At 50.8% G+C, this 121,896-nt stretch overlaps 5 protein-coding genes across 21 annotated transcripts; all 5 read right to left on the bottom strand.

Moving 5' to 3' along the window:
* Positions 1–304: 304 nt before the first annotated feature.
* Positions 305–18,324, bottom strand: AKAP8 (A-kinase anchoring protein 8). Its single transcript, XM_055542253.1, has 14 exons — positions 18,237–18,324; positions 15,240–15,278; positions 13,761–13,793; positions 12,975–13,251; positions 12,041–12,524; positions 11,380–11,509; positions 11,090–11,136; positions 9,845–9,878; positions 7,900–7,987; positions 5,892–6,033; positions 5,442–5,535; positions 4,867–4,997; positions 3,614–3,709; positions 305–1,949 (listed from the first exon to the last, which is right to left on the bottom strand). The coding sequence occupies exons 1-14, from the start codon at positions 18,253–18,255 to the stop codon at positions 1,512–1,514; spliced, it is 2,052 nt and encodes a 683-aa protein (XP_055398228.1). The 5' UTR covers positions 18,256–18,324; the 3' UTR covers positions 305–1,511.
* A 141-nt stretch (positions 18,325–18,465) lies between these two features.
* On the bottom strand, positions 18,466–53,392 carry AKAP8L (A-kinase anchoring protein 8 like). Of its 9 annotated transcripts, XM_055542280.1 has the most exons (15): positions 50,717–53,392; positions 45,646–45,720; positions 40,770–40,802; positions 40,452–40,509; positions 40,269–40,349; positions 37,973–38,426; positions 37,784–37,880; positions 37,630–37,700; positions 37,198–37,261; positions 36,265–36,373; positions 34,673–34,814; positions 34,475–34,580; positions 34,108–34,238; positions 19,109–19,204; positions 18,466–19,019 (listed from the first exon to the last, which is right to left on the bottom strand). In XM_055542280.1, exons 1-15 carry the CDS (start codon positions 50,727–50,729, stop codon positions 18,705–18,707), a joined length of 1,845 nt encoding a protein of 614 aa, XP_055398255.1. In that variant the 5' UTR covers positions 50,730–53,392; the 3' UTR covers positions 18,466–18,704. The 9 variants fall into 9 exon arrangements, 6 of the variants coding, with proteins under 6 accessions (XP_055398255.1, XP_055398244.1, XP_055398289.1 ...); XM_055542269.1 differs by having other exon boundaries at positions 40,269–40,509; XR_008700943.1 differs by lacking the exon at positions 18,466–19,019 and adding an exon at positions 34,330–34,379 and having other exon boundaries at positions 40,269–40,509.
* A 135-nt stretch (positions 53,393–53,527) lies between these two features.
* WIZ (WIZ zinc finger) lies at positions 53,528–79,577 on the bottom strand. Of its 7 annotated transcripts, XM_055542239.1 has the most exons (13): positions 79,416–79,577; positions 77,743–78,006; positions 72,619–72,691; positions 68,585–70,749; positions 67,159–67,482; positions 62,380–62,550; positions 60,974–61,477; positions 59,520–59,918; positions 58,399–58,947; positions 56,755–57,282; positions 56,142–56,561; positions 55,689–55,884; positions 53,528–54,682 (listed from the first exon to the last, which is right to left on the bottom strand). In XM_055542239.1, the coding sequence occupies exons 2-13, from the start codon at positions 77,945–77,947 to the stop codon at positions 54,523–54,525; spliced, it is 5,694 nt and encodes a 1,897-aa protein (XP_055398214.1). In that variant the 5' UTR covers positions 77,948–78,006; positions 79,416–79,577; the 3' UTR covers positions 53,528–54,522. The 7 variants fall into 7 exon arrangements, with proteins under 7 accessions (XP_055398214.1, XP_055398182.1, XP_055398183.1 ...); XM_055542207.1 differs by lacking the exon at positions 62,380–62,550; XM_055542208.1 differs by lacking the exons at positions 59,520–59,918; positions 62,380–62,550.
* A 2,053-nt stretch (positions 79,578–81,630) lies between these two features.
* On the bottom strand, positions 81,631–92,837 carry RASAL3 (RAS protein activator like 3). 3 transcript variants are annotated; one of them, XM_055566525.1, is made up of 18 exons: positions 92,516–92,837; positions 90,637–90,648; positions 90,352–90,482; positions 90,121–90,199; positions 89,951–90,012; positions 89,116–89,186; positions 88,234–88,360; positions 88,048–88,146; positions 87,062–87,604; positions 86,581–86,725; positions 86,185–86,329; positions 84,835–85,071; positions 84,546–84,747; positions 84,322–84,440; positions 82,894–83,284; positions 82,449–82,606; positions 81,890–81,953; positions 81,631–81,783 (listed from the first exon to the last, which is right to left on the bottom strand). In XM_055566525.1, the coding sequence occupies exons 1-18, from the start codon at positions 92,835–92,837 to the stop codon at positions 81,640–81,642; spliced, it is 3,051 nt and encodes a 1,016-aa protein (XP_055422500.1). In that variant the 3' UTR covers positions 81,631–81,639. The 3 variants fall into 3 exon arrangements, with proteins under 3 accessions (XP_055422500.1, XP_055422501.1, XP_055422499.1); XM_055566526.1 differs by having other exon boundaries at positions 89,149–89,186; XM_055566524.1 differs by lacking the exon at positions 90,637–90,648.
* A 3,058-nt stretch (positions 92,838–95,895) lies between these two features.
* PGLYRP2 (peptidoglycan recognition protein 2) lies at positions 95,896–101,230 on the bottom strand. The gene is made up of 5 exons (XM_055566522.1): positions 101,140–101,230; positions 98,917–100,002; positions 98,211–98,421; positions 97,305–97,602; positions 95,896–96,345 (listed from the first exon to the last, which is right to left on the bottom strand). Exons 1-5 carry the CDS (start codon positions 101,228–101,230, stop codon positions 96,256–96,258), a joined length of 1,776 nt encoding a protein of 591 aa, XP_055422497.1. The 3' UTR covers positions 95,896–96,255.
* Positions 101,231–121,896: the final 20,666 nt, after the last annotated feature.

Raw genomic sequence — 121,896 nt, 5'->3', positions numbered from 1 at the left:
AACCCTGAAAGTTCCTTGGAAGGACTGATGCTGAAGCTCCAATACTTTGGCCACCTGATGCGAAGAGCTGACTCATTGGAAAAGACCCTGATCCTGAAAGATTGAAGTAGGGGCTTGTAGAGAATGAGATGGTTAGATAACATTGCTGATTCAATGGACATGAATCCGAGCAAACTCTGAGAGATGGACAGGGGAGCCTGGCATGCTGTAGTCCATAGGGTTGCAAAGTCAGACGCAACTTAGTGACTGAACAAAACAAATGCAGTATTAAGGAATGATTAGTAGAAAAGATTCAGAGGCACCGTTTCTTGCTTACTAAGCAGTTTATTTGTTCTTAGTTCTACCATTTGACTTTTTCATAAATACCCATCTCACATCTCCAATAAGGCTCCTTGAGAGCAGTGCACACATCTAAGTTTTGTCATGAATCAGCACCTGGTACACAACAGGTGCTCTCTTTTCTATCACCTCTTTTCTAATAACGTCCCGCTGGCCAGTGCCTTCCTAAGTGCGACAGCTCAAAGGCTTACAGGAAAACAGACCCAGCAGTACCATTTCAAAAGGGCGGTTATCTTCCAGTTCTTTTGATTACATGAAAGTGTAACTGTTGCTTACTAACCTTCAAGACATGCTAGCTTTTCTTTCTTACAGATTCAGAAACTTCCCAAGGAATATTTATCTAAAATAAAATGTTTATTCATTTTCCACAGATAGGTATCTCTATGGCAATTTATATTGATTTTCCATTCACAAGACATCAAATTTTCTTTTTAAATATATTTAAGTAAAAGTAACTCAATTTAAAGAAAAACAAGAAACCCTGAAGTAATGCAGAGGTGGGTCACAAATGAGGTAAAACATTGCAAAGGTGATTCACAAGGACTAAAAGTTGGGAAACAATGCCCCAGGCAAAATATCCTCATTCTTGAGGGTAAGTAGGTGTGCTTCCAGTGGTTCACGTGAATTCTCCAGGCCTTTGAGAATTCACTGACGTGACAGAATCAAACCACGTTACCAAGATTCTGCTGCCTCTTGTGAAGGAGGACCACACACCACACAGTGCACCACAAAAGCAGAGATTAAAAACCGAAGCCCAAGTAAATTCTTGAAACTTTAACAAAAACAGTAAAAGCTCTATAAAGCAAGATACATCCTAGTATCGAACTGCCCCCAGACCAAAAAATAAAAAGGGGTGCATTCAGCCAGTGGCTGTATTTAACAAGCAAAGTATCAGCAAGGTCTAATTATCCAACTTTTATTATTCCAACTATCATGTAAAGAGAGATGTCACAGCCACTTGGGGGAATGTACAACTTTTACAGCCTTCACACCAAGGCAGAAAGCCACACGACTCTGTGAGACAAGCCTGTGAGGTACACTTTTTTGAAGGAAATGGCTGTGTCTCTTCGCCAAAATAATATTCCAGTATCACATACCCTAGTACTACTTACAAACCAAAGGAGAGAGAATATGCATTATATAACATATCCCTTGAAACAGGGAAAGAAGGATCATTCTGTGGGAACAGCATCTTTGGACTCTGCATCAGTCTGTTCCACTGTGGCTTCTGCAGCAGCTGTGGCTGTCACGGTGCTTTCTGACTCTGCCGCCATGGCCTCCACTTCGACTCCAGCCTCTGCAGCTTCACCTGCAGCTTCTGCGTCAGTGCTGCCCTTCCCAGGCGCCACTCTGCAGGGAGTCTCTGCTTCGGGATGGGGACTACTGGTGGCTCCGGCCGTGTCTGTGGGGCCGTCCCGTTCGGCTGGCATCTCCCCACTTTCTGGAGCAGGAGCTTCCTCGCCATCCACCGCCCTCACTGCTGCCGTAACTACCTCAGCCAAGACCTGGGCCACCACCTCCTCAGGGGTCTCCTCCTTATCCTCACCTCCTAAAGGCTCATCTCCTTCTATTTCTGCATCACCAGCTTCACTGGTGAAAGGGTCTTCACCCTGGCCAAGAAGAGGAAACCCAGGTTAGTGCGGTCTAAACAACTGTCCAAACGAGAGACTGAGGCTCAGGCTGCTGGGAGTTCATGTTTTCATGATGGGCAGAGTCAACAAAAGAAACATTTTAAATCACATCAAGTGAGTCCATCCTACATGTGCTCAGAAAAAACATCTCAGAAAAGCTTCACGAGCACTATTTTGCACTTGTTATTCAAGCATATAATGACGAGGAAAGGTTTAAAAAGTCATAGATATTCTTAAAAAAAAAAAAAAAGTCATCGATATTCTTAACCCAATTAAAAAAAAAAACCCAAAACCCCAAACCTCATTTTAACAGGAAGTTCAGGCTTTTTTTTTTTAATGTGGACCATTTTTAAAGTTTTTATTGAATCTAACACAATACTACTTCTCTTTTGTATTTTGATTTTTTGGCCACGTGGTATGTAGGATCTTAGTTCTCTGACCTGGGATCAAACAAGCATCCCTTGCATTGGAAGGCATATTGTTCATCACTGGACCACCAGGAAAAGTCCCAAGGCTCTTTCTAAAGTTTCATTTAAGCACACAGCCCAGGCATAAAGGTTACCCCCATGTGACAGTGAAGAAAATGAGACTTGCTAAACAGGACCACTAGCAGGTCAGAACATGTTTTCAAATAGTGTTTAGGACTTTCCTGGCAGTCCCGTGGTTAAGACTCCTATCTTCCACTGCAGGGGATGTGCGTTCGATCCCTGGTTGGGGAAACTAAGATCCCACATACCAAAAAAATATTGGTGTGTAGAGTTCCCTGGTGGCCTCACGCTTAGGATTCTGAGCTTTCACTGCCACGGCCTGGATTCAGTCCCTGGTCGGGGAACTGAGATTCCACAAGCTATGAGGTAGGTCCAAAACGAAACCAAGTATTTAGAAGCTTGAGTTAACAGCTAACTCCAGAAACTTTAAGTCTGTCTAAGCCACAAGGTAAAACACTGACCAGTCCTGGTTCTTACACTGGTTATTTAAATTCTATCCCTTTAAGGATGAAATGAATCTTCAAATACTGAAGCAATTAATAACTGAGAGGAGGGCAAACACGTCCTAGTCAGGTTATGCTGAATCTTAACTGCCAGCCCCAAACGTTGAAGTTGTGGGCCTGAGCACTTAGCAAAATGGGCTTCCGAAGGAGGAACCAGAGACTCTTCTAACCAGACTCCTCTCCAGGGTATCCTCCTCGGGACTTTTTTTGATTACTCTGCTCCTGATACCATGGCACTGCTAGCTCTTCCCTCTCCCTTGTTCCCCATCTTACTGTTGGTTGTCTCTGCCAGCAAAAATGTGTTTTAGCATCTACATGGAGAATTATCATCTACTTGGTTTTTTTGTTTTGTTGTAAGCACTTCACCATCATTTGGGTTGCTACTTTATGGAGAGACAGTCATGGTGATAGTCAGCACTACTGCACAGATTAATCAAGCAGGACCATTTCCCAGAGTTCCCAGGCAAGCAGTGAGTCTCAGGGAATGCACCGTTGTAGAATCCCCAAGCCTGATACATTCCAACATCTCTCAATTCTTCAAAAGACTCAGAAATGCTAAATACTGCACTTTGGATAGAATTCCAAACCCAGAGAGTTAGTTCATCCTCCATTTCCAAAGCTTTTCCCATCTACTGGACTCTGAAGCACAAACCTTGAGGTATTTTTCCAGCATCTTCACTATATGTCTGTTGTTCAAAACACTCTTAGCCACATGGAGACTTGTTTTCTTGAACTGTTCAGCAGCCAACTACAAAGGGAATCAAACATGAGTTTTTAAAAATGGTGTGCAGAGGAGCGAGAGAATAAACCAGCCTGGGTACACTGAGTTGTTCTGAGATTTGTCCTATGCAACTAAAATCTTTCTTCAGTATGCCAAGTCCCCAAGTGCTGGACTCCAATAATAAAAGCAAGCAAGCACTGGAGAAGAATCAGAACTGAGTCTGTGAAATAGTGGGGATAAGTCTGAGACCTTAAAAAGCGCAGGCACACCACTGATGTCCAAGTACCACACGTACAAGCAAGGAGGAAATAAAAACATTTACAGATCAGAAGCTACGTGGACTCAGTAGGGGAGAAGGCCAAGCTTTTTCTTTTCAGTTTTCTGAGTTATACTGACTTTACAAGTAAATTCTATAGGAAAAGTCTGAATGCTGCAAACATTTGACTGTTTTAGAGCCTAACTCAGATGATAATCCCTTGTTTGTACAGTGGTTTTTGTCTGGTCTTTAGTAATACCAGGAGATGATGGGCAGCCAGGTAGCTCCAATCTGGTAGTCAGGTAAACTAACCACAAAGATGCTAAACCAGGGCTTGGCAAGCTAGAGCCTGCAGGCCAGACGCGGCCACACCCATTCCCTTTACTTAAGGCCTGTGGCCATTTCTGCCCATCAGCCACAGACTTGAGGATTAACAAGTTAAGGCAGGGACCTGATGGCTTGCAAAGCTAAAAATATTTACAGTTTGACCCTTTATTAAAAAAAAAAAAAAAAAAAAAAACCTGCCAATACTTTGGCATTTAGCCTCAGGCCCCATCAGCTAGTAAGGATCAAACCAATCCCTGACCCTGAGTCCTCCAGACCATTCTGCTCTGAGTGGTCCTCAGCCTCAGCTGGTAAGAAATCCAGTTTTTCAGCAACTGGGGAATTTACTCATATGACTTACAGGGAATATTCTCAAACTGGGAAAATTTCCAGCTACTGTTTAGTCAATCTTTAGCAACACATTTTCCTCACATTTTAATAGAAACTGGGGTGCATGTTACAATCACTTCATGAAATGATGGACTTGATGGAGTATGGCAAAAGCCCCTAAAGATGTTACCTTCCACATGAGACACACACAGTGCTGAAGCCCTCGCACTGCAGCCAGGATGCTTGGCCCACCCCACACCAGGGGGGCACTCACCCGGCGATTGTGATTGTGGTCGACAGAGTGCAGGTGCCGCTGGAGGAGCTGGGGCTGCGCCGGGATCAGCATGTCACAGGCCAGGCAGTGAGCAGCCTCTATTTTCTTGAAGAAGTGCTCCTGGCCAATCCCTGTTGACAACACCCCAGTCTTGTGGGATCTGGGTCGGCATCCAAGTGATGCTTCTCTTCCACTCACTCCCCATCAGGGCTCACATTTTCTCCCCTGGCCCTAAGGATTTAGTTAGGCCAGAATCTGAGACACACATCACCTGCCCTGCAGCAGGTGCATGGAGACAGAACACAAGGCCTCCGCACCTGGGAACTTTATTTTTAACTTTTCTCATCCTTCGGTCCTTTCTCTCCATGCTAAGGAGGAAAAACATCCGAGTGCTTAAATAGCACCCCAATAAGCTGCCTGTAGAGCTGTCATCTACCTTAGGCCACACACGAAGGTCTCCTTCCCCTGCTAAGCGCCCCTCCCATTTGTCTTCACTTTGTCACATTTTCAGCCCCTCTGACCTGGGCTCTGTGATCTGGACTAACACCCACCCTCCACCTCAGATCGTAACTCACCTTTGAAAGGATCTGGTTTTGGTTTTGTACTTTCCTTCTCCATCAGTTCCTGCCGCCGTTTCTCAATTTTCTTATTCCTGTTTATAATGTATTCCTAGAGAGGTTGGGAGATGCACCAAATGAAATGAGGGGACATGGCGCATGTGGGTATTTTTTCAACTGCACCAGAGGCAGCTCACCAAGGGTGGCTGCCAAGCCCATGGTGGGTGGTGACAGCCTTATCTCAGCTGCTCTCAGGACTGGAAGACAGCCATCAGAGCAGCTCCATGGGCAGAATTAATGCGAACTACAATGAGTGGAGCTCTCACTTGTCCTTCTGCCTCAGGGATCTGCACACTGCTATTCTGGAAAAAGAAGTCTTGACCTAGTTTAGGCTTCCCTTCTCCACGAGGGATCCAACACCTGCAGGATCACTGGGACACGCCGTGATGGAGGCTGAGTGTGATTTACCTGGAGGAATTCCACCGTCTTGTCAGGCAGCTTGGTACTTATAAAGCGCAGTGTCTCTTTGTGAAACTTGCTTTGCAAATGCTTCTGGATTTCTTCATCTTCAAAGCTACGGAACTTGCACACGGAACAGGCAAACTGAATCCTGGAGAAGGAAGACAAAACGAAAAGCAGTGCTGGAGATAACCAGCTTATCTCTGCATCAGAGTAACAGTTACTCCAAGATTCTCCATATTAAGAATCAGAGTACAACCTTGCAAGTATTTCAGGAAAATGATTCCTGTAGCACTTTACTACCATACCACTTTTTTTGGCCCAAAGAGGTGGAGATTTTTCAGAACTGTGGATTCCCTAAGTCTCTAGCCCATTGTTCTGGGGACCTAGAACCCAACTCCATAGCTTCTCAGACGTTTCTTTCTGCAGCCACTTGGAAGATACAAGACAACTGACCCCATTTAGTACCACAGAATTCCTGATGATCTCACAAAATTCAAAACTCACATGATCTCAGTTCTCCAATGGGACTCAACAGAAGGACACATGATACCTAAGGATGAAAACTGAGGTTTCTTTGTTGTGTGCTTTCAAAATCTCACCAGATACATACATGCCGTGTGACAAGGGGAGAGCACCCTACAGACAGACTCCCAAACCCCCAGAGCTGGGTGTTGCTTCCCTCAGCTCTGCTCCTCATGGGTCTAAGAGCAGAGGCCCTGTGCCACTCAGGAATGCTCCTCTGACAAATCAGAGTTCTGCTGGACAAGTGCCACAAGACACCCTTGCCTTTGCAGATACCCCCGAAAGAGGAGTGAAGAGGAAAATCTCCTGGGCCCTGTGTGCACAACTGTCAGGAAGCCACCAAAGAAATACAGGGTTCCCGGTTCTCTGCTGCATCTTGACCTCCCCTGTGACAGCTTCTCCAATTTTTTTGAGGATCATTAGTCACTAGGGCAGTGTAAGTGAAAGTGGCTCAGTCGTGTCTGACTGTTTGCGACCCCATGGACTGTCCCTGGAATTCTCCAGGCCAGAATACTGGAATGGGTAGTCTTTCCCTCTCCAGGGGATCTTCCCAACCCAGGGATCAAACCCAGGTCTCCTGCATTGTGGGCGGATTCTTTACCAGCTGAGCCACAAGGGAAGCCCAGGGCAGTCTAAAGATTCCTTTAAAATTAATCTCAGTTCCCACGTGGCATGAAAACAGATCTAGAATGACCGTCATTTTTATTCACCTGTTTAAAGATAAGATTTCAGTGAATTCTGTAATACTTGGAACTCCTCCTACCCCGCTTTCCAGCCTCTACTGTTTGCTCTTTTGCTAAGTGTTACTTGCACAGGAAAACCATTATCCCCATTTGAGCCTTAAGGGCAAGGATTTCCTCTCAAGTCTTCAAGAGAACCTGCGCACAGGGAAGTAGCCAGCTTGGTCAAGGCCTCATCAACCATGTACTCCAGTGGTTTATGAGTAGAGGTGCAGTGTGCTCACACCAATGCCCTTTGCGGTTTGCACTGCTGCTTTTAAATCTTGAAGTTTGACTTCTATACATGTCAAACTCCACAAGTGGTTTGGATTTATATGGACAAGGCACCCAGAACACCTTGGCAGTTTGGCTAAATACACTTCATCTGTCTGGGATGACAGCCAAGAGACAAGGGAACTCCTTACAGGCCTACAGGAGGGCAAGCAACACCAGCAAGGATAAGACTCAGTATGTTTCCCAAGTTTTGTCTCCCATCGACCTGACAAGGCTTTCCTGACACACACCCAGAGTCAGATGGTAGGCTGCTGGACTGGAAAAGCAAGATAGGGAAGGACACAGACAGCAGGTGGGCCGTAGTATGAGTGGGGTGGGCAGGCCATGTCTCCCCAGCTCATCCCAACCTTATCAGGCCCTGAGGGGTGGGTGGGAGGGTTGGAAATGAGGTGACCAGGCCCCTCACCTCTAACACTACAGAGTGAAGACAGATGTGCTCAGGAGAGCCTTGACTGTGCTCACCTCATCTGCCTCCTCACCTGTCAGCTGCTCGGTCTCGCATCCTGTCTCTCCTCCTCTGCTTTTCCCTTCTCTTCTTCACTTCATCATCTTCATCGTCCTTCTCTCCTGCAACAGAGAAGTCCCTTCCAGACCCTCTGAGGCACCTGTAGAGGTGCTGAGCACCAGGGCTTTGACGGGGGCCACAGCTGTGCCACCATACCCCATGCCCTGCTGCGCCCTCCACGCATGGCAGGGTCAGGACACCCTGAGGCAGCAAGGGCTGTCAAAGGCTCCCAAAAGGAGTAGGCCTTTGATGAGAACCCTGAGCAGTTCCCAGGGGAGTCACGTCACTCCCCACCAGGGCCTGATAAAGTTGGGATGGGCCAGGGACACGGCCCGCCCACCCCACTCAAACTACGGCCCACTTGCTCTGTCCTTCCCTATCTTGCTTTTCCAGTCTAGCACCCTACCATTGGGTCTTCTCCCAATGTTACTTAAGGAGACAGAAGCGATTCTCCCCAGGCAGCAGCTGGACGGCCTCTGAGAGTGACGCCAGCCACTCTGCCGCCCTCCGTCCCGCCGCCAGGTGGGCTATGACAGCCGTCCTGCCGGCCTCCTCTGAGCTAGGGCCTCAGCAGGTCTGACAATCCCTGCTGGCCCAGACTCTACCTCCCACTCACAAGAACCATCAATCTCTGGCTTTACCAGCGATATGCAGGAAGCAATCCCAGAAATAAAAATGGGAAGAGACCAAACGGTCCTCTGTCCACCCCATGGGGCCAGCGCGGGAGCTCCGGAGAGAGCAGTGCAGCCCAGAGGTGCAGCCTGGGCCAGGCCGCCTCGCCGTGGCTCAGGGCCAGGGCCGGACGCTGAAACAAGGTTGGATAAGCATCTGAACTGTAACCCCTACCCCTGATGCCAGTCACGAGACTGTCCCACGAAGATGGCGACCGGCGTGCGCTGCTCAGAAGCCTCTCAAAAGGGCGTGTGGGATTTTTGGCAAGAGGTCACTGCCTGAAACTATTACTGCTGTTTAATAGCAAAGTCATCCCGGGTAGGCAGCAGGACCTGTGCGCAATAAACATGTCACCTTTGCTTTAGCATTTACCCCGCTGCACGAGCCGCTAAATGCTCTGTGGTCCCATGCTATGGATGTAATTGCTTCAATAAACAGGGCAGGAGGACCTCAGAGGGTTGGCTAAACCTGAACATGTAAGAGAAGGAGCATCTAAGTCAGGGCCTTCATAATGAATGGGAGCAGCCTGTGCGAAACCAGCTATGGACATACCCACGGGAACAGGAGAGAAACAAGTGGCCACCTCTCCACGCCCCTCCTAAAGGGCTCAACGTTCCTCTGTTCCTGCCACTCATTTGGGACTCTTAAGTCTCTCACACTGGAACTGTGCTGGGGCCTGCTGAGCAGTGCCTGCCTCTGGAGGATCCAGGCCCCCCCACCCCCTGCGCCCCTCCCAGGCAGGCATCTGATCTCTGCCCCACACTGTGCCAGTGTCCCCACCACAGAGGCCAGAAGCATGGCCCTGGCCTGGCAAGCAAGGGGGCTGTGGACAGAATGAAGCCCAGGAGCAAACAGTACAGGGACCTGCACTGCCCAAAGGGGGAACAGAGAAGACAGGCTGGAGGGTGCCTTTTCTCTTCTCTCTTGCATTTCTGAGACTCTCTCCTCCCTACCACTTCAAGCTACTGCAGATACCCAGCGATGAGTTCCCCCTGCCTCCAGGGCCTGCACTGAGTGAGGCAAACAGACCCATTTCCAGCAAGTGTTGCTGCAAACACCAAGGCAAAGCCTCAGAGTGAGTGGCAAGGCCAAGGCCCACCTGGCAGCCACGGCCCCTCTTCTGCCCTGAGCCTCCAGCCCCTCCTCCAACCTTGCTCAGAAGCCCAGCTCGGCTGGGCATCAGGCAGTGAGTACAGGGCAGCTGGGCAGACACAAGAAAGCTCAAAGGGATGCTGGGGGATGCCTACCTCTCTGTCTCCCGGAGTCAAAGGATTCGTCCTCCTGAAAAAGGGCACAAAGGCACACTGTGAGGTAGAATTTTTCGAGCTCTCCACAAGCAGCCAAGCTCCCTGCCACCAAGAACACAGCCACAGCGCATCAGGACAAGTCCCAGGGCCTCGGGACGGGGCCTGAGCATCCTGCCACTAGTCCTGCTTGCCTTCTGAGGCTCTGTGCTAACTAACTTACTTGCTTTTTTTAAATTAAAGACACAGACTGGCTTTCAGTTTTTTCTAAAGCTAGAGAACTACTGCTGCTGCTGCTAAGTCACTTCAGTCGTGTCCGACTCTGTGTGACCCCATGGACGGCAGCCTACCAGGCTCCTACCTCTGGCAAATGCACAGCTCTGCACATGGGAATACCAAAAGTTCATCCATCAACAATGTCAAGAGCCCCCGATTTGTAGAAAAAGCTAGTCCTAGCACTCTTTCCTGAAAATGGGCTTTATGACATTTCCCAGCTACATTTACATCTACCAAAGATGATAACAAGTCAGGTATAGATTAAAAACTCATGTAACTGAACCCAGTCCTTAGACATCAAGCTGATATACAGATCTATCAGCAGGTATACAGAAATTCCCAGACTCAACATCTAAACAACCTAGACAAGGGACAAGCAAGACAATCAGAGGAGCTGAAAAGTCACTGTACCCAGGGCCTTCCTCCCCGCCCCTAACCTCATCTGATCATCAGAAGCCCTGGGATGAAGCTTCACATGCCCAGATTTCCTGTCCTGCCCCAGACTTGGATCAGAGTTTGCAGGAGGCGGCAAAGGCTTGCACCCCAGGTACTTGTGCCTGGTCCTGGCTAAGAGCCAGCCTCCGACACCCATCTCCCATGACTGGTTTTAGGAGCTGAAGGACAGGGATACAACTCAGCACCAGCACAGAGTTGGTAAGCAAATGAGTCTTCAGTGTCTATTTGAAAGCCTCAGCCTACGTGGCCACTGCAGTTACCATGTGGCAGCCAGGCACATCACTGTGAGGGCCTAGGAATGGCTGGGGAGAGGGCTGGGAACGTTTTCAGGAAAACAAGGATTGTTTCAAGTGGAAAACTCTCAGAAACCGAGCTGCAAGTCTGATTATTAAATTGACTCATAAGGTGGAGTTGAATCTACCACAGCAGCTGTTCCTGCCTCTCTGTGAGGAAGACACTAAAGGAAGAAATCCCACACTAGAGACACTGGAGGTTGATCGGTAAAGGCGAACTTACACCCCTGAATTCTTCATCTCCTGATCGGAAGTCACCAGCTCCATCATCTACCAAACACAAAGGAATAAAGAAAGTCAGCCCCTGGCAGCGGGCCCACTCCCTGTTTTCACTTCCCAAACTCACTGTCCAGAGTGACTGCGCTCATCCTGGCTACAGTGGGGACTGTGGCAGTGCGAGTGACACACGTCAGTGAGTTCCCCTGTGTGCGCTGTCCAGACAGGCAGGCAGAACACCAAACATGCAGCTGACCCATCTTATACCCACCCTGGCCTACTGGCCCCAGGGCATACCGTTTTCAGAAAAATCTCCTTCACTGTCAGCTCGAGCTTGTTTGGTGTCAGGCTCGTCATAAATCTGCAGCTGCTTCCGTTTCCTGCCCAAGCTTTCTGGGCCACAGCGATTGAACCCTCTCCGCCGAGGCTACAAAGAGAAGCACACTCCCATGTATTGCTTACTCTGATGGTCCCCATTTGTCCCCAGAGCAATGAAGAACAAAGGGATTGTCAGGTCAGAGAACAAGGGCAGAAAAGGTCTTTCAGAAAGCAAAGGAAGACACTACGGTTGGAACCTCTCCCACCCTCACCCCCCCAACCAAAACACAAAAACTTTATGCTGAGTGAAAGAAGCTGGACACAAAAGGCCACGTATTACATGACTGCCTTCATATGAAATGTCCAGAAGGACATCTAGAGAGACAAAAGCTAGATTAGCTGTTGCCATGCATTGAGGGAGAGAAGAAGAAACGACAGGTTTCTTTCTGGGATGATGGAAACACTCTTAATTACATAATAGTGAAAAGTGAAGGTTGCACAACTCTGTACATTTTCACTAGAAGTTGAACTGCACTTTAAAAAAGTGACATAAGGTCTCGTAAGATCTCTAAAATACTTTAAAGGTAAATATATAAAAAAAAACACAAACAAGGCAGGTTAGAACTTGGAAAAGGCTTACCTGATCTCTTATCCGGGTCTGTGACCGGCCACATCCGTAGGGCACAGAGTTGTCATAACCACCTGCCCCCTGCATGCCCATCATGCCAAAGTCAGGGGCCATGGACTGGGAAAAGAGGGAAGGTGGGGGCCTGCTGGGGGAGGGGCCTCCAAGGCCCCGCCCACCCGCATAGTTCATCTCTGTCCACGGAGTAGAAAGAGGCTCAGAGGCGGCTGCAGGTGTCATGAAGGGGTCACCGCGCATAAATGTGCTGGGGTTGCTCCGGTCCTGGAAGCGGCCCTGGCCGCGACCCCGCATGAAGCCATCGAGGGAGCCCCGCTCACGGGTTGGGTCCCGGCAGTCACTGTACTGACCACCAAAGCCACCATTGCGGTTGGGCCCCAGGTCAAAGTCATAGTCGTAGCTGTAGCTGGGGCGGTAGGGATTGTGCTCAGGCAGGCAAGGCCTGGAATCATAGGACTCAAACGACTGGAAGCGAAAGGAGCTGCAAAGAAAGCACAACCCATCACCACACTGTCCAGGCACGATCTCAACGCCTCCTGCAAAGCACACCTCCCTACATTCAGAGCAGCAAAACCAAACCGCCACGCACCCCTCTGAGATGCTCACAAAGTAAAACAGACTGAATCCCTTTGAAACACCACTGAACAAGGGGAGTGAAACCCTGGCCACAGGAACAGGGAGAAGATGCTGGGTGCCTGATGCAGAAGTAAGGGGTCTTACATAGCTGAGCTAACGGGCATGCCCTAAGGCCCACCACCCAGGAAACCAGCAAGCCCTACCAAATGCCTCTGCCCCAACAAAGGCTCAACTTATCTGCTCTACACTGAGGAGGGAGCTGGGGAAGAGCCCTCCCAGGATGAGCAGGTGCCCACTCCCTCTATACAAAGCGGGGCACGTGGGACCCCCGGGAAGGACTCAGGTCTATAATCACCTCTCCCGGTCCTGCACGCCCTCCCCACCGCTGCTGCTCCCGCCCCTTCCTCCTTCCTTGGACATCATGTCCAAACGCTGGTTGATCTTGGCGATGAGGGAGTCAGAACTGTCAGTGCATGGTTCTGGGCCGTAAGCAGCCATGTGCATGGCAGGGCCCCCAGGCGCCAGGCCGTCACTGGCCTTGGTGGCCTCCCATGAGGCTGGGCCGTAGCTGTATGCTGCTCCCGTGGTGACGCTGGTGTTCTGGGCACCATAGTAATTGTAGTTTTCATAACCTGATGGAGGGAGGAAGAGCTAAGTCAGATCTCAGCAGCTACAAGACCAGTCCCTGGGGGACAAGTCAGGCAAGGAGCACCCACCACCTGTGAAGAAGGAAAAGGGTCCTGGGATCAAGGGCTGCTGCCCCTGCCCCGGCACTGCACACGTCACCTGCCAGCAGGCGGCAGGAGGGCACGGCCTCAACTCTGAGCAGTGGGTTTTTTATACCGAATCATAGGACTTGCTTCTCATCCAAAGCCAGAGAGCCCAGGAGCTGGCAGTTGGAAGACTGATGGGCCCACCAAAGAGCAGACCACCACCACAACCCTCCCTACCTGCTACCTCCAGCAAGCTCCCTTGGAGGCCTGCCCCCAGCACTCCCCCATATCTCAGACCCAGTCTGCTGAGCCTTCAGGACAACCGTGAGCACACCAAGGATGGGAGATGGGGGTCCCTGCACCCCAGCCCCTCTAGGTAGCTGGTCAGAGGCCTATTCATCCACCCACAGACCCCTAGAAGGGCTTACCTTGCCAGCTGGCCACACCAGTTCCATATGTACCTTAAATTAGAAGAAACAAAAACATACAAGATGTTGGTTTACAAAACGAAGGCATGTAAGACGTAGTTCCACACCCCAACCCCAGCCCCAGCCCAGACACTGAAGGACGGTCGCCACCTCACTCCACCATCCACAGGGCCAGAGCCGGGGGTGGCCAGGTCAGTGCTGCAAGGAGGCCCCCTTGGTTGCCCACTGAGGTCAGGAAAGGTGCGGTCCACTAGCTGTAAAACTCACTTCCTACAGAAATGCTCAGCTAAGCATAACCAGGGCATCTCTCCTAAGTAAGCTATCCTTTAGTGCAACAGAAAGGACACTACAGTCTTTTCCCAGGAAGCTTGTCCAGCGTGGGCCAGCAGTGAAGAGGCTGCCAGGCCAGGTCCCCAGGCAGAGCTGTTCTTAAGTGCCAGTTTTCACCCGGCGCCAGATCTAAGGCACCGCCAACAGCACGGAGTGCACTGGTGGAGAATCATGTCCCCAGCTCAACTGAGCAGGGGACATCATGTGCCTGAGCAACACAGAAGGCCTCCTGCTGGGAAACTAGGTGATGGGTGGAAAAGTGACTCAAAAGCGACCCTGCTGCCAGTGGGGCAAGGGCCAAGTCCCAGGCTCAGAAAACAAAGGAAACCTTCAACCAATCCCCTGGAACAAATGCTGGCAAAAAGCAGAAAACCTCGCCCACCAGAGAGCACATTCTAGTTCTTCAAACACACTAAGTACCATGATGGGGACTCCTGAGCAGGGTCCATGGACGGGCCCAGGGCCAAATCTAGTCCACAGCCCTGTTTTTGTAGGGCCCACAAGCTAAGAATGGGTTTTATGTTTTTAAACGGTTGGGGAACAAACAAACAAAAAGAGTCGAAATAATACTCCATAAAATGCAAATTCTGACAAAGGACACATTTTCATATCTGTCAAAACTCACAAAACTGTAACAGAGTAAAAACTAATGTGCACTATAGACCATACATTGTATGAACACTGGCTTATAAACTGTAACACATTCTGCTAACTATAATAATAAGGGGAATTGTGCCTGGGTCGAAGATAGGCTGTGGGTGTGCATATGAAGTTCTACATTACTACCTGATCAATCCCGTAAGTCTACAACTACTGAAAAGTATTATTTATAAAAATCTTTGGTTATACCCTCAACTATTGACTTAAGATAGAACAACAAAAATTGTTGAAGACTGTTTGATGACATAATGGAAATCACATGGTATGCAAATCTCAGTGTCTTTATGTAAACATTATGGGCACACAGTCCTACCTGCTTGTTTATAAACTGTCTATGGTGGCTTCTGCACTATAGAGACCGTGTAGCCTGCAAAGTCAAAAAATTTACTACCTGGCCCTTTACAAAAAAGGCTTCCTGGTTCCAGCTATGTTCATGCTAGTGCTGGCGGGGGGTAGCCCATGCCTCCCTGACAAGCAGGTCTCACTTACCCTGGGTGTTGGTAGGTCCAGCACTCCACGCCCCATAACCTGTGAACATATTTGTGAGTTACAGTCATATCTGTCACACCAGAGAACAAGCGCTTCTGAGGAGCATAAAGGAATCTCCTTGAAGGAGATGTGCCAGCCTTACAGGAGGGCAGCACAACCACAACAATGCCCCGCTGCCATCCCACAGCTGGCTTTTGCATTATCACACTCCACCTGCCTGAGGTCAAAGCAGAAAAAAGAGGAGGCGGATGGGCCTCTGTGCCAGTTTGGTCCATCGCCTGCTGAGGGACCTTGACCTAAGCCTCAACCCACAACTGAGGAAGACACAGGACTAGCTACCAGCTCACTCACCATTAGGACACAGTCCCCACCCCCAGCCCCCTCAAGCAGCCATAAGAACCTCATAATTGGGAACAAACTTTGATTATCTGGAGCCAACAGCTGTGCCTCTGTAGGCCTCGCTTCTTTTGACTCTGAACTCTCCAGTGCTCCCCTGGGCCTTGAAGTCCCAGGGCTTCAGCCTGGTCCTGAGGCATCAGATGGCATTCCTCTCTGTGGTGACTCCCCCAGCCCCTCCGGAAATCCCATGATAGCATCTATCTGGTCCCTCTTCATCTGTGTCTCCAGCCTGGCACTGAGCTGGGCACAGGTAACCATTCACACCTGCTAAATGACTTCACCTCTGCAAAGCCTCCTCTCTCTCAAATACCTCCCTTCTCTCCTACAGGACTGGAGTTGCTGCTGCTGCTGCTAAGTCGCTTCAGTTGTGTCTGACTCTGTGCCACCCCATAGAAGGCAGCCCACCAGGCTCCCCTGTCCCTGGGATTCTCCAGGCAAGAACACTGGAGTGGGTTGCCATTTCCTTCTCCAATGCATGAAAGTGAAAAGTCAAAGTGAAGTCGCTCAGTCGTGTCCGACTCTTAGCGACCCCATGGACTGCAGCCCACCAGGCTCCTCCGTCCATGGGATTTTCCAGCAAGAGTATTGGAGTGGGGTGCCACTGCCTTCTCCGACCAGGACTGGAGTAGGAAATGGCAACTCATTCCGGTACTCTTGCCTGGAAAATCCCATGGACAGAAAAGTCTGGTGGACTGCAGTTCATGGGGTTGCAAGAGCTGGACGTGAGTTAGCAACTGAGCACAAATGTTCTTACCAAGACAATCCAAACCATTAGATGAACGCCTACTGTATGCCCACACGAGACTGACACTCAGCTGGTGATCCCAGAATGCCATTCAGAGGGAGGTAGGGAGCTAAGGCTCAGACGTTATGGGACTTGAACTGAAGTCACCCTGCTGAAGGTTATCTCCCGTTACACAGATTTCCACGTCTATGCAGCAGAAAAGCAGAGTAGTGATTCTAATAGCAAATGACCAATTCTGTGGCACTGGTCTAACTAAGAAGCATAAACCGTTCACATAACCTCAAGACCCTTGAAATAGGTACTGTTCACTCTGTTGTACACAGGAGTTCCAGAGTATAAGTCACTTGCCCAAGAACATGTTAAGGAGCAGGAAGAGGAGGACCTGGACCCAGATAGAGGTGCCTCCGCTGGCCAAGGAGCAACTCTTAAACCGCAACAAATCTTAAGAAATAAACAATTCCAGGTGGAAAAGCTACAAAAGGATTCTGGGAGGCCGCTGCACTTAAACTGAGTCTGAAAAGGTTTTTTGGTAGGTAGGAAGGGGAGCAGGGTGTAACCCTTCTAAGCTATGAGCACAGGTAAGGCAGGATTATTACTAGCTGAAAAATCTGGTTAGCAAAGCAGGCAAAGAATGGTGAGATCCAGTCAGACTGCAGAAAAGACCGGAGAACCAGGCTGAACCACTCAACGACCTTGGAGCCACCCAAGCACACCAGGACACCAGGACCTTTCTGCTTCTCTGCAATTTCAGCTGCTGGCCTCCTGCTAATGCTGCCCTTTCAAAACACGCGCCTTCCCTGAGGCAGCCAAGATCTGATCGCCCGTGTCTGAACCTCACAAGCCCGGACAGAGATCCGCGCCGGGTCAAGCCCAGTCCTGCATATTCCAACTGTTCCCTGCAGGTAAACGCGGCTTCCAGCACGCAGCAAAGGCCTCCTAGGAGGCTCAGATTCCAGAGACAGAGCAGGTCGCTCGAGGTCCGTCCTGCCGCAGGCCCTGAAATCCAAGTGGGTAAAGGGCACTCTCCGCCTCACACAGCCCCTCTGGCGTCTCCAGGCCACCATAGAAGACAACCTTTAGGAGAACCACCGTCTGTCACGACCCCAGAGCAAATCGAGTTTCCAGGCTTTGATCAAGAAGGTACCCCGCATCTGACCCTCAGTATCTTGTCCCAGATGTGCTTGAGCCAGGTCCGCGACAGGCGCCCAGTGAGGCTGATCACTGCAGAGGCGGCACTAGGTCCTGCTGCTCTGCACCGCCCGGCTGGCGGCAAGGGGTCGGAATCTGCGCAGCCCACACGGCCTTCGGGACCAGCGTCCCAGGCCTCCTGTGCCGCACGGAGGCCCCAGCCAACCCCGCAGGTTCCCAGACAGGCAGGCACGACAGCCCTGGAAGAGGCAGCGGTCCCGTCTCGGTCCAGGCCATAGACCCCGTGCCCCACGAGCTCCCGTCATAGCTCCGCCTCCCGGCGCCGCCATTTTGTGGCGTCTTCCAAAAGGGACACCGGGCCTGGGAGCGGCCGGGTTCGGCAGGGCCCGGCCAACCCAGCCGGGGCTGAAAAACTTTAACGACCCCGACTGTCTGAAGCGCCCCCCGAAGTCCGCCCCAGCGTCGGCCCGCCGAACTCGGCCAACGTCCTCAGGCCCCGTCGGCCAATCCGCACGCAGCGCCCCGGGAACGACAGGGCCGAGGTCCAATGAGCTGCGCGCCCGCGCCCCGGCCGCCTCTCCGCAAGACCGAACTGCGGTAACCGCGCTAGGGTGTAGTCTCCGGCCCGCGGACCCCTGCACGGCGTCGAAACTGTGCCCGGACACCACCTCCCCGCCCCACCCCGCAGAGTCACCCACACCAACCTCCGTAGCCCTGATCCATGTCTTCAGCTCCGCCCGCCAAGCAGCTCCTTTTTCTAGGCTACCACAGGACGCATGCGCTCAACGCACTTCCCGCCGTCCTCTACTGGTAGACCAGGCGCATACGTCACCCCTGCTACGCGATACCATTGGTCGTAGTTCACGGCGGGCCCTCCTTTATCACCCCGGCTGGCCTTCCGGTTGTTCCGGGTCGGTGTTCGTAGCTCGCTAGTTTTCCTCCTGGCCGCTGTGCCTCACCGCTCGCAGGCGTATCCCTTCTCGCCAATGCGCAGGCGTAACCCAACAGCCCCAAGTCCCACCCGCAGACACACACAGCCCAGCGGTGAGGCCTGCACCCGCCGAGGCGGACAGTGCAGCACACAGACAAAAGACGACGACGAGGTGGGATGGGAAGAACTTTTATTAGACTCAGCTTCCAGCCTCGGCCCCGCGAGCCCCGCCCGTCCCGAGTCATGGAGCGCCTCCTCCTCCCTCCTCCTCGTCGTCGTCAGCCTCCACGTCGAGGCCCGGGATGCCTCGGATCTGGCGCTCCAGCGCCCCTCCCAGTAGGGGCACGGCCTCCTCGTCCTCCTCCGGTGGCAGGGGCGGGGGCGGGGACGCGGCCCCGGGTACTGGCTCTGGAGGCACTGGAGGCTGCGCCGGCGCGGCCTCTGCACCCTCCGCGACCCCGGCCGCTTCGACCAGCGCCCCCTCATCAAGGGCACCTCCCTCGGCCTCCTCTTGTTCCTTCTCCTCCTCTGGGCTGTCAGTGAAAGGGTTCTCACCCTGCGGAGAGGGGCACGACATGAAGAAAGGGAGAACCCGCAGGGTCACGGCTGGGGACTGGGCCGGCGTACCAGGGGCGTGCACCTCACCTTCAGATAGCGCTCCAGCTTCTTACTGATTAGCTTGTTGTTTAGGATGCTGCGAGCCACCATGAGCGAGGACTTCTTAGACTGCTCCATCATGAGCTGCGGGCAAGGCAGGCAGGGCTGCAGAGGCTGACCCAGGCATTCCAAAGGAGCCTCCAACCCTCACACTGCCGGGTCGGGTAGAGCCCACACACCCGCACACCTCTCCACCTCCACCTCGGGACCCAGCACTGCCAATGACTACAACCAGACTGCGTTAGGTCCGTAAGTGGACCCTTGAGTACAAGCGTGGGTTCACTCTACAAGCATGGAGCCACGACCAGATTTGATCTTTGCTCCAATGGTCCATCTTTCCACGCCATACTTACTGTAACTGATTAAAGTCATGTCTTTACAGCTGTACTGCAGCAATCTGATTTGCTTACATAAAAATTCATAAGCAGTGAACAAACATACTAAAAACCTAATGTGCAACTCCTAACAAGAGGGCAACTGCCCTAAAACACACACAACTCTGCAGGATAAACAGGGAGAATATAAAAGCAGGAAAAGAATGTCAAACAGTATGTTTAAGTGATACGAAAGTGTTAGTTGCTCAGTCGTCTCCGACTCTTTGCGACCCCATGGACTGTAGCCCCGTCAGGCTCCTCTGTCTATGGGATTCTCCGGACAAGAGTACCGGAGTAGGTTGCCATTCCCTTCTCCAGGGGATCTTACCCACCCAGGGACTGAAACCAGGTCTCCCACATTGCGGGCAGATTCTTTACGATCTGAGCCACCAGGGAAGCCCTTAAGTGATATACATCCTTTTAATCTGTAAGATTCCCAATTTAAAGAATTATATCCTCAAATGTAAAGGTTGAAAAGAGAGACACTTACACTCTTGGTGAGAAGCTCAAGTGTTTATTTTCTGAAAAATCATTGTGATAGAAGTCATTGGTAAAGATTCTGATGCTGTGAAAGATTGAGGGCGACAGAGGATGAGATGGTTGGATGGCATCACTTACTCAATGGACATGAGTCTGTGCAACTCCAGGAGATGGTAAAGGACAGGGAAGCCTAGCATGCTGCAGTCCATGAGGTCGCAAAGAGTTGGACATGACTGAACAATAATCAAAATTAAAAATTTCTCTCAGCAATTCCTCCCGGGAGTCTAGCCTAAATTTAAAATTGGGAACATGCAAGCACACTGGCTGCAGAGGTGAAAAATTGGAAAGCAGCTTAGTGTTCTTCAGTGGAAAAGTGGTTACGTAAACCAGATGTTCACAACAACACCATGCAGTCTTAAAACAGGGCTTCTCTCTCCCCTGGCATAAGATGTGTGATGGGACAGAGTGCGGAGCATGCCAGTGTCTGGGGGGATTTACATCAAAATGCTACATGATTTTCTCCGTGCGTGCAGGCAACTCTCACTTCCATCATTAACGCAAGTAATGGTAACCCAAGTATAAAGCCATAAACAGAAGAAAAAAAAAAAAAAGTAAAGCTATTTTTGGAGGGGTAGGGAAACTGACCTTTGGGACCTCTACTCAACCCTAGCCAATTCTTTACCTCAAATTTCAGAAAATCACTTCATTTGTCTGTTTCTATTCCCTTTCCCCACCTTCATCTTTTTTTCTTTTTTACTTGGGGAAAACAGTCCTCATGTATGGTTAAAATGAAACAAGTTAAAGATGCAGAAAAGAAAACTGCCTACATACTGGTTTCCCCTGGTGGGGAATAAAAGGGATAACTGGTTCTAATCACAGGTGTAGTCGCGGGTACTTTAAACTCGGGAGCACTTACAAGGCTGTAGTAGAAATGGATATCCTGTGGATATTATATGTTAAATCATGTGTTATCTGTGGAATACACACTTTCAATGTGCACACCGTTGACTACAGCTACAGAAGTGTTCCTTTAGCTGTGACTCAATTTTCTCTGGATAAGGGCAGAAACATGTCACATTCCATTATTTGTCAAGTCACCAGCTGTTTGCTTTCATCACTTTTGCCACACTCATGTTCTTTGTATTCAGGTAACTCAAGAACAAACATACAAATATGCAATAAAAGTGAACTGCTTGATATCTATTACTTCATGTATATCAAGCACAGCAATAAAACAAAAATCTCATATGTTTAAATTTCAGGGTTTTTGCTTTTGTGATTTTTTAAAAAATATACTTGTCTAACATGCAGATGCTGAAAAAAAAATAGTTAACATGGAAATAACTTGAGATGATGGCTTTGTTTAATGTCTTATGAGATTTTTATGAATAATCCAAGTATAATGTGGAATAATTTTATGAATGGAAAAAAAAACCAGGCACAATTAGGATACTACTACATCTTACTCGCTGACACACTATCTTTCTCCCTCTAGGTGCACAGACGGACACACCAGAATGTCTCCCAACTGAGCAAACTTAACATAGTTTTCAGATTTTTGCTATAATATCCAAATTAAGAATAAACTTAAATACTTCCATGCTAGTGTTTTTAATCCTACTAAACACGTTCCCTACAGTGACAGTGCCTGAGTACTCTGCAAAACACTGCAGGCTGTGCTGCTTCCACCTGTCCTAAGACAGTGGACTTGTCCCCGCCTCTCCATCAGCATTAGCGGTTACCACTGTTGAATGTTTTTCCTGTAGGGTGAGAGAAAGGAATGTATGCTGCCTCCCGTGGCATTTCCCTGCCCACCAGCGAATCCGATATGCACACTGGGCTGTCTGTCCGGATTTCTATGAAGTCATTTCTTCCACGGTCTCTTGGTTTCCTAGCTTGTTCAGGGAAGGCTTCCTTTAATGTCAAGGTCAACAATCTTCAAAATGTTGTTCTTTTTCCCCCACATTTAAGATCGTGAGAATTTAATATATGGTATGAGGTAGGAGTCCAACTTTCCTTTCCAGAAATGTGTAAGATAAACCATTGTTTCCCCCCATCAAATTGACATGGAGGTCTACAGTCCCTTATCTGCAAATCTGAAATCCAAAAGGAAAAGTTTTTCTTCTAAAATTCATTTGGTTAAAAAAAAAAAAAAAATTCATTTGGTGCTCATTATTAGCTGACATATTTTTATACCATCTTTATTTATCCTACCTAAACAAGTCACTTGAAGGGTTGTTGATGGTTTAACTGCAAGGCACTTTACCAGATTCTGCTGGGGATGTCTGCAATACTATCATGTAGCTGTTCTGAAATCTAAAAATTATTTTAAAAAACATTCAGGTTTCTGATAAGGGATCTGCAACTGACTTTAATACTGAGTTCCAAAAACAAAGCATAGAGGGCTACTTCATTAGACTCTATTCTTTAAATCACTATGCCAGTATCACTTATTTTCAATTACAATTGACTCTACATGAGTCATATATCTGTCACAGCAAGTCCCTGTACTCACTGACTGCTGTATAATTTTCCTGGCTATTAGACTTAACTCTGTCAATAGTAATATGGGAGGAACTGGTTTTTGTTTTGTTTTGCTATTAAACCTCCCATCTAAGAACTTAGTACTTCCTTCCATTCACTGAGGTCTTGCTTGTTTCATATCCTTGAATTTAAGATCCCATACCTTTCTTCTTTACATTCCCAGTTATTTCACACATTTTGTGGTTATTGTGAATAGATGTTTCCTCATTTATGTTTCTAATTGGTTATTACTATTAGAATGGATAAAAACTACTACTAATTTGAAAGTGAAAGTCTTTCAGTTGTGACTCTGCAACCCCAGACTCTGCAACTATACAGTCCATGGAATTCTCCAGGCCAGAATACTGAAGTGGGTAACCTATCCCTTCTCCAGCAGATCTTCCCAACCCCCAAATTGAACCCAGGTCTCCCACAATGCAGGCAGATTCTTTACCAGCTGAGCCACAAGGGAAGCCCAAGAATATTGGAGTGGGTAACCTATCCCTTCTCCAGCAGAGATTCCCAACCCCCGGAATCAAACCCAGGTCTCCTGTATTGCAGGTGGATTTTTCACCAGCTGAGCTATCAGCAAAGCCTACTTTTGGTATGTCCTAACCCTCTATGGAGGAGAAGGCAATGGAAACCCACTCCAGTATTCTTGCCTGGAAAATCCCATGGACGGAGGAGCCTGGTGGGCTGCAGTCCATGGGGTCGCTAAGAGTCGGACACAACTGAGCGACTTCACTTTCACTTTTCACTTTCATGCATTGCAGAAGGAGACGGCAGCCCACTCCAGTGTTCCTGCCTGGAGAATCCCAGGGATGGGGGAGCCTGGTGGGCTGCCATCTATGGGGTCGCACGGAGTCAGACATGACTGAAGCGACTTAGCAGCAGCAACCCTCTATGGGGTTGCAAAAAGTCGGACACTACTGAGTGACTTTCACATTTTTTTTTTTTCAACCCCTTACCAAATTCTATTAATTCTAAGAACACTTTTTTTTTTTTTTGCTGGAATCATCAGCTTTTCTAGGAATATAATCACATTATTTGCACATAAACAGTTTTCATTTCCAGGACTTTATACTGATAATGTTGCTAATTTCTTATTGAACCATCCTTGTATTCCAGAAGCAAATTTTACTTATAGTGTGTTACATATTTGACTCACCACTAGATTGATAATTAGGAATATTTGGGGAATCCCTGGTGGCTCAGTGGTAAAGAATATACCTGCAATGCAGGAGATGCGGGTTTGATCCTTGGGCCGGGAAGATCCCCTGGAGAAGGAAATGGCAACCCACTCCAATATTCTTACCCGGAGAATTCCATGGACAGAAAAGGCTAGTGGGCTACAGTTCATGGGGTTGGGAAACTGTTGTATATGACTCAGCGACTAAACCACCAACCACATCAATGGATGAAAGTTTCATTTGCTTCACATCCTTGACAACATAATTTTACTTAGCACTTTTATTCTTCAATGAACTAATCTATAGTTTCATCTCATTATTATCCTTAACAGATTTTTGGAATTAAGGTTAAAAAGACTTCCTAAAGGAATTCCCTGGTGGTCCAGTGGTTCATTCACCTGCCAATGCAGGGGACATGGGTTTGATCCCTGGTCTGGGAACTAAGATCCCAAATGCCACAAGGAAACTAAGAGCATGTGCCCTAGAGCCTGTGCTTCACAACAAGAGAAGCCTGTGCAATGAGAAGCCCACGCACCGCAACTAAGAGAAAAGGCTCTGCTCATCCCAACTACAGAAAGCCCATGACCAGCAATGAAGAGGCTCTACCTCAACAAGACCCAGCACAGCCAATATATAATAATTAAAAACAACAACAGAAATAATAACAAAAAAAGGCCTCCCTCTCTACTCTGCTATCACCATTGAGGGGTGTATCTTTCCAGAAGCAGGACTGTAAACATTTCTCATCTTGTCCCTAACTGCCTGCTGCTGAGGCTAAGTTCTGGGCAAATTCAGCTGAGAGGTGGGGCTCCCTCCTATCGAGCCCCACTCATGGAATGGAAGTTTAACACCATGCATTGCTCTAACCCTGGCTTGTTTGTAAGGCAGAGGCCCCATGCCTAGAGAGGCAAACCAAACCAACTTGACCAGGGGCTACAGCTGCCTCCACACCTCTTCCCTCCTTTTTTTTTTTTTTTTTTTTAAAATATATATTTAATTGGCTACACTGGGTCTTATTTGCAGCACACAGGATCTTTAGTTGAGGCATGTAGCATCTAATTCCCCAAGAGAGTTTGAACCCGAGCCCCCTGCACTGGGAGCGCTGAGTCTTTGCACCACCAGGGAAGTCCCAAACCCTTCTCTTCTAAAGCAGCAGAGTCCAGCAGAGTCTTGTCACCACTCCTAGCTCAGAAGCCTGGACTCAGGAGTTTTGCCTGAGGGAAAGGCAGACTTTAAAACAATGAGCTCCCAAATCTCTTCCCAAAGGAACTCCTTTTTTTAAGAGTGTGGGGAGTTCAAAACTAAGGGCTCTCTCAAAACAATGGAGGGTGTGGAGAAAAGCAATTAAAAGGATGGTAGATATACCTCCCAGGTGGCATAGCAGTAAAGAATCCACCTGCCGATGCAGGAGACAGGGTTCTCAACCCTGGGTGGGAGAGATCCCCTGGAGGAGGAAATGGTAACCACTCCAGTATTCCTGCCTAGAAAATTCCGTGGACAGAGAAGCCTGGTGGGCTACAGTCCATAGCGTCACAAAGAGTCGGACACGACTGAGCGACTGAACTGAACTGAACTGAACTGAGCATGGATTTGATAAACAACACAAACTAAGCCATTGCTGTCTCCAAAAAGAACCAGTAAAACAGGTAGAAGGAGCCTCCCTAGGGTTCAGGATAAATCTCAAACAATGAATTTAATTGGATTAAAGTTATTTAATTGGATTAGGTTAATTCAGTTGGATTAAAACAATTTAATGCCTTTAGGCATTGTTGAAAACAACAGAGCTATCAGCCAACAACTTATGGAGAAGAACAGCTTGGTGCAGTATGGGAAAAAGACAAATGTGGTCCTATCAAAACTACCACCATCCCTACCACCAAAATACCACCACCACAGGCCAAGTGGCTGTGCACTTGGCCAATGGCTTCCTCTTCTGAGGTACAGTAACAGGCTCTGCGCTGTGGGAATTAAAGAGATTTCACTAAAATATTTTGACTATTCACTCAAACAAACACAGTAACAAGACCTACAGTAGGGGAGGTCTAGAACAAAGAGTTGCCAGAAGAGATTATATAAACTGTTTAGTTTCCAACAAAAAATTATGAGATGTGCAAAGGAAACTGACATTCAGGAAAACAGGCAGGCAAACGACAGAAACTGCCTGTGCCCATGGCCAGATGTCAGACTTAAAGACTTAAAAGCAGCCATTATAAATCCATTTAAAGAACTAAAAGGAAACATGCTTGAAGTACAAGGTAACACTGTCTCATCAAATAGGGAACATCAATAAAGGGACAGAAGTTAAATATATAAATCCTAGAGCTTAAAAATACAATGAACTGAAATGAAAAATTCACTGGAGGGGTTCAACAGTAGATCTGAACTGGCAGAATAAGCAAAATCTGTAAGTTGGCAGAGATCACACAATCTGGAGAATAGAAGAATGAATGAAGAAAAATGAATAATCTCAAACAACCCTTGATACCATTAGGTGTCCCATCACACCCATGAGATTACCAGAAAGACAAAAGGAGCAGGGAAAAAAAAAATCTGAATAATGGCTATAAACTGTAAATCTCATGAAAAACTTTAAACTACACATCCAAAAAGCTAACAAACTCCAAATAAACACAAAAAGACCCACAAAAAGACATCTTATAATAAAAATGCTGAGCCAAAGACAACGGAAAAATTTTGACAGCAGCAAAAGAAAAATGAATCATTACTTAAAATGGAACCCCAGTAAAGTTAAAAGCTGATGTCTTACCAGAAACGGAGCCAGAAGGCAGTGGGATAACATACTTAAAATGCTCAAAGAAACTGTCAACCAAAAATCCTGTGCCCAGGAAAGCTATCTTTCAAAAGTGAAAGTGAAACAATAACAGTCCACAACAAACAACAATTGAGTTTGCTGTTGGCAGACCTTTAAAGAAATACCCAAGGAGGTCCTTCAAGATGAAAAGAAGTGATCCCAGATAGTAATGCAAATCCACAAGAAAGAACAATAAAGGTAATCATATAATTATAAAGAAATACTATAAATGCAATGTCTTTTCCTGTCCTCTCAACTAATTTAAAAAGGAGTTGTATAAAACAATAAATATTTAAATATTAAAAATATATATAGCTCTTAAATCTATATAATTGTATTACTTGACCTGTAGTAACATAGAGAAATGTAATATATTTGCCAGTAAGAGCACAAAGAAGGTCGGGAGAATAAAACTGTATTGGGCTAATAAGGAAATGACTACAGATGGTAACTTGAATCCACAGGAAGAATTCAAAGAGAACCAGAAATGAGCAATAAGAAGTCTAGTTTAATAAAAGCTAGAAATATGTAACTGCTGTTCTCCTTTCTTCTCTTGGCATCCTTAAAAGACAAATTATATAAAATAATGTAATTACATTGTATTACATTATTGGGTTTGTAACACATATAGATGTACCACTCTGTATAACAAAAACCTATGCAGAGAGAGGTTCACAGGAGTAACTTAATCCCACTGAAATGACTGTATCTAAAGGAAATTTTTGAAGTTAATATATGTAAAATAAGGCCTAGAGAAACCACTAATAATGCCCCCCGAAATTTTACAAAAAAACCATTAAAGAAGATAAATAAATATTTGAAAAAAAGAGTAACATTAAATGTAAATGGATTAAACAATCCAGTCAAAAGGCAAAGATGGTCAAACTGGATAGAAAAACAAGTTCAAATAATATGCTCTCCACAGGAGACAAACTTTAGATCCAATAGATTCAAGATACAAATAAATAGAAAGGAAAAGGATGAGAAAAGATATACAAACATCAACCGTAAGAAAATGAACTGACTATACTAATACCAGATGAACAGACTGTAAAAAATGTTACTAAGATAAAAAGGGACATTTTATAATGATAAAAGGGTCTCTCCATCGGGGGATACTTAAGTATAGATGCACCGGACAACAATTCAACCATAGCTGATTTTAATATCCCACTGTCAATAATGCAAACAACAACTTGGCAGAAGATCAACAAGGAAATAAAAGGCTTCAACACTATAAAACCAAACAGGCATAACAGATATCTAAAGAACACTTTGCAACAATAACAGAATATCCATTCTTCTCAAATCTACAAAACAGCACAGACTCTATACTACTAGGCCATAAACCAAACTTCAGTAAATGAAAAGGACTGAAATAATGGAATGTATATCGTCTGACTACACTGAAGAAAATTAGAAATCAATAACAGAGGAATTTTGGAAATTTAGAAGTATGTTAAAATTAAATGACACATTGCTGAATAACCAATGGGTCTAAGAAAAAGAAGGCAGAGGGAAATTAGAAAATAATTTGAGATGAATGAAAGTGAGGACGAGACATATCAAAACTTATGGGATGCAGTGAAAGCAGTACTCAGAGGAAAACTTACAGTTATAAATGGCTATATTAAAATAGAGAAAAACCTAAAGCAAGCAGAAGATTAAAACAGAAATTAATGAAGCAGAGAACACAAAAAAAAGAGCAAAAAAACCCAAAACCATAAGTTTGTTCTTTTTAAATGTCAGCAAAATTAAACCTCAGCAAGACTGATCAAGAAAAAAAAGACTCAAAGCAATCAGAAATCAAAGAAGGGGACTACTGATAATACAGAAATAAAAATGATTATAATGGAACACTAGGAATAAATGCATGATAGTAAATTGAGTATTAGATTAAATGCACAGATTTCCAGAAAGACATTACTAAAACTGACTCAGAAAGAGAGGGAATTCCCTGACAGTCTAGTGGTTAGGACATGGCACCTTCACTACTGGGGCCCAGGTTGAATTTCAGGACAGAGAACTAAGATCCCAAGTGCAGAGAAATCAGGTGGGAAAAAAAAAAAAAAGAAAAATCTAAACAGAACAGTGACCTGCCTCCTGAAAAACCTATATGCAGGTCAGGAAGCAACAGTTAGAACTGGACATGGAACAACAGACTGGTTCCAAATAGGAAAAGGAGTACGTCAAGGCTGTAGATTGTCACCCTGCTTATTTAACTTATATGCAGAGTACATCATGAGAAACGCTGGGCTGGAAGAAGCACCAGCTGGAATCAAGACTGCCAGGAGAAATATCAATGATCTGAGATGTGCAGATGACACCACCCTTATGGCAGAAAGTGAAGAGGAACTAAAAAGCCTCTTGATGTAAGTGAAAGTGGAGAGTGAAAAGGTTGGCTTAAAGCTCAACATTCACAAAACGAAGATCATGGCATCTGGTCCCATCACTTCATGGAAAATAGATGGGGAAACAGTGGAAACCGTGTCAGACTTTATTTTGGGGGGCTCCAAAATCACTGCAGATGGTGACTCCAGCCATGAAATTAAAAGACGCTTACTCCTTGGAAGCAAAGTTATGACCAACCTAGATAGCATACTCAAAAGCAGAGACATTACTTTGCCAACAAAGGTCCGTCTAGTCAAGGCTATGGTTCTTCCAGTGGTCATGTATGGATGTGAGAGTTGGACTATAAAGAAAGCTTGAGCACCGAAGAACTGATGCTTTTGAACTGTGGTGTTGGAGAAGACTCTTGAGAGTCCCTAGGACTGCAAGGAGATCCAACCAGTCCATTCTGAAGATCAGTCCTGGGTGTTCTTTGGAAGGACTGATGCAAAAGCTGAAACTCCAGTACTTTGGCCACCTCATGCGAAGAGTTGACTCATTGGAAAAGACTCTGATGCTGGGAGGGTTTGGGGGCAGGAGGAGAAGGGGACTACAGAGGATGAGATGGCTGGATGGCATCATTGACTTGATGGACGTGAGTCTGAGTGAACTCCGGGAGATAGTGATGGACAGGGAGGCCTGGCGTGCTGCGATTCATGGGGTCGCAAAGAGTTGGACATGACTGAGCGACTGAACTGAACTGAACTGAAGTAAGGAAATTGAATTCGTAAAAAAAAAAAAAAAAAAAAAAAAAAGCTACTCACAAAGAACAGCCCAGGTCCAGACAGCTTCAGAGCACGTTCTACCAATTTAATACCAATTCTTTGCAAACTTCCAAACAACAGGAAGGAAAACTTCTCAACTCATTTTTTGAGACCAGTATTCAGTTCAGTTCAGTTTAGTCGCTCAGTTGTGTCCATCTCTTTGTGACCCCATGAACCACAGCACACCAGGCCTCCATGTCCATCACCAACTCCTGGAGTCCACCCAAACCCATGTCCATTGTGTTGGTGATGCCATCCAACCATCTCATCTTCTGTCGTCCCCTTCTCCTTCTGCCCTCAACCTTTCCCAGCATCAGGGTCTTTTCAAATGCATCAGCTCTCCGCATCAGGTGGCCAAAGTATTGGAGTTTCAGCTTCAACATCAGTCCCTCCAATGAGGCCAGTATTACATTGATACCAAACCCATAAATATCACAAAAAAACATACAGACCAATATCTCATGAGTACAGATACAAAAAATTCTCAACAAAATATTAGCAAAGCCAATTCAACAACATATAAAAAGAAGTATACACCATGACCAAATAGGATTTTTCCCCAAAACGCCAAGGGTGGCTTAACACCCTCAAGTCAATGAAATTTATACTGTATCAATAAATAAAAAACAAAAACCACACGATCATCTCAATAAATGCAGAAAAAGCATCTGATGAACTCCAATGCCATTCCAGAATAAAAACACTCAACAAGATGCAACCAGAAGGGAATTCAACGACCAGAAGGGAATTCAACGACCAGAAGGGAACTCAACGACCAGACAGAGAGCACCTATGGGAAACCCACAGCTAAGCAGCGCACTCAATGGTCAGACCGATGCTCCCCCAGAGACAAGAGGAGGGGCAGTCAGACCGATGCTCCCCCAGAGTCAAGAGGAGGGGCGGTCAGACCGATGCTTCCCCAGAGACAAGAGGAGGGGTGGTCAGACCAATGCTTCCTCCAGAGACAAGAGGAGGGGCAGGGAGGAACTTCTCTTCAAGGCTGTGTGGTATGTTCTAGCCAGGGCAATTAAACAAGGAAAAAAAAAAATTAAACAGCATCCATATTGGCAAGGAAATAGTTAAACTATAACTATCTCCATCTGCAGATAACTGATATACAGAACATGCTAAAAAATCCATGATTAAAATTAATAAACAACTTCAGTGAGGTTACAGGATACAGTATCAACAAACAAAAATCAACTCTATTTTGAAACAGGTACAAAGAAAAACTCAGAAATGGAATTAAAGAACACAATTCCATTTATATTAGTATCAAAAGAATGAAATACTTGGGAATAAACAATCCCCCAAATAAAAAACTTATACACTGAAAACTGAAATATTGTTGAAAGAAATTAAAGATTCTTAATAAAGCAAAGACATTCCATTTTCATGGATTGGAAGACTTAATATTGCTGAGAAAGGAATACTCTCCAAACTGATACAGAAATTGAATATAGTCCCATTAGGACACCAGGCTTCTTTGTAGAAACTGACATGTTGGTCCTAAAATTCGTGGAATCTCAAGGAACACAGTATAGCCAAAACAATCTTCAAAAAAAAAAAAAAAGCAGCAGCAGAAGTTACAGGTGTCTGTTTCTGACGCTAAACCTTACTACAAAGCTACAGTGTGGTAATGGCATAAGGATAAACACAGAGAACAACAGAATAAAGAGTCCAGAAATAAATGCATGGAGCTGCAGTCAGCTGACTTCTGGCGAGAGAGCCATGGCCATTCAACAAAGAAAGAATACTTTCTTCTACAAATGATGTTGGGACAATTGGAAAATCACATGGACTAGAATGAAGTTGAACCTTACCTTACACCACATACAAAAATTAATTCATATGCATTAAAAACCAAATTGTAGGAGCTAAAACTGTAAAACCCTTATTATAAGAAGACAAAGGGATAAATCTTTGTGACCTTTTATTTGACAATGGATTCTTAGATATGATACCCCAAGCACAAGGAACAAAAGAAAAAAATTTAGATAAACTGAACTTCATCAAAATTAAACTTTTGTGCTACAACGACACATCAAGGTGAAAAAACCCATGCCATGGGATGGGAGAAAATATTTGCAAATCATATGTCTGATTAAGGAGTCGTATCTAGAATATATAAAGAACCGTAACTCGTAAAGACCACACAGTTCAAAAATAAAGTATCTGAACAGACATTTCTTCCCTTCCAAGAAGACAGACAAATGGCCAACAAGTCCATGATAAGATGCTTGACATCACTGGTCAGTTATCAGGGAAATGCAAATGAAAAATACAACAGATACAACTCACTGCACACCTGAATGACTGACTGGCTGGAATCAACAAGTCAGATAATAACAAGTACTGGTGAAGTAGTGGTGACATATGAATAAATCAGAACTCACACATTGTTGTTGGGGATATAAAATGGTACAGCCATTCTGGAAGATAAGCTGGCAGTTCCTCAAGAAGTTAAACTGTTACTATTTGACCCAGACATTCCACTCCTGTCTAAAAAAACCATAACACATGTCCATACAAAAATTTGCATCATAATAGAATTACCCATAATAGCCAAGAGGTGGAAACAATCCAAATTCTAAAGCATGAATAAACTAAATGTGGTATATATCCACACAAGAGAAAAGGTTTAGGCCACACAGAGGGATGAAGTTCTGATACATGCTACACTATGGATGAACCTTGAACACATGCTAAATGGAAGAAGCCAATCACAAAAGACCACATACTATGGTGACTGCATTTATATGAAATGCCTAGAAATACATGGAGACAGACGGTAAATTAGTGGTTGCCTAAGGTTTGGGGAGTATGGTGGTTGCAGAGTGACAGCTGTAAGGCGTGGCTTTCTTTCTGAGGTGATGGAGATGTTCTACAACTGTGCTGACAGCTACACAACTGTGCCTCTAGTACAAACTACTGACTTGTGTGCCTTACATGGACGAATTGCACGGTATGGGAATTGAGCATCAATAAAACTGTTACCAAAATTAATAATAACTGGAAGCTTTTTATTTACTTCTAAATCTGGCATTTTACAGACTATAGTATTTATATTTGAACTCTCTATAACCAACTACTTCTGGTGTCTTCAAAGTATCTTTTAGTACCCTTCCAATCCCCTCTATGGCTGCTGGTTGTTACAGCTATTTTTTTTTTTTTTTGCAACTTGCTTTGGAATCAGTTTATATTTTGCTAGCTATCATTCATTTCACCTAAATTTTCCAAGTTTTAATACCATGCACTATCCAGTCTCTATAGTCTGTTCTCTGTTCTCTTTCAACCCTTATCAGCTACCAACCCAAGAATCTCACCATGCCAAGATCCCTACAGCTTCTCTGTTGCCAAAGCCAACGGACATTTTCTGTATCTTTTCAGATCTGTCAACGGTATGTGCCAATCCCGAATCTCCTCCACCATCCCAGCCAGATCTCTAAGCCCATCCCACTGTTGAGAATCACTGCACTGAGAAAGACCAGAGATGAATTTCATGGGCATGGAAAAAGGTTGAGAAATGATTCCTTACACTCCCCTTGGCTGCTACATCTGCTCATAAGGTCTATCAGCATCATCCAGGGTGACGGCAGCCAGGCCTCTCTTTCTAGCCCAGACCTGGCCCTGGGCCTCCCAGCTCTCTCCCTACTGCAAAGCCCCACCCCGCTCACTTGATCTCTAATAGCCAGCTTTAATTCAGGATGTCACCCATTCAACCAAAAGAACACCCACTCTGGCTTCTGTGTTAGGCCCTGGGAATACACTGGAATGCAAGACACAATTTTTTCAATTTCTTGCCAAACTCGCTCCTTTTCTTATACCATATACTACCCCACCCTTCTCATCTTACCAGCACCACTGTCCACCAGTTAAACAAGCCAGAAATCTGTAATAACCCAGACTTTCATCACTCCCTCATGCTGAACTCCTATTCACTTTCTTAAACTGCTCTTCCATCATCTCCCAAGGTCCTTCACTGATCACACTTCCTTCCCAGAACAGGTACCCAAAGTCTCTAGTCAAATACCAACTCTAATCCTTCTAGTCCCCCACTTAAAAACTCTGCTGCCTACCGGAACAAGACCAGGCCCCTCAGCCCAGCCCTTGTAAACCTGTGTCCAATCGCTCCTCCAACAACACTTGTATCATATGCTTCTCCCTGTTTGGTGTCTGAACCTAATCTGGCCATTGGCCCTTATGCATACGCAGGTCCCCATTTCCCACAGCCTACTTCTTCTTAAGGTCTGGCCCTGATGCCACCACCTGCCAGGCAGAGTCACCGATTTCCATCCCTCTGTAGCGTGGCTGACTGCTCTGGGCTGGAGATGTGTTTATATTCCTGCCCCTGGCAGCTCTTCATGAGCAGGCAGGGGTCATGACCTCAGCACCTCCCCAGAGGCCTAAGCCAGTTAGCCCACAGAATGGTGGGAGGGCACTGGTGGCCACTCACCCTGCGGTTCCGGTTGTGATCCATGGTCTTGAGGTGCTTCTGAATGATCCCAAACTGCATGGGAATGAAGAGGTCACAGGCTGCGCAGTGGGCTGCCTCTACCTTCTTCACAAAATGTTCCATGGCAATTTCTGTAGAGGAGAGAAGGAGGGAGTCGCCACTGGTCCCAGACACCTAAGAAAGACCCAGGAGTTGGGGGAAAATGCCAGACCAGCTCCTCACCTCACCCTGCCATTTCCACGTGGGCCTGAGGCTGTTCTCACTGACCCTCCCTGGGGGAACAGAGGGGTGTTGTGACCCTACTCTGAGAACCAGAGGAGGGAAGGCTGAGGTCCGGCCTGGTAGGACTGGGATGGAACCTCCTCACCTTGTGTCAGATCTTGGTCTCTGTAGATCTGCTGGATCAGACCATCAAGGTCCTCCACGGTTTTTCTGAGCTCCTCTGTCTTCTTCGTCTTGTTGGCGACATATTCCTGCCGGATACACCAAGGAGATATCAAGCTTTGTGTGGGCCACTCTATGTCTGCAGGGTAACAGCAGCTGTACCAACCACTCTAAGGCTCACCTGCAGAAAGTCAGCCGTCTGCTTGGGGAGCTTGGTGCCTACGTACTTAAAGTGTTCCTTGTGAAACTTGCTGTCAAGGTGGCTGACCATCTCATCCTCATAAAAGGTTCGGTATTTGCAGAGAGAACACACAAACTGGATCCTGCCACAGGAGGGAAACGCAGAGCTGAGACCAAGAGGGTTCCGGGGAAGAGTGCTGTTGCATCACCCAACCCAGCTGCGAGCCCTGAAACAGGCCTTGCTCATGGGCCTCTGAGGTGTGGTCCCAGCAGGGGGACAGGCTAGGACCAGTGGGGCTGGGAGTGCAAAGGGACAGAACATCTGCAGGCTGCAGTTACTGCAACGTAGGGGACAGGGCAGGAGCTCTTCCTTCCCACAGGCAGGAGGCTGAAGCCTGAGGCAGCAGCTGCTGCAACAGGCAAGGAGTCGCTGGAAGGTTGCTGGAGGGCCTCTCTACCGAGGCTGGGCAGGAGCTTGTGCACTTGGCCCAGCTGGGGAGCAGAGGAAGGATGCCCTGGCGTGAGCCAGGTGGCCCTGAGTGCAGAGTGAAGTACGCAGTCCTGAGGCAGGGCCCGGAAAGGTGCTGCATCTTCCTTGTGGGGGCTGAGGGGCTCAAAGACCCAGCCCATCCTCTGCTCAGAATGCGTGGGGGTAGTGTCGGGAGGGATGGGAGGCAAGCAGGCCTGGGCACCTGCTGCCTCATCTTCCTCTTCTGAGAAGAGACCAGTCTGAGCTGGAGGAGGGCGCCCGCCCGGCCTGCCAGAGGGCAGCCTGGAGTCACCTGAGCGAGGTGCTCTGTCTGGGCCGCGTGTCCACAGCAGAAGCCCGGGGTCTGGGGCCTGGGCCGGAGCAGGCCGCCGTGGCAAGGGGCGGAAGAGGCCAGCCGCCACCGAGGCCTCGGGGCAGGTCCCTACCTCTGCCGGACGTCCTTATCTGGGCCACGGGGTCAGCTTTGTCTGGAGAGCCCAGGGGCCGGGCGCCGGCGAGGCTGAGGAAGGTCCAGCAAGAGCAAGAGTCTGAGGCGGAGGAGGAGGAGGCAAGCGCCAGTGCGGGAGCCCTGAGGGCAGACAGACCCGACCAAGGGGCGTGAAGGGCTCAGCCGCAGACAGGCCCGGCCTGACAGGGCCGGCGGGCCGGGCAGAGGGCAGGCCTGAGGCTGCCACAGCCCACAGGTGCTGCCGTCTCTCCTGAGCACAGTGACGGCCTCTTGGCAGCTAGCTGGGGTGGCACAGGCGCCTTGGACCTTGAGTCTCTGCTGAGCTGGCCCCCTCCCGCAGGGGCATCAGGCCCCCAGTACACCTCGGGGCTCATGTGCCGAGTGACCTAGCGCCGGAGCTTCTGGGCAACGGTGCTGAGCAGTGTCAGATCTCAGGCCAAAGTCGCTAGCGGTCACCAGGCGGCCGCACAGGGGCAGGGGACGAATCAGGCCCTGGGAGCTGGGCCTGGAGGAAAGCAGGGTCCATGCACGGCCGAGCAGGTGACGGCTCCCAAGGGAGGCCAGAGGGCGGTGAGGCAGCAGAGCTATGGCCCTGCTCTCCTGGAGGCAGCCCCAGAGTGAGGCAGAGGCAAAGGGGTGGAGGGAAGCTGGTTACCTTTCCACCATGCGGTCTCGCTGCCGCTTTTTCTGCTTGTCCAGGCTCTTTTTGCCTGCCTGCAACTTGCGTTTGGCCTGGCCACTCTCATCCTGGGTGCTCAGGACCCCTGTGGGAACAGAAGGATATGGTTACCAGTCTGTGGCCTCTGGCTGGATATCCACTGTCTACTCCAGGGGGTCCATTCTGAAAGCAGCTGTCCGAGCAAGGCCTCTGGCTGCGAGCAGGACCGGGTGCCCTGGGATGGGTGGGGAGTTGACCCCACCACGTTCCAGGACATCCACACTCTGCAGAGTGAGCCACAGGGAAGCTGGAAGGTAAAGAGAGGCTGTCTCAGTGGGGACACTGGCCAAAGTTCAGAGGACCCAGGTGGCAGAATGCAGGAAGGCCTCAGGAGGGGCCTGAGTGCAGCCCCCAAGGGTAAAGGCCCCAAAGCTCACATGGCCCTGCCCACCCACACTGGGTACCGCGGCAACAGTAGGCTGAGGCTGGATTTAGGTTAGGTACCTGCTGGCGCTCATCACTCGAATAGGGAGACACGGACTCCCAACAGGGGCTGTAGAGGTGCTAAGGGAAAGGACACGCAAACCAGAGCCGTAAAAACTGCACCAAGGGTCTCAGCTTGGACACCAGCCACTGAGGACTTGGAACTGCATGTTACTAAGGGCCTGAGGGCAGGGGTTGCGCCTGGGGTTCCCCCACACTTTTGCTTGCCCCGCCCACCTGAAGGCGAAACCAGTGTACTGTCTCGAGATCAGGGCCAGAGTAGGAACCAGGCAGAGGAAGAGAGGTTACTCCCTACCAGTACATAGTCAGCCACACAGGGACGATCCAAGTTGGGCATATTTCTGCCAAGACCCTGCCCTCGGCTGGCCCCCTCCCGCCACAAGCATCTGGAAAAGCCCCCAGTGCCTGGCCACTCAGAAGACTCACCCTTCTCTGCATCCTCTTTGCCACCTTCCTTCCCCTCCTCTTTTCCCTCTTCGTCTTCTCCTTCCTAAGACACAATTTCAGACAGTCAGTGTTAAAGCCTGTGCAGTCGCTCCAAACAGCTGTAAATAACAAGGCCCTGTACCAGGCTGGCATAGAGCTGGCGCCTCACAGCCTCCCAGCAGGCCTTGCACAGAGGCCTCACTGGGCCATGTTCTGAAAAGGAAACCCAGCCTCTGATCAGCGGCTGCCGGCAGCCTGCGCCCTCTACCAGACCTCCACTCCCTTGTGCTAATCATGTCTGCATGCAGGGATAACTCAGGCTGGCCTGTGTTTCTTGGGAGAGGCCTGCTCTGGAGCGCCGGGGCTCAAGCAGCCCCCTGTCCGCAGGCCTCACCCACAGACAGACAAGAGTGCAGGGCTGGGGCCACTTACTGCTCTGGAGCCCTTCTCCACAGTCTCAGCGCCTTCCGTGCCCTCTGCAGCTTCCCCCTCTGTGCCCTCGTCTGAAAGGCAAGAGGAAGCAAGCTCAGTGCAGGAGGCCCATGGGGCAGAGGGCTAGGGTCATGGGCCCAGCACCCGGGCTCACCGTTGTCTGAATCACTGTTATCAGAGCAGTCCGTCCGGGTGGCTTTGCTGTCTGGCTCGTCAGGACTGCCGCATTGCTTTCTCTTCTTTTTCTTGGTCTGGGTCAGAAAGAGCGAGCAGGGTCAGGGTAAATGGCTTCAAGGCCCTTCACTTTCTCAGTCACAGACCAGGAGGGGCCCCTTTCACTCACCCGGAAGTCAGCCGTGGTCCAGGTCTTCCAGGTCCGCCTCATCTGCTTCATGCCATTGCCAAACCCAAAGCCAAATCGGGAGCCACCTGGGAAGGTGCCCCCGCCACGCATGCCCTGGAACATGCCGTACTCAGGGATGATGTTCTGGGAGAAGAGGGAGGGCAGCCGGGAGGCACCAGGCATGCACTGGCCCCGGGCCCCCATGGGGTCTTCCCACATGCGCCCATAGCCCGAGGCCATCGGCCGGCCACTCCGGGAGTCCCGGGCCCAGCCCTGAGCCCGTGGGCCAAAAGTGTCGCTGCCACGCATGCGGAACTGGTCGCGGTAGGCATCGTACTGGCCCTCATAGGCCATTTCCATATCAGGGTCAAGCTCTCCGTAGTCATAGCCCGACCGGTACAAGTCACGCTCGCTCAGGACAGCCCTCGAGTCACAGGCCTCGTAGGAATCATACCTGTAGAGGCAGATGACAAGCATCAAGGGGGCCTCGGGTCCCCTCACCCTTCTGTTCCTGCCTTCCAGCAAACCTTTCCGTTTCAGGGACAGAAGACCCACTCCAGCACTACCCCAGCCCACTGTAGAGAACCAACGTTCAGAAATGCCAACTTAAAAGGCTTCTCGGGGCAGATTTCTAGAAGCTAGCAGGTCCCCTCAGCTCATGTCCCCAAGCCTGCATATGACCACGCACCAGCTTTCAGACCCTAACAAGGACTGACTACGAGGGTAGAGTAGGTCTCAGGGGAACAGTGGGGCCACAGGAAATGTGCATGTGTCTGTGGCAGTCACAATGCCCAAGGCCGCTCCTCGAGGGGCAGAGCCAAGCATCCCGGCATCCCGCAATACATGGGCAATCCAGCGCATCAGTGTTTTGTCCACTGGGGCTGGTAACATTCACAGGAAACCTTCAAACCCCCTCACCACTGAAAACAAAAAAGAATACAGAACGTTTGCCAGGAGAGACACTGCAAGCTTGTCCAATGACAAGAACAGAACTCTTATGAGCTCGTATCATCCCTGGCGCCCAGGACAGGGCATCATAGCCTACACAGCAAGTGGGAAAGCAAGCCAGAGGTTCTGACTGTGGAATCAGAGACAGCTATTCTAACTTCGGCTGCAGCCCACAGGCCCAGGCCCCACACGTCTCTTTGCCAAAGCTGGGTAGTTAAGAAGCACCAGCAGCATGAAAGAAGAGGCCAGGGCGACCCAACTGTCACACTGTCTCTGAACCCTGCTTTCCAGCTTTAGGTTGCTGTAAGACGGTACACAGGCAGCTGGCACCAGCAGCAATGTCAGCCCAACCACCCCTCAACCCACCCCCACTCCACCATCTGGCAGCCTCTGATCCAACACGATGACTATCAGGCACAAGGAGAGGGGATGTGCTGGGCCTCCCCCAACACTTTCTGCTTGCTAGAGAGCTCATGCAAGCAGAAGTCTCCTTGGCACCCTCAGCCCTAGTGCTCCTGGAGCCTCACTTGGCCCTATCAGTGTCTGGTCAGGCCCCTCCTTACACTCTCCCATCTGTCAACTGGAGCCATTAGGCCACTTCACTCCATCCTGTGGTAGAAATACATGTGCCCTTATCACTGAAACCTCTCACTAGGGCACAGAACTCCTGGGCCAGCACCAGATCAGATAAGGACAAACCCGAAGGCAGATCTGAGTGGGAGGCCCAGCTCCTGTGTGCCTCTGGGCAAGAGATGCAACCCACGGGCACTTCACTTTCCTCATCTACAAAGTGAGGACATCAACAGCTCCCCACAGGGGCACTTCTGAGGCTCAACAGCTACACAGTGATAAGGCACTGAAGGGTGGCTAGGACGTGCCCCCATCTTTCCCGTGCCTTACGTGGGACGGCCCAGCTTGCGGTGCTCAGCCCGAGGGCTCACCCCATACTTCATACACAACCCAAACGGTCGTGCCCTGACAGAGTGCAGGGTGCAAAGTATTCCAAGGACTTCAAATGGCTGTCTCCAGAGGGAAGAGTCATTCAACAATGACCCTGAGAAGAGCCACTCAGAGGTCACAGTGAAACCAGCCCAGAGTGGGCTTGCTTGGCCCTCCGCAAGCTGGAAAAGAGGCTCACCATCAGGCAATGGGTGAGGACGGAGGGAGGACGGGACACAAGCCAGAGAAGGAATGTGAAACAGACCCTACACAGTCTCTGGGAAGCCCCAGCAGTACAGCAAAGAAGGAGAAAGCAGACAGATATAACAGGAAGTTCAGGAGAGGGAGACTGCCAGGGGGCAGAGGGTGACCCTGCAAAGCCTTCACCCCTAGGCTGGTGCCCACTCACCTTTCTCCACCTGAGCCGTACACGCCTCCTTGTATCATGTCCGTCTCCAAATGCGGCACCATATCTAAGCGTTGGTTAATTCTGGACAAAACGGAATCAGCACTGGCACTACCCATGGCACTAGGGTTTGCATTTGTGTCAGAGTTAGGCATTTCCCAAGAGTTTGAAGTGGCCATACCATACCCATAGTTGGTGGTGTTATCCTGGCCATAGCCATAGCCATAACCATAGTTCTCGTAGCCTGCAACGATGGAGACAGAAAGACAGACAGACAAGATGGAGGGGGCGAGGAGAGACAGACAAACACAGAGACAAGGACATCTTTGGTCACAGAGACAAGCCTGGATTTTAGCCACCCAAGGCTGGATGGGCCCAGCCTTCTGGGAAGGAACAGCCAGCCCCAGGGCACCTTGGACCCCCAAAGGCAAGCCCCATCCCGAAACCTTGGTTAAGCTGCACAATCCCAAGGGAGAGAAGAGTGATCATGGGAATAATACTTGCCTCTGTTTGTCCCAGAGTTCCAAGTTCCATATCCTACAAAAATGTAAAAGGGCAATTATATCTATAATTGCTTACAATACGATGAGAGTCTAATTCCGGCATAAAAACAATGATTCCTAGAACCTGAGCGGTTATAGGAGGCTGAACCTCCCCTGAGAAGCCTTGAGCTTGAGAGCACTATATAACTGACCTAGGCCACATGTTGCCCTGGTGCCCGATCTTTCGTGGCTCTGACCATCTGCTATTTAAGGAACCCCCGATTCCTAACACTCTCAGGGAGTGCTGCAAGCTCCTATATGGCTTCCGCAATAATCTGAGTGGGAGGCCCAGGTCCTGTGTGCCTCTGAGCAAGAAATGCAACCCACGGGCGCTTCACTTTCCTCATCCACAAAGTGAGGACATCAACAGCTCCCCACAGGGGCACTTCTGAGGCTCAACAGCTACACAGTGATAAGGCACTGAAGGGTGGCCAGGACGTGCCCCCATCTTTCCCGTGCCTTACGTGGGACGGCCCAGCTCGCGGTGCTCAGCCCGAGGGCTCACCCCATCCTTCATACACAACACAAACGGTCGCAGTAAGCCAGAATTGGAAGATTACTCTCACCCTTGGCTAAGCACCAATGAGAGGAGAGTCAAGCAGTTCTGGCGCCTCACACTGATTCCATGCTGTAAAAGAAGCTCAGCAAAGAGCTCATATCCACTCCAAAACCCTGTCAATCAGATCACCCGACAAAGCCATCTGGAGCAGAGAAAATAACCACCCTAGTCCCTCAAACGTCTGCCTTAACAGGGAGAACTATCAAGCCCTTGAATTGTGTGAGTGTGCTGTGCTGGAACACATAAGCAGAGGGAAAGACAGGACACCACTCTTGAGAAGAACTGATGAAAATACAATTTGGCTTATAAACTAAATGTACTTTGCATTTTATTATAGCACATAAGAAAAATCGGTGATGGACAGGGAGGCCTGGCATGCTGCGATTCATGGGGTCGCAAAGAGTCAGACACGACTGAGCGACTGAACTGAACTGAACTAAAGAAAAATTCTTTCCTTCGAAAACGTAAAGCCACTGAAAACTGACCAAGTGCAAAGCAAAGGGCAATCTCTGAGTCGAGCACACACGATTCTTTCCCAAGGAAGTACATGAGAACAGGAGACCACTTTCCCAGCGTCTCTGGTGGGACCTCAGAGTTATCTCCTATTCCACAATGTCTACCTTGCAGACAGACAAGTCATCCTTGTCCCAGAACAGAGAGAGGACCAAACCTCAGCGAGACGGCAGCATGATGAACAACAGAATCCAGCCACAAGAAGGCAAGAGTGCATACACTGAGAAGATGAATCAGAGTGAACATGCAAGGGGGGGCAAGCTGAGATCCTATACTCAGGTTTCCCCTCGATCTACTGCACAAACGAATAGGGAGACACTGGAAACCAGCAAGGACCTGGAGATGAACACTAATGAACTGTGGACATGCTAGAGCTCACAAAGCAAAAATCCTCTACAGCTGGGGAAACCAAAGTAGGGGCTTCTCATTCATTTGTTATTCAACGATGATCATGCTCAGAGCACACAGAACAGAGGCTAGCAGTCCCAGGCACTCCTCAGGCCCAGAGCACTGTGTGGTAAAGCAGACCCTAAATAATTAGAGAGCAGCAAGGGACAGCAGATGGAGATCATGCAAGGAGTGAGTGGTGAATGAGGCATTCAAACAGGCAAGAAGAGTGGCTGGCAGAGCCACACAAGGAATAATGCACACTTAGTCCCAACAGCTAAAAGGGTCTGGCCACGTGGCTGTCTGCAACCAGGACGGTGGACACTGTCTATTCAAAAAGAGACAGGACTGGGAGACAAAGGCAGCCCATCGAGGCTATGCCTGAGCCCCAAATATGGTGTCCCTGCCCCACTCCAGGCTTCCACTACTGAGGACTTGCCAGACCAGCAAAGAAGCACAAAGAAAGGAAGCAGCAGTAGGCATTAACTCTGAACACAAGCACAGGCTGGTGGCTCCTATGACAGTGGCAGGCAAGCACTCTCTATGCGCTACCTGCTATGCCTAGAGTAACCCTGGTGGGCTCCCCAGCCAGATCCCCTCAGGAGAAATCTTTGTCTACACTGTGTTCTTTGGTGACTTCCTTGCAAAAGAACACTGGAATTCACTTCATCTCCACAGAGATGAGACCATAGTTGACAGACTATTTTAAGAATGTAATTTATTTTTAAAAAGGAAACCAAAAAAAGAAAAAAGGAAAGAAAAAGTAAAGAAAAGAAGCTGGTTATAGAAAACAATATTTAAAGAGCAAAAATAGAAAACTATGTAAATGTTTGACTTTAAGGTAATAGTTAATCACATTATGGTCAACCTACTCAGTGATATGACATAGGCATCAAAAAAGAAACTACTAAGCCTTATGCTGCCCAAGGAAACGCTCTAACAGCACAACAAAACAAGTTCTAGCCGCCTGTAAGCTATTCAACTACCTAAAATAACTATGCTGACAAGTATAAAATGGTGGGACCTTGGTTGACTGTTTTTCAAAATGTTATTTAAATGTTGTTATATTAATCTTACAATTTAAGCCAGAAGTAAAACTATTCCTTCAAAACATGATGTAAAACTTCTCAAAAAAAAAAAAACTACAAAAAAAAGTTACTAGTGGAAAAAAAAGTTAACTTGTGAATAAGTGAGCTTGGCAAGGTTTTATTACAAGGTCAACATACAAAAAGAAAAAAAAAAAAATCAAATTTCTACATAACAGCAATGAACAATTGGAAACTGAATTTTTGAAAACTATCATATCCCATACCATTAAAGACATGAAATGCTTAGCTGTAAACTGAACAAAATATGTGTAAGATTTGTGTGCAAAAACTACAAAACACTAAAAAAAAAAAAAAAAAAAGACATGAACAAATGAAGTGACATTCTGTGTTCACATATTAGAAGACTTAATACTGTTAAGATTTCAATTCTCCCAAACTATAGATTCAAGACCATTCCACTCCAAATCTCCAGAGGAATTTTTATAGAAATTGACAAACTGTGTCTAAAATTTATACGTACAAGCTAAGGAACAAGAATATCCAAGTCAATTTTGGAAAAAGAATAAACCTAGAGGACTCATATTCATAAATTTCAAGACTGACTATAGTGATCAAGACAGTAAGGTACTAGAGGAAACTTAGGACAGGCAAATCAATGAAAGAGAATTAGAATCCAGATACAGACCCACACATATACATTCAATTAATTTTCAACAAAGGTAATGAAGAATCTTGACCTATATTGTATACCTGGTAGAAATATTAACTCAAAATCACAAAATAAATGTAAAACCTAAGACTATGAAGCGCTTAAAAGAAAATCTTTGTGACCTTGGGTTAAGTATAAATTTCCGAGATACAACTGGGGGGACTTCCCTGGTGATCCAGTGGTTGAGAATCTGCCTTCCAACACAAGCAGGGAACTTGGGTTCAAACCCTGGTCAGGCAACTAAGCTCAAGAGTCACAACTAGAGAGTCCCATGTGCTGTAATTACTGAGCCCATGCGCTCTAGAGCCTGTGTTCTACAACAAGAGAAACATCTTGCAACTAGAGAAGCTCCTGCGCTGCAAAGAAGAGTCAGTGCAAAAAAAAAAAAAAGACTGGCATTTCCCTGGCAGTCCAGTGGTTAAGACTCAAGTTCAATCCCTGGTCAGGGAATTAAGATTCCACATGCCACACAGCACAGCTCCAAGATTTTTAAAACAAAAATAAAAGACTGATGAACTGGACTTCACCAAAATGAAGAATTGGTGTTCTTCAAAAGATACTATCAAGAGAACAAATAGATAAGCCCCAGCCTGGGAGAAAATATTTGCAAATGGCACATCTTATAAAATGCTTTGGACTAGAATATATAAACTTGAGAGAAAATGGTTCAAAAAAGATGTGTAATTTGGGATTAAGTCTAATGAAAAGGGTTGAGGCAGGGAGGGCAGGACAGAGAAGCCATGCAAACAAAGTTTCTCCTCCTTATGAACTATTTGATACCTCCTTACTCATTTTCAGAACATTTTTTTAAGTCTCTCTCTCCCCTGGGACAATCTGACAATCCTTCAAGGAGTTTTACTTATTTCCACTTAATCAGTGACTCCTGAGAGAATGTGACTGTGTAAACTCAGTCTTTCCCTAGACCTTGGCAGTAAAACCAATTACCCATCTCAATAACCAAGGCAAAACCCTTTGAAGAAAGCTCCTTCATGACAGAGAACTAGGGTCACGGTCACAAATCACAGAGAAACAGCTTTACGGGCAGTTTTGGACTGCTGAGAGACACCAACAGAATATCTATGGATCCTTCTGAATTAGAGATTCAGTGTGTCTGTCCACAGTTGAGAAATCAATGAGAAACTTTCAACCCTGTGTGTGAGGAGCCTACCAGCCTGACTGTGTCTCTAAAAGCCATCTAGATTCAGACAGGCAGCCTCTCCTACATTGGAATCTCATGCACTACTCTGCTCACATCAATCCTTTGGACTTTGATTGGCTACTCTCCTCCCCAGACCCTCCCTCGAGGGGATTTTCTGAACCTACATCTTTGTCACAGGCCACAAGTACTTCTAACAGTTTGTCAAAGGGTCAAAAGAACCAATCATATACAGTCAAGAATTCCCCAGCTTGCTCAATAACAGACCTCTTTCCCATAATGGCCCCCAAAGGGCAATTCTAACCCCCCGAAGCTATTCTAAGAGCCCACCATACCATTTCACACAAGTTTGCATTTGGAAAAGACAGTGTGACAGCAATGTTAAAGGCAACTAATAAACCAGTGGATTGCTCTGCCACTAAAAGCAGAGCACACACCCTCCAATTCCCAGGGGCCCACACTTACCATAATCACAGGTGGGCTGCGCGCTTGTGTCTGAGTACGTTGACTGCAAAGTGGTTTCAGATCCCTGGACAAAGCCTAAATATATGTACAGTGTGGTTAATTTCTCCAAAAAAGCCACATGAAAATGACCTAAGACTACCCTTCAGTGGAGACTGCCTGGCAGACCCCTCACTGGAAAGCCACCAAAACTTTTGGTTTCTGAACACCTCCAGAACATATCAACCAAAGGAAAGGCAGGCTATATTTAACTTGTTATGTCAGAAGAATTGGATAAACATTTTTAAATCTTTAAACCAGTACCCTGTTTTGATAAATGGGTACCCAAATTATTCAGGTAAATGAAGAAAGTGTTTATATCACTGAAAGGTGAGCTTCAACTCAAATAACAATGGGGGTTAATTTTGAACAATGTTAAGGTAAATAATACCTATTCCATTCCCCCAAATCTAAAGCTTATATATATTTTTCATCTTTCCATTAAAAAAAAAAAGTGTATTACAATTACCTCTTAAATGTAATTACTTGGGGTTAGCATGTTTACATGGAACAAGCATTATAGATTCTATGTATAATTTCCAATCTTCTCAAATCTTATACTATTTCTCAACTTCTAATGAATTAGTAACAAGTAAGGAAAATCTGAACTTCTACCAGAAACTACTGGTCTCAAATGCTGATTATCTTTTAATCTACGCTTTTAAAATATTTTTGTAAAATATTTTTAAGTGATTTGCCCTTAGCACTGAAATTATGATAGATACCATAAGAGGCAACATTTGCCTGTTCCCATCAAGACCCAGCTCATGACCTAAAAATTAAAGCCAGCACCTCCAGTAGCTTGCTCACAATAAAAGCATACACCAAGTGCCTTTCCCTGGGCAGCATTCAAGTATTTGTTGACACTCTTTCTAGTTCTCTCTCTTTTTTTTTTTTTCCAGTTCATTTCTTAAGACCATAGCAGCAAATAGGACAGCAACAGCAGCCAACACTGAACAAGTGTTTTTCCTGCAGGGTGCTAAGGGGTTCATTTGCATTATTTCGCTTCATCCTCACCACAGCCAACAGAAGGGACAGGGCCAAGATCCCTTACCCTGCCAATTCCAAAGTCCAAAAAGGTCTGAAAACCAAGTGTTTTCGTCAAATGTGGTGTCAACATGCATTTTGAGAAAAAATGACCCATGAGGACATTCTTTATCTTTCTTCATTTAATTACCAGGCGCTGCCCCAAACCCCACTACAGGTGTCGTGCAATGTCCTTTTAAGCTAGAATTCCAAAACACACCCAGCTCCAAGGGTTTCAAACAAAGATCAGTGGATCCACACTTTACTTCCCAGAGGAGGGAACTGAAACTGGGCACGGGGGAATAACAGAGCTGGTGACAGAAGCATATAAATCCAACATTTCCTACATACCCTAATTAAAGAGGGCACACTGGAATGGATTTCCTCCAGGGACCCAGGACGTTCCTGAGATGCCCAAACTGTAACCCTGATAATAACTATACACAAGAAACATTGAAAGTAATCTAAAGCAGGTTCACCTGTGGGAAAGGCTCCCAATGTAAGTACCACCTTACACTGGCCTTTTCCACTGTTTGCTCAACTAGCTTCTGGAAACCTGTTTGTTCAGCAATAGTGCCACTGGCAAAACAACTCCAGACTTTAGGTAATATGGTCTGAAGGTACTGCAGCTGCAACTAGAACGTACCACAAGCTAACAGGAATACATACTGGATTAAATACACAGTATTAAAGCTATAGAGCAAAAGATCTATGTATATTCAGGGGAGAGGGCCCTGATTCTTCCTTGAGAAAAAGGAAATATAATTCATCAGTCAATCAAACCTTCAGAGTTCAAAGGCAAACTCAGCTCTAGTTCTATCCTCTCTACATTAATATTCTGTGCCACAACACTGCCCCCAGGGCAGGACCTTCTTTAGCTAGTTATGCTCCAATTATGAACCAATTCTTATCTGGCTTGAGTATCGATCTTGTCTTGGTTCAATTTTTCAGCTTGATTAAGTTCTGAATGAAAAAATAAGCTCTGAGTGAAAAAATAAAATAAGCAAATTTTTGGTCCTATAAAGTGAAAGGTCAGACCGTGGGTTTATAACTGTGTATCACAGCCCCTCCCTCCTGGCCAGCCTCTCTGATATCTTTTTTGCTCAAAAACACACAAAGCTTCTCTATTTTATTCTTTTCCTTCTTTTTTTAGAAGGGGATTCTTTGAAAAAATAATATCAAGTGACAAAAACTGGAAGACAATAGGAAAGAGGTTAGGTTGCAGCCCACCTCCACTATCCAGTGAAAATCAGCCTCCAAGATGGCCTCCAATGATTCTGGCCTTCTGACATCATGTTGTCTCTTCCCAAATAGAGGGAGGCAGTTTAATAGAAGATATTGCAGAAATGACCCAGTGTAACTTCTGAGGCTTCCACCTCATTCTTTCTCAGATTATTCACTCTTACTATAAGCCAGCATATAGTAAGGACCCTCTAGTAGGCCTGTGGAGAGCTCCAGATAGTACAGAAATCAATAGCCAGCATCAACCTGTCAGGCACATTAGTCTGAGTCACCTTCAGCCCAAGTTCAGCCTTCAGATGACTAAGGTCCCAACTAACATCCAAAATGTAACCTTATGAGAAATCCCAAGCCAGAGCCATCCAGCTAAACCACCTGTGCATTCCTAACACAGAGAAAATATATGAGATGATGAATGTTCCTGTAAAAAGACTGGCAGCATTTCAGACCTTTGTTTAAAGATCTGATTCTGGATTTTTTGCCCTGTTTTTCCACTGCTCCTATCTTCCTCCCCTTGGTGGTAGAGATAGAACCTTCTTTTTCAAGTATACATAATAAAATTAGATTAAAAGATTAGATAAGTTATCAAAAAGATACATTTTAAATCACCTTCTACCCTTACTAATAATGCTAACATTTGCTTTAAGGCCTCCAGAAATTCCCCTTAAAGGCAAAGAGTTGTCTAAAATGTGACATAAAATGCCTGACATTCGTTCATTCATTTATTTATGACAGCACTTCCTGACATGTGGGGTCTTAGTTCCCCCACCAGGAACTGAACCAGTGCCCCTGCAGTGGAATCTTAACCACTGGATTGCAAGGGAAGTCCTTACATGCCTCTGACTTCAGTGGTCTGCTTCTTAAAAGGGAAAGTCACACGTTATAAAGCAACTGTGGTTTTCAGTTGGTCAAGATCAAGGGAAAACTAACCATAACCTCATTAGCTTGGCTACCTCACTGCCAACTCAAACACAGAATTACAGCCTACAAGATATGGAGCTGAAATTCAAACTTGACCATCTGTGACCTCTATATATCAGTTTCCTTGTCTATGAAATTAAATGGATCATTATTAAGCTACCCACCAGCACCCAACCAGTCATCCCCTGGTTTCTTCAGCAGTCCTGTCCCTAATAACCACAGAACTGTCTTCCAGTTCTTGATAAGATTTGGTGAAAAGGATCAGTTTTCAATTTCAGTTATGTTAGTATCAACCCGACTGATGATGAACCCTGGTGAACCAGAAAAGGTACACAAAGGCTAGGGCAGGGTTGCTCAACCTTGGCACTACTGATGTTTGAGGCCAGAAAATTCTTTAGGGTGGGGCCACCCTTTGCACTATAGCATGTTTTAGCAGCATTCCTGGCCTCTACCCGCTAGATGCACAAGTAGCAACTCCCACCCCAAGAAGTGACAACCGAATACCACGCTCCAAACTTTGCCAATGTCCCCTGGAGGGCAAACTTGCCCCTGGTTGAGAACCACTGGGCTAAGGGATGGTTGCTTAAAAAAACTGGAGTTCTTGCCAAGCTCCTGACCTGGAGGAGGGAGAGCTAACACTACCTTCTCATCTAAGGCCAACATACAGCTGCCTATGGAGCAGCCCCAGAGGCTCAGATTCCACTCTCAGTCCTAAACATTCCAAGTAGAATGCAGCTTACCCAGCAACCACACAAGCTCAAGCCCTATTAACAAGGGAAGCTCTTGGCTGAGAAGCCTCATCAGTTACTCCGAAAGCAGTCCCAGGCCAGCCTTTGAATTCATTCAGGGATGATTTGTAATCACCCAGGCATATCCTATGGCTCCCTCTCTAATCTCATCATCCCCTCCCTCCCCTTAGCTCAAGACCCACTGATCACCTCAGGCTGATCGTTTAACACGCCAGGCAGCTCCTGTCACTAGGTCTTTATATGGAGGGCCCCCTTGGCCAGATATCCCTAACTCCCACGTTCCATTCAGGTCTCTGCTCAAATGCTCAATGCTCTCCAGAGGTCCCCAACCACCCCACGTAATAGAACAAGGTCCTCAGGGTACTGACTACTCCACAACACATACTACGTTCGGCCCCACCCGATTATGGTCTGCCCTCCTCTATAAAACACTTGAGGAATTCCCGTCAGTATGTCAGTGTATTCAACCCCCGACGCCACGATGAATTTGACAGCTGTGGAATGAGTTAACACGGAAGCCAGCCGTTCTTCACAAGGCTCAGTCCCTAAGGACGCGAGGTTCCCCCACTCGGCCCAAACGCTTCATGTATTTATTCACTCACACCCGCCCTCCAAGGAGGGGCTGGCGCCTCTCCCAGCCTGGGGCAGGTAAAGGCGAGGGGGTGGGGCGGGCAACCGCGGTATTTGCGGGGAAACTGCACGGGGGACAATGGCGACGGCAGCCAAGTCCGCAGATCGACCTGAAGGGCCGAGGCCCGAGAAAGGGCGACCTGAGGCGACGAGGGCCCAGGTGGCCGGGCCAGGAACGGAGGCGAGAACTCAGGTGCCGAAACCAAGACCCACCGACACAGGCGACAGAAACCAAAACTTCGGGCGGTCGGGAGCCGGGACCCAAGGTGGCCAGCACAGAGAACTGAGACGCCGAGGCGTGAGGGGCGCGATACTGAGGCGACGGGACCCCGGCGCCATTTTGTGACCGCAGAAAGGGCAGTGTCCAAGCCCCGTGGGAGGCACGGACAAGCCCGGCGCGGCTCCGGCACATCCCTATCCCTCTCCACCTGAAGCCCGACCCCTCTCCTCACCAACCCTGCCGGGCTCACCTGTGTAGCTCATGGCAGCAGCGAAAACTGCACCCGAAGATTCTGGCAGCTGCTCCACACGTCGGACGCCGCCGCGTTAGCGGAGAGAATCCCCCGAGCCCCTTCTACACACAACTAAGCCCCGCCCCTCGACAGCATTGGCTCGCGCCGGACCCTAGCTTCACGCCTGTTGGATAGCCTCGCTGTCCATCTCGGAGCCTCCTTAGCCCCGTGGCTGAGGGCTCTGCCAATCTCATGAGAGCCCCGCCCTAATCCCGCCTCCCGTTATTTTGAGACCATGCGGATTGGCCTAGAGGAGACGTCCTGGAGGTGGACTCCCGCAGAGTTCTAAGGGGCGGAGCTGTTCACTACGGAAAGACCTGAGGCCCAAGCGCGGCCAGGCGGGAAAGGCCTGTGCCCTGGAGGCCCGCCAGAGGGAGCTGGGTCTGCAGGGCAGGGCACTCCTCCAGTCCCGGCTTTGCCACGGGGGTGTCGTGCCAATCTACTCTCTTTCCTAACTTCCCTGGCCTTCAGCTCCAAAACGAACAAGGTAAAGCCATGTTGGAATGAAAATTACAGCTAAGTGCCAAACAAGATACTGGGCAGTTTCAAATATGTGAAATAACATATGTGAAGAATTCAGTCCGGTGTCGGGTGATCTAAAGAAATGTTACATTTTGTTATCCACCGTTACATAAAGATAACAGATATACATCATGTTTATATCATTATATGTAATAAATATATATTTGTATTACTTCAAATGCTCTGTGAGGAAGTTGTTTTTTGTTTTTAACTCCCATTTAAAAAGATAAGAAAACTGAAGCTTGAAATTCATGACTTGCTCAGGGTCCTTGACACTTAAGTGTTAAAGCTGGAACTACCCGCTCTAAACCCTTCTCCGTTTGTTCTGGACTTCAGAGATCCTACAGTTAAGAAGCCCAGCCAGGTTCCAGCGCTGTGTCCTCAGCAGCCTCTTTGGATGTGTCCACTGTCAGAGCCATCTCATAGCTGCTAAGAGATGACTTGAGGGAGCTGCAGACACTGAAAATTGTGCTTGTGTTCGTGAAAATTCATCAAGCTGGGTGACTTGTACTTTTTGTTTTAAAGTATGCCACTACTGACTTTTTGATATTAATCTCTCATTTCGATGGCACTTTTTAAAAGTCCGTATCCTTCAGAGAAATATGCTGAAACATTAGAGATTAATTGGTCTGATGACCCTAATTCATATGGAGAGGAGGACATGAAGGGGCTGTAGCTGAAGAGACTGGTCATGAGTTTACAACTGATGAGTAGGTGACAGTTCATTTTACTATTCCACTTTTGTGTGGTTAGGATTCTCCATGAAAGGCTTTAGCAACTCCTCCAACCCTGGGCCTATGCAAAACTTGCTGCCACGTGGGACAAAGTTCACAATGCATTGAAAAACTCCACATATGAAGTACATAAAGTTCTGCCTCGTGTGCATTCCAGTTGTGGGGCTCATTTCAGTGTCACCCTCAGGGAGACCTGCCTGCCCTCCAAACTAAGGCACAGTCCCAGGACACCTCTCCTGGATCCCATAGCTTCCTTCATGGCGTGTACCACAGCTATATTTTACCCTCATATGTTGACTTCACTAATATCTAATGCTCTGCCTCTGAGACAAGTAGTAGAACTGCTTACGAGAAGGGGTGTGATCACAAGTTTTAGGGAAAGATCCCTCTGTGGCAAGAACAGCATTCAACCCTTTCGAGGACCGGCCCCTATCATGGCATCACTGTTGGTGGTGCAGGACCTCCTACTTTCTAAGTTCTTGAATAGTTTGAACTTTTTCTTTACATCCAGCTTACATCACTTTTTAAAACTAATGTATTAGTTTAAAAAAAACTTATAAAAAGCTGAAAGAGGTGGTGCCTTTGGGTCAGGTCTCATTCCGAGAGAGGCTCTACCAGCATTCAAAGTCTCATATTAGACATGAGTAGTAGAGGCCCTCCTCTGGCAGGCAAGATATGCATCCTGATCTCATAGGAGCAGAAAAGCCAAGTGTGCAGGCCAAGACCACCCTTGGGGAGGAGGGGTGCGTACTGTCACAGCTTGTGAGTCCCCCGTTCCCAGTCAGGGGCATGGTTGGGGGCCAAGGATAATGGGGTTGGGGTAGGAGAGGCCTCTGCCCCAGGAGGTCATTCCCACTTTGCAGCCCCTGGCTGTTTTAAGTGAAAATAATGAGCTAAAAAATCACATGCAATAAACAAGAAGGAGCAGCCAACAAAATCTGTTAAAATCTCAGAAACGTTCAATAAACATTTGCAGAATGAGAAAATAAATAACAACGAAAAGGAGCCAGCAGCTCTTTTTCCCCCTTCTGTTAGTTGGGTTCAGGGAGAGCGTGTATCTCCCCACACAGGTCACATGTCTTGAAGGCAGGGCAGTCCCAACGGCTGTGAGCTTCACCCACCCCACCAGTGAAGGTCCCCACACCCTCAATGGACAGCTCCTGCCCTCGGAGAGCCCTTTAGGCCTCAATCACGGCTCAATCCTGGCTCCCTTCCCAGACCAGCTGCCCAGAGCTCTGGTTCCTCTCCTTGGCTCACAGGAGCTGCCGCACCAGCTGGCCAGAGACCCACCCGCCGCCCCCTCCCCCAACCACCAGCCATGCCATGGAGGGCCAACAGCTAGGAACTTGGGCTCATCCCCAGACAGGTCTGGTGGGCTTGGCAGCCAACAGGAAAACCCAGGGCTTCCAGGGGCTTTTGGCGGAGGTGGCTTGATCCCAGCCCTGGCTGCCAGACGGACAATGCCAGCCTGTCCACTCGACAGAAAAACACAACGCTGGCTGCCTGCCCCGGGGTGTTTCCAGAAGAGAAATTTAATCTAATTTACATACTTCTAGGTACATCGATAACCAAAATGTGGCCACTGAAAAAGTTAAAAGGGCAATCGGCTCCCGGTTTCTAGCTGGCCCAGGATTGCAAAATAAAAAGATCCACGTTCCTTATTCTCTACACAAAACGCGTTTTTAAAAAAGTGAAAGGTCTAGGGAGCTATACATAGAAAGCAACAGTGAAAAGGGGGGAGGGTGAGGGTGGGGAAGGAGAGTCCCACCCCCACCCCCTCCCAGGCCCCAGAGCCCCCGAGACTCTGGGAGGGCCTTGACACGGCAGGAGGCAGCTGTCAGCTCTGAGCTCTTCCTGGCTGGGAAGGCCCCTCTTGCAAGGGATGAGGGGGAGGCGGCCAACAAGGATTTCCGTGGCATTGTGGGCTCAGGCAGGGGGCTCCCAGGCCCTGGCAGAGGGCCACAGAGGGAGTGTGCCTTCTCCTGAGCAAGCACCGTGGCGTGATGTGGTAGTCGTTCAACTCGGGAACTGGAGGGCTGGGGCCGATTCCCGGGTCTCACGAGGTCCGTGAGTGCGTGCGTGCATGTGTGAGAGGGTATTCACAGGGGCAAGGGCAAGAAGGAACCAGGACAGGGGTCCTTGGGGTCTTTGCAAGTGGCCACAGATGGCAAAAATAGCCCGCCTGGCTGCTGGATGCGGGAGAACGCTGGTCTTCCTCCCTTGTGAACCGACTGGCTGCCGCCAGACACCTGGCCGCCGCCGCTGCTGAACCAAATGGGCAGGTGGGTGTGGGCTGGAGGAAGCTGCCCTGTGTGTGGCCCCAGAGTCCTTGGGCTAGGGGAAGGGTGGCTAGCTGGCTTCCGGTGCCCCGGCTGTAGTGTGCCCGGCCCGTGAAAGGTACCGGTTTGAGGTTTTGGCTTGCTCCTTTGGAAACAGAAAAGAAAGAGGGAGGAGAGAGAGGAGAAGGAGAGAAAGATGGCGTGAGAGGGGGTCTGGAATGCTTTTGTGTTAGGGTGCCTCTGCTGCCGCTGTCTGTGCCTGTGGGGCCTGAGGCTCCTCCGGCGGGGGGTCCGCTTTGGAGAAATTCATCTCTAGGATGTGCCGCTGTAAGTGCCGCACCCACTCCTCCTGGATGGAGAGGGGCCCCTGGAATTCCACCTCACAGAACCTGGGGGGGCGCGGGGAACAGAGAGAGGAAGAAGTGGCCATTGCAGTAAGGAGAGGCAGAACCATAGCCCTGGCCACACCCTGAGCATCAGGCACACCTGCTGCTCCTCACTGTGAACAAAGCAGGCCCAGGATGTGAGGGAAGGGGGACCCAGAAGTTAGGCATCCTCCTACGTACAGCTACCTCTATCCATCACGGGGTTGTGCTAGGGCCCCTGGAGAGACCCTCCCTATGCTCAGGGCAGTCTGCCAGCTCAGGTGCTGGGTACGGGTCACTGAGCTTCCCAAACACCTCTGCCAGGTGACTGAAACATGTGCTCTGAGGCGGAGAGGGACCCCAGGGAAGCAAATGCAACCCTGCCCGGCCCCAGGAGAGAAGGATGGGAGTCAGGGAAAGGGGGGTTGGGCACCAACTCCCACCCACCTGACTCACGCTCACAATTCATCCACTCCTCACCCTCTCAGCCTCAAATCCAGAACCCAAGCTCATGGTCCTGAGTCCTGGGTTTGAATCCTACTTCTGACTTGGCCTGTGTGGCCTCAGATAGGCACATCGCATCCCAGACTCTCAGTTTCCTGGACACTGATGGATGTGTGGACTTTACTAACAATGAACTAAGACCTATTTTTTTCCTCCTTAATCCAGCAAACACTTGCCAACTGCTTACTATGTGACAGGTACAGCTTGAGTGTTTTGTAACTACACAACTTTTAATCCTGACAACAAATCTATTTGGTGGGTCTGTTACCAATCCCATTTTATAGGTGGGAATATTGAGGTATGGAGCAGGAAACTCTTGCTCAAGGTCACAAAACTGTGTGTCAGAGCCGGCAACTGAACCCAGGTCTTGCAGGTTATAAAGCTCAAGGGCCTGAGGCTGTGGGGCATCGCTGTCTGTGAGGAGCCCCCACCCTGGGCCCAGCCACACCCCAGTCTGGCCCAGAGGCTCTGGAGGCCCAGCCCTGGGTGGGCGGTCTCCTCCCTCCCCCAGGGGAGGGCTGCATACCTGCACTTGAGGGTGTAGATGTTGCCCACGAACTTGACCAGTGATGTCTGGGGGGGCCGGGGCACCAGGGCGGGGACTGGCCGGACCCGGGGCGGAGGTTGCCGCACCTCCTCCAGCTTCTGGTGCAGGTCATTGGCCTCCTCACTGCCCCGGGCCGCAGAGGCATCTGGAGGGCGGGCTTGTCGGCGCTCAAATTCTGAGGTGGGGAAAAGCGGGGAGTGGGACGGGAGATGAGCCGGATGGCAAGGCCCCCGAAGAGGTTCCCGCCTTTAGCGAGCGAGGGGCAGATGCTGCGGGAATTTTAAGTCAGGATTGCTGGTGAATGGAAACCTCCTGGACCGCGGGACAGAGGGTGGATGACTGAATAAGAGGGTGGCTGGGAAAGTGACCTGAGGGGAGATGCATGGCAGAGGACCCGGGGGCAGCTCATGACCCTCCTCCACCAGCACTCACTGTTGATGTTTTGACGCTGGTGCTCCTCGGCCTTCACGGTGCCTGGCGGGCTGGCCGCCAGAGGCCGCTCACCACTGTCGGCTGCCCGGCCAGCCTCGGGCCCTGGTTCACCCCCAGCGCCACGGCCCACCACAGCCAGGCCCCCAGGGGCCAGCCCCAGGGGCGGCCGCTTGTCTCCATCACGGCCGTGGCCGGCACTGCGAAACTTCTTGGTGAAGGGACGGCCGCTCTGGATGTAGCTCCGGTAGGCGCCCGCCTTCTGGGGCCGGTGCTTGATCCACTCACTCAGTGTCTCGATGGGTGAGCCGTTCACGCACCACTCGGTCACGCCGAACTGCCGCAGGTGCGCCCGGGCGTGACTGGCCAGAGCCTTGCGGTTTTCGAAGTAAAGGCCACACAGCTCGCAGCAGGCCTCAGTGGCTGCAGGCAGAGGGGGTGCTGCTGAGCCCCAGCCCCGAGGGAGCAGGGGTACCCAGAAGGCACTGCCCAGGTCGGGAGTCAGTCCCGCCTCCCACGGGCGCCTTGACCCCCACTGGGGCTGAGCGACATGGCACTGCCCAGCCCGACAGGCCCTGGCAGATGCCCTCCCTGGACCCTGCCGCCCACTGCTTACAGGAGTGGGAGGTCTTCTCATGGAGGGTCTTTGCCTTGAAGGGCAGTTCAGTCTGGATGTAGGTCTTGGCCTTGACCTCTGCTGGGAGGAGGCGGTCCTCCTGCAGGGGCCGCTTGGCTGCCACGGAGCCCAGGTAGCCGGTGGCTGAATGCTTGGTGCCAGTGATGGGTGCCAGGGTGAGCTCACGGGGAATCTGGGCTGGCCCAGCTCCAGGTTTGCCTGGCCGGCCAGCCATCGGCGCCAGAGGCAAGGGGGCCTGCATAGGCCCAGGGGCCACTGTGGGGGGCCCGTCCTCGGTCAAGGCAGGGGCCAGGTCTCCAGCCGGCGGCTCCTTCTTTATGAGGCATGGCTTGGATTTCTTCTTGAGGATCTCCCGCAGCGTGTCGATGGGTGAGCCGTTGACAGACCACTCGGTCACGCCCATCTGCCGCAGGTGTGAGCGTGCGTGGCTTGACAGGCCCTTGCGGTTCTCGAAGAACTCGCCGCAGAACTCACAGCGGATGTCACGCACCGGCTCTGCCCGGGATGCTGCAGTGGGTCAGGGTAGGGGGAGGAGAGGGAGGCGGCGGCTGTTGGCAGGAAGCCTCCAAGCTCAAGGTCAGTGTTAAGTGCCCCACTGCCCATCCATGCAGTCCCAGACCTGAATGGACCCACTCCCTCATCTGCCTCCAGAGGCCCTTGAGTACATGATCCAGCCCTTCTGCTGCTTCTATCACCTCAAATTCTAGCTGGCTTCACGATGACTCCCTGACACTGTGATGGATTGAGGGGCAAGTGCTCCCTGGATCCTGGACTCAGCTGCAAGCTTGGCCATGACTCCCTGTGTGAAGCTGGGAGTCTCAGTTTCCTCCTCTGCAAAATGGGAGATGGAAACCACCTCTCTTGTGTTCCTGGGGTCTAAAGCAGGAGCAATTCAAAACACGTGGTTTACAGCAGTCGTGGAATGCATATGAGCACTAAGGCAGAGGCCTGGGCCCTCCTTACCTGCTCGGCACACAGCAGCTCAACCAACTGGAGCAGAATGAACACAGTGAGAGTTTGAGAGGGGAGCACTCTTGCTTGCTGTAATAGGGATGTTACAACTACTGCATACACGGACCTTTGTTTCAGCATTAAAGCTAAGTGTTTTACACCACTTCGGAAAACTGTAGAGTTGGGAGCATGAGCATCTCCATCTTCCAAAAGAGGAAACTGTCCAAAGTCACGTACTGGTAGACTCTGGAGCAGCTGAGACCTTAACCTTCTCCAAATACCAAGTGCTTAGTGACCGGGAATATCAGAAAGACACTCATTTCCAGCACTTAACACTCCTGCCCATGGCAGACATCACTGATTGATCCCTACAAGCGTGTTTTTTTTCCCCTAGAAATCTGGATGGTAGCCACTACCAATCAAAGATGGCAGAGAGAATCTCTTTACCCCTGCCTAATGACACAATTCTGCCTCCTTCACAGGAATGTAGAATCAAGCAGCAGCTCACTCAGTTGGGGGTCTGCATAGCTGGAACTGTTAGCCCCTTGTCCTCTGGACCTGTGTACTCCTTCCTTTTCCATTTCAACCCTGGGTGTTCCGGGTACCCCCGAGGGAAGTGAGGGGAAGACCCCTCTACCTGTTCTCCCTGTCCTGCCCCAGGGTCACACTTACACAGGTTCAAGGGGGTCATGTCTTCCCGAGGTGCCACCCAGGGACCCTCGGATGGGTGCGGTTCCCCATGAAGGGCCCCCGGCAGCATCTCCCGCTTGATCTCAACCCTCATTTGTTCAGGCTTCAGCTTCTTGGGCAGGGAGGGTGAGGAGAGGCCTGGGAACATCTTCCGGGCCGTGGGAGGAGGAGAGACAGTTGGTGAGTGGCCCAGGGGGCTGCCTGGTGGCGGCAACTTCTTGGCCAGGGGTGAGAGGTGAAGGTCCGCGGGACTGCGGGCTTCCAGTGAGCTGCCAGGACCTCCGCTGCTCACCACCTTGGCCAGAGCTTTGGGGCTAGGCCCTGATGGGTTGGGGGGTCCGCCAGGCCGGGACTGGGTCCGTCTCTTGAGGATCTCCCGCAGCGTGTCGATGGGTGAACCGTTGACGTACCACTCGGTTACGCCCATCTGACGCAGGTGCGAGCGGGCATGGCTCGACAGGCCCTTGCGGTTCTCGAAGAACTCTCCGCAGAACTCACAGCGGATGTCGCGTGCCGGCTCCGGGCCCGAGGCTGCAGCGGGAGAGAGGGTCGGTTAGCTTCACCGGCACTGTTAGCATCATCACCTGCGGGTCTCCTGGTCGGCTGGGCGTGGACAGCAGCATGTCCAGGGGCCGGGGTGGTGATGGAGGGTAAGTGCAAGGGAGGGAGCTGAGGAGCGGGCTGGGGGTGGGGGCAGACACCCGGCCAGGAGCGCAGGGAGGCTCTAGAGAGAGCCTGTGGGCCTTGGGTCCTGGTGGAAAAAGGACAGAACCAAGACGCCACAGCCCTGAGGGTCCCAACCGGGATGGGGGCAGGAAGTGGTAGCCCTGCCATCCGGATCAGGGGCAACCATGGGCACCTTCTATACCAAGAGGCAGCACCCCACCCTTGGCCTTCATTCTGAGGGAAGGTCAAAAGCCGAGAGAGAAGGCCTAGCAGCCAACGGCCAGCAAGATCTCTGGGCAGAACTGGGCCACTGCTAAGGGCCCCTGTCCACTCCCGGCCTCAGCAGGGAAGGAGGAGGGACAGGGCTGTGACTCCCCACCCTGGGAGGGGCTCCAGGGCCCGCAGGGAGGACCGGGGCGGCTGAAGCGAGAACCTACAGAGGTTGAGAGGAGACGGCTCCACATCAGAGGCCCAGAAAATGCCAGCGGCTGCGGCGGCCGGGAGGTCCTGCTTCCCCCAGGGGCTGGCCGTACCCTTGGCCTTCAGCTTGGCCCTCTTGGCCGGCGGTGGGGGGGGGAGCAAGGAGAGGGCCGCAGGAGCGGGAGGAGGCCGCCCCAGCAGGGCCAGGGCGCCCCGCCCGAGTGGGAGGCGGATCTGGACGCCGGCCCTCCGGATGAGCCCGTGGAGCACGTCTATGGGGGATCCCTTGGCATCCGGGTCGCTGACGCCCAGGTGGCGCAGGTGGGCGCGGGCGTGGCTGGACAGGCCCCTGCGGGTCTCAAACCAGGCACCGCACAGCTGGCAGTCCAGCTCTCTGCCCCCGTCACTATCTAAAGCTGCGGAGACAAAACACAGGGGGGCGGTTCACGGCCGCCACCTCGGCCGGCCCTCCAGGACTGAGGCGGGAAGGCCTGGTGTGAGTCTCGGCGGCCCAGGCTGGTGGGAGTCCAAGACTCATTGCTGTGGATTTATGAGGTTTGGGGCAGCAGAAAGTCATGTTCCTTGCCTAGGCCTTTGGCATCAAGGTGAGTGTAGAGAGCTTAAGGCTACGGAGACAGTGGGGTAGAGAGGCAGTGGCCCAGTTCTAATGGCACAATCTGAGGCTTCCAGTCCCCCTTCCCAGGTAGCTCAGCCAGGGAAGCTGTGCAGGATGGGCTGGAGGTGACAAAGCAGGGGCACACTGGCTGCCAGGCATCACACAACCAAGGGCACACCTGCTCAGACCCTTGCTCCTGGAAGCACAGACCGTGGAAGCAGCTTCATTGGAACATGAGGTGCAACTGGGGTGCCCTGTTGGTCAGGGGGCCAGACCCTAGGCTCACTCTCAGACCCTGAGGCCCACAAATGTGCGGGGAGGTCTGAATTCCTGAGATGGCCTTTGTTAAGTCTGCTCACCATGCCTGGGAGTTGCTTCCCAAGCCCTTCTTTGCCATGCCCACAGGCAGCCCAAGAGGTATAGTTCCAGCCCTGGGCACGGAGGTACCTCTGCAAAGGACACCAGGAACAAGAGGATGTGAAGACAGGGCCAAGCATGGGCCCACCTGGCTAGTGGACCACCTGTTTACCTGCAGGACCCCAGGTGCCCCATGGGAACCCTGGCTACCTTCACTGCCCCAACCCTCAGGCTCAGAGAAGGTCAAAAGCAGCCCTAAGGGGCAAGGATGACCCTGGCAGGCTTAGTAGCCACCGCCAGACTTCCAGGGGGAAGAATGGCGAAGTGAAATGGGATACAGGTAATATGCCCAAACGGAGACACAGCACCTTAATTAACACGCTCTGACCCAGCCGACCCAGGATACGCAGGCACTATGATCCCCACTGCATCCACCCTGAGCCCCGCGGCCCAGCCTGAGGCCCCACCCTTCCCTCGGCTCCCAGGACCCGCACTCACTGAGGTTCAGGGGCCCCTCGTCTTCAGACTGGGGCCACTGGGCCTTTGGAGAGGCTGGCCGGGGGCTCAGAGACAGCTGGGGGCTCTTGTCCTCAGGATTCTTATGGGTAGGGGAGCCCGCCAGGGCCAGCGATGCCTTCTTGAGGAGTGGGGAGTTGGGCGGGTGGGCCAGGCCCTTAGCCGAGAAGCCGGGAGGCGACTTGATGGCCTTGTTGACAGCAGGGGCATCGAGGGGCTTGGCCAGGGCGAGCAGGCCAGGTCGTGGGGCTCCAGCGACTATCTCCTTCGGCGAGTTGGACTTCTTCGTCAGGCTTGGGGGCAGCCCGAGGGGTGTGTCAGGCAGGCCCTTCTGCTTCACAAGCTCGTAGAGGAGGTCAATGGGGGCACCGCTGCTCTCCGACTCAGCCACCCCCAGCTGCCGCAGGTGGGAGCGCGCATGGCTGGACAGGCCCTTGCGTGTCTCAAAGCAGGCACCGCAGACCTCGCAGGTGGTCAGGCTCTGGGCTGGAGGGTGAGACCGAGGCCGGGAGAGCTGTCTGTGAGGCTGCACAGGCTCTGCTCTCCCGCTGTTCCTCCCCCTGGGGTCCCGCTCACGCAGGCTCCTGGCTTCCGTCAGCCCCTCCCACACTTAAAATGACCCTAATGAGGCAGGATTTAGCCTGTTCAGTTTTCAAATATAGGAAACTGAGTCTCAGAGAGAGGGGGAGGAAAAGTTGTGCCCAAAGGCACACAGCAGGAGGCAGAGCCCTTGGTGGTCCACCCAGTGACATGCTGTTCACATTTCTAATGTACCAGGGTGTCCTGGCAACAGGTTTTCACACAGACGCTGACCTGCTAGACACACACTTTAAAGAGTAGCTTAACTCATGCCCCAGATGCTAGGCTGGTGGCCTCAGCCATGGTCTCCGTGGAGCCCTGTCTGCACGCTTTTCTGCAGAGCCCTCATCTCTACTTCTCTGCTTTGCTGTCCCCCAATGGCAGTGACCCCCAAAGACAAAGGCCAGGTCTCTTTTGCGTCTCTCACATCCCAAGGGTCCAGCACAGTGCCTGCCATTACTGAGTAACAACCTGAGAATCAACGGAAGTACAAGGCAGTTTTATGGAGAAGATCAGATAGCTACCAACAATTAAAGTCAGCAAATGAACTGGGTCTGGGGGGTGCGCTCCTGATGACCGTGCCCACTGCCTCTCTGGATGCCCCTCCCCTGACCAGGGCTTGAGGCCAAGCATACCTGTGGCAGCAAAAACTCAAGAGAGAAGACAGCCGGGGGTCTCCTTGGTACCATGAGATGCCAGAGAGAAAGCTGTGGCTAACCTAGGGCCTCCTCCCCATTAAACCTCCAGCCCAAGAGCTCCCTGAGAGCATGACCATCCTGGTCAGCACCCTTGTCACCTGCGCCACTCACCCTTGAGGTCCGGCAGCTCTTGCTTGCTGCCATGAGGAACCTCTGCAGCCATTTTGCTGCTCAGCCGATTGGCCACCTGCTCCAGGGGCCCAGGGACAGGCAGGCTCTTCTTGGGAAGCGGGGGGGAGCCCAAGTCCATGGCCACCATTGCGTTTTCCTCAGAACCCAGGCCTGTGAGGTTGGGAAGACAGGCTCAGCCCAGGTAAGGTGTGGGCTGTCTACCCCTGTGAGGACGGAGGGCCAGGGGCGTAGGGCTGGCAGTAGTGGGAGCCTTCTTCCTCATCCTTGGTGCCTGCTCTCACTCTGGGACGCAGCTCACCCCATGAAAGCTGAGGCTCCATCCATAACCCCGAGCTCCGATACGACGCAGGGATGTCGAGGCCGCCAACTGACAGCACAGACTTAGGAACGGCTTCCACCTACCACAGCACAGACAGGTCACCGGACACAGTGCTAATCTCAGAGAAAATATCTCTCCAGGCAGAGAGATGTCTCTGGGCTCCACTCTGCGGAGCGGAGCATCTGTCAGTCATGGGGGGACGGGTAGGTGGCAGTCAGAAAGGGAATTCGGAAAGAAAAGGCCAGGGTCAGAGGCCGCAGAGGCAGTGCAGAGGCAGGCAGCACAGGACTGGAAGGGAGGCTCCCAAAGACTTGTGGGGAATCTCCACCAGGCAAGACAACTGGGGGCCCTAGGTTGGTCTTCTAATCTCAAGCTAAGCCCAAGGAAAGGGTAAAGGTAAGAACTGTGAGCCTGGAACAGCCAGGAACCTGACTGGGGACAGTGAGAATGGGAATCACTGAACTTTCTCAGAAGTTTCTGAGGCATCCATCGGGCTGGAAAGCTTCTCTGGGTAAGATGTATGAGGACAGAGAATCAAAGGTGAGTTTTCATGGTCTAATTTTTTGGAGAAAGGGGCCTGAGAGGCCTGTTGAGTCCGAGTTTTAGCGTTCAGAGCATGGAGAGAGGTCAGAATGAAGGAATGGTGTGTCAGATGGGGCCCTGGAGGTGCTCCGCGTTATGAGCAGCGGGAGGTGGGGAGGGATGGACAGGTAGGTCCCGGGCTCAGTCTGAGTCCTACAGAGGCAAAGAGAAAGGAAGTTGGGGTTCGGCGGGGGTGGGCGCCTGGGACGCCGAGGACTTTGTCAAAGTCTCCGGGTGGAGTGGGCTCATCTGTCAGTCGGGGCAGCGACCGTGTCAAGGCTGAAGTGACTTGGAGTCGGTTTCCGCGCCGGAGGAACAGAGGCTGCGGTGAGAGGCAAACCACGGGCTCCAAGGAGCTTAGCGGCTATCTGTCAGATGGGGTGAGGGTTCAGCAAAGTGGCGGCGGAGAGTGTTCCTGAAGCTCGGGACCCTGCGAGCCGCGACAGGAGGCCCAGGGTCCCCGCGACTGGAGCGCTTGGGGGAGGGGAAGTCCCGGAGACTGGACGGCGGGTGTCTGGGGCGGCGGCTACAGCAGGGGCCGGGCGGGACGCCAATTCTGCCCTCCCCGCACCCTCCCCGGCGCGGGCTCTTACCCGGCGCGGGCGCGGGCCCGGGCCCCGGCTCCGGCTCGGCCTTGGGCCCGTCCCGCGGCGGCGGCGGCGGCGGCGGGGGTGGGGGCGGCGGCGGCGGCGAGGGAAGAGCCGCGGGGCCCGGGCTCGGGGGGCCCGGCGGGGGCGCCCCCGCGGGCGCGCGCTCACGGGCGCCCCCCGCGCGCGGCCCCGCCGCCGCCTTGCTCTCCGCTTTTGTCACTCGGCACTGGGCGGTGGAGGCGGCCATCTTGGCTCCGGCGCACGCGGGGCGGCCGCCCCAGGCGAGAGCAGCCGAACGCCGAGTGCCGCCGCCGCAGAGCCTGCTCCGCTCCGCCCCACCCCTCGGGGTGCGCCCAGGGCAGCCAGCCGAGCACCGAGCACCGCGAACGAACCCCTTGTCCCCGCCCGACCAGAGGAGAGCTCGCGCACTCACGCACGCAGTGCTACTAGCGGCTGCCAATTGCTGCCCTAGCCGGGTCTCAACGGCCCGAGACATTCTCCCCGTACCCTGGACATCTCTAAGACTACGATGGGAATCCTCCGGCCACACGCATTCGCCTTAACAGCATCCAGGCTCCTAGAGCCCGACGGGCGGACCTAGGACCTGCCTGGGGACACTGTTTCATTCCCTTCCTTGGAAGTCTCCCCTCCGGGTCAGGAATCCTGGAAGACACCTGATCCCCAACCAGGAGGATCCCCCAACATCATGCTGGCATCCAGCTGTCCCCTGACGGCGCTGTCTGGCAATCCTACTGAACTCCACACAAGGCCGGCACCGCGCGTTTCAAGCGCAACCTGCTTCTCCCTCCCCCAAGCTAAACGGATTGCCCCCAGCTGTTACTTGACAGCTGGGTGGGACTAGCATCTGACCACTGCCCCGCCCCCAACTTGGAGTCCGCTCCCCACCGCCCACTTTGAGAGGCATGGGAGATCCTTCTAAGGATGGCCGCTTCTCGTGGTTGGTGCCCAGACCTGGCCCTACTGTTGGATATCGTTTCTCAAGGCTTCTAGGATCTTCTCAACCACTCCTTAACACCCTCACCCACAACATGTTCACTGAAAGACTGATTATACCCCTAACCCCCCAAGGACAGGGCCAGAGCGGTAGCAGGCTGACTCCTTTGTCCCAGTGACATGGTCAGATTACTCAGCACTAACTGGGGGCTGGTACATTGGTCTTCTGATAGAAACAGAACCTGGCTGCTGGTTGCGTGTTGTCATCCCCTGGGTGCCTGAACCGGGTGCCAAGTAAAGGGTTGTAAGCCTGACATCCAGGACTCAGTCAGAGAAAGAAGGGGCCAAGGTTGGAGCCTATAAACTGCTTCCTGTCCCCCCTTCACCCCCTTCCCCACTCCCACCCGCAACTAGCCATCTTCAGAGCAACCGCACCTCCCAGCCACCACTGAGACACCAGGAAACCTAGCCAGGTATGTGAGCTGAAGGGGATAGCCTTCACAGAGGCAAGAAACCTGAGGTCACGGCCCCACTCCGCCTCTCCCTGAAGTGTGACCTCAACCAACCACTATCCTCTCTCTGTGCCTCAAATCTCTTCCTTGTCCAAGGAGGGGAGAGGGCTTCAACAGCCACACTCTTCCCTTTGCAGACCCTCAAATGTCCTTCGGTCTTGTGGATGGATCCAGCAAAGGCAGAGTACAGATCTAGGGGTGTGCGTGTGTGTGTGCGCGCGCACGCGTGTGCGCTAAGTCACTACAGTCGTGTCTGACTCTGAGACCCTATGGACTGTAGCCCGCCAGGCTCCTGTCCACGGGATTCTCCAGGCAAGAATTCTGGAGTGGGTTGCCCTGCCCTTCTCCGGGGGATCTTCTTGACCCAGGGATTGAACCCACATCTTTTATATCTCCTGCATTGGCAGATGGGTGCTTTACCACTAGCACCACCTGGGAAGCCCAGGACCCTGAAAACTCCAGGTAGGAGAAACAGAAGGAACCCTTAGCCCCAAGCAGCCCCTGGACAATTCCCCTGTCCAGGTACCTTCTCCATTCCTCAGAGCCTACTTTCTCCTCACTGCTGAGTTTTTCTCCTGTGAGGTTCAGTAAAGACTCCCACAAAGTCAGGCTTTGTCAGGCTGAGTCCTTCATATTTCCACTTCCTCCATGGAGTCCTGCCCCAGGCTCCTTCACCAAAATATTACTTCTGGATCACCCAAGCCTCTGACGAGAGCACCTAACGTGGTGCTCAGAAGTCTAGCTGTGCTGCTTTGTGGCTGTGGCAAAGCGGATGACCCACAGTTTCCTTATCCAAAATACAGGAACACCTTAGCTGCATGGAACTGTTTTGAGGTGTAGGTGAGGTGAAACCTTGGGACACAGCAAGCTCTCACTTAAGGGAGGGGTTATCAATGCTGCTGGACACAGTGCATGCGTGTGTGCTCGGTTGCTCAGTCGTGTCCGATTCTTTGTCACCCCATGGATTATAGCCCACCAGGCTCCTCTCTCCACAGGATCATCCCAGCAAGAATACTAGAATGGTCGTCGTTTTCTCCTGCAGGGGATCTTCCTGACCTAAGGATCGAACACGCATCCCTGTGGCTCCTGCATTGGCAGGCGGATTCTTTACCATTGAGCCATCTGGGAAGCCCAGATGGACACTGTAGGCACCACTGAAAATCTAGAATGTAAACTCTAGATCTACACTGTCCACTTGGATCACCACTAACCTTGTACTAACTGCCTTTGACTCAACAGCCATATGTGGCCAGTGGTGGTGACCCTGTAGGACGGTATGAGTCTCTAGAGAACATTTCCATTGCCTCAGGAAGTTCCACCAGACAGTGCTGCTCCAGGTAAAAGACATCATTAAGATCAAGGAGGGCTTTCAAACCCCAGCTCCACATGCTTTCAGCTGTATGACCTGGGGCATATTAATGAAGATCTCTGAGCCTCAGTTTCCTAATTGATAAAATGGGGATAATAACACCTGCCTTTAAAGGGTTGTTATGAGGATATAAATGAGTTCATATTTGTAAAAGGCTTAGAAGAGTATCTGGCTCCTAGTAAAGAGATCAGTAAGCCTCTGTTAAAACCACTGTCAGGCAGGGCGGGGAGGAACTGGACCTAGACAGAGCCCTGGCCCAGCCACTGAGTAAAATAGGACCCCTAAGTGGCAGGACAGTAGTCAACCTACTTGGTAAAGTGACTTGAAAACACTTGCAGGAAAGCAGAGTGGCGGCCCACCTCCCACTCCTCCATCCCTCCAGGCCCCTGGGAAGGGTCAGGGCTCCAGCCTGCCTGTCCCCTTTCCCCTTACCATCTCCGTAGGCTGGCCCAGGGTCCTCAGCCCAGGTGGGTGGGAAGGGCACTGTAAGAGGTAAGCGGGGCCGGCGGGAGGTCAGGAAGCCACTAGGCGGCACCCCAGCTTCACGACACAGGGGGCTGGGGGGCCGCTCAGCAGCTGAGGTGGCCAGCAGCTCTTGCAGGATGTTGATGGGCGAGACTGTGAGCTCCCAGTTGGTGATGCCAAAGTCACGCAGGTGGGCCCGGGCATGGCTGGAGAGGCCAGCCCGAGTGTCAAAGCCAGCCCCGCAGAAGTCACAGCGCATCAGGCTGAAGGTGCCCGGGTCAAAGTTAGCCACTGTGGAGACAGAGAGGACATAGACTGCCTGAGTGGGGGGTGGGGTGTGTGTGTGTGTGTGTGTGTGTTACTCTACATCTTCCGCTCTCCAGTTCCCAGGGCCACTCCCCCAGTGGATCACACACCCCGTGCTGGTCCTCACCCTGGATGCCTCCCTGCCCTTTGTTGTACATGCTCCTGCCTGCATCTGCTCACTTAAAGAAGCTTTCTCTTCCTGGCCTTCTATTGTCTCCCTTCACACAGCTCAAAGCATCAGGGACCTCACCCCCAGAAATACTTCTCCAGGATCGATTTGCAGTCATTTGGACAAGTGTTTGATTAATACCCTTCTTTCCTCTAGAGCTCATGTCTGTATCACCCCAGTGTTATCAATGAAACCTTGGCTGAATGAAGCAATGGATCAGTGGGTGGGATGCCTTCCTCTGGGAATCTGCTCAGATCCCCCAGAGATGGGGATCTTCTCTGAGCTTCCCTAAACCCCTCCCCGAGTTGCCCCCATCACAGCCCAGGTCCCTTAACATTGTAACTGCCTAGTTTTGTGGCAGTCGGTCCCCTGCCCGTTCCCCACAGTGTGCATACACGCACACTCTCTCAAACACCATACCAGCCCCTCCCCATGTAGGCTCCATGTCTGCCAGTATCAGAACTCCCCAGGGCACTCATGTGGAGACAGACCTCTGGAATCAGAACCTTGGTGCCTGGGAATCAGCATACCTCACAGGCAGCCCCAGGGGTTCTGAAGTCAGCCAGGGTCCCACCATGCCTCTGGGACTGTGCACTCCAGAAGGGCAGGGACTCCTTTCTGTTCATTGTGGTGACCTCACTCAATAAAGATTTGTCGAATGAAGGATTCAGTGATATTTTCTGCTTGGGGCTGACTCCTCAGCCCACACTCCAGCTACTGGAAGGGCCAGACAGTTGGGATGTCCCCATATCTCCTCTGATGCGGTGACCTTGGCCCCAGCTCCCTGCCTTCACCCTGCTGGGCACTGCAGGAGGCTTTAGATTGAGGGTTTGTTGGTTCAGGACTCAGCCACCCAGCTGTGCGTCTCCCCGGCCTTGGCCTCGGAGGGAAGTGGGTGCTGGAGTGGAGCCACCCTACCTTTTTTCTTCTTCTTTTGGAAGGAGAACCTGCGCTCGATGGCCTTCACCTCCTCAGCGGAGATGAAATGCCGCACGTTGTAGCTGACACCCACGCGGTTCAGGTGGCCCCGCACGTGGTTGGCCAAGCCAATGCCATTGTGGAAGCGGTCAGGGCAATAGGGGCATTTCCGCTCCTCAGGCTTCAGTGCCACCCCTGGGTCCCCATCCAGGAATGGGTCCAGCCCCAGAGGGCCCCCCAGTGGAGTGTCCAGGAGCAGGAAGTCCAGGGGGTGGGCGCCCCCCAGCCCCAGCTCCTCAGGCTGCAGCCTTGGGGGGGCCCTGGCCGCCGCAGCCATGACTCGCGGCCCGAGCTTCGCCACCAACACTACAGGCACCATCCCACAGAGCTGCTGCTGCTGTGCCCGCGAGGCCACCGCCGTCTGCAGGGCTTCTCGGAATGTCCGCTTCAGCTCCAGGGCTGACTGTGGGATGAGGCTGGGGCTGGCTGGCGGCGCGAAGACCCTGTTTTCAGGGGGAAAGTCCATTTCTGAGGCCAGCAGTAATTCCTCCTCCTCCTCCTCCTCTTCCTCCTCTTCCTCTTCACTCCATGGGTGCCTCTGGTCCTCCAGGTGGCCTGGGAGCCCCTGAGGTTGGACAACACTCTTGCTTCTGCTCGCCTGTAAGGAGTAGGCAGTGGATGCTAGTGGCGAGGGGAAGGCTGGCCTTCCCAGGGGCCTCTGGCTTGAGCAGTGTGGGAGTGGCTTTGACAGTGGGAAATCCCTCGTGCCCAGCTGCTGGCAGCCTGGGCCAAAGGCCAGGCTGGGGTCGTATCCAGCCGGATTCTCCTGCCACGTGGGGGCCAAGAGCGGCTCAGCTTTGCCAAAGTAGTCGGCGGCCTCAGAGAATCGGGTGTAGGCGTCCTGGCTGGTGCCGGGCCGGCTTGCAGGGCCCTCCTCCTCAAAAGCCTCACCATCCTCCTCCTCCCAGTGGGGATGGGCGTGCACCAGCCTCACATGCTCCCTGAGCAGGCTCTCACTGGGTGCGGGGAAGCCACAGAAAACACAGGCACTGAGGCCCGAGGGGTCTCCATAGGGCTGGTAGGCAAGGGAGGTGGCATCGGGGCCTGGGCTACCCGCCCCGCTGCTGCCCCCGAAGGGCTCCTGGGCTGCTGGGCCCCGTGGCTCCTGTGCGTGCAGCTTGGCGTGCTGCACGAAGGCCTTGGAGGAATTGGTGCCAAAGACGCATCTGGGGCACTGCAGCCGTGCCTCCCGGCCCGCATCACCTGGGACCTGCTTTAGCTTCTGAATCTCCTCAATGATCTTTTCCCGGGAGGCCTGGTGCAGCTGGCGGTGCCGCTCGAGGGCACCGGGGTCGGCAAAGGCCCAGCCACACTCGCCACAGGCCAGTGGGGCCAGCTCAGCCGGTGGCTCCTGGCCCGGGGCTCGGCGGTGCTGGCTCATGTGCTCCAGGAGGTGCTCCTTTTGCTTGAAGTAGATGCTGCACTCGATGCACGGGAACACGGCTGGCTCCTCGTCTTCGTCCTCGTCGGGGCTGTCTGCCCCCTCGGCCACCTCCTCCAGGAGCTCACACAAGTAGGGCCTCGTCCGGACGGAGGACAGCAGCGGCTGCAGCCGCTCCACAGATGCCTCTGAGTTCACCGTCCAGGTCTGCGTGGCCACCTCTGAGGCGGACCGGGGCAGGCTCCACTCGGACGGCTGGGTCAGGCCCTCCAGGCCTGCCAGGTGCTCTCTGGTGCCCACCACTGGCCCATCCAACGTCTTCATGGTATCATCTACAGGCATGAGCACTGTCCTGAAGGAGGTGAGGGGTGGTGGCTGGGGAGGCAAGTCCATGTCCAGCCCCGCATCCTGGAGCGGGACCACCTCATCTGCGTCTTTCAGCCAGTCGAACCTGGGGCGGCCCCGGGGGACCTTCTCAAATACCTTTGATTCCCCTTGGTGGTGGTACAAGAACCTTCTGGAGCCCTCCAGCTCAGCATGGGGCTTCACAGTTCTCATGATGACGGAGTCCTCGAACCTCTGCTCAGATGCGAGGTCCTCCCCAGCCTCCTGAACCAGGGGGCGCTCCCAGGGCCCCCGGCCATCCAGGGGGCCTGGGTAGTGGCCCAGGGGATGGGGTGAGGGGGAGCCCGGTTGGAAGTCCAGGCTGCCTCCATCCCAGCAGCTGCAAGGAAGGGCCAATGGGGACAGGTTAGCCACAGGCCTCGGTTTCTTTTCCTTGGGCAAGGGACAGTGAGGGGGTGGGGGTGGGGTTCCCAGGCGATCTGACACAGGTTCCAGAGAACTCAGCCCACGGGGACTGAGGCGGGGAGTGTGTGGGTGTCAGCTGGGAGGTTGGGGGAGTGTGTGTGGACCCTTCCAGAGCAGTTGGGTCAAATACGAGATTCAGCTCCCAGGGCTCATGCCTGTGTATGGAACCCAGCCCTGCTGCACTGTGGAGGGTGGGGAAAGGGGCGGAGTGTGCAGAGACCACAGTGGGGATCACAAGGAATGTCTCCAAGTCTGGTGGCACAGTCAACTCTCATATGTCCCCTGGGAGGGTCCTAGATGACTTTCCCATTTCGGTTACGCCGCAGGCTGCTTTTTTTGTCTTGGTCCTCCCCAAATTGGAGTGATTTGTGCATTGATTTTCCTCTTTCCAGCAAATTTGGTAAAACTCGGCAGCAGGAACCATTCAAGAGAATGCACTTTCCTCCCTACGTCTCCCGTCTTGGGAGGAGGGCAGAGTCAGGCCCTGGGCAGCCTGTGGCTCCAGTGACCCTGACCTCCTTTGAGGGGCAAGGAGAGGCGCGGCAACCTCACTGAGCCTCAGTTTTCCAGCCCTAAAAATGGGGACAAGTCCCAAGAACCAAGAGCTTCTGTGCCTGTATGCAGTGACTGAGGAAGTTTTCTCACACAGTAATCAAAGAACACTTCACACGCTGCAGGTGCTTATTTAAATGATAGCAACCACAAGCTTTCAAATGGGAACCTTGACCCCGTGAAGTGCAGGGTGAATGTGACACAACTCAGTGCTGGGAAACGCTTCACTTGGCCCGAAGCCTAGCTCCCAGTAGGCCCACAACCAATGTGGGTTCTTATTATGACTGTTCCTGATCGATTTCTCTCATTTTCAAGATCTGGCCTCCATAAGCGGCTATGACTCACACCCATGGAACAGATGTGGAGATGGGCTCTACTGCGAGGCTGAGCAGAAATCATGGGGTTACCTCCATGTTAACGGGCCCACTCCCCGCAGGGCTGTGGCAAAGATTCAGTAGGGTAAAGTCCCACACTGAGAGCACAGTATACAGAAAGCACTAAATAACAGAGCTATTATTAATCCCAATATGGACGCTGTTACACATTAGCGCCTGCCCATCCATTTAATAGGGGGCTTCACTGGTGGCTCAGATGGTAAAGAATCTGCCTGCAGTGCAGGAGACCCAGGTTCGATTCCTGGGTCAGGAAGATCCCCTGGAGAAAGGAATGGCTACCTACTCCAGTATTCTTGCCTGGAGAATCCCATGGACAGAGGAGCCGGACGGGCTGCAGTCCATAGGGTTGCAACGAGTCGGACATGACTGAGCGACTAACAGTTTCACTTTCAAGCCATTTAATAAAAGGTTGCTGCCATCAGCACTGCTGTTGATTCCTGCTCCGATGCTACATCCCTCTGGTCTTCGAGGTGAGGTTGTGAGATACACTACAAGGACTCCATTTACAGATGAGGAAACTGAGACTCAGAGAAGCCGAACCTTATTCTAAGGGTCACCTGGCAGAGACAGGACTCCGAGGGTCCAACCTCCAGGCTCCTGGCCTTCTGGCCCTGCTCCCGGCAGGGATAATGAGAGTTGACTGTCTGTGTTCATCCCAGTCCTCCCACCACCCCCTGCGAGCGCCCAGGGGCTTGCCTGAGGGGAGCCACCTCCTCCTGCCTAGCATCCTGATTCCCTCCTGATCCCGTCTCACTCCTAGGGGCTTCTCTTGGGCCTAGGTATGTCCTGCTCACCCCCCTGCCCTCCCTGAGGTCAGGGCCAGCGTGGCAACTCACCAGCTGCTGATCCGATGGGTGGCGGAGGTGGCACGGGGAAGGGCTTCGCTGAGGCCAGGGTGGGGCTGCCCATCTGCAACAGAGAGGGGAGACCCTGAGGGGCTGGGGTCCCCCCGGCTGGGGCCCTTCACAGCACCCCAGCTCCGGAAGCCCAACCGGGCACCTTGGAAGGGCCCAGCTAGCTCCCCACCCCTCTCCCCTGAGAGGCCTCTGGCCTCTGTACTCCTGAGCCCCGAAAGGGTTTCTCTGGAGGGGTCCTCTTGGCTTTCCTAGGGGACCACCAGGGCTTGCTGCCTTCAGTCTTCCTCTCTTTGTCCCCCACCTAGCAGCCAGGGTGATATTTTTTCCTATTTTTTAAGTCACACCCTGGTAAAAACTTGCCTGGCTTCTCATCATACCTCCAATAAAAGCCAGATCCCCAACTACCACCTGCAAGGCCCTGCGAGGTCAGACCTTTGCGGGTCTTTCCAGCTTCGCTGCCTTCTCCTCCTCACCCCTCTCTCACTCTGCCCAGACAGCTCATGAAGCTTCAAGCCCACCTTACTCTTTTTGGCCTTGGGGCCTATGCACTGGCTAGTCCCTCTGCCTGGAGAACCCTTCCCTGGCCACCTGCTAAACTGAGCCTCTGTGATTTCCTCGCTCATTGCCTTTTTTCTTTTCTTTCCTTAGCACTCTCTGAAATTGCCAGGGTCCTCCGCTGGCACATAAGCCACCCACCCCCACCCCAGGGGCCTCGCTCACTGCAGCATCTCAGTGCCTGGCACATGGCAGGTACTCAACCAACAGCTGCCAGATGAAGAGTGAGGAGCCCTTGAGCCTGAGCTGCAGAGGGCCCATCCCTGCCTCCTGCCTCCAAGACCCCCTTTCAGGCCTACGACTTGGAATCACATCCCTCCTAAGAACCCTCACACAGATAGAGCCAACTCTCCATTATCCGCCTGTGGAGCCAATGCCTGGAGTGACCACAGGAATCCTGGCCTGTGCCTCCTCTGCCTGCCACGCCCGCCTGATGCAGGCAAGCATGCCAGTCGGGGCACAGGCCAATTGCTGGGGCCAAGGTTAACACACTGGGAGATCTTGTGCCCCATCCAGAGCCCAACAGATGCAATTGCTGGATCAGCTTCAATTTGAGGATGGTCCAGAAAGAGGGCTAAGCACTGGGGTTGGTACTGATACTTTTCCCAATCCCCTACTCTCCAATTTGCCCAGGAGATTGAGAGCCGATGGTCAGGGGCCAAAGAATTCAGAGCTGATGAGGGTGGAGGGGAAGGGTCAGCAGGCTGTGATCACCGCCACAAGGGTCTTTCTGTGGAGCCTGAGAGAAGGCGCATGACTGGCACGTGGCCTCCAGGAGGTGAGAGTGTGATGGGGATACAGGAGTCTGCATCATTTAGAACAGTTTCTCAAACGTGGGGCTGCTCACTTGAGGGGCTGAATCATTCTCTGGAGTGGGGGGCATCCTGTGCGTTGTGGGATCTTCAGTAGCACCCCTGGCCTCCACACACCAGATGCCAGGAGCCACCCCTACCCTTGAACCTGCAGTCATGACAACCAAAATTGTCTTCAGACATGGTCACAGTGTCCCCTGGGGGCAGAATCTCCTTCCTTTGAGAAGCTCTGTGGTAGAGAGATGGGGAGCAGGGCCAGGTCAGGGTTGAGCCCGGATGCAAGGGTTAGGGGAGTGCTGGAGAGGGTTCGAGGTTTGGGGAATGAAGGCCTGGACCAGCTAAGGGAGTGAGACCCCAAGAAATGTGTCTCTTGAGAACACAAGAGTCCCAGACGTGAGCTTCTTGGGAGAGGCCAGCCAGTTCACGTAAGTCTGAGGGTCCAGGTGTCCTGATTCTGAGATTCTGGGACCCCAAGCTCCTGAGATTCCGAGTGTCCCAGATTCGATGGTTCTGCGATTGCCGTTGTCTAAGAATTCCGCGAGCCAGGGGGCCGTATTGGCCTCTTTGTTTGAGCGGCTCCAGTGAAGCACCTATTTTTAGGTGCTTTGGAGAAAGCAGACCAAGCAGGGTCCCGTATCCAAGACTGTTGGGGGAACTGGGGGCTCATCCGTGGCTTCCACCATTGGAAGGGGGTTCAGAAGTCCCTATGGGTCAGACAAGGCACTCTGGATGCGGCCCCCAGTAATGGCCGTGCCGAGGGGCCCTCATTGGCTCCTGCCATCTGGGGTCCCCCAGGGGCTCTGAAAGTGAGCAACTGAAAATGAGAAGGGTGTCCGTGAGCAGCTTGAAGCCCAAGCCAGGCAGCTTGGTGAAGTGGCCAGGAGTCTAGACATCAGAGTCAGACAGATCCAGTTCAAGGCCAAGCGGGAAACTGAAGGGCATGCCCTTTTCACTCCAAGCCTGTTTCCTCCTCGATATAAGGGCAACAGCTACGGCCCCAGTTTCAAAGGGCCAGAGACGGGCACCAAGAAAGATCACAGAGTAAATGCTCAATCCAGAGAGTCGGCGGTGGGAGGATGAAGGGGGGTGGTTTGCCCAGGTTGGGGTTTAGGGTTGGCTCAGACAGCCTCCAAGTTGGAAGGTGGAGGCTTGACTGAGAACCTCAGGCCCACTCACTCCACACTCTGGGACCCCATGAGGGCAGAAAGGGTGCATTGTTCGTACCTTAGCTCCCTGGTCCCAATGCCAGGCATGCACCAGACTCTTTAGAAATCCATATGGACCATCCCAGCCCCTCAAGCTTCAGGTGCACCCGGGAAGCCAACCAGAGAAGCCAAGCATTGGGTGAGGGGCTGCAGGTGAGGCCAAGGCCAACAGCTATAATGGAGGACAGAGGAGGCAGTGGATTCATCCATGTCTAGGTGGAGGAGTTTGCAGGTAGCCCCTCCAGGGGTGCTCTTAAGGGCCTCCCAGGACTAGGTGGGGATGAGGGAGGACCCAGGCTTCAGCATGGAATGGCAGCCTCAGAGGCTGTTCCTATTTATAGGCATCACAAGACTCCTAGGGCAGGTGCCTAGGGAAGGTAGGGTGGAACGGGCTAAGAGGGCAGTGGGGCAGACACTCTGTCTGAAGCCCAGACCCTTCTCCACCTTCCAGGCCATGACCCTACTCCAAGTCAAGCCCTCGCCCCATGCCCTAGATGCTCAGCGGTACCATTAGGAGTAGACCCGTCCCCCCTCAGCAGCCACAACCCCCCTCCTCCCCAGGCACGTGCCCTGGACCCTGGTGGACTCCCCAGGGGGAGTGAGCACACATCTACCCACCTACCTACTTGCTCCCTCTCTCCAGACCTGCTATTCTTCTTTTTCTTTTTTGGCCACACCACGTGGCATATGGGAATCTTAGTTCCCTGACCAGGAATTGAATCCACATCCTCTGCAGTAGAAGCGTGGAGTCTTAACCACTGGACCAGCAGGGAAGTCCTCAGACCTAGGACTTCTGCCAGGTAGAGCAGAATGCCCAGTTCCTCAGAGCCAGATCCAAAGAGGGTCCTAGGCCCCAAAGTCCGTTCCCCAGGACTCCCACAGAGTCAAAGTCCTGGACCTGCCCTGGTCAGCTGCATGACCTGGGACACAGTCTTGCCTCTCTTTGGGCCTTGGTTCCTAACAGTATGGGGAAGGGTATGGTTCTTTGAGCAGGGGTCTTGCCCTCTCCTACATGACACCTTCGGGTACCACTAGTCACCTCCACACCGCTGCATGCGTGGAGCCCCCTGTCTGGATGTCCCCTGTCCCCTGCCTGACTCACGGTTCCTCATCCAGGACTCTGGGATGTCCCCCAGCCTGGCCATCCCCCATTGCAACCTCTGCAACTATGTCTTAACAGCTGGTGGCTGGTCTGTCTGTCTGTCTGACCCCAGATGGTAGGGTCCAGCAGGGGCGGAGGTTGTGTGTGTGCTTGGTCCCTGGCTGCGCACCAGTGTTCAGCCCCGAGGAGGTGAGCATGCCATGCTCTGTAAGTAACTGAGCTTCATAAGCCTCACTAAGGTGAGCTGGGGCAGGTCAAGGATGGCCTGACATAGGGTGGTGGTGAAAGATGAGGGCTGTTAAGCCAGATTACTGCCTGGCTGTGGGCCCTTGGGAAACTGACTTGACACTTCAGGATCTGAGTTTCCCCATCTCTAACAATGGATAATAATAACTGAGGTTACCCCACACAGTTCTTTTGAGAATGACAGGAGATGATCACGTAAAGGGCTTGGCATGTAGGAGACCCATGATGAGGTGCTTGGAGATTCCTAGAAACCAAGGCCTTTAGAGCAGGCCAAGGAGATAAAGGGAGATACGGAGTATGTCAGCCTACACCGCACCCACCACTCTTTAGCTACACCAGGCTCCTGCCTGGCCCTTGACTACACCCGGCTCCTCCTTACCATAGGGCCTCTGCACCTGCTGTTTCAAATTCCACCCCTTCAGGGAGGTTTTCCCAGGTTCCCCCAGGCATGATCCTGGCACTCTGTTTAATACCCTCACAGCACCTGTCACTACCTGCCCTTATGTTATTTGTGTAGTTGCTTGTTGTCTGTCTCCCCGACTAGAATGTCAGGTCCCTGAGGGCAGGGACTGTTGTCGCTTTTGCTTACAGTTGTATCCCCAGCAGCTAGAACGGAGCCTGGCACATGGTAGTTGCTGAGTATTTAATGAAGGAATGACAACTCTTTAGGTGGGGATGGTGCGAGATCCCCTTTTGATGGGAAACAGAGGCATTAAGGGATGGCTGTCATCCCTGACTGCCCAGTCTCTCCCCAGCCACTAGGGGGCATAAGCTGTTTGGGCCCCTGGCTCAGAAGTGGGACTCACCAAGACTGTGCAGCAAGACAAACTGGAATAGACTGACGGAATGGGGGCATACCTGGAGAAAAAGTGGGTTCAGGGAGGGGAGCTCAGGGGTGCTAAGCTGAGCATCTGGACCCCATTAGAGAAGGAAGCCAGGCAGACTTGAGTCAAGTCCCAGCTCCTTGCTTTCCACTGGGGTGCGCCTTGGTCAGGTCATTAGTTCCCGAGACCTCTGTTTTCACAACTGTAAAATGGGCAACTAAGCAGAAGGCAAAGGCTCTGAACCCAGGCAGACTCAGGATCCCAACTCAGCCCCTGATGGGCTGGGTAACTTGGCCCTCCCTGAGCCTTGGGGAACTGGCTGGATGCTCCCATCAGGGCCACAGGGCCCACCCTCTTACCAGAAATGCCACCTCTGCCATCCAGAATGTCTTGAGGGCCCTCCTTGGTGACAGGCAGGTAATGGGTAGACCGGAAGATGCAACCTTCCCCCTCAGCAACCTCGGCCCCACCTTCGATGTCCTCTCTCAGCGCTGGGCCAGGCAGTCTCTCAGGACCTCGAGGACGATCTGGGGCGGCCAGGCCGCCTGCCAGGGGCCCATCCATAGATGCTCTCTGCTTGGCTCCACTCAGCTGCTGGCCCGGCTCAGTGAGGCATTGTAGGTCTGGTGGGGGCAAGAGAGACAGCTGCTCAGGGGAGGCTGGAAAGGGATTCTGCCTCAGTTTCTCCTTCCTCGAAGCCTCTGTCCTCACCCTTGTGGCTTGGTGCCTCAGTTTACCCCCCAAGCACAGATGAGCAAGTCCACAGTGCTGAGGCCCTATCCCTACACATTGATCTCAATGGTCTCTAATCTCAGCACACCTCAGCTTTCGTCCACAACTCCTCTCTTTGCACTGCCTCAGTTTCCCCCACTTTACAGCATTCACGCTCAGACACCTTGCTTTCTTGCAGCATTAAACTTATTACTTCTCTTAGATGCCTCCCTTCATTCATTCATGGTTGCACTTTTCCCAGTTGTGAACTCACTTCCATGCACATGCATATCCTATGCGCGTGCCTCAGCACTGCTACACTCTGATCCCATACACTGTCTCAAGTCCCCCCATCATTACCCCAGCACTTTTCTCACTCCTGTTGCCCGGATCAGTTACCCCTCACTTTTCCCACACTCCAACCCTCCGTCCACACACAACCTTAGGGTTCTCCAGCATTAACCCTTTCACCCTCACGCTCAGCCGCAAGTGACCCCAGCCTTCACCCTCTTGCTTCACCCCGACGTTACCCCTCATGCATACCCAGCCTGGGTTCCTCCATCCCACCCTCCCAAGATCTCTCCAGTCTGCGGGCAAAAGGGAAGGATGGAGCTCCTGGTCCAGAAATGAGGACCCTGGGGAGGCCATGGTGGGTGGGGGCTGTCTTCTCCACCTATAAATACCTTCAAGGTAACGGCGGAAAGTGAAGGGCAGGAATGAGGCGCCCTCCCCAGGGAGATGGTAGGGAGGCCGATCCCAGGCAACCGGGGCGGGGCCGGGGCTCCAGGCCTGGCTGCAGGCGCTGCCCTCGAGGGCCTGGGGGCTCCCAGGGGGCCTATCCGTGGACTGGCCGTTGTGGTGGGGGTCCCTGCCCAGGCCCCGAGGAACCACCTGCGGGTGCCCACCGGGTGGGCACTGCCCGCGGGGAACCGGCGGGACCGCAACTTCGGAGCACTTTGGCAGCGTGGGGAAGGGGGTTCCCTCCTGGACACCCCCGGGGGTCGCAGGGGTGGTGGCAGCGCCGCGCCAGCACACCCCTCGGGGCGCCAGGGTCCACGCGATGCGCCCTCCGCCCGTGCACCTCGGGGCGGGAGACCCCGCGGGACGCGCCGAGGCTGGGGAGGGGGGGACACCTGCCCCAAGACCCCCGCTCCTCCCCCCAACCTGTGCGGCCCCGCCCCCGACCAGGCCCCGCCCCTACAGGCCCCGCCCCCGCCCCCCGCCCCGGGGGGTCCCGCCTGGCCCTGCCCGACCCGGGCCTCCCCCTCCCCGTGCCGGCTCCGCCCCGCCCGCGGGCTCCCCAGGCCGGGCCGGGCCTCACCGGGGAGGCGGCGCCGCCGGCTGGGTGCCGGGGCTCGGCGCTCCCTTCTTTGGTGCGGCCGTGGCTGCCGCTACCGCCCTTGCGGCTCCCGGTGCCGGTGCCACGGCCTCCGCAGCCGCCGCCGCCTCCACCGCTCGGGGGACATTGTCCCTTTAAATCGCTCCCCCCGCCGCCCCGCCCCCCCGGCGCGCCGCCGTGACCTCAGCGCGACAGCCCCGCCGCGCCGCCATGATGGGGAGGTCCGGGGCGCCACCCCCCCCCCGCCCCCCCCCGCGCCACCCCGGTGGGGGGGCAGCCAGCAGGCGCGCCGCCATTTTGGGAGTGGCCAGAAGGGTGACCCTTAAAGGGCCCGCGCGACCTGAGAGTCCAGGGAGAGGCTCTGTTACCATGACAACACTCTTGTCCTCCTGTCCCCAGTCGCTCTTCATCACCCCACTGGTTCTTCCAATGCTAGGCCCTCTAATAGCACCAGAAGAGTAGGAGGGGGCAGAGAAGTTCCCCCATGGGTCATTCATAGGTCATTGAGGATTCCACATGGCCAATCCCTAGCCTTCAGACCCTTGCTACCTTCCAACCACAAGCTCGTTTCCTCCTTCCCCATTACCTACACTGGACTTCAGTACTTTCATGCCCCTAGAGCTGGCCTAGGTCCCCAGTGCAAAGCCCCCCTTTCCACCCAACCCCCAAGATCACAGTTGCCAAGGCGACCCCCTAATATACACAATGCTACTCTCCCACCCATCACCCATCCACATATCCAAACTACCCCTTCATCTCTCCATCCATTCACCCACACACCCAACAACTCATTTACCAATCCAGTCGATTAACCACCTAGCCGTCCACCTCTCCCACCACCTATCCATCCATCCATTCATCTATCCACCCATCCATCCACTCATTCAATGACCATCCACCTCCCATCTACCTACTCATCCATCCACTACCTATGTAAATACCTACTTATCCATACAACCAAGCAAACATCCACCCATCTCTGCACATAATCCTTTCATCCAGTCACCCAAAAGTGAAGTAGCTTAGTTGTGTCCGACTCTTTGTGACACCATGGACCGTAGCCTACCACGCTCCTCTGTCCATGGGATTTTCCAGGCAAGAGTACTGGAGTGGGTTGCCATTTCCTTCTCCAGAGGCTCTTCCCAACCCAGGGAACGAACCCAGGTCTCCCGAATTGTAAGCAGACGGTTTACCATTTGAGCCACCAGGGAAGATAGTCACCCAAATACCTATCCATCAATTGCATGTTTGTCTTCTCCACTAGAGTGTAAGCTCCATGAGCACAAGAGTCTGTCTGTGGAGTTCATTATTGTTTCCCCACTGCCCAGCCTGAGAGTCTCAGGAGACCTCAACAAATGCACATGCAGTACGTATAACTGCTTGCTCATTTAATTCAAATATTTATTTCCTACTATGAACCAGGCCTTTTCCAGACAGACATACCCATCCCAGCTAACCACCTACTAACTACTCACCTACCAGGGCAAACATCCAGCAAATGCTAACCTATTCATCTGCCTATTGTCCTATCCACCCTAACCCTCACCCATTTACCCACTCATGATTCAAGTGCCCATTCATTTTTTTCAACCACCACACACAGAGCTTAACTTTCTACATATCTACCCACTCCTTTCATCTGTCTCCCAGACCCACGCCCTCACTGAATCAAGGAGCCAATGTTGGAATTGGAGTGCTATGAAGATGCTCTCATCTGAGACCTGGAAATTAGTGGAGATGAGATCTGGGCTTTACTGAGAATCAACTGCTACCCCTAACAATGACCGATACCTTTTATCAAACATTTTAAACTCTAGGTCTTTTACTGTATAAGGAACTTTAAATCAATTTTACAAATGAGGAGATCAAGGCTCTGAGAAAAGTGAGGGACTAAGGTCACAGAGTTGGTGAGACTCTCCCTGCATCGCCCCACTCCCCTGAGACCTGCAATTTAGGGGAGAGTTTGAGAGAGCTGGATTGAGGGGATGGAGTTTGCTTTCTGATTGGCAAAATTCAGGGGCAAAAAAACCATCGATTTTTACTGAAATCAAGATTTTACTGGGGAACCTGATAGTGCCAGACTGTTTGGCACCTACAGCTCCATCCACTCCCTACTGTAGGCCACGTCGGTTTGAGGCAGGGGGTGGACAGGCCCCTTAGACGGCTTTCTCTCTGCTCCCAAAGCACATCGGGCCGAGTGGGCAACTCAAGTGGTGTCTCCGTTGATGCAGGGAGCTTTGAGGGGCATGGGCTGGCTCTGGGACTCCGATGTCCTGGGAAGAAGCTGCAGGTTCTGGATGGTATCCTTCAGCTGGGCCTGAGTACTCTCTATCTCAGCTAGTCGGCACTCCTGGGGAGGCAGCGGCAGTAGACTCAGAGCCGGGTGAGGGTTGCATCCCAACTCGCGTTCCCTCACCCAGCCTAAATGTGTCCCAGGGCTAGGGCATGGGTCTCACCAGACTTTTCAGCCTGTGGCCCTCATTGGTTGAACAATCGCGCCCTGGATCCAACTTGGCGGTCCTGTAGGAATTACGGGTGAAAGGAAAGAGTCAGAGGCTGAGAGACTCCGCTAGAGCTCCTGGTTGCAGTCAGGGACTCTGGCGCGGAGCTTGAGATGGAGGTGGGGTTTATCCAGCCTGGGGGTGGGGCCTAGATACATTTGAAGATGGGACTGCAGAATTAGAACCCGGACTGGCTGCGATGAAAGGACCAATCAACCAGTCCTGCGTGAGGTCGTGAGCAGGATAGGGGCGGCCCCAGACTAAGAGATAGCGGGTCTGCCCCAACTTGTTTGGAAGGAGCTGACTGAGGGACTGCTCGAGAGGACCTCCCAGAGACTTAGGGTGGATGGAGGTGACCAAGAAGCTGGTCTTAGATGTGTAGGGGCGGGTCTTACAGAGGGGGCGTGGCCGTGCCAGGCGTGATTCCGGTGGATTTACTGGGAGGCGGGGCCTGAGCCGATTTCTCTTTAGCAAGGCCGCCTGGGGCGGAGCTAATAGAGAGGGCGGGGCTTACCCTTCTCGGAGCCTGGAATCCAGGAGCTGAAGCTGGGTCCGAAGCTGCTCCTGCTGCTCGCTCAAGGACCGGATGTGGGTGCTGAGTGACTCCACGAGGCCGGACAGCATCTTCAGATCCTGACGCAGGGCAGCCACCTCGCACTGAAGCTCCGCCAGCTGTGGGGAGGGAGCAACTGTAACCTGAGCCACTGTCCTGCCCCTTCTCCCCACGGACATTGACTGACCTCCCTGTTCCTTTTGCTCTGCCTCCTAACCGCCCTGACTATGGGGTAATGACGCTCTAATTGTACAGAAGAGGAAAACTGAGGCTCAGAGAGGGTTGGGTTAGGTCTGAATCACAGACCACAGCAAGCTCGGTGTTTGAACCGAGACCTGCCTATCTTTCAGTCTTTTTCCAATCCTGTCTCCCCACTCTATGCGCAGACCTGAGCTGTACACCTCACCTTGCCCACGGGTCGGTGGGTGCCCAGCACCTGGTCTTTGTCTCTTGGCTGGTCCATCTGGCGCTGCCAGGGCACCGACGGCTTCCGAGGCAGCGATGCTGAGGCTCCAGTCCAGGGCCGGCCGCGAGGCGCGGGTCCCGCGTGTAGGGAGCCTTTGGGTCGCGGCCGCGGTCCGGCAGACGGGCGGCGGCGAGCGGGGCGGCCAGCCGGGACACTCTGAGTGCGCTTTACCGGCCGAGGCAGCCGGGGGGGCTGTTCCTCCTCCAGCCGCGGCCGGGCCCAACTACCTGCGCCGTGAACGCTGCGCAGGGACTGACTCTTGGAGATGAGAGGGGTGTGCTTGGGGAGGTCGCGGGGGGCCAGAAAGCCAGGCTTCTCCCCTGCAGAGATGCTGGGGGTGGGATGGGGAGCTCAGACTTCCACCGGTTTTTGAGCTGACCCCACCTCTACCTTCCACCAGAAATAACTCCAACCCTGATCTTTTACTTCTCGGCAAGCCCTGTGACTAAAGGGGATCCCATTTTGACTTCTGATCCTGTCCTGGACTTCCGATAATACTGTCCCTTCTATGACCTCAATCTAACCTTTGATTCCTCTCTAGCCTTGTCCCGGAGCTCTGACACAGTGTTACCCTTGACTTGAGCCTCTGTGTAATCTCTACTTCCAATCTGCCGGAGCTTGTTTGCATGCTAAATCACTTCAGTCCTACCTGACTCTTTGCAATCCTAAGGACTGTAGCCCACCAGGCTCCTCTGTCCATGGGATTCCCCAGTCAAGAATACTGGAGTGGGTTCTCATGCCCTCCTTCAGAGAATCTTCCCAACCCAGGGGTCAAACCTGCATCTCTTACATCTCCTGAATTGGCAAGCAGGTTCTTTACCACTAGCACCACCTGGGAAGCCCCCTGGAGCTTGACCTGTGCTCAAAACTCTACCCTCTTCCTTCCCAATCTGACTCCCTCTTGTCCCCAACCTCTGACCTTCAACTGAACCTGTCTCTGCCTTCTGAAAGAACATGATCCCTGACTTCTGACCCCGAAAATGACTCTGCCCATAATAAACTTTGACCCCATCTCCCCCTGGGCCTGACCTGAGATCTGCCCCTCATTGCTGAAAGTGACAATGTCACTTTCTCTGACCCTAGACATCTCTCTGACCCTCTCTCTGCAATGCCTAATCGCCACCTCAGAGTCCAATCTGACCTGATGCCCCCCTCTCTGATGGCACTGTGAGCCTCTCCCTGACCCCGAGATGACCCTGTCTCTAGCCTCTGACCTCCATCCTACAATGTCTCTGATGATGAACATGACCCTGTCTCTGATCCCTGACATGATCCTGTCTTCACCTCTGACCCTGTGCATGCCTTTGGCCCTTCCCCTACTCCCACCCATCAGAACTGGATCAGGTCAGACTTGAGGCAAGTAGTTACCTGGAATGGCCCTGGGTGCGGGGTGCTGGGAGACACATTGGCACAGTCACAGGTACAGGTCGGCCCTCTTCGATGGCATGCAGAATAGTGGGCAGCGGTTCCAGGTTGTCCCGGGTGGCCTGGTAAAGCATGCAGGGAGGATGCTGAGCAAACTCTCCAGGACCAGAGACCCCTACTCTCTTGCCTCCCTACCTCACGTTCTGGGCTCTGTGCTCAGGCCACACCTGGTCAAGTTCAGCAAAGATCGTACAGAGCTGGGCATGCAGGACTGCCAGCTGGAGGGCCAGGTCACTGCTGCCCTGATAACCACTGGGTGCTGTGTCTGCATCCACGGTGGCCACTTGGTCCAGGAAATGTTGCATGGCAGGTCCATGATCCTCCAGAAAGGTATTCATGAAGCTCATGTAGGCTTCCTTCTCACCAAACCTGCATCAGAGCCCAAGTGGGTGGGTCAGGTCCAGCATCTGCCACCCCCACCACCCCAGTGTGGCTACCCAGCCTCCCAGCACCTACGGAGCACGGTTGGCAAGGTTCTGGATGACCTTGGCGATCAGTGTGAGGGTGCGGGCTGGGCCAGGTGCCGGGTGCTCTGGTGCTAGGCCGAAGAGGCTGGGTGACAGAATGGCAGGACACAGGAGCCGCAGAAAGAGAGAGGCACATACGAGTCGGGGCCCCAGTGCCTCAGAGCCACGTGCTTTGCATGCTTCTCGCCAGCCTGAGAACACAGTGCCCAGCTCTGCTGGGAACCAGCTGGGAGAGAAGAGGCAATAGTCAGAGGGGAAAGATATGAGCATAAGGTTCGTGGATGATCGAAATCCTAAGGTCGGGGTCAATAGACACCTGCATGCTAAGTTCCAGGATAGAAGACATTGGGGATAATGATGGTTGGGGTTATAGGTCTCCTTGGGGTCAGGGCTTGTTGGTGGTGTACTCATTGTGGTGACTTCTGGAGTCAGAAATCTTAGATTTGGGGGTATACGTTCACAGGAGGACAGAAGTCATGAGCTTCATGTCCAGCTATAACTGGACATGAAACTGGGGTGCCAGACAGAGTACATAATATGAAGTAGTATAAGATTGGGTCACAGAGTCATCTAGATTCAGAAATTATGAGATTGATGTCCTAGGTGACATGGGATTAAGCACACAGGTTAACCTAGGGTCAGAGCTCAAGGAATTGGAAGCCTAGGAATTCCAGTTACATGGGATTTGGGATACAGGGTTACTTAAGGTCAGGGATCATGGGATTGGGAGTATGGCATTACTGGAATCAGAGATCATAGGATTGAGTGAAAGTGAAAGTGTTAGTTGCTGAATCCTGTCTGATTCTGCAACCCCATGGACTGAAGCCTGCCAGGCTCCTCTGTCCATTGAATTCTCCTGGCAAGAATACTAGAGTGGGGTTGCCATTCCCTTCTCCAGGGGATCTTCCCAAACCAGGGAGCAAACCCGGGTCTTCTGCATTGCAGGCAGATTCTTTACTATCTGAGCCACCAGGGAAGCCCCAATAGGATTGAGACCCTATGTTAACTGGGGTCAGGAGGCATGGAATTAGGGTAGGGGGTCACCTGTAGTCTAGAAGACAAAGAATCAGGTCCCATGTTACTTGGGGTTAGGTAGCATGACATTGGAATGAGTTGCCAGATTTAGCAAATAAAACTTTAGGAAAAACAGTTAAAGTTGAATTTCAGATTTTAAAAAATTGAAAACTTTTTTTTAGTATAAAAAGGTATGTCACAAATATGGTATCTCATTTAACTGGGCATTCTGTATTTTATCTGGAAACCTTAATTTGGAGTCAGAGCTAGCATAGTGACTGAGAGCACTGACACTCACTTGTAGCAGTGGTGCCCTGACACTCACTTGTAGGAGTGGATGATGTTCTCAAAGACCTCCTTGCAGCTGTTTCGAAGTCTGCTCTGGTGCTGGGGCAGATCTGAGGCTGGGCATTTACTGGGGTCCACCTCACAGTCCTCGGTGGAGGCACAGAGACGCCGCACGACCTGTCCTGCAGTCCAGCACAACCAGAGAGGGCCTGGACCATGACCACAACCCACAGCACCCAGCCTCCAGTTCCATCTCCAACCTACTTCGGAGGCACCTAAAATCTTGGGGAACCTCCAGTTCGCTCTAGGATCCCAGCATCCCCAGGGCATCACCCACTACCAGAATCCAAGTTTACCCAAGGGTTCTCAGATTTCTCCTGGGTTGCCCTAGCGGGCTCAACTAAGCTTCTGACCCCTGCCCCACTCTGCTCACCCAGCGTCTCTTGGAGGTAATCCTGTGCCACCAGCTTCATGTACTCATCGATGGCCTTGGTGGCCAATGTGTTTTCCCGGAACAGCAGTGCCTCACGGCCTCCACTGCGTGCCAGCTCTGCGGTGCCCAGGTCTGTCACCAGGGCCTAGGCATAGTGGGGTTACATTGAGCTGGGCGCGGACTGAGTCGTGAGAATCCCGCTCTTGGCGGGTCCCTCACCCTTGGGGCACAGGCCCTGCCCCTTGCAGCTGCTGCCCAGGCCCATTGGCCTCGCTGCTGGGGTTCTTAACTAAACGGGAACCTCCGCATCAAAGCAGAAACTTGGGTCTCACGGTGCAGAAGCTCAGTTCAGACCCCACCCCTCAAGGTGCCCCGCCCCTCGAAGGTACCACTCTGGTACTGGTCCCCGCCAACTCCCCCCATGGAGCACGCGATCGGTTAGCCCCTGGTCACCCGGGTTCGTCCCGTCGCGGCGCCGCACCTGAGCCCGGCCGGTTGCCCGCAGCACGCGCACCATGGCGGCGGCCAGCTCTTCCTTGGCTTGAGCGGACAGCGCGAGTTCGAGAGCCCCGCAGAGGCGCGCGTAGTGGAACGTGAGGAACTCCGCCAGCTCCTTGTAGCGCTCCGACGGCAGCACTCTCAGGCGCCGCGCCCGGATTCGTGCCCGCAGCGCCGCGCCGGCTGGCGCCCCGAGCAACGGGAACCAACGCTCCAGACCCGCGGCGGGCGCCCGGGGGACGCCCAGCTCTTCCAGCGCCAAGGCCACCCGGCCCAGCACCGCGTCCCCGGGGCCCGCTCCGCGTAGTCGCAGGGACAGACGACGCGCTGGCGGCAGCGCCTCAAAATGGAAGCGTTCTGCCCAGAAGAGCTGGCCCGGGCCGGCCCGCGGAGTCGTGCGCGCCAGCAGCGCTCCGTCCAGCCACAGCTCAGTGCGCACTCCTGGCGCTGCCGCCGCCGCCCGGGGCAGCCCCTTCACTTCGTGCACCCACACGCTCAGCCACGTCTCTTCCCGCTCCACGTTGTCCTGCGGGCCAAAGCAGAGACAGGAGCGTGGCTTCGGTGCTCCACACGGCGCACCAGAGGTGAGGCGCGGGACGCGTGCTCCCAGGGGTTCGCTGGGCCTCTGGGGGAAGACAGCGGGACTATGGGGATCCCACGATGATCCTCTAGCTTTTCTGGGTCCTCCCGGAAAGATCCGGGGTCCAGGGAATGGAGGAGTAACCGCGGGGTGGAAACTTGGCGACTCCCTGGGGTGCAAATAGGGCTTGGACTGAATACAATCCGAGCTGTGGAAGGGGCTGGTAAATCATGGAATAGGCGGAGGATCTCGGAGTGGTTGCAAAAGTGTAGGAAGGCAGATGTGTCCAAGGGGCAAAGTTTTGGCACGAGTGGGATTTGGGTTGGGTGGAAGGGGCGGGGTCCGGGCTGTGGGCGGGGCCTCCAAGTCCGACCTTAAGCACTACCGACCTGACTAGGCTGGAAGTGGCGACGAAGGTCCTCGATCCAACGGTCTCTCTCGGCAGCTGAGCGACAGGAGAAGCAGCGACTCCCGCCGGTCCACGTTACCTGTTGAGGAGGGGGAATCGAAGAGTGCGGTTGAGGCCAAAGGTTGAGCCAAAAGGTCAGGCGAGGTGGAGAGTTGCCTTTAATTACCTGGAAGCAGTGGGGCTCCTCCAGCAGGCTGGGGTGCAGTGGCCAGACCCGCACGTCCCGCTCGGCTCCGAGGTCCAGTTCGGAAATCGTGGCCAGCGATTCCCGGGAGCCCAGAGCACTGGGGGGCCTGGCGAAGGCGCACGTGAGCAAGCTGTCATTCCTACTCACTCTCTCGACCCCCACAACCTGCCCCCTACAGCCCAAAGGGTGGAAGGAAGCCAGAGGGAACTTGAACCTAAGTTGGACGTGAATCCATCCTTTGTCACTGAATTCCTCACTGTCTGTGTACTCCAGCCACACTGGCCTTCTTTTTGTCACTTCATTCGTCCTCTTGACCTTTGCACTTGCTCTTCCTCCTGCCTGGAATGCTTTTCCTGTCCTTTTTGGCCTGATTAACTTCCATCTAGACTGATGTGACTTAGCAGCAGCAGCAGCAGCCTTCAGATCTCCCCGGAGGGAGGGAATGGCAAACCACTCTAGTATTCTTGCCAGGAAAATCCCACTGACAGAGGAGCCTGGTGGGCTACAGTCCGTGGCATTGCAAAGAGTAAGACATGACCAAACACACACACACACACACACACACACACACACACACATCCTTCACGTCTCAGATCAAGTGTCCCTTTCTGAGACACTCACTCCCAAACCAAGGTGTTGACTCAGCTGCTATTTTAGAATTACTGTGTCACACTCTGCCCCCACCCTTCAATGGAGGGCTGACTCCATGCTAAGGGTCTTTCAGTGGCGCCAGCATTGCCCAACAAGGGGCAGGACACAGAGGCCCACAGGATATATTTGGTGAAGATCAGAATTATCGGCAGGAGGAATGGGAGGGGCAGTGTTGAATCCCAGCCCCTCTAGCTCCTCAGAGACCCTTACCCATCTCGGGAAGCACTGGCTCCTAGCTCTGACTTGGCCTTTTTCTTCTCTTTCAACCGCTTCAGCAGCCCCTGTGGGGAGGGGGATGTCAGCTGGGCAGAACCCTATGTTCCCTCCTCAGGTCCTTTCCTCGCCCCACCCAGGATGTCCTGGAAGATCTATTGATCTTGGGGGAAATCACAAGTTCAGACTACATTTGCAGGAATAGTAAAGGCGATCAACAGCTGCCATTTCTAAAGCACCTGACATAGTGCTTTCCTACACTCTCTATAGACTTTTCATAAACAGCCCCAAGAAGGAGCTTCTCTCACCAGCTTCATTTGACAGATAGTGACACTATGGCCCAGAGAGGGTCAGTGACCTGGTCAAGATGGCCCAGGAGGATTTCCCTAGTGGTTCAGTGGGTAAGAATCCGTCTGCCATTGCAGGGGACACAGCTTCCGTCTCTGGTATGGGAAGATTCCACATGCTGTGGAGCAGCTAAGCCTGAGCATTGTATCACTGAGGCCAAGCTCTAGAGCCCATGATCTGCAACTATGGAGTCCAAGTGGTGATTACTAAAGCCCATGTGCCTAGAGCCCATGCTCCACAATAAGGGAAATCACTGCTATCAGAAGCCCACGCACCTCCAGGAAGAGTAACCCCTGCTCGCAGCAACTACAGAAAGCCCATGAGCAGTAACAAAGACCCAGCACAGCCAAGAATAAAAACAAATAAATTGAAAAATTAAAAAAAAAATCCCATGAAATTAATGAAAAAAGATCACCCAGGAAAAGTCTGCCCTTTCACCTCTGAGGGTCTGAAATCTTTCCTCTCCCCTCCACCCACCACTTACACGAACATTGTGGATCTGGTGGGGGCCAGCAGCCTCTGGCTCTGTCTTTCCAGGGGTCCGATCTGTGGGTGGTCAGGGGTGGAAGATTGGGGGGGGTGGGATCACCTTGGATTCTGCCCCACTTTGACAGGTTCCCAAATGCCCCAGCTCTCCCTGTCTCTCAAGCTTACCTGGATCCTTGAGATTCCCCGAGGCCACGTGGATGCTGCTCTCAGAGCTAGCGCTCCCCATCCGGGGCTGGCGAGGACCCTGTCCCCCAGCAGGAGCGGATGGTCAGAAAGGGGAGGCAGACAGACAGAAGGAGAGGCAGACACCTTTCTGTTATACCCCTCATGCTCCCTTACTGCTGTTCTCGCTCCCTTCCTTTCTTCCCCTTCCCTTGCCTGTGTGGCGCCTCTTACCTCATCTTCATTCCCAAGCAGCACCAGCTTCCCATCAAGTAGTGTGAAGGCTTCGATGTTCCAGACGGGCACGTCGGGGGTGGGAGCCTCTGGGATCTGTGTGGCCAGGGGCTCCAGCTCCGGCTCAGGCTCTGGGTAGAGGAGGCAGTGCTGGGGGCCTGGGAGTCCTTTCTTCTCCCTCAGGACAACCTTTCCACTCACCAAGGCTCATCAAGGCTTCCCTCCTAAGTGCCTCCTCTTCCCAACCCACCCAGCAGTCATATCAGGTGGGGGACAAGCCTCTACCCCTCTCTGGGCCTTGTCTCTAGTAGCCCTGGGTAGTAATGGGGAGTGGATGCAGCCCCACAGACTATGTGCCTGGTACTGTACTTACTACTCCGCATTCCTTCTCTCATTTAATCCTCTAAAAGCCATTCAAAGGGCTATTATAACCCCCATTTTACCAAGGCTGCTGCCATTTGCTGCTTAATCACTAAGTTGTGTCCGACTCTTTGTGACCCTGTGGACTGTAGCCCTCCAGGCTCCTCTGTCCATGGAATTCTCCAGGCAAGAATACTGCAGTGGGTTACTGTGCCCTCCTCCAGGGTATCTCCCTGACCAAGGGACTGACCTCAGGTCTCCTGCATTGCAGGCAGATTCTTTACCACTGAGCTACTTAGGGAAACCCCTTAACCACTGGACCACCAAGGAATGCCCTGCACTGGATCTTGAACAGCAGATTTTGATTTGACAGAGATTGAGGAGATGGTAGCATGAACAGAGCGAGCAGGGTTTCTCAGCTGGCTCAGGGGTAAAGAACCTGCCTGCCAATGTAGGGGATGCAAGAGACGGAGTTTCAATCCCTGGGTTGAGAAGATGCCCTGGAGTAGGAAATGGCAACCTGCTCCAGTATTCTTGCTGGAAAATCCCATGGACAGAGGAGCCTGGTGAGTTACAGTCCACGGGATAACAGAGATTCGGAGATGACTGACCAACTGAGGGCACACACACACACACACACAGCTTGAGGAAAGGCTGGGATTTGGCACATGGCCTGGTCCAGAGAAATAAAGGGAGGCGTGAGGAGGGCTTGGAGGGCTTAAAGGCTGGAGGGGAAGGTTAAGGAAGAGATTGGCAAAGCCTTGGGTGTCAGTTAGAGGAGATGGGGATTCATCTTGAAGGTATTAAGGAGCCATGGGAGGTGTTTGAGTAGGGGAAAAATGGGGGTCTTGTCAGAGAGCTCTCACCGGATGCTATGGAGTGGGCAATATCTGATACCCTGGAGGGGGCTGAAGGGATACCCCTGCAAAATGGGGGTATGAGTGATGAGAATTAAATGAGCCTTCAGAAATGGGAGGACAGCATCAACCCTCCCAGAGGACCCATCTGTCCTACTGTTTTACCACCAGGGGAATAAGCAATAACTCCACTTGCTAACGGATCACATAAAATGTGCTGAGTCCCAGGCATTCCTGAGCTCCAACTCTCATGGTACCCTTTGCAATTCTAGGTCTCTCTGTGTGACACTTAGCCCCATCTGTCATCTCCTCATTTACTTGTTTACTGCCTGTCACACTCACTGCACCATGAACTCCATGAGGCAGGCAGGCACTTTCCTCTGTTTTGTTCCTGCTGTGTCCTCAGTGTCTAAGTCAGGGCAGGCCTAGGACATAGTAAACGCTCACAGACCTCTGTTTGAATGACCGAATGAATGAATGATACACCCTTCAGGATAGGAGTCACGATTCCATTTTAACCAGTGGAGAAACTGAAGCTCAAGGAAGAGGAGATACTAAGACATCAAGGCTGGAGGGCAGGAGAGTAGGAGACAGCAGAAATGGGTATCCAGGCAGGAGAGAAGACGCCTGGGCCACTGAATATGAGGAGAGACCTACCGGGGCCAAGAGCCATTTGGCATCTGGACCGTGCTGCCCCATCAGTCTGTTCCCTGCCCCTTCCCCTGGATGGACCCCCAGCTCATAGGTTCCTAGTCACTCCCACCATGCCCAGGCCCCTGGGGTGAGGGGGAAAGAGGGAAGAGGGCAGCCAGCCGGGCCCCCAGCCACTTCCTGTTGGGCTTTTGCACTCCCCACAACTTCCTGTGTCTGTAAGGCTGATGCTCCGGAGGCAGACAAAAACCTCCCTGCATCCGGGCCTCCCAGCCCTGGGTGGGGGAGCCATGTACCTGGGTTTTCTGGCTCCGGCTCTGAATCCAGCGGTGGGCTCTTGTTTTTCCCCCAGAGGCTCTTGGATATTTTCAGGCGGCTCGTGCGTGACTCCTTGGGGGGTGCAGAGAGGACGCGACGAAACAAAGAGCGCGGGGCCGGCTGGCTGCTGGCCGTGGTCTCCTGGTGGCTCTGTGCCCTCCCCCATCCTGCAAGGCGGCCCCAGCGGAACCCCCCAGCCCCCTTCTCCCCACCACCCCCTGAGTGCCAGCGGTAGGAGGTTAAAGGAGATGGGGCTGCAGGCTGGGTTTGGGAGGCCCGGCTTGGTGAAGGTGGGTCCATGGCAGAGATTCTCCTGGGGGAATGAGAGGGTGATAATTCTGTCCTGTGTCTGCCCACCAGACAGGGTTGTGCTGTCTTCATTTCCGCCCCCTCCTCACTCTCAGCTCTGCCCCCAGGGAACCCCCTTTGGGGGCCACATGCACTCCCTTTCTTACCTTGATTTCCTGACCAGCCTCAGAATCAGCAGCCGTCTGCACCCTGCCCGGCTTCCTCTGGCTGAATGCAACTCCACGTGACCCTGTCTGTCCCACCCCACCCCACAGCCAGGCTGGGAGGGCACAACAGGGGGCAGGATGCTAGAGGAGAGGAGGTGACAGAGCAGGACCCAGAATCTCTCAGTGACCAGGAGGCAGCCCATGCCCCTCTTTGAGCCTCAGTTGCCTTCTCTGCAAAATGGGTACATGCAGATCAAATGCTAGAACTCTCATCCACTGCTGGTCAGAGTGTAGACCGACTCATCCAAGCTGGAAACCTGGTGTGATCTTTGAATATTGACCATATACCTCTTCTCTGACTCAGGAGTTCCACATATTGGGTGTATATGCTAGGTAAACACCCAATACACATGCCCACCACCGCTATTCATAATGTGTGTGTGTGCTCTCAGTTGCTCAGTCATGTTCTACTCTTTGTCTTACTCTTTGCAAGCCCATGGACTATAGCCCACCAGGCTCCTCTGTCCATGGGATTTCCCAGGCAAGAATACTGGAGTGGGCTGCCATTTCCTTCTCCAGGGGATCTTCCTGACCCCGGGATCAAATCTAGGTCTCCTGCTCGCGGGCTAAATCGCTTCAGTTGTGTCCAACTCTGCAACGCTATGGACTTTAGCCTGCCAGGCTCCTCTGTCCATGGAATTCTCCAGGCAAGAATACTGGAGTGGGTTGCCATACCCTCCTGCAGAGGATCTTCCCCACCCAGGAATCGAACCCGTGTTTCCTGCGTTTCCTGCACTGGCAGGCAGATTCTTTACCACTGTGTCACCTGATACCCCAAACTGAAAACAACCAACATGTGCATATACAGTAAAATGGATAAATTGTGGTCTCTTCACATAGTGAAATATTATGTAACAATAAGAATAATCTAACTCAGATGAATCACAAACAATGCTGAACAAAAAAATACAAACAATGAAGATTAAACACTATGTATTTCCATTTATATGAAGTTCCAAAGCAGGCAAAACATGTGTAACAAGTCAGGAGACAGGTTTCCCTTTGGAGGGGCTGGAGACCGGGGAGGTGGAGGAGCACAAGGGAGCCTTTTGGGAGCCGATCATTTTTTTAAAATGAAGTGAACTTCACGTAGTATAAATATAACCTCTTTTATTTCTTGAGCTGAATGTTGGTTACATGGGTGTGTTCTGCTGTGAAAATTCATTAACCACACATTTGGGTGCCCTTTCTTGCATCTCTGTTATGCCACAATAAGTGTTCACTTGAAAAAAAAAAAAAAAAGGATGTCCAAATGCTGTTCAAAGGAATGAGTGAGTTAATGTGAGAATCAATAGAATACTGGCCCACTGGTCCCAGGGTGAGTTTGAGTGCCAGCTGGTCCTTCTCTCACTGTGTGACCTCAGGCAAGTCACTTCCTCTCTCTGAGTCTTGGTTTCCTGATTTGTACAAGATGATAACATCAGTTTCAAAAGATTTATAATGGGACACCTTGTTTCTTCAACCAATGTTCCCTTCATGCCTGCTATGTGCTGGTACTGGAGAAGCGACAAGAAACAAGACGAACTTGATTCCTGCCTTTCTGGAACTCACAGTACAGCAAGACAGACAAGTCCTAAACATGAATGTAGGACACTTCTACATTGGTGAGGAGGGAGGACTTAAAAAAAAAACAAACAGACTAGAGCAGAGGCTGAGCACAAGAGACCCACTTTGAACTGGAAAAACCCAGGAGGGCCTCCATGATGAGCTGGCATTTGTGACCCGAAGCATGAGAAAGAGCTGGTAGTGGGAAGGGCATACCAGATAGAAGGAACAGATTGTGCAAAGGCAAGGGTGACCAGCGTTTAGGTGATGGGATGGGTAGAACTGCCCTCATTAGCATGTGGCCTGTGCAGTCACCCAGGGCCCCATGCTCAGGGCTCTACACTGAGCTTGATTTAATGCTCTGCTGTCGCTGTCTTGAAGTTCCTGCTTTTTGGACAAGGGGCCTGCATTTTCATTTTGCACAGGGCCTCAAACATTCTATAACCTGTCCTGAGGAGGAGGGTCTTCAATGAGGATCAAAAACCCTTGTCCAGGGGCTGGACATGTTCACGCAGGTGCACACACCTTAGCTACGTCCTCCTCATCCATGCGGCACTCGGTCCACTCACTGCACGCACAGGTAGCTTCTCCCAGGGTCCTGCTGGATCTCTGAGCCTTCACCTCTTCACTGTGCACTGGCCCCATCCCTGCATTTTTGCTGGAGGACTTTTTTCTGACAGGTGGAGTCTACATTGCCCGTACAGCTAGCAATCCCAAAGTGTCAGCACATTAACACCTCCCTGGGAGCTCGGGGCTTCCCAGGTGGCTTGGTGGTAAAGAATCCACCTGCCAAGCAAGAGACATGAGAAGATCCCCTGGAGAAGGAAATGGCAACCCACCCCAGTATTCTTGCCTGGGAAATCCCAAGGACAGAGGAGCCAAGTGGGCTACAGTCCATGGGGTTGCAAAGAGTTGGACACTACTGAGTGACTAAACAGAAAAAAGAGAAAATAACCAGGGGGCTGCCCTCAAACAATGACAACGGGACTTGGAGGATCAGTACTCCAGCTCCCTTGCCCTTTAAGTGGGATGTCTGTGAGGTATATGCCCTACATGGTCCCCCAGATGTCCCCAGTAGGATGGAGCTCCACGTGCCTCCCATATCAACATGACTTCCCTTCCTTGTGTCATTTCCTTATTCCCCAGGTGATATGTCCTGGGATCACCATCCAGACAAACTACTTCCACTGGGATTCTTGTCCCAGGGTCTGCTTCTGGGCAACCCCAAACTATAACTGAATGTGCAAATGCAGATGGTGCTTGAACACAGGCTTTCTATTCATGTCCTTTTTTTTTTAATGTTTTTAAAAAATCATTTTATTTTCTGGCTGTGCTAGGTCTTTGTTGTTGTGGGTGGGCTTTCTCTAGTTTCAGCAAGTGGGGGTTTCTCTTCATTGCAGTGCTCAGGCTTCTCATTGTGGTGGCTTCTCTTGTGGAACACGGGGCTCTAGGTGTGCAAGGCTTCAGTAGTTGCAGCACTCTGGCTCGATAGTTGCGACGTACAGGCTCTAGAGCCTGGGCTCAGTAGTTGTGACCACAGGCGTAGTTGCTCCACAGCATGTGGAATCTTCCCAGACCAGAGATCAAACCCATATCCCCTGCATTGGCAGGTGGATTCTCAACCACTGGACCACCAGGGAAGTCTTTCCAAGGTCTCTTTATTGGAGGTCAGTGGATAGCAGTATCGTTGGAGGTGGTCTTCTCTTGGATCTGCTGGAGGCCCTCCTGGCAGTTCTTGGTTTCACGTTCTGAAAAAGACAAGAGAGTTTAGGTGGGGGTGGGGGTGGTGGTGGTGATAGTGGAGCTGGGTTTGCCCTCTTCATGGTGGCACCCTGGATGGGTAAGAGGACAGGGGCCCAAAATGAGGAGGTTGGTACAACCCCAACTGCAGGCCAGCTTATTGAAATGGAGTGGTAGTTTGAAAGTGGAGCTTGATTGTACAGGGGTGATTATAGAGGTAGCTTTGTCATTATGGTTGGTGGTGTGGTGAGAATGTGCAGACTTGGGCTTAGATTGCTCCAGCATAAAAGTTGTCATCAAGGGTCAGGGAGCCTGGGGCTGAACAAGCATCCTTGGGACTGAGATGGTCTGGGCAGAGGATTGCAACAACTGGGTTAGGGGCTGGGCAGAAGCTGTGTGGGCTTCCCAGGTGGTGCTAGTGGTAAAGAACCCACCTACCAATGCAGGAGACATGAGAGACTTGGGTTCCATCCCTGGGTTGGGAAGATCCCCTGGAGGAGGGCATGGCAACCCACTCCACTATTCTTGCCTGGAGAATCCCATGGACAGAGGAGCCTGGCAAGCTGCAGTCCACAGGGTTGCAAACAGTCTGACATGACTGAAGTGACTTAGCACACAGCACAGAAGCTGTCCTATGCAAAGAGGTTTTCTGTAGAGGGTCACAGGCTTGATCACTGTTGTGTGGACAGAGAGACTTTGGGTTGAGAGCAAGAGTGAGGGCAAGGTTGGGTGGCTGGGAGAGGGGTAGGGGCAGTAGGCTATGTTGCAAGCAGAATGACTGAAGTCTGGGTCTAGATTGCCTGAATAGATTGGAAGGAGTCTTGGCTGAGGTTGTGGGCACAGGGTTACAGAAAGGAGTGAGAGGGGCCGGCTGGGGTTAGGCAAGCAGGCAAGGATGAGGGCACGTGCTGAGCTTGTGTGAACAGAGGGCCTCAGGCCGAGGTAGTGCGGGCGTCGGGGGACTCACCTTGTCGAAGTGCGGCCAGGTGCGCAGCAGGTTGAAGAGCAGGTCGCCAGGGCACTCAGTGGGCACGAGCTGGCGGTGGCCTAGCAGCGCATAGTCTGGCCTCAGGAGGCCGGCGCGTATAGCGCAGCGCGGGAGCTCGTCTCGCACCGCTCGCAGCGCGGCCTCTGAGGGCAGCACCGCGGTGTAGTTGCCTATCAAGGCCACGCCGAAGCCGCGGGAGTTGTGGCCGAGTGTGTGCGCACCCACCCAGTGCCATCCGCGGCCCTCGTACACGTAGCCGTCTGAGCCCACCACGAAACTGCGGAGGAGAGAAGGAAGCAGGAACCAGACGGCGTGAGGTCTCGCTCCGCATCTGGCCCTCTACCCCAGTTTCTGCACCCGTGCCAAGGGCCACCGTCACCCCAAGTTTCCCCCGGTCACGCAGCCTCCACCTGGTCCACCCATGTCCCACTCTCCCTCCAAATGCCACCCCAGAAATAGTCCCTTTTCTCTGGATCTGTCCTCAACATTAGCCCGGTCTCTTTCTACCCAGCTCCCTCCCCATTATTTCAAGTCTAACTCCTCCGCAATTTTGACCCTTTTCTGGCTGAGATCATATCCATCATTGCTCGGTCCCAGACTTAGCCGCTACCACAGGTCCTGTTCTTCTCCCAAGTCTGGACTCCATTCCTGGTTCCCACCCCAGACTAAACGAGTCCCACTGTTGAGCTCTTTCTAGTAGACTCCAACCCCAGTCTAGGCCACGCCCCTCTCCACCCTGGCTCCACCCACCCTAAACTCCGCCTCTGTTTTGTCTGCTACGCTCTGGTTCAAACCCCGCCCCCTGAGTCAGGCTCCGCCCATTCAGTCTTTCCACTGCACCGCCCCTTGGTCTGCCTCGCCAGCGCTCCGCAGGTTCCCGCCCACCTGTATCCTATGTCGGCCCAGCCGCGTGTCTGCTGGTGGAAACGTTGCATAGAGCGCATGTCTGCGGCGCAGCTCTCAAAACTGGTGCAGGGTGGCGCGGGCAAGTACGTGTGGTGCACATACAAGAACCCGAGCGGCAGCTTCAGCAACGTCGGGCGGCCCTGGTACGGTGCGGCACCCCAGCGGCAACGCGGGTGGATGGCTGGACACCCTGAGGGGAAGGGAGTCCAGAGTGGGAGTCAGCGAGCGTTTCTCTGCCTGCTGCCTTCTCTCACACTAAGAGGGCACGTAAGGATCATCCCTCCAGTCTCCTCCCAGATTTGGGGACGGTTCATTCTCACATCAGTCTCAGATGGTAAAGAATCTGCCTGCAATGCAGGAGACCGGAGTTCAACCCCTGGGTGGGGAAGATGCCCTGGAGAAGGGAATGGCTACCCACTCCAGTAATTCTTGCTTGGAGGATCCCATGAACAGAGAAGCCTAGCCACTGTCCATGGAGTCACCAAGAGTCCAATGCGACTAACACTTTTTACTTTTTTCACTTTTCAATCACACCACTCTGGCCCCCGCTGGGAACTAAATCTAACAGCATCCTAGTCCTGTCTGCCTCCTCTGGAATCCCCTAACCATAGATCCCACTGACCTGTCTGGCACTGAAGAGGTATCTGTGAGAAGGATTTTCTCAGTGGGTGGGGGTCCTACTCACCTAGGAAAGCCTCAGTGAACTCCTTGGTAGCGTGGGTGGCCACCTGTGCCAGCTCTTCTTGGCTCATGCCCTGTAGATGAGGGTGTGCTGGCTCTAGTCTCTGTAGCAGGATGAGGGCCCCCCATACTTGCTGGGTCAGGCTTGGGGCCGAAGTCAGAGCAGCTCCGTTGTGCCGTCGAAAGTTGCTTCGAAATCCTGGGTCTCCGGCTACCCCGGCTCCATAGTACTGGCTCAGCAGGTGACTGAGGGGTGGCTGGGGCTCAGGGGTCCGGCTCAGGTAGTCTCCAAGGAGGGCTCCATCCAGGGCACCATTGAGGAAGGCCGTGGTGAGGGGTGATGCCTCAGGATCCAGGAGGGTGAAGGTCCTGGGAACAGAGAGCTGGTCCCAGCATCCCTCAGTTCCCAGTCCAGAATGATTCCAGGTCTGGGGGCCCTGGAGGAAGTTCAGGCCCAGGTCTCTGGCCAGGGTGACCACGAGGAGGCTGTCCACAGCAGTTGGTAACTTGGCCTTGGTATCTGGAGAGGAGGCTTGGACATCTGGAGAGCCAGGTCTAACTTCTGGAGAGGTGGCTCCAACATCTAGATCTTTGGTGCTTACATTTGGAGACACGGCTCTGACATCCGCAGAGGTGACATCAGGAGAGGCATCACTGAGCCCTGGGGAGGTGGGCCCAAGGTCTAGAAAGGTGACTCCAGCATCCGGAGGGGTGGCCGTGCTCTCTAAAGAGAGGTTTACAATCCTGTGTCCCTGAAGCCCTGCCCAAAGCCCTGCCAGAAGAGGCTCCACAGCCACGGTCGAGCCATCGGGTGCTAGTACCACCCCATATTCCTTCCCATCCTGCACGCTGTGTCTCGCCACCTCTCCCATCAGGCCTCGAAGCTCTGGGCTCAGCGAAGGAGGATCCAGCTCGGTGGTATTGAGACTCTTCCCCTCCAGCAGGAAGTGATAGAGGGGACTGTGGGTACCAGAGCCCTGGGCTGACAGCAGCCATGCAGCGGCACTATGGCCAGCCTCAGTGGCTGGCGCCTTCTGCTCCAGCTCAGCCAGGGCCTGGATGACAGAGTCCATGAGCAGGGGCAGGGTTGCTGTGGGAGGAAGGATGGCATTAACCCAACAGCCCAGTACCCCCTGTTCCTCAGCCTCCTCATGCTGCTTCTACATCTTCTCAATGCCCCCAGCTCTTTGTTGGACAACTTTACAATGTCTGACACTGCCCTTGTGTAGGTGAGGAAGCTGAGACACAGACAAAAGGTTAAGGAGCTTAGACTATCCGTGGGCACTGTGGAGCCAGGACAGCTTCATGAGCACGAGGGATACACCGCCAGGTTGAAATTCTAAGATTGCTCTTTTGAGTGCTGTATGAAGAATATAATTTTTTGGAGGGAAGATCAGAGTAGAGAAGGGGAGCGAGGGTGAAGGTAAGTAGTGAAGGTGGCTGAAGCCAGGATGGTGATGCCTTGAAGGATAAGAGTGGGCAGTGTCCCCAGGTATCTTGAGGGAATGATGGACAGTTTTTCTTAGTGGATTGGAGTTTGCAGAAGTATAGAGGGAACGGTGTCTTGAAGGGTGCCCAGGGGAAGGTGAGCCTGTGCCATGTGGGAGAAATGTTAGTGGCTGAACTTGGAACTTAGAAGTGTGAGTAACTCAGAGCTAGGGTGAGTTGTTGAATAATAGCTGACATTAATTAAATATTTACTATTGCCAGGCACCATTGTAGGTGACTTATATAACTGAACACATTTAATCTTCACAAGGACCCTATGAGCGTGAAGAGGTTAAATTACCTACCTAAGATCACACAGCGAGGAAGTGGCAGAGGCAGCATTTGAACACAGGAAGTCCTAATCCTTACACTCCACCATCTGCTGCAATTCAGACTCTTCTCCAGACAGTTCACATAGTAATTCCTCTATAACTTTGCTTTACTCTCTGCCTAAAATGCCCTTTACTGCTTCACCACCAAGTAAAATTCTTCTTCCTGTCCTAGATTTATGTCCCCTCCTCCAGGAAGTCTTCCTAATTTTTGCTCTTTTGGCTCCAATTTCTTCCCCCAACCCTTGCCCGGATCCTATGGGGATGGGAACATCTGTGTTCCCAGACTGGAGTTTCCTAGAGACTTGAGCCTTGTGAGTCCAACCTCACCCTGTAAAGAGCTGGGCGCAGAGGGGCAGTAATATACTGAACTAAGAGTCCTGGCTTCAGGCCTCTGCCTTCTGACCCACCTGTCCCTGGCTCCGGCTGCAGCAGCAATCCATACAGGATCCAGAGTATACCCTGGACCACCACTGTGGGCTTCCAGTTTCCAAAGGACATAGCCGGTTGACCTCAGTGGAGATCTCAGCAGGGCTGGAAGGAGACAGGGAAAACAAGTAGTACCTTTGCCTACTGTCAAAGTCCAGCGGTGAATGACACGGCTGCCGCTTGTAGAGCTGTGGGCGGGAGGCAGCAGAGGCATGGGTACAGAGTGCCGTGCCTCAAGGTCATCTGGGTCTCAGGGGCTCCTCTAGCCTATCCCATTCCTCCCAGGCCGAGGTCAAGGATCAGTAAGTTCCAGGAGGGGCGTTGGAAACCAGATAGTTCAGACTCCATCAGAGTCAGCCCATTCCCCAAGAGGGGTAGACTGAGGCCCATCCAGCATTCCACCCTTCCTATGGTGATAGTTTTGTGGCTGCTTCTGGCCACCAGAGGGGACTCTCAAGTGCCTGCCCAACTGGTAGGACAGGCTGTGCTGAGAGTGGAGAGAGGAGAGGCCTGCCTGAAGTTGACAATACCTCCTGCCTTCTTTGATGCCAGTGCTTTAGCCTCAGGCAGAGGGAGCGTAGGGGGACTCGGAGATGTCACCTCTCATCTGGTTCCAGCTCCAGATCCCATGCCATTAGGGATAGCTGAGAGCAGGAATTGGGCTCGGGGGAGGTGTTCGGGACCCTGACTCTGTCCCCAGACCTGACTTCTGGGCTCACCTGGGCTGCTGGTGAGGGGTTCTCTCCCTTTTCCTCTGGTGTCCGTGGCCAAGTCCTGCTGAAGAGAGCCCGTCTCCCCTTTATCTGGTGTCAGGTGGGATGGGCTCAATGTGACTGGGGCTGCCATGGATATTGCTTCACTGTGGGCCTCCCATCTCGAAACCAGCCCGGGGAGTTTCCAGGAGACCCACCAGGCTGGGCATTCAGCAAAGGGTGGGCCCTGGGTGGGCCTGGGAATATTTGGGCTGAGCCAGGCCTGGGATTCCCCAGGGGGCCTACTTAGCTATTGAGAGTCCTCTTTCTGGTCACCCAGCATGGGCTTCCTTGGTGGCTCAGTGGTTAAAAATCCACCTGCCAATGCAGGATATACAGGAGATACGGGTTGGTCTCTGGGTTGGGAAGGTGATCCCTGGGTCGGGAAGATCCCCTGGAGAAGGAAATGGCCACCCACTCCAGTATTCTTGCCTGGGAAATCCTATGGACAGAGAAACATAGAGGGCAACAGTCCATGGGGTCACAAAGAGTCGGACGCAACCAAGCAGGCACCTCAAATTTGCCAAAATTCCAAAATTCGAAGCATGGCCTAGCACAAATCTGGGCACACAGTGGGGGCTCATAGTTAGGTGCTAAGGGAGGGGGTGCTTAGCCCAGAGCCTGCTCCCCAGGAGATTCTGAGGAAATCTCCTCCCCCAAGCCCCAGTTTCTGAGGATTTGGGGTCAAGGGCTCTGCCTGGTAGAACCATGTGGAGGATGTGGGCTGTGTGTCTGTCTGGTGCAGGACTAGAGTGGAGAGTGTAGAATTTAAGGTGGTGGTGGAAATCTCAGCCATCAAGATAATAATATTCTAATGCAATTTTTTATTCTGGTTGTGCCCCGAGGCATATGGGATCCTTGTTGCCGGACCTGGGATGGAACCTATGCCACCTGCATTGTAAGATGGAGTCTTAACCACTGGACCACCAGGGAAGTCCTGCTAATGCAGTGTTTTACTTATTTATTTATTTTAAAAAATTTATTAATTTATTTTAATTGGAGGATAATTTCTTTACAATATTGTGATGATTTTTGCCATACGTCAGTATTAATCAGCCACAGGTATACATGTGTCCCCCATCTTGAATCCCCCTCCCACCTCCCTCCTCATCCTATCCCTCTATGCTGTCACAGAGCACCAGCTTTCAGCGCCCTACTTCATAATGCAATGTTTTAAAAGACTAAAAGCAAAGCAAAAAAAAAAAAAAAATCCATGATGAACTAATTAGCAACATTTTAGTAAAGATAGGATCAGGGGCAGTGCTGTGCTCAGACATATTGGAGCCAGAGGTGAAAGGAAAAACCAGGAATTCTGATGTTGCCTTTGTGGCTCACTTACTTTATCTTCATTCAGGCCCTGGATCCACTGGGGGTACCCCCCAGGGGCTGCCAGGTAGACCGTCCCATGAGATTCCTAGTCTGGAAATGACCTTGATGCGGCCTCATGAACCCTGGGTTTGTCTCTCTGATTCTCGTGGCTGTCGGGGGACACTTGCAGTTTTATTAAAAATAATTTTTCTGTTGGTCATCCATTTTATTTTTTTAAACTTTTTATTTTATATCGAAGTATAGCCGATTATGGAGAAGGCGATGGCACCCCACTCCAGTACTCTTGCCTGGAAAATCACATGGATGGAGGAGCATGGTAGGCTGCAGTCCATGGGGTCACAAAGAGTTGGACGCGATTGAGCGACTTCACTTTCACTTTTCACTTTCATACATTGGAGAAGGAAATGGCAACCCACTCCAGTGTTCTCGCCTGGAGAGTCCCAGGGACGGGGGAGCCTGGTGGGCTGCCGTCTATGGGGTCACACAGAGTCGGACACGACTAAAGCGACTTAGCAGCAGCCGCAGCAGCAGCAAAGCCCATTAACAACGTGGTGATAGTTTCAGGTGGACAGCAGAGGGACTCAGCCATTTGTATATCATGTATTCATTCTCCCTCAAACTCCCCTCCCATCCAGGCTGGCACATAACATGAGCAGAGCTCCCCGTGCTATACAGTAGGTCCTTGTTGGTTATCCATTTTAAATATAGCCGTGTGGACATGTCCATCCAAAACTCCGTAACTATCCCTTTCTACCATCCCCCTCCTGTGGTAACCATAAGTTTGTTCTCTTAAGTCCCTTAACCACCCACTGATGCTCATTTTACCCAGCAGGAGGGTGAGCTCAAAGAGGTTAAATAACTTGCCCAAGGTCACACAGTGAGAACCTGGGGAGAGCTCCAAGCTCAATGCGTGTGTTCACCATCCTGTGGCGAGATCAGGGTCAGAGGCAAGACTGGCGACAGATCAACTTCGCACCCAGTAATTCTTGGGCCAGATGGGCAGCCTTGATACCCTTTTAAAGACTGAAGTTTGTGGTAGGAGCTTGGTTGTTTTGGAGCCAGGGACATGGCCAGCCAGCATTTCCTTAAGGGTCCGTCTGGGATTAGTGACTTTCTCGGGTAGGACCCTTCCTCCAGGAAACCTCCCTGATTACCTCTGGCTCCCAGTTTCTCCATTCTGGTTCCCTAGCCCAGGATTCCTACCTTTGACCCAGACCTATTCATACAAAACCCCGAGTTTCTCTGTCTGGGGTTCCATCTCCCCCAGACTAGATGATGTTGAATTTTCTTAGGCTGTCCAAGAATGCCCACCACAGCTCAGAGACCAGATAGGTAGCAGGGAGTGACTGTTGAGTATAGGATAGGCCTTCTTGGGGACGTGGGGTCAGTTTGAGGGCAGGCTCTAAAACACAGGCACATGCAGGCACCCACACACCAGGGCACCTGGGCTGGGCTGGGCCTGGGAGGCGACAGGAAGGCTGGAATTCCCATGATGAGTCATCCCCCGCCCCCGCGTCCCTCCCGCCTCTGTGAAGCCCAGTGGCAGAGAAGGTCAAGGCCCCTCCAGGCTGCGGACAGGCCAGGGGTCTTATGAGGGTACCTGGCGCCTGGGTCCAGGCTCAGCACACACAGGCAGAGCCCTGGAATCTGGATCTAAAGTGACGCTGGGATCAAGGCCAGAGGACAGAGAAAAAGGAGCTTGAGGGGCAGGGCTGGGTTTGGGGCCAAGATCCGAGTTAATAACTTTCGCTCTGGTAACAGTGGGCTTCCCTGGTAGCTCAGAGGGTAAAGAATGTGCCTGCAATCCAGGAGACCCTGGCTCGATCCCTGGGTTCGGGAGGCATGGCAATCCACTCCAGTGTTCTTGCCTGGAGAATCCCATGGACCGAGAAGCCTGAACTTTGTGACAGTCCACAGGGTCACAAAGAGTTGGACATGACTGAACAACTAACACTTTCACTACACTTCCTTTGGTAACAGTAATGGTAATAAGAGTGAAGACCCTGATAAACTTGTGTACGGGCCTCTGAGAGAAGGTTTTATTTATTTATTTATTTTTATTTATTTTTTTTTACTTTTAAAAAGATTTTTATTAATTTATTTATTTCTGGCTGTGCTGGGCCTTACTTGCTGCACAGACTTTTCTCTAGTTGTGGCAAGCGGGGGCCGACTCTTCATTGCGGTGCATGGGCTTCTCACCACGGTGGCTTCTCTTGTTGTGGAGGACGGGCTCTAGGGTGCAGGGGCTTCAGTAGTTGTGGCTCCTGGGCTCCAGAGCACAGGTTCAGCAGCTGCAGCACGTGGGTTTAGCTGGTCCACAGCATGTGGGATCTTCCTTGCTACTCCTGATGCCAGTCCATAGAGCAGTCCTCCCCCATCCAACTGCTGAGGCAACACATGCGTTCCTGGAGGAGGCGGCTTTTCCTGTCTGATGACGTTATACAGTAAGGTTTTCACAAGTTTGCTGGTGTATGGAAGACATCGACCTCGCATCAAATACTTGTGACTGATGCTCTGTCGCAAAACTTCCTTGTGCAAGAGTTGGCAAGGAAAACCACCATTGTTGACACAGCTTCTACTGATATTTCATATGTAATATCTAAGAGTGGAATATCAGTGATTAACTGCATCAAACAGCAGAGCAATTCTTCCAAAAGATCTTCTGAGTCAGAACTGTAACTGCCAGGAGATTTTTCTTAAGTAAAATGAAGTTGTAACTCTTCCTCTGACATCTCACAAATGAACACTTTCAGCAAACAGCAAATAATAAACAAAGCATTGTGTGTCTGCCAGATGAAGATGTGGTTCTGACATTCTGCTGAAAGTTTTAGTTCTTTGGTTCTAGAAAGGAAGACCTTAATTAGTGCACCAAGGTTTCCTGTTCGAGGATTATTTTCAACTAAAGATCTGCAGACTGAAATGGTTGCCTCCTCTAGGAGCTTCAACTCAGTACTGCTTGTTGGTGCGGGGAAAGAAAATGATAGAAGCTGATTCCAAAACGGATCATTCTCAGAGACTGATTCTGTGCCTGATAACTTTTTCAAGTACTCCTTTTTAGGAAGATCACCAATTCTGCTACTGTTTGATCCCATCTTTTAATCTGGTAGATAACTTGTCCTCAAACCTTCATTTCCACAAAACAACCTGCCTCAGCCGGGGGGGAGATCCGCTTTCAGCGCACGGACAGACGGTTGGGTAACAGCAGGGACACGACGAGCCTCGGTCACCGCCGCAGCCGGGGTGGCGCACGCCGCCTCAAGCCTCCATGTTTCCCACGTCTCCACGGCTCCGGCTCCGGCTCCTCGGCTCGGCTCCGGCCCCGGGCAGCGTCAAGGCGGAGGCCCGGAGGCGGGGACTGAAGAGAGAAGCAAGCGGGGGAACGCTGCTGGGGGCCGAACGGCCCAGCGCGCGCCTCTTTATTTATTTTTAAAATAATTTTCTTGATCTATTTGTGGCTGTGCAGGCTCTTTGTGGTTGCTTAGGCTTTTCTCTAGTTGTTGAAAGCGGGGGCTACTCTCCAGTGGGGAGCCCAAGCTTCTCATTTCAGTGGCTTCTCTTGTTGCAGAGCACAGGCTCGGGGGCAAGTGTGGGCTTCAGCAGTTGGAGCACATGGACTCAGTAGTTGCGGCTCCTGGGCTCCAGAGCACAAGCTCAGTAGGTGTGGAGCACGGGCTTATTTGCTCTGAGACATGTGGGATCTTTCTGGATCAGAGGTTGAACTTGTGTCTCCTACATTGGCAGGGGGATTCTTTATCATTGAGCATCATGGAAGGCCAAGATAAGATTTTATATGCCCATGTTAAACATTTTTTTTCTTTACAGGAATACAGCTGATTTACAATGTCGTGTCAGTGTCTGCAATACAGCAAAGTGACTCAGTTATACACATTACATACATTTTTTAGAACATTCTTTTCCATTATGGTTTATTGTAGAATATTGAATATAGTTCCCTGTGACATACAGTAAGACCTTGTTGTTTATTCATCTTATGTATAATAGTTTACATCTGCTAATCCTGGGGGGTCAGAAAGATCCCCTGGAGAAGGAAATGGCAACCCACTCCAGTATTCTTGCTTGGGAAATCCCATGGGCAGAGGAGCCTGGTGGGCTACAGTCCATGGGGCCACAAGTGTCAGACATGACTTAGTGACTAAACAACAACAATCCTGGGAGTCCTTGACTCCTCCACCTTTCCCCTTCAGCGTCCGAAAGTCTGTTCTCTATGTCTGTGAGTCTGTTGCTGTTTTGTAGAGAAGTTCATGTGTGCCATGTTTTAGATTCCACGTATAAATGATATCATGTGGTATTGATATTTGTTCTTCTCTTTCTAACTTACTTCACTATAGTATGATAATCTCTAGTCATACCCATCCTGTCTGATTCTCTGGATCAAACCCAGGTCTCTCGCATTGTAGACAGATTCTTTACTATCTCAGCCATCAGGGAAACCCCTCTAGTTGTACCCACATCATTGCAAATAACATCATTTCATTCCTCTTCACGACTCAGTAGTATTCCATTGTACATATGTATCACATCTTTATCCATTCAATGGTCATTTAAATTGTTTCTATGTTTTGTATAAGCCTACATTTTTAAGTTCAGCTCTGGGTTTTGTGAAGAGATGTTTTAAAGCAGGAGTGGCCACAGTCTGTGGATTGATTATCTGTTTTTGTAAACAGTTGTTTTTTGTTTTCAAGGTGAAATTCACCTAACATAAAGCAAACCACTTAAAAGTGTACAATTCTGTGGCATTATTACATTTACAATTTTGTACAGCCATCGCCTGTATCTGATCTACCAAAATTTTCATCACCCCAGTATAAAACCCTGTACCCAATAAATAGTTACTTTTTCATCATTTACCAGCCCCTGACAATTGCCAATCTTTTGGTCTCTGGATTTACCTATTATGTATATTTCATATCAATGTAATCATACAATATGTGATTTTTGTGTCTGGCTTTTTCTTTTCATGGAGCATAATGTTTTCAAATTTCATTTATGTTGTAGCCTGAATCAACGCATTTTATTATGAATCACTCCTTTATATGGCTGAGTAACATTCCATTCTATGGATGTAGCACAATTTGTTTATGTAAAAGGAAGATTTCTTGGAATACATTTTCTCCCACTTGTTTCCACGTTAGCCTATGACTATTTCCATGCTCTAACAGCAGAGTGGTGTCCCTGCGATGGGGACCATTTGCTGTGCAAAGTTGAAAATGCTTACAATGTGCATCCTCCACCTCCAGCTTTATTGAGATATAATTGACATAAACCATTGTGTAAGTTTAAGGCATGCAACATGATGATTTGATGCAGGTATATATTGCAAAAGGCTTACCATAACAAGGTTAGTTAACACGTCCAACACCTCACCTCACAGAGTTATCATTTTGTGTGTATGTGGTGAGAGTGTTTAAGATCTACTCTTTCAGCAGGTTTCAAGAATACAAAATTGGTGACTGTAGTCGCCGTGCTGTCCATTAGGTTCTCAGAAGTTATTTATCTTATAGCTAAAAGTCTGTACCCTTTGACCAACATCACCCCGTTTCCCCTACTTGCTGCCCTTGGCAACCACCATTCTACTCTCTGTTTATATGAGTTCATTTTTTTTTTTTTTTGTAGATTCCACATATAAGCAAGACCAAACAGTATTTGTCTTTCTGTCTGACTTGTTTTACTTACCATAATGCCATCAACTTCCATTCATGCCGTTGCAAATGGCAGGACTTTCTTATATTTTATGCCTGAATTGTATATATCACAATTTATATAAATACAAATAAATATATAACATATATCACATTTGTGATATATATATATATATATATATATATATATAATATGCATACATGCTTAGTCTCTCAGTCATGTTTGACTCTTTGCAACTCTTTAGATTGTAGCCTGCCAGGCTCCTCTGCCCATGGGATTCTCCAGGCAAGAATACTGGAGCGGGTTGCCATTTCCTTCTCCAGGGAATCTTCTCAAACTAGGGATCAAACCCGAATCTCTTGTGTCTCCTGCATTGCAGGCAGATTCTTTACCCACTGAGCCATCAGGGAAGCCCTTGTATATTATAAGTATATTACATTTTCTTTATCCATTGAGGGGCACTTAGCTTGTTTCCCTGTTTTGGCTATTATGAAAAAAAATGCATCAATGAACATGGGGTGCAGAAACCTTTCTGGGGAGTAATTTCGTTTCATTCAGCTTCATGTGGCCTTTAGATAAAATTTGCTGACTCCTGCTGAGCCAGCCCACCCAGATTCCTATTCTCACTCTGTTCCTTACTAACTAGAGAAAGACTTAGTCTTGAGCCCCCATTTTGCCCATCTCTGAAGTGGAAGAATAGTATCAACCTCATAGGGTTATTGTGAGAGTTAAATGGGCTTCCCTGGTGGCTCAGAGAGTTAAATGAGGAGATCCATGCAAAATGGATTGAAGGACCATGCCTTCAAACTGTGGTGCTGGAAAAGACGCTTGAGAGTCCCCTGGACTGCAAGATTAATCAATCCTAAAGGAAATCAACCTGAATATTCATTGGCAGGACTGATGGTGAAGCTAAAGCTCCAATACTTTGGCCACCTGACCCGAAGAGCCGACTCATTGGAAAAGATCCTGATGCTGGAAAAGATTGAGGGCAGGAGGAGAAGGGGGTGACAGAGGACGAGATGGTTTGATGGCATCATCAACTCAATGGACTTGAGTTTGAGTAAACCCCTGGAGACAGTGAAGGACAGGGACGCCTAGCGTGCATCCCTAGTCCACGGGGTCACAAAGATTCTGACATAACTGGACTGAACAATAACTGTGTCAGGGTGTGGAAAGTATTTAATAAGTAGAGTCATTTCTGCCCATCTACCTAATTGCCCTGGCCTCCCCAGCAGAGGGCCAGCCCACAGGACAATCTATTATGGCCAGACTCCCACATCCTGGATGAGTCCAGACTCACAGTCATTTACTATTTCTGCATCTGGGGCCCTTATCAAGCCAAGTCTTCCCACTGGCCCCCTCCCAGCACCCTTAGCAGCCAGCTAGGCCTTAGGGCTGGCCCTCTAGACAGTCTGAAACCACAGCCAAATTGTTACATCCAGGGCAAACTGCTCCAAGAATTGATCAGATCTATTTTGCAAAGGGGAAAACAACTTGTGATGTGTAAGAATGACCTCACAGCTTCCAGCTGGTGTTATTCTACACTCTCCAGTGGGCAGAGGTTGACTTCAGTTGCTTTTCTCTGGGGGACTAGAGGTGAGATTTAATCTCTCAACACCTGGAATTAGAGAGGAGGGGGTTTTGCAACTGAGCACTCTGGATATTGCAGCAAAATCGTGAACTCGACCCTCGGCGGTATGCTAGAGGTCAAGAGTGAGTGTGAGGTAAATGGGTCAGGTGTTGGCACTTCCTGAGAAATGTTTCCCCAGCACCAATGAGCTCCTAATCACCCTGCTTTGAGGAAATGATACAGGGCAAAATAATTTTTAACCTTTTTTCCTAAACAGAACATTTCAAGTATATTCAAAAGTGTGAATTGGGCTTCCCTGGTGGCTCAGTGGTAAAGAATCTTCCTGCCAAAACAGGAGACATGGGTTCAATCCCTGGTCTGGGAAGATCCCACATGTTGCAGAACAACTAAGCCCACGCACCATAACTACGGAGCCTGTGCTCTAGGGCCTGGGAGCTGCAACTACGGAGCCTGTGTGCAGCAATACTGTGACTCTCTCTTCCTAGAGCCTGTGCTGTGCAACAAGAGAAGCCACTGCAATGAGAAGCCCGTGCAGCAAACTGCAGAAAAAGCCTGTAAAGCAGTGAAGACTCAACACAGCCAAAAATAAAAAAATAAAATTGTAAAAAAAGTTGCAAATGAAACAACCCACAAAGGATTAATCTTCAAAATATATAAGCAACTCATACAGCTCCACATCAGGAAAACAAACTGCCTAGTCAAAAAATGGGCAGAAGACCTAAGCAGACATTTTTCCAAAGAAGATGTATAGATGGCTAATAAGTACCGGAAAGAAGGCAATGGCACCCCACTCCAGTACTCTTGCCTGGAAAATCCCATGGGTGGAGGAGCCTGGTAGGCTGTAGTCCATGGGATTGCTAAGAGTCGGACACGACTGAGCGACTTCACTTTCACTTCTTACTTTCAGGCATTGGAGAAGGAAATGGCAACCCACTCCAGTGTTCTTGCCTGGAGAATCCCATGGACAGAAAAGCCTGGTAGGCTGCAGTCCATGGGGTCGCACAGAGTCGGACATGACTGAAGCGACTTAGCAGCAGCAGCAGCAGCAAGCACCGGAAAAGATGCTCAACGTTGCTCATTATTAGACAAATGCAAATGTAACTACAATGAGGTATCACCTCACACCAGTCAGAATGGCCATCATCAAAAAATCTATGAACAGTCATTGCTGGAAAGAGTGTGGAGAAAAGAGAACACTTTTGCACTGTTGGTGTAAATGTAAATGGATACAGTCGCTATGGAGAACAGTATGGAGATTCCTTAAAAAACTAGGAATAAAACCACCATATGACCCAGCAATCCCACTATTGGGCATATATGGTGAGGAAACCAAAATTGAAAAGGATACCTGTACCCCAGTGTTCCTTGAAGCACTATTTATGATAGCCAGGACATGGAAGCAGCCTAGATGTCCATTGACAGATGAATGGATAAAGAAATTGTAGTAATATATAAAATGGCATATTACTCAGCTATAAAAAAGAATGCATCTGAGTCAGTTCTAATGAGGTGGATGAACCTCGAGCCTATATATACTGAAGTAAGTGAGAAAGAAAAACAAATATCATTTACTAACGTATATATATATGGAATCTAGAAAGATGGAACTGATGAACCTATTTGTAGGGCAGCAATGGAGGTGCAGATGTAATGAACAGACTTGTGGACACAGAGGGTGAGACGAACTGGGAGAGTAGCCCTGAAACATATACATTACCGAATGTGACACAGATAGCCGGTGGGAGTTTGCTGTGTGACGCAGGGACTCAAACTCGGTGCTCTGGGATGACCTAGAGGGGTGGGATGGGGTGGGATGTGGGGGGGAGGTTCAAGAGGGAGGGGACAGCAGAGACCAATGCAATATTGTGAAGCAGTTATCGTCCAATTAAAGATAAACACATTTTTAAAAAGTAGAGAGAATTGGATTGGCCGAAAAGTTCCTTCAGTTATTACGTTAAACATAAAAAGCACATTTTTCATTTCTACCAAGAACTTTATTGAACAATGTATTCACCATTTCGTCCACTACCTGCTGCCATTTTCCAGGCAACTTCATAATTCCATCTTCCCCAAAATATTTTATATTTTTGAGCAAGGAACTGTTCGAGGTGTCTTTTACAGTCTTCCAGGGAAGTGAAATTTTTTTTCACTAAGAGTATTTTAAAGACTAAAATAAATGCAAATCCAAAGGTGCAATGTCAGGTGAATATGGCAGATGAGCAGACCTTCCCAGTCAATCGGTAGCAGTTTTTGCATTGTCATCAAAGAAATAAAAGGTCTTGCATTATGCTGATGGAAGATTATATGTTTATTGTTGACTAATTCTGGACACTTTTTGCTAAGTGCTGCTTTCAGTTGGTCTAACTGGGAGCAGTACTTGCTGGAATTAATCGTTTGGTTTTCCACAAAGAGCTTATCATGGAGGACTCCCTTCCAATATCACCATATACACAACATCACCTTCTTTGGATGAAGACCAGCCTTTGGTGTGGTTGATTTCACTTGCCCCATGACCCCTTCTGTTCCACATTATTATATGGTATCTGCTTTTCACTGCCTGTCGCAATTTGTTTTTAAAAATGGAACATTTTTGTTATGCTTTTTAAAAAATAAGGTAGTTTTAATTTATTCATGTATTTTTGGCTACTGTGGGTCTTTGTTGTTGCATGAGGGCTTTCTGTAGTTGTGGAGAGTGGAGGTTACTCTCTAGCTGTGGTTCATGGGCTTTTCATTGTGGTGATTTCTCTTGCTGTGGAGCACTGGCTCCAGGGCTCCCAGGCTTCAGTAGTCGCTACCCATGGGCTCAGTAGTTGTGGCACATGGGCTTAGTTGCTTCACAGCATGTGGAATCTTCCCTAATCAGGGATGGAACCGGTGTTGCCAGCATTGGCAGGTGGTTTCTTAACCCCTGAAGCAACAGGAAAGCCCTGTTCGTTATGTTTAAGTAAAGAATCGCATGTGGAAATAGGATCAAGAAAGTTTTTTTCACTTAAATGATGTGGAGCCCAAACATCAAAGTGATTATCATGACCACGCTGGTGCAAATGATTTTCAACGCTTGATTTGGGTATTTTGAGTATGTTGGCTATCTCCCACATGGTGCAATATTGGCTGTTCTCAATGAATGTCTCGATTTGAATGCTATCAGCTTCAATTGGTCTCCCTGACCACGGAGCGTCATCCAGAGAGAAATCTCCAGCACAAAACTTCGCAAACTGCTTTTGACATGCTTCATCAGTCACAGCACCCTCTCCATGCTTCTCTGGTGGCTCAGATGGTAAAGAATCCACCTGCAATGCTGGAAACCTGGGTTCGATCCCTGGGTTGGGTAGATCCCCTGGAGAAGGCCACAGCAACCCACTCCAGTATTCTTGCCTGGAGAATCACATGGGCAGAGTAGACTGGTGGCCTACAGTCCGTGGGGCTGAAAAAGAGTCGGATACAGCTAAGCACACACACACCACTTTCTCCATACACTGCACAGGTCATTTATTTTTGTTGTTGTTTCAGTTGCATTTTTGCCTTTCTTGAAATAATAAAGTATAATATTCCAAATGTAGCTTTTTTCTTTCCCATTTTCAATATTAAAATGGCTACATGAACTTCACCAATTTTGATGTTAAATTTTAAATGCAGGCTGATACGACAGCTGTCACAATACAATAAAAAATTGTTCCAAATAAAATTAAAGACAATAAAGTGTTAGTAGAGCCATCTTATGGAAAAAACTGAACACACCTTTTGGCCAACCCAACATAGTGAACCTCCATGAATATCCATCACCCAGTTGATATATGTCGATTCATGAGGCATCTTATACTTCCATAACCTCCACTCACTGTCTCTCCTCTGCAATGCTATCTGCTATCGATGATTATTGCCTAGATCTATTAGTTCATTGGTTTCCCAAATGGCGGAGTGGTAAAGAATCTGCCTGAAATGCAGGAAACCTGGATTTGATCCCTGACTCAGGAAGATCGTCTGGAGGAGGGAATGACAATCCACTCCAGTATTCTTGCCTGGAGAATTCCACAGACAAAGAAGCCTGGCGGGCTACAGTCCATAGAGTTGCGAAGAGTTGGACGCAACTGAGTCACTGACAAACACACACATCGCAGTCTTTATCATGCAGTTGCAGTTTCAGTTTAGTTGCTCAGTTGTGTCCGACTCTTTGGGACCCCATGGAGTGCAGCACGCTAGGCTTCCCTGTCCAGCACCAAGTCCCAGAGCTTGCTCAAACTCATGTCCATTGAGTCGGTGATGCCATCCAACGATCTCATCCTCTGTCATCCCCTTCTTCTCCTGCCCTCAACCTTTTCCAGCATCAGGGTCTTTTCCAATGAGTCGGCTCTTCACATCAGGTGCCAAAGTATTGGAGTTTCAGCTTCAGCATCAGTCCTTCCAATGCATATTCAGGGCTGATATCCTTTAGGATTGACTGGTTTGATCTCCTTACAGTCCAAGCGACTCTCAAGAGTCTTCTCCAACACCACAGTTCAAAAGCATCAATTCTTTCATGCTCACCTTTCTATATATACCTTTCTATATATATAGTCCAACTCTCACATCCATACATGACTACTGGAAAAAACACAGCTTTGACTAATCAAATTATTTTCCCTTCTCTGGCCAGTGGGAGGCTTTTCACATTGACTCCTGAGCTCTTTTGGACAGGACTCTTAGGTAGCTTCCTTGCTATACGATGTCACAAGATAAGGGACATCTTGTACATTTCTTGCCTCAAGCATGAAATCAGCCATTTCTCCAAGGAGATCTTGTTCCTTTGATTGGCAAGTGGTCTACACACCACAGTCAAAGGTACTCATGGCTAATGGGTTATTAGTTGTTTCTAGTGTTTTCATTGGACAGAAATAGGAAATTCCTCACTATTTTTTTTAAAAAATAAAATACATCATGAACTTATATTGATACTTCCAATTCATATTTAGGGTTATATGACTTACTTCATCCAATAAATCTTATACCTGTATTCCCCACGCTGAAAATTCAAATTCTCAATGACACTGACATTTCCTTTATTCCACAAGGCACATATATCATCTCAGAATAACAAAACAGTGCCTGAAACAGTATGATTATTGAAAATCCACTGAACTGTTTTTTTTTTTTTTTTTCTCCTTTTTGTCCTTTGGGTATATCCCATTGGGAATGTGCTGTCAAATTACTGTCCTGCATATTCACTTGAGGGTCTTCCGTAGTAGCTCAGTAGTAAAGAATCTGCCTGCCAATGCAGGAGACACAGGAGACAATGGTTCGATCCCTGGGTCAGAAAGATCCCTTGGAGGAGGAAATGGCTACTCACTCCAGTATTCTTGCCTGGAAAATCCCATGGACAGAGGAGCCCGGGGGGCTAGAGTCCACAGGGTCCCAAGTGTTGGCCATGACTGAGGGGCTGAGCATGCATGCAATGTCACTTGAAGTAGCTTCATTTTGTACTGTTATATCTCTAACCTGAAGCTTTCGATTTTTAGGAAATTTCTGTATAATGACAGAAAGTTTTTATTTTTTTTTAACCATAAAACAAAAACAGCATAAGATTGTGCAACTGGAAACAATGTGTGATTAGAAAATATCTCAAGTAATAGGGTTTATGTTATAATAATAATTATTAGCCTGCTATGATTATTGAAACATTCACACCACTATTCCACCACCCCATTTAAATCTATCTCTGAGTACTGTGGATCACAACAAGCTGTGGAAAATTCTTCAAGAGCTGGGAGTATCAGACCAACCTACCTGCCTCCTGAGAAATCTGTACGCAGGTCAGGAAGCAACAGTGAGAACTGGACATGGAACGACAGACTGGTTCCAAATAGGAAAAGGAGTACGTCAAGGCTGTATATTGTCACCTTGCTTATTTAACTTAGATGCAGAGTACATCATGAGAAACGCTGGGCTGGAAGAAGCACAAGCTGGAATCAAGATTGCTGGGAGAAATATCAATAACAGATATGGAGATGACACTACTCTTATGGCAGAAAGTGAAGAGGAACTGAAGAGCCTCTTGATGAAGGTGAAGGAGGAAAGTGAAAAAGCTGGTTTAAAACTCAACATTCAAAAAACTAAGATCATGGTATCCAGTCCCATCACTTCATGGCAAATAGATGGGGAAACAATGGAAACAGTGACAGATTTTATATTCTTGGGCTCCAAAATCACTATAGCCATGAAATTAAAAGACACTTGCTCCTTGGAAGAAAAGCTATGACAAAACTAGATAGTAAGAAAAAAAAAAAAAGAAGCGATCCCCTTGCCAACAAATTTCCATATATTCTTAGCTATGGTTTTCCAGTAATTGTGTATGGATGTGACAGTTGGGTCATAAAGAAGAATGAGTGCCAAAGAGTTGATGCTTTTGAACTGTGCTGTTGGAGAAGACGCTTGAGAGTCGCTTGGACTGTAAGGAGATCAAACCAGTCAATCCTAAAGGATATCAACCCTGAATATGCATTGGAAGGACTGATGCTGAAGCTGAAACTCCGATACTTTGGCACCTGATATGAAGAGCTGACTTATTGGAAATGACACTGATGCTGGGAAAGATTGAGGGTAGGAGGAGAAGGGGACGACAGAGGATAAGATGGTTGGATGGCATCACCAATTCAATGGACATGATCTTGAGCAAGCTCCAGGAGATAGTGAAGGACAGGGAAGCCTGGTGTGCTGCAGTCCATGGGGTTGCAAGAGTCCAACACCACTGAGCAACTGAACAAAAACTGAATATTGTACTATAACAAATGCAGCTTAGTTCTGCTATGAATATGCATGTACAACATCTATTTAGGTTCCTGCTTTGACTTCTGTCTGGTGTATATGCAGGAGTGAAACTGCTGGATCGTGTGGTAATTGTATGTTTACTTCTTTGAGGAACATCATTCTGTTCTCCAGAGTGGTTGCGCTATTTTACATCTTACCAACCATGTACAGGGTTCTGATTTCTCCACATCTTCACCAACGCTTGTTATTTTCTTTTTTTTTTATATTAGCTATCTTAATGGGTATGAAGTGAGGGGACTGATTTTTAAATCTAATATGATTTTGTTGTTGTTCAATTGCTCAGTCATGTCCAACTCTTTGCAACCCCATGGACAGCAGCACGCCAGGCTCGCATGTCCTTCACAATCTCCCAGAGTCTGCTCAGACTCACGTCCATTGAGTCAGTGATGCCATCCAATCACCTCATCCTCTGTTGCCCCCTTCTCCTCTTGCCCTCAAAATACTTGTATGGTTCCAAAATCAGATCTGCAGCATAAGATATATAGAGAGACATCTAGCTTCTATTCTTGGATGGAGAACCCTCCATCATGTTCTTTCCAGTCCTTTCAGTAACAATTTACAATTTTTCATGTTTTTTTCCTCTCACTTTCTCTCCCTTTCTTGTATACAGAATGCTTCCTCTTTCTTTTTTATAGCTGCGTAGTGCTCCACCATGTGATCCTGCCACAGTTTATTCAACTGCTCCCTACTGTTGGACATATGGAACTTTCCAATATTTTGGCAATTTAAATGGTGCTGCTATGAAAAACTTTTTTCACTCATCCTTTCTTATTTTTTTATTAAAAAAATTTATTTATTTTAGTTGGAGGTTAATTACTTTACAGTATTGTATTGATTTTTCCATACATTGATATGAATCAGCCATGGGTGTACATATGTTCCCCATCCTGAACCACCCTCCTACCTCCCTCCCCATCCCATCCCTCTGGGTCATCCCAGTGCACCAGCCCTGAGCACCTGTCTCATGCATCAAACCTGGACTGGCAATCTGTTTCACATATGATATTATACACGTTTCAGTGCTATTCTCTCAGATCATCCCACCCTCACCCTCCCCCACAGAATCCAAAAGTCTGTTCTATACATCTGTGTCTCTTTTGCTGTCTCACATATAGGGTTATCATTACCATCTTTCTAAATTCCATATGTATGTGTTAGTATACTGTTTTAGTGTTTTTCTTTCTGGCTTACTTCACTCTGTATAATAGGCTCCAGTTTCATCCACCTCAGTAGACTGATTCAAGTGTATTCTTTTTAACGGCTGAGTAATATTCCATTGTGTATATGTACCACAGCTTTCTTATCCATTCATCTGCCAATGGACATCTAGGTTGCTTCCATATCCAGGCTATTATAAACAGTGCTGCGATGAACATTGGGGTACACATGTCTCTTTCCATTCTGGTTTCCTCAGTGTGTATGCCCAGTAGTGGGATTGCTGGGTCATATGGCAGTTCTATTTCCAGTTTCTTAAGGAATCTCCACACTGTTCTCCATAGTGGCTGTACTAGTTTGCATTCCCACCAACAGTGTAAGAGGGTTCCCTTTACTCCATACCCTCTCCAGCATTTATTGCTTGTAGACTTTTGGATCACAGCCATTCTGACTGGTGTGAAATGGTACCTCATTGTGTTTTGATTTGCATTTCTCTGATAATGAACGATGTTGAGCATCTTTTCATGTGTTTGTTAGCCATCTGTATGTCTTCTTTGGAGAAATATCTGTTTAGTTCTTTGGCCCATTTTTTGATTGGGTCATTTATTTTTCTGGAATTGAGCTGCAGAAATTGCTTGTATATTTTTGAGATTAATTCTTAGTCAGTTGCTTCATTTGCTATTATTTTCTCCCATTCTGAAGGGTGTCTTTTCACCTTGCTTATAGTTTCCTTTGTTGTGAAAAAGCTTTTATTGGGGTATATTCCTCTAAGTCGATGAATACATGTATACTTTTGCCAGATATTTACTAATTTCCCCCCTCCAGGACACATATCACTTTGCATTCTCCCTAGTAATGTATGTGAGTGTGTAATATACTCACAAGCTTTTTCATTTGCCCTGATGGACTCCTATGCATGTGTGTGTGCTAAGTCGCCTCTGTCGTGTCTGACTGTCTGTGACTCTATGGACCACAGCCAGCCAGGTTCCTCTGTTCATGGGATTCTCCAGGCAAGAATACTGGAGTGGGTTGCCACTTCCTTCTCCAGGGTATCTTCTCAACCCAAGGATTGAACCCATATCTTTTGTGTCTCCTGCATTGGCAGGGGGGTTCTTTACCACTAGTGCCACCTGGGATCCCTGATGGACTCCTATACATACTTCAAAACCCACCCCCAACATCCAGGAAGGCTTCCCTTCTCCTCAGGCTTTCCTTTCTTGCCTTTCCCTGCTCCAGAGTCCTTCCTCTGGTTCAGTCCTGACATTGAAAGGCTGAGAGTGTCTCAAGCTCCATATTTTCCAGACTGGGAGCTCCTTGAGTGCTGGCTCCAGAATTGAGTCTTCTTGGGGCATTCAGCACAGGGCTGAGAACAGAAAGATGACAATAACAGAAGGTTTTCTGCCTGAACACAGGACAGTCCCTTAGCTCTGGGTCTCCCTGGCTGAGTCTTCCTGGGCCAGAGGAAAAGAACCAGGTCAAGCTAGCCAGTATTCTGGATTCTCCTGTTTGCCCTCTTGCTAAGTCACCTGTGCTCTAAGGCTGATGTGTTCACTGCGAGTCTGTCACCCGCTTGGCTTCCAGGCAGAGGAGTGGAGAATGATTGAGGGCAGAGAGACCCCAGGTCCAATCAGGCCTCCCTACTCCCTGGGTGGAGCCCCTCCTTTCTCTGCGCCTTAATTTTTCCATCTCTAAATTGAATAATAATGTATCTATCTTATGCTTGGAGCAAAGGTATGAGTGATATGAAATAACATCAACCTACTTATGAATTATATCTAATTTATTTATTAATGAGGTGAAATCCATGTACCATAAAGTTAATCATTTCAAAGTGAACAATCCAGTAGCATTTAGTACATTTACAATGTTGGGCAACTATTATTTCTATCTAGTTCCAAAACATTTCATCACCCTAGATGGAAACCTCATACTGATTAAGTAACCACTCCCCATTTCCTCCTTCCCCTCTCCCTCCCTAGCCTCTGGCAACCACCTATCTGCTTCCTGTCTCTAAGAATTACCTATTCTGGGCATTTCATAAAAATGGAATCATACATTATGGGACATTCTGTGTCTGGCTTCTTTCACTCAACATAATGCTTTTGAGGTTCATCTACATGTAGCTTATGTCAGAGCTTCCTTCCATTTTATGGATGAATAATTTTCTTTTCTGTAGATATTTGACATTTTGTTTCTCCAGTCATCATTTGATGGGCATCTGGGTTGCTTCCACTTTTGGCTACTTTGAACAGTGCTGCTATGAAGTGCCCCACTCCAGTACTCTTGCCTGGAAAATCCCATGGATGGAGGAGCCTGGTGGGCTGTAGTCTATGGGGTCGCTAAGAGTCGGACACGACTGAAGCGACTCAGCAGCAGCTATGAACGTGGGTGTGTGCTTGTACTTGTTTGAGTACAGTTTTCAGTGCTTTTGGGTTTCCATCTAGGAGTGGAATTACTAGGATGTTTAATCTTTTGAGAGATCATGAAACTCCACCATTTATTCTTACACACTTGGTATCTCTGATGCCTCCCAAAGCCAGTGAGGAGAGAATTCTAAGTCTCCATTTGGCAGCCAAAAAAACTGAGGTTGGGAGAGGTACCACACCACCCTGAGTTTAATGACTATAGAATAGCTCCCATCTGCTTAGTGACCATTGGGTGCCAGACACTTGCTAAGGAGGGTCTTAGGATTGTACCCCCATAGCCTCACCATCCCCGGAATCTGACAGATCTGGGTTTAACTCCCAACTTGGGCAAGGTATACTCTGAATCTCCATCTCCCTCTTTCATCTGCATGCATGCTCAGTAGCTTTAGTTGTGTTCGACTCTGTGCAACCCTGCAGGCTGTAGCCAGCCAGGCTCCTCTGTTTGTGGAATTCTCCAGGCAAGAATACTGGAATGGGTTGCTGTGCCCTCCTTGAGGGGATCTTTCCTGGCCCAGGGATCGAACCAGAATCTCTCATGTCCACCTGCGTTGGTGGGTGGGTTCTTTACCACTAACGCCACTTGGGAAGCCCCTCTATCATCTGAGTCCCTATCTTAACGTGGAGAATGAATGTGGAGAATGTAGGCAGACGATGGGGCTTGTGTTAAATAAACCTTTGAGGGAATTCCCTGGTGGTCCAGTGGTTAGAACTCTACACTTTCACTGCTGAGGGCCTGGGTTCGATCACTGGTCAGGGAACTGAGATCCCACAAGCCACGCAGCATGGCCAAAAAATAAAGCAGGCCTTTGATTTAAAGATGAATCAAACAAAAAAGTGATCAACTCAGGCTCAAAAGGGTGAGTATCTTGCCAAAATCACATAGCAACTGGTGGCTAGATCCAGCCTGCAAGCATTTTTGAGGTTTCCTGAATTCCTGTGGAAGCTAGTGAGGTGAGATCCTTAAGGCAGGTTCTCTTGGGTTGGGGGGTAGGGATTTGCTGCTGTGTTGCTTTGTTCTTTGGG

Source organism: Bubalus kerabau, chromosome 1 (assembly GCF_029407905.1).
Source record: "Bubalus kerabau isolate K-KA32 ecotype Philippines breed swamp buffalo chromosome 1, PCC_UOA_SB_1v2, whole genome shotgun sequence".
Classification (NCBI taxonomy): Eukaryota; Metazoa; Chordata; class Mammalia; order Artiodactyla; family Bovidae; genus Bubalus; species Bubalus kerabau.
This window is presented reverse-complemented; position numbering and strand designations above follow the sequence as displayed.

Bases quoted from the DNA above. Each gene is read 5' to 3' on its own strand.
- AKAP8 (XM_055542253.1), bottom strand. The intron at 6,034-7,899 runs GTGAGGAGGCAG...TTCCTTCTCCAG, and splicing joins CGAGACCGAGCAGCTGACAG to GATTCAGTTTGCCTGTTCCG. The intron at 4,998-5,441 runs GTGAGTTACGAT...TGTTGTCAACAG, and splicing joins AAAACCAGATCCTTTCAAAG to GGATTGGCCAGGAGCACTTC.
- AKAP8L (XM_055542269.1), bottom strand. The intron at 40,803-45,645 runs GTAAGTGTGGGC...ACATTTTTGTAG, and splicing joins GCAGCCCACCTGTGATTATG to GATATGGAACTTGGAACTCT. The intron at 40,510-40,769 runs GCAAGTATTATT...CCATCGTTGCAG, and splicing joins GAACTCTGGGACAAACAGAG to GCTACGAGAACTATGGTTAT.
- WIZ (XM_055542239.1), bottom strand. From the start codon at position 77,947: ATGGATGGGCCCCTGGCAGGCGGCCTGGCCGCCCCAGATCGTCCTCGA. The intron at 59,919-60,973 runs GTGAGTGCGGGT...TTGTCTCCGCAG, and splicing joins CGAGGGGCCCCTGAACCTCA to CTTTAGATAGTGACGGGGGC. The intron at 54,683-55,688 runs GTATGCAGCCCT...GCGCCCCCCCAG, and splicing joins ATCTACACCCTCAAGTGCAG to GTTCTGTGAGGTGGAATTCC.
- RASAL3 (XM_055566525.1), bottom strand. From the start codon at position 92,837: ATGGACCCACCTTCACCAAGCCGGGCCTCCCAAACCCAGCCTGCAGCC. The intron at 89,187-89,950 runs GTAAGTGGTGGG...CCCTCCCCACAG, and splicing joins ACCAGATCCACAATGTTCGT to GGGCTGCTGAAGCGGTTGAA. The intron at 88,361-89,115 runs GTAAGGGTCTCT...CGCCTTCGCCAG, and splicing joins GCCAGTGCTTCCCGAGATGG to GCCCCCCAGTGCTCTGGGCT.
- PGLYRP2 (XM_055566522.1), bottom strand. From the start codon at position 101,230: ATGTCCTTTGGAAACTGGAAGCCCACAGTGGTGGTCCAGGGTATACTC. The intron at 100,003-101,139 runs GTGGGTCAGAAG...TTCCTCCCACAG, and splicing joins GCAGCCGGAGCCAGGGACAG to CAACCCTGCCCCTGCTCATG. The intron at 98,422-98,916 runs GTGAGTAGGACC...CCTTCCCCTCAG, and splicing joins GTTCACTGAGGCTTTCCTAG to GGTGTCCAGCCATCCACCCG.